At 43.1% G+C, this 144,179-nt stretch overlaps 1 protein-coding gene and 1 non-coding gene across 3 annotated transcripts; one reads left to right on the top strand and one right to left on the bottom strand.

The window, feature by feature from the left end:
* Positions 1–24,037: 24,037 nt before the first annotated feature.
* ENPP1 (ectonucleotide pyrophosphatase/phosphodiesterase 1) lies at positions 24,038–99,897 on the bottom strand. Of its 2 annotated transcripts, none has more exons than XM_029053118.2 (25): positions 99,728–99,897; positions 84,363–84,435; positions 80,371–80,487; positions 78,494–78,619; positions 77,422–77,482; positions 71,932–72,029; positions 67,157–67,236; positions 61,595–61,714; positions 60,936–61,045; positions 58,668–58,733; positions 58,294–58,366; positions 52,655–52,763; positions 50,323–50,439; positions 49,062–49,093; positions 46,819–46,946; positions 45,673–45,742; positions 44,849–44,936; positions 41,262–41,431; positions 39,291–39,327; positions 37,312–37,466; positions 36,466–36,595; positions 32,466–32,546; positions 32,196–32,328; positions 27,405–27,573; positions 24,038–25,261 (listed from the first exon to the last, which is right to left on the bottom strand). In XM_029053118.2, exons 1-25 carry the CDS (start codon positions 99,878–99,880, stop codon positions 25,094–25,096), a joined length of 2,664 nt encoding a protein of 887 aa, XP_028908951.1. In that variant the 5' UTR covers positions 99,881–99,897; the 3' UTR covers positions 24,038–25,093. The 2 variants fall into 2 exon arrangements, with proteins under 2 accessions (XP_028908951.1, XP_028908944.1); XM_029053111.2 differs by having other exon boundaries at positions 41,241–41,431.
* On the top strand, positions 90,121–90,258 carry LOC114809652. Its single transcript, XR_003757428.1, has one exon. It is a non-coding gene; the product is annotated as a small nucleolar RNA SNORA7 (small nucleolar RNA).
* Positions 99,898–144,179: the final 44,282 nt, after the last annotated feature.

Genomic DNA, 144,179 nt, shown 5'->3' on the forward strand with positions numbered 1-144,179 from the left:
GATAGTGGTTTCAGGAGAAGGAAATTGTCCACAGTGCCCAAAGCAACAGAAGATCAAGAATGATTAGAATGGAATGGAGTGCGTTAGAATTAGCAAGGAGAAAGGTGTCGATGACTTCAGAGAGCAGTTTCACAGAAGTGAAGGAGTGGAAACCAGATTATAGAGGTTCAAGAAAGGAGTTAGAGGAAATGAAGTGAAGTCTCTCAAGCTCTTAGTACAGTGCTCAGCACATGGCAAGTATTCAATAAATACCACTGATTAATTGATTTGGTATATACAATCCATTTGAGGAGTTTGGACAGGAAAAGGAGGAACGGGAAGATAGTCAAATGATAAATTGGGGCCCAGAGAAGTTTTTCTTTTAAGGTAGGGAAGATGATTGTGTTTGGAGGCATAAGGAGAGAAGCCATCAGTAAGTGAACTGCTGAAGATGACAGTCAAGGAAGAAAAATAATAGTAGGTGGGATTTTTTTTTTATAAGAATGAAAAAGGATGTGGTCAGAGGCGTAAATCGAGGGGGTGGAGGGAGAAAGAGCATGGGAGTCAGAGGATGTGGGTTCTATTCCCAGATTCGCCACTTGTCTGCTCTGTGACCTCAAGCAAGCCATTTAACTTCTTTGTGCCTCAGTTACTTCATCTGTACAATGGGGATTGAGACTGTGAGATCCATGTGGTACAATGGGGATTGAGACTGTGAGATCCATGTAAGACAACCTGATTACCTTGCATCTACCCTTGCACTTAGAATAGTGCTTGGCACACAGTAAGTACTTAACAAATACTATCATTATTATTATTATTATTATTTTGAATATGAGAGGGAGATCTCTTCTGAGACAATGGAGAAAGATGTGAGAGTGGATGAGGAGGTGGAATGGAGATAAGGAGAGGAAGCGAAGGTTTTGGGGATCTCAAGTCTAATGATTTCAATTTTATCAGCAAAGTAATGGAAAAAGTCAGAGATGAAGGATTTGTCTGGAGTTTCATGAGGGAATTTAAGATCTAAAGTAGTTAGTAGGAGCAATGGGTATGGGAGTCAGTGAGAGAGGAGGAGTGTTGCTGAGTGGAAAAGAGGGTGGGGTTAAGGATGAAGTTTAAGTTAAAGTGAGGACAGTCAGCCTGGTATCTGGATTTCAGCCAACAGCACTCTGTGGCCAAAGCTCATGAGCAAAGCAAGAATAGTGTTAAACTGAACAAGAGTCATGGATTGGTAGTGATAGATTATTAGTATCATTAGTATTATGGCATTTAAGTGCTTACTATGTGTCAAGCACAGTTCTATGTGCTGAGGTAGATACAAGCTAATCAGCTTGGACAAATTCCCTATCCCACACAGGGCTCACAGATTAAGTGGGAGGGAGAACCAGTAGTTCATCCTCAATTTAGAGTTGGAGAAACTGAGGCACAGAGAAGTGAAGTGACCTGCCCAAGGTCACACAACAGGAAAGTGACAGAACTGGGATTAGAACACAGGACTTCTGACTCCCAGTCTCATATTCTTTCCCCTAAACCATGGTATGTGGAGGGTAAAGGGGAAGAGGGAGTTAAGTTCAGCAGAGCGGTCAGTTGATGGGGTAGATTTGTGTTTTAAGAGAGAGTTTGGGTGAGAAGTCCAAATGGGGCATGACAGCCTGGGAGAAGTGGAGGATGTCAAAGACCGGAAGTCTCTTTTTAGGGGAGGAGTAAAGTTTGCAGGATGGGGATGAGGGTGTTGTGTGGGGGGAGGCAGGTTATCAGATTGTGATCTGAGAACAAGATTTCAGAGTTATTTAAGTTAGAGTTCGCAGAGTGACTAGAGATGAAGAAATCTACCCTAAGTCCAAGTTGATGAGCAGGTGAAATAGAGTGGAGCAGGAGGTCAGCAGAGTTTAGGAGGTAGAGGAAACACTCAGCTGGGAGGTCCATCAGGAATGGCCACATGGATGTGGACCAGTGCACTTCCTGGAGGAACTAAGGTTTAAAGATGGGAAGAATGGTGATCTATCAGATATAAAGGGGGAGGAAGTGCCAGGCCTGAAGGAGGGCTTGAGCAAGGGGTTGTCAGGAGAGAGAGAAGATTGAGAAGCACAGTAAGTAGATTGGAGTTAGCTGGAAGAATTGGGACCCCAAGGATCATAGTTTCTCTCCCTGGTGTCAAGGAATTGAAAGCTTCCAATACCTGGCCCACTGTGTCCATAGCTTCCAGGCCCATTCTATGTTTCACCTCAGGACAGTGTTTTCCAAGGCTGCTTTTCCCAACCCCTCTGGAACTGAGTTTCTGGAATCAGTGGTTATGGGGAGGGTCAGTCTACTGGATGCTGTTAGAACATTGAGAGGACTTCCCATGGAGACCCATCTCTCAAAAAGAAAAGGTCTAAAATCCCAAACACTGGATGAAGACAATAGGAATGGAATAAAGGATGCTCAGGTGGTGTCAGAGACTATTCAGACAGAAGAGACTCTCTGGCTGAAAGGCAACAGTGCCGAGACACTGAGCAAGACGAAAGCCAGATGCACAAAGTGGGGTGTGAGTGAGTGAGTGAGTGAGTGAGTGAGTGAGTGAGTGAGTGAGTGAGTGAGTGAGTGAGTGAGAGTGAGAGAGAGAGAAAACACATTCTGTTGCGGGGAAGAATCACCACTTGTGAAGACCAGTGATATGATACCAGTATGCCTTGGCTAAACTATGTTTGACTGGATTACAGATGTTCCTGGGTGCCCATATCTTTTCATTTTCCACCACTTTAAGGAGTTGTTTTATGATATGTGAATGAGTCGGGTCCTCTGATTGGTTTCTGTTGACAGGATCAGATTGATCAGGGGGTCTTCCAGTCTTCTGACAGTGAAATCATAGTGAGACACAGAGAACAAGATTTAGAGATAATGTTTCTGAAAAACCAGAATCAGAGTTCTGTTCCAACACCAGTCTCATCTCCCCACCACACTCATCTCCTCCCAGGGAAAAGGTTGGGGGCAGAGAGGGCCCCTGGGAAGGGTTGTGCCAGTGGAGGGGGACAGATAGGCCACTGCAGGAGGGTTAGAAGCTGGATCACCATATGACTCACTTCCCTCCTCCCTGGCTCTGCACCAGTATCACTAAGCTAGTGACTAACATAGTTTACATCGCTTAGAGAATGAATGAGCCAACAAGTTACTGCAGCAACTTATCTACTTATCTGGAGGACTTGACCAAAGCAGAGGGCCATAGTTCATAATGATGATAATTCTCTGGGAAACTCAAAGGCCACAGTTTCCAGAGGCAGTAACTGAGGCAAGAAGGAGGCTGAGATCTTCTCTGTTGGTGAAGCCTTAAGTTCCTTACAGTGACCCTACTGGATGGCAAAAAAACCCTTCCTGAGCCCCATCTTTGACAACTACCTGTTGAATTGGTGTGTTGAGGATCTCTACTACTCAGGAAGTCCTTCACCTGTTCCAACAGGCAAATCCAATTCTTAACCCCAAACAAAAGTGCTTCAGAAGCCACAGTGACAAACACCTGTGAAGCCATGTGCATGATATTCCATCCCTGAGCCTTGATTGATGGCATTACCTCATCTGGTCCTGCAACCTCTAGGCAAGACACTTTCCAGAGACTGGTTGAGGCCAAGGGCTGGAAGGGAAAGACCAAGTCTGCCACCTTCTCACCCACACACCATCAGTTGCTAATCATTCATTCAATCATATTTATTGAGCACTTACTGTGTGCAGAGCACTGTACTAAGCTCTTGGAAAGTACAATTCAGCAACAAATAGAGACAATCCCTGCCCACAGTGGGCTCATAGTCTAGAAGGGGGGAGACAGGCAGCGAAACAAGTGAACAGGCATCAGTAGCATCAATATAAATAATTACAATCATTTGACCTGTAGGGGCCTACTAGGAGTCTCCCCCAATGAAGCTGTACCATACAGTTCATTGTTTCCATGAATCCAACATCTCAGTCTTAAAGGGAAATTGTTCTGAGTTACCACCAAACGAAAATGATTACCAAGATCCCTTTTATTTCACAGCAGACAAGGCGGCTGATAATGCACTTCCTTGAAATTGGTCAGTGGGATCTGGTAACTTCACAACATCCAATTAATGCTCTGAAGCAGGCAGACATTCACCCATTTTTACTCCAGTCAGTCCAGTTTTCACCTGGTGTGCCCGTATCCAGTAGCAGTGCAGCACCAGAGAGAAGCAGTGTGACCTAATGGAAAGTGACCTAGTGGCTTGGGAATCAGAGGGCCTGGGTTCTAATCCCAGTTCTGCCACTTGTCTGCTGTATGACTTTTTTAAAATGGAATTTGTTAATAATAATAATAACGATGGTATTTGTTAACCACTTACTATGTGCCAAGCACTGTTTTAAGCGCTGAGAGAGATACAAGGAAATCAGGTTGTCCCATGTGGGGCTCACAGTCTTAATCTCCATTTTACAGATGAGGGAACTGAGGCACAGAGAAGTTAAGTGATTTGCCCAAAGTCACACAGCTGACAGGTGGCAGAGTCAGAATTAGAATCCATGACCTCTGCCTCCTAAGCCCATGATCTTTCCATTAAGCCATGCTGTTAAGCACTTACTATGTGTCAGCACTGTTTTAAGAGCTGGTGTAAAGAGAAGTTTATCAGTTTAGATACAGTCCCACATGGGGCTTCCAGTTTAAGTAGGAGGAAGACTGAGGAAAATGAGGCACATACTAGTGATTTGCTCAAGGTCGCACAGCAAGCAGAAAGCAAAGAATAGGTATTGAATCCCCAGTTCACAGATGAGGAAAATGAGGCACAGAGGAGTTAAGTGACTTGGCCAAGGTCACAAAGAAGGTAAAGAGCCAAGCCAGGAATAGAAAAATAATATTGATAGAATTTTTTAGGGGTTTATTATGTGCCAAGCACTGTTCTAAGTGCAGGGGTAGATAACCAAAGTTATCAGGTTGTCCCACGTGGGGCTCAGAGTCTCAGTGCCCATTTTATTCATCCATTCAATCATATTTATTGAATGCTTACTGTGTTCAGAGCACTTTACTAAGCATTTGGAAAGTACAATTCAGCAACAAGTGGAGCCAGTCATCCAACAACGGGCTTAGAGTCTAGATGGGGAGACAGACAACAAAACAAGTAGACAGGCATCAATACCGTTAATAGAAATAAAATTATATATACACATTATTAATAAAACAGAATAATAAATATGTACACATATACACAAGTGCTGTGGGGAGGAGGGTTTGAGGAGAGGAAGGGAGTCAGGGTGATGGGGAGGAGGAGCAGAGGAAAAGGGGGGCTCATTCTGGGAAGGCCTCCTGGAGAAGGTGAGCTTTCAGTAGGGCTTTGAAGTGGGGAAGTGTGTTAGCTTGGACAATGTGAGGAGGGAGGGCATTCCAGGCCAGAGGTAGTATGTGGGTCAGGGGTTGACTGTGGGACAGGCGAGAAGGAGGCACAGTGAGAAAGTTAGTAGCAGAGGAGTGGAGTGTGCGGGCTGAGCTATAGAAGGAGAGAAGGGAGGTGAGGTAAGAGGGGGCAAGGTGATGGAGAGCTTTGAAGCCAATAGTGAGGAGTTTTTGCTTGATATGAAGGTTGATAGACACTTTGGGGGAAGGCGGGGAGAAGGGGTGACATGCCCAGACTGTTTCTGTACGAAGATAATCCGGGCAGCAGAGTGAAGTATAGACCGAAGTGGGGAGACACAGGAGGTCATAAAGAAGGCTGATGCAGTAATCCAGTCGGGATACAATGAGTGATTGTACTAACAAGGTTTGGATACAGATGAGGCAACTGAGGCACAGAGAAGTTAAGTGACTTGCCCAAAATCACACAACAAGTGGCAAAGCCAGGATTAGAACTCATGACCTCTGCCTCCCAAGCTCATGCTCTTTCCATTAAGCCACACTGCTTCTCACCGAAGTCCTTTGACTCCCAGATCCGTGCTCTTTCAATCAAGCTGTTCCTTATCAAGAGTACTATTATCATCATTATTAGCACTAAAGGAGTTTATGTCTGATATCTTCATTTTCTATACCCAGCCTCTCTAGGTTGTGACTTCTGCCATTTTGTTCCTGGTTCACAGAGATCTTGGAGGAAAACATAGAGGGTTTAGGAAGCATATCCACCAGTTTGGATGCTTTAGGACAGACTCCCCCACAAGGATGCATGACACCATCATACATTGCTGCACGTCCGGACTCACACATGGAGTGACAATCCTACCCTATACATTGCCAGAGTCTACACTGATTTGTTCTCTTTGGTTCTTGGACGGGAGGCCTTCTGGCACAAAGTCATGGCCCGACGTATCCTCCAAATCCAAATCCTGCGTCAGCGTTTCCCTTTTCTCCTTAGAGGAGCCTGACGCCTTGTGGCAACCCCTGGGTCTGCCTGAAAATTGAGGATTTGATTCTGAGCCCACAATCTACAAGAAGTTGCTATTTTCAGAGGCTCCAAGAAAAATGAACTGTGTAGATTCAGATCTCAAGACACAGCGGTTTCAGGTAGAAAGCTGGGGGTGGGGAGTACGTAAAAGTCATCAGTTTAGAGACAGTGTTTACCACAGGTAGGGAGACCGCCTGGTCTAGTGGAAATAGTAAGAGACTGCATCAGAGACCCGGGTTCCTGTCCCGGCTCTGTTGATTGCTGCTATGTGACCTTGGACACTCAGTTAATTTCTCTGTGCCCTTGTTTCCTCATCTGTAGAATAGGGATTAAATATCTCCCTCTATCCCCCCCCCCCCCTTACTATGTATAAAAAAAAAAGAATCTGGCTACCTGGGGTGGTTGGGATTCAAAGAAAAAACATGAAATGCTAGAGATGAAAGGATAAGAGATGTGGGGGGAAATATAAGGAAGATTTCCTGAATGCATTTATGTTTTGGAGGCTTTGGAGGAAAGAAGAGATAATTGTACTTGGAACTTGAGGCGAGACAGTAGTTAATTCAGTGAAATATTCATTCTTGTACTCTCTCAAGCACTTACTGCAATGCTCTGCACACAGTGAAGCACTCAATAAATACCACCAGTTTGTTGATTGATTGAGACAGAGAATCTGTTTCTTAAAGTCTTCAGAATCCCCTGAACCAACTATAAACCAGGACTGTTACTTGTCAGCTGGGAATATCCTGAGCTTGACTGGAAGGAGGTTTTCTTTATTTCTGTTTTTCTCCCTCTTCAGTTTCTTGTAAACTCGTTGTGGACAAGTGAGTTTGTATACCAACTCTGCTATATTGTCCACTCCCAAGTGCTTTATACAGTGTTCTAAAACACAGTAAGTGGTCAATAAATAAGATTTATTAATTCACCACATTTCTCCACTCATTTACATGTCTCAAGCGGAGGACATAAGAAATCACTGCATCCTTGCTCAGTCTCTGCCTTTTTGGTTTTTTATGGTGTTTGTTAAGCACTTATTATGTGCCAGTCACTGTTGTAAGAGCTGTGGTAGAGACAGGTAATCCAGTTGGACACGCTCCCTGTCCCACATGGGGCTCACAGTCTTAATCCTCATTTTACAGATAACTTCTCTGTGCTGTAGTTACCTTAAGTGACATGCCCAAGGTCACCCTCAATGTCCTCACATGGTTGGGGTGGCTCAAGCAGAACATTTGTGGCTAGCCTAAAACCAGGACATCTGTCAAAATGGCCTAGCCTCTTGGCTCCTTCTAATTGCTCCTCACATTCTTGGGACAGGGCGTGGCCATAGCCAATGAGGCCTGTACCTCTCCATCTTGTGCTCACAGAGTAATTGTATCCTGGCTTTCCTTCCCTCACCTTTGCCTTTAGTCCCTGACAAACCAGTTGGTAGAAGAATTAGCCTTCTGAGCCTTGGGCCCATCTATTACAAAGACCATTCCTCCCTAAGATCCATCCATCCATTCTATCTTGGGAAGGGCTAACCAGAATAAATGTTCAGTCTTCAGGTAGACTAACAAGAAGTTTCCCTGGAAGGGAGTGAGATAAGAGGGGTCTGGCCTTCCAACACCAACGTAGTTTTTAATCCATGCAGTACCTCAACTCCTGCTGGAATCCTTGACTTTGAGAAAAACCACACATTGGCCAGATATATGAGGCATCAAAGGCAGCAGTCAATCCCCAAAGAGCAGCTACCTTAGGTCAGCAGGAAGTCTATTAAGGAAAGCTTTTTCACTTTAGAGGTTCCTTCTAAGGTAACTAAAAGCTACTATTTTTACTCCCAGCTGCTATTTTTCCACCTTAAAATGGTTATTTTTTCCCCAATCTATCACTTATTAAGCTTCAAAGGTCAATCACTGGGGAGATCTTTAAAAACAAGGTCATATGAAAAAGGGTAACAGACCCTTAACTGTAATGGTATTAATAGCCCCTTTGAAATGCACTGGTGTACCCAGAATTCTCTTCATTTATAGGGAATAGGGCCAAGCTTTCAACCACTTGAAACAGACTGTGTTCAACCTATGCCCTCCTCCACACTAACATCCCCATATCCGAAAACTCAATCCATCATTCGCCCTCCACGTCTCTGTCTGGCTGGGCCAGGGGGTTATTTTGGCTAACAATCAACATTTCCTTTACAAACTCCTCATTCCTCTCTGTGGTCCAGTCAACCACAGGTGGTTTCCCTCCACCTCGTCTTTTAACCCCATGTTAAGCATTGGCAGGTAAGGAAATGGCTGTCACCGAGGAGATAGCAAGCTAAATAAATCTCCAAAATGAACATAAGGAAGACAGGAAAAGGGCTGGAAAGGGATAATCAGACACGGATCAAATGAGGCTGCTATATTCAGCATAGAGGGACAAAGAAGTAGCTACGGAGCTCTGTTCTCAGGAAACAAATTGAGAAGAGTGATTGGCTAGAAATGACCCCCATTAATAGCTCAGATATAAATCTTCTAAATGGTAGGAAACAGAAGGGTGATTTCCTCAAGTAAAATTACTCTGCATTTAGAACTACAAAATATTTAGAAACTACTCTTATTTCACTTGGAAGAGGTCTTTCCTTCCACTTGCTTCCATCCACCCCACAACCTGGCTTTATATCTTTGTGTGTCCAATATACAGAATTTGAGTCAGAACATTTTCACATAAGTTTTCTAAATTCAATCAGTCAAGCATAAGTGGTATTAATCTGAATGAAAACAAAGCACTGTACTTTAGGGCTCGGGACAGTACAATACAACAGAATTGGTAGACACGTTCCCTGCCCACAACAAGTTTACAGTCTAGAGGAGATAGGAGCAGCATGGCCTAGTGGAGAGACAATGAATCTGGAAGTCAGAAGGACCTGGGTTTTAATTCCAGCTCTGCCATTTGCTTGCTGGAAGACCGTGGCCACATCACTTAACTGCTGGGTGCCTCAGTTTCCTCCACTGTAAAATGGGGATAGCTGTTCTCCCTCTTAGACTGTGAACCCCATGTGAGACAGCAACTGTGTCCAAACTAATTAATTTGCACCAACACCCACTAAAACAGTGTTTAACACATAGAACTCTTGACCTTCTGTCTCCCAGGTCCTTGCTGTATCCACTATGCCATAATGCTTCTCAAGGCATTGTGAGGCATGTGGGGGTGGCAGAGGCAGTTCTCCCTCCCCTACCCCCTCATGTGAAGAAGCCAGGATGTAGGGTTTTGATTTTTTGGAAACATTTTCTCTTTCTTTGTCTCTCTGTCTCTGTGATTTCACTATGATTTCATTGCAACAAAAGACAGGCGAATCTTCCAATCAGTCATATTTATGGAGCAGTTACTGGGTGCAGAGAACTGAACTAAATGCTTGGGAGAGAAAATATAACAATATAACAGACAAAATGAGCTGACAGTCTGGAGGGGAAGACAGATGATACTATAAATAAATAACTTACGGATATGTACATTGTCACAAGCACCCTACCAGCACATACCAACCAGGACCAGGGGAGCCTCAGTGACACATAGTACTGTCATACCACACATTTGATTACCAAGGTAATTATGGAAAGTTTTTTACTTAGTTTTACCAACATGCAAGGGAGTGACACTTACCCATACTCACTCCACCAAGGGTCCAATACCAGTCTGTGGTCAAAGGAGGCTGTTCTTCTGATGCATCTTCTTTCTGTTTCCAAGTGCTGATGCCTTCTGCTACTCCAGTGATTATTTTTCTTTGCCTACTTCTCATCTAAGCTCCCCTTCTGTATTCCTCCTAGTGATTCAAAGTGAATGCCTTTTATCTGTATTAGGCATCACAGCTGGGGCTCTACATAGCAGTCACTGATTGGTCCAGGCCTGTTACCAGGTAGAACAGGGAGAGAAAGCCAGGCCGCCCTCCATCCTCCACCCCCATAGGCCCGCAATCACCTGCCCTCAAGTTAAGCCCATCAGTGTCTTCACGAGTCTCTTGCTTGTTGTTTTTCTCTGGAGCACAAACAGTCACTAATAAGGCAACTTGTTGTGAGCTCACCACATACATAAGTGTTGTGGGCTGAGTGGGGAGCAGTGAATAAAGAGAACAAATCAGGGCGATACAGAAGGGAGTGGGAGAAAAGGAATGAGGGCTGACCCTGGGAAGGCCTCTTGGGGGAGATGTGCCTTCAATAAGGCTTGGAAGGTGGGAACAGTAATTGTCTGTCAGATAGGACAGATAAAACTCAAGCAAAAACTTCTCTCCATCACCTTGCCCGTTATTACCTCACCTCCTTTTTCTGCTTCTACAACCCAGCCCACACCCTCCGCTTCTCTGGTGCTAACCTTCTCACCGTGCCTCATTCTCACCTGTCCTGCCGTTGACCCCTGGGCCCATGTTTTACCTATGGCTTGGAATACCCTCACTCCTTAAATCCACCAAACAGTCACACTTCCCCCCTTCAAAGCCCTACTGAAGGCTCACCTCCTCCAGGAGGCTTTCCCAGACTAAGTCCCCCTTTTCCTTTGCTCCCCGTCCCTTCCCCATTGACCTGACTTACTCCTTTCACTCTAACCCATCCCCAATCACAGCACTTGTGTACATATGTGCATATTTATAATTCTATTTATAGTAGTGATGTGTATATATTTATAATTCTATTTATATTGATGCTATTGATACCTGTTTACTTGTTTTGATGTCTATCTTCCCCCTCTGGACTGTGAGCCCATTGTGGGCAGGGATGGACTCTATTCATTGCTGAATTGTACTTTCCAAGCATTTAGTACAGAGCTCTGCACACAATAAGTGCTCAATAAATATGAATGAATGAATGAATGAATGAGGGTGTTCCAGACCAGAGGCAGAACATGGGCAAGAGATCAGTGGCAAGGTAGATGAGGTTGAGTTACAGTAAATTGGTAGGCATTAAAGGAGTGAACTGTGCAGGCTGGGTTGTAGTAGGTGAGTAGCAAGGTGACATAGGAGGGGGCAAGGTGATTGAATGTTTTAAAGCTGATGATTAGGAGTTTCTGTTTTATGCGGAGGTGGATGGGCAACCACTAGAAGTTCTTGAGAAGTGGGGCAACATGGACTGAATGTTTTTGTGGATAAATGAGCTGGGCAACAGAGTGAAGAACAGATAGAGTGGGGAGAGACAGGAAACAGGGATAATGCCAAGGTATTATGCCAAGGTATGGGTAACAGGGAGGTCAGCAAGGAGGCTGATATAGCAAAAAAGGCAGAATAGGATAAGTGTATAAGAATAAGGATAAGTTACCATATTATTACATTATTATTTGTATGGAGAAGAAAGTATGGATTTTAATGATGCTGTGAAGATTGAACCAACAAGGTATTAGATTGAATATGTGGGTTGAATGAGAGAGATGGGTCAAGGATAATGATAAGGAAAAGTCAGGGGGAAGACAGGGTTTGGATGGATGTCTGCCTGCCACCTAAAACTCAGCATGTCCAAGACTGAGCTCCTTATCTTCCTTTCCAAACACTGTCCTCTCCCTGACTTTTCTGTCACTGTGGATGGCATTACCATCTTTCCCATCTCACAAGTCCACAACTTCAGTGTCATCCTTGACTCTGCTCTCTCATTCACCCCACACATTCAATCCGTCACCAAAACCTTGCGGTCTCACTCTCACAACATCGCCAAGATCCTCCCTTTCCTCTACATCCAAGCTGCTACCTTTCTGGGACAATCTCTCATCACTAATCTGACTGGGTTAATGCATCAGCTTCCTTTCTGATCTCCCACCCTCCTATCTCTCACCGCTTCAGTCAATACTTACTCTGCTGCCCAGATTATCTTTCTACAGAAATGCTCTGCGCATGTCACTCCTCTCCTCAAAAATCTCCAGTGGTTGCCTATCAACCTTCACATGAAGCAAAAACTCCTCACTCTTGGCTTCAGAGCTCTCCATCACCTTACCCCCTCCTCCCTTCCTCTCCTCCTACAGCGCAGCTCCTCTGTCGCTAACCTCCTCACTGTGCCTCGTTCCCGCCAGTCCACCATCGATTCCTAGCCCATATCCTACCACTGATCTGGAATGTCCCCCCTACTCACCTCTGCCAAACTAACTCTTTTCCCCTCTTCAAAGCCCTACTGAGAGTTCACCTCCTTCAGGAGGCTTTCCCAGACTGAGCCCTCCCTTTCCCTCTGCCCCTCCTCCCCTCCCCATTCCCCCTACTCCCTCCCTCTGCTCTACCCCCTTCCCTTCCCCACAGCACTTGTTTATATTTGTATATATTATTTATTACTCTATTTTATTAATGATGTGTATATATCTATGATTCTATTTATTTTGATGGTACTGATGCCTGCCTACTTACTTGTTTTGTTGTCCATCTCCCCCTTTTAGACTGTGAGCCTGTTGTTGGGCAGGGATCGTCTCTATATGTTGCCAAATTGTACATTCCAAGCGCTTAGTACAGTGCTCTGCACAAAGGAAGTGCTCAATAAATAAGATTGAATGAATGAATAACTGACTATCCATCATCAGTGGTTTTTACTGAGAGCCTACTCTGTGCAGAGCACTGTACTAAGCACTTGGAAGAGTAAAATATTGCAGAGTTGAAGCCATGTAGCTAATGATGGTAGCAAAGTGTTACAGCTTTAGAGATAGTACATTGACTTTACTGTAATGATGCTACTTATAGTCTTATATTTGGGTTGTGTATGTTGAACTATCTGAAATCACACTGCATTTCTCCAGCTCTCCATAGAAATCTTCAAGGGGCCTTTCAGGTAATAGATCTGCCTTTCGGGGTCAAAGATGACTACTAATAGTAAAGCATGCAGTTACTACAGTTGAAAAGATGACAAAGGCCATCATTTAACCAGCAGTCCATCTAAAAAATGTATGCACCGCTTTGTTTTTTTCCTCTGCAGATGTTCTTGCAGTGCCTGTTGCTGTTTCCATCTAGGCAGAGTCAGATTTTCATGTTCTTCCCAAGGCCACTTGTTGAGGAGAAATACCTCCATCCCTCTGTCACAGGCCAGGCTGGTCTATGTGGCTGGAATTACTTGAATGTGGCTTAAGATTTGAAATGAAGGTCATTTGCTTACCTGGTTAATTGCATTCACAAATGTGCTGTATTGTGTGTTCTCCTTTGAAATTCTTCCTTTCACATTCTTCGTAAGGTCATTAGCACTTAGCACCAAACAGTACAAAACAGAACAGATAATCCAGAGGTCATAGAGATGTAACCGCATTTAGGATTTTTAACGGTTTCTTTTTTTCTATTATATAGAGTCACCTGATTGGGTTTATGCAGGCTTCATCTATGGCTCACTATTCTTTTGTTTCTTTTTAGTGTTACTCAGAGCACCCAGAGCTCAAAAGGGTTTGGAGGCAAAAAATATACTCATTGATCTATGAATGTTCCTGGAAGCAGAGGAGAAATCATAAAGCAAGTATCAATCTGGCAGGTGTCACTCCTGATTGTCAGTCTAGCAGTGCCTCAGTTCCAAGGGAGTATCATAGGGGGAAACAGAAGAGAGTATGGATAGTATATGTGATGTTTCAGTGCTCTGTACTGAGCATTTGGGAGAATATAATATAACAATAAATAGTCACCTTCCTTGCCCACAACGAGCTGTGAACTCTTCTAGCAAATACCTAGACTGCTCCTCCAATAAAGGAGCATTGTTTCCTTGGGATAGAGCAGGGGCTTGGGAGTCAGAAAGACCTGGGTTTCAATCCCGGTTCTGCCACTTGTCTGCTGCGTGACCTTATTATTTATTATGGCATTTGTTAAGTGCTTAAGTATGTGCCAGGCACTGTACTAAGCACTGGGGTGGATACAAGCAGATTGGGTTGGACACAGTCCCTGTCCCACCTGGGGCTCACAGTCTCAATCTCCATTTTACAGATGAGGCCCAGAGAAGTTAAGTGACTTGCCCAAAGTCACACAGTTGACAAGTGGCGGAGTCGGGATTAGAACCTATGACCTCTGACTCCCAAGCCCGGGCTCTTTCCACTCAGCCACACTGCTTTCTAACAGCTAGTGCTCTAACTTCTCTGTGCCTCGGTTCCCTCGTACATAAAATGGGGATTAAGACTGTGAGCCTCGTGTGAGACGTGGACTATGTCCAACCTGATTAGCTTATTTCTATCCCAGCTCTTAGTACAGTGTCTGGCACATAGTAAACGCTAAGAAGCCATGAAAAAACCAACTATCCTTTTCTAGCAAATGTCTTTCCAGGGACACTGAGTTTCCTGAATGAGGGTTATTCCACATCATACCAGTAGAGGGGATACACCATCGCCTTTTCTTCTCTCCTCTTGGTCTGCTGTTATCAGGGTTTCCCTGTTTAAAGTCTTGTTGCGCTTCTTAAACGAGCTTCAGGATGATCACAAACCCAAATCTAACTTCAAACCCTAAAAGTCACTTTCTCTAATATGGTATTACTACTGTGAGCTAATGCATGCTCCTGTCCTGGCAGAAGGTCATGGGTTCGAATCCCGGCTCTGCCACTTGTCAGCTGTGTGACTATGGGCAAGTCACTTAACTTCTCTGTGCCTCAGTTACCTCATCTGTAAAATGGGGATGAAGACTGTGAGCCTTATGTGGGACAACTGATTACTCTGTGTCTACCCCAGCGCTTAGAACAGTGCTCTGCACATAGTAAGCGCTTAACAAATACCAACATTATTATTATTCTCCTGGTTCTCCTCTTACCTCTCTGGCCGGTCATTCTCAGTCTCCTTCACTGGCGCCTCCTCCCCCTCCCATCCTTTAACTGTTGGAGTTCCTCAAGGGTCAGTTCTTGGCCCTCTTTTGTTCTCCATTTACACTCACTCCCTCGGTGAACTCATCCGCTCTCACGGCTTCGACTACCATCTCTACGCAGATGACACGCAGATCTACATCTCCGCCCCTGTCCTCTCCCCCTCCCTTCGGGCTCGCATCTCCTCCTGCCTCCGGGACGTCTCCACCTGGATGTCGGCCCGCCACCTAAAACTCAACGTGAGCAAGACTGAGCTCTTCATCTTCCCTCCCAAACCCGGTCCTCTCCCAGACTTCTCTATCACCGTCGATGGCACGACCACCCTTCCCGTCTCTCGGGCCCGCAATCTCAGTGTCATCCTTGACTCATCTCTCTCGTTCACCCCACCCATCCTATCCGTTACCGAGACCTGCCGGTTTCACCTTTACAATATCGCCAAGATCCGCCCTTTCCTCTCCACCCAAACGGCTACCTTACTGCTACGGGCTCTCGTTATGTCCCGGCTAGACTACTGTGTCGGCCTTCTCTCTGACCTCCCTTCCTCCTCTCTCGCCCCGCTCCGGTCTATTCTTCACTCCGCTGCCCGGCTCATCTTCCTGCAGAAACGATCTGGGCATGTCACTCCCCTTCTTAAACAACTCCAGTGGTTGCCTATCGACCTCCGCTCCAAACAAAAACTCCTCACTCTAGGCTTCAAGGCTCTCCATCACCTTGCCCCTTCCTACCTCTCCTCCCTTCTCTCTTTCTACCGCCCACCCCGCACGCTCCGCTCCTCTGCCGCCCACCTCCTCACCGTCCCTCGGTCTCGCCTATTCCGCCGTCGACCCCCGGGCCACGTCCTCCCGCGGTCCCGGAACGCCCTCCCTCCTCACCTCCGCCAAACTGATTCTCTTCCCCTCTTCAAAACCCTACTTAAAACTCAACTCCTCCAAGAGGCCTTCCCAGACTGAGCTCCCCTTCTCCCTCTACTCCCTCTACCACCCCCTCTCACCTCTCCGCAGCTTAACCCTCTTTTCCCCCCATTTCCCTCTGCTCTTCCCCCTCTCCCTTCCCATCCCCTCAGCACTGTACTCGTCCGCTCAACTGTATATATTTCCATTACCCTATTTATTTTGTTAATGAAATGTACATCGCCTAGATTCTATTTAGTTGCCATTGTTTTTACGAGATGTTCTTCCCCTTGACGCTGTTTAGTGCCATTGTTCTTGTCTGTCGGTCTCCCCCGATTAGACTGTAAGCCCGTCAAACGGCAGGGACTGTCTCTATCTGTTGCCGACTTGTTCATTCCAAGCGCTTAGTACAGTGCTCTGCACATAGTAAGCGCTCAATAAATACTATTGAATGAATGAATGAATGAATGAATGAATTATTATATCTAGATTGTAAACTCGTCCTCTAGCCTGTAAGCTCAATGTGGGCAGGGAATGCATCTGTTTATTGTTGTAACGTACTCTTCCAAGCGTTTAGTACAGTGCTCTGCACATGGTAAGCACTCCATATGTATGACTGAATAAATGACTTTACGATATAGATTCTGATAAATTTGAATTTATCTGTGTTCAGGACTACATGGACATATTCTCTAAACAGTCCAAGTCTACTTCACTAAATGTAACTAAAGCCCACTCTTCTTTGGGCATCAGTTGAAGAAAACCATTCCAGGGCCCCTGAACATGGACTAAACATCTCAGCTACAAATGACTTTAACTTCTCTTTCTGTGAAAGGGTAAAAGCAGCGTGGCTCAGTGGAAAGAGCATGGGCTTGGTAGTCAGAGGTCATGGGTTCTAATCCCGGCTGCGCCACTTGTCTGCTGTGTGACCTTGGGCAAGTCCCCTAACTTCTCTGGGCCTCAGTTTCCTCATACATAAAATGGGGATTAAAACTGTGAGCCCCACTTGGGACAACCTGATCACCTTGTATCTCCCCCAGCACTTAGAACAGTACTTTGCACATAGTAAGTGCTTAACAAATATCATCATTATTAGTATTAAAAGGAAGGGGCCTAGAGAAGTTTTCTTTTCTCTAGGACAACATGTCTGCTGATGTTCATACGTGGGTAGTTCCAGACCCACCTCCAATCCTACCCCAGGGACTTAGAATCTTCCTTAGGCCATTTTCCAACATGGCAAGGACTGTCAGGATCTTAGAGAAATTGTAAGCTCTGCCAAGACACTTTCACCTCTGCAAATGGAGTTTCTCTGGGGGCAGCACAGACCAGGAGAACACCCAGTGCTTTGTCAAGAGACCCAGTTTGACATGTCAAAACTGTAAAAGCTCATTCTCTCCACAGACTTCATTCTCTCTGTAGCAAAGGATTAAATGGAACTATTATGCATGTTATGCATGCCCGTGAAAAGACTTTCTCTCTTGTGATCAGGTCTCATCTATGTCAGAGAAAGACAGAGAATGAATGAATGCTTCCTTGTGAATGTCTTGAAGAAAATTCATGAGAGTCTGAAAATATCTGGTATAAAAAAGAGGGTGAAGATGAATAATTTATTTTCGAGTGAATAGTGCCCTTTCCTAATTATTACAGCTGTATCTGCTGGGTGGTACATGTGAGGAGAATGAACGTCAGCAAATCGCCAAATAGCTACTTTATGTTGAACTAAAGAAGGAAGACAGAAGGAACATTTGAAACAGCCAATGAAACAAAACCTTTGGACAATCTGTTCTTTCCCAGTTGCTCCAGTAAAGAGGCCTCTAATTTGTCTTTGAACGATAGTTTCCAGGTCAGAACCCTAATTCAGCTTGCATGGCTATATACTGTGAGTTAATAAAGGGCCAAGTATTAAAACTCACAAATTGTAACAAAAAAGATGAACTCTCTGAGAGGCTTATCATTTGGGATGGCCAATTCACTCTTCCTCACTATAATAATAATAATGGTGGTATTTGTTAAGCACTTACTATGTGCAAAGCACAGTTCCAAGCGCTGAGGGGATACAAGCTGATCAGGACGTCCCACGTGGGGCTCACAGTTTTAATCCCCATTTTCTGATGAGATAACTGAGGCACAGAGAAGTTAAGTGACTTGCCCAAAGGATACAACTAGCTAAATATTGGTACATTACAAGACTAGGATTAATTCCTTGGCAATTATGGCTACTTGGGGAACAAGAATGTTTGTTAAAAACTACTTTCACACTCCAGGGCTTCATTTTTTCTCTGAACTTCGGAAATACAGTCATAAAGGACAAGAAGATCATCTACTGCAGACACAACCTCAAAGTTTATTGCAGATGCTCATATTGGAGCCATAGAGCAAGGCATTTCTCTGAAATATACATGTCTCTGGACTCTAGAAAATGTTCATCTCAGTAAGTATAGAGACAGTAAGACTAGAAATGTAGATTCTAGAAAATGTTTACCGGCCAGCTTAAATAGGGATTTTTAACCTTTATAAGCTTGCCCAACATCTGTAGATAAGGAAAGATCAAGGACCAAAATGATTAGACTTCCTTTGTAACAAACGACTGTAGGCTGGACTCTGGCCTCCATCAACATCATGTGGCTGAAATAAAAAGTTTACTGATGGATGACCCTCACTCCCTCACTGGCTTGTGCAAGTGTGGGCTTTTTTGAAGATAACATTTTCATATTCTCATAGTCTCATTCTCATATGACAAGTGGAATCTTATAGATAAATCATAGAAGATTCATCTATGGTCCCATTTGAAAGTAGAGAGATTGAACATTTAATCGTATTTATTGAGCGCTTACTATGTGCAGAGCACTGTACTATATGATCCCACTTTCTAATTCAGTATTTTGAATTCTATAATCTTTAGGACAGATCCTAAAATAGTATCTATGTTTCAGAAAGAATGGAGAGGCATTTGACTAAGGTCATGGCCTAATGGATAGAGTAAGGACCTGGGTGTCAGAAGGTCATGGGTTCTAAATTCTGGCTTCACCACTTGTCTGTTGTGTGACCTTGGGAAAGTCACTTCACTTCTCTGCGCCTCAGTTATCTCATCTGTAAAATGGGGATTGAGACTATGAGCCCCTTGTGGGACAGGGACTTTCCCCAACCTGATTTGCTTGTATCCACCCTAGTGCTTAGTATAGTGCCTAGTCCATAGAAAGTGCTTAACAAATACCATAGTTATTAAGGTTAAGAATATTACTTGTAATTTCTTCCTGTCATATACCATGAAATGAATCATACAAGCATCCTTTAATTACAAATATCCTTTAAAAGCACAGGTTAGTGGACAGAACACGGGCATGGGAGTCAGAGGGACCTGGGTTCTAATCCCAGCTCCACCACGTGTTTACTGTGTGACCTTGAGCAAGTCACTTCACTTCTGTTACCTCATCTGTAAAATGGGGATTTAGAATGTAAGTCCCATGTGGGTCAGGGACTGTTTCCAACCTGATTAACTTGTGTCTACCCCAGTGCTTAGAACAGTGCTTGGCACATAGTTAGCGCTTAACAAGTACCATAATTATCATTAATCGTCAGTGGGTAGGGTACCTGGATTTAGTTTTGAATTAGATTTCCAGAAGAGGGAGACAAATAATCATCATTACTCTGCCTGGTTACTCTGCCATCCCTGAGTAGAGGAAGACAAACTCTCAGAGAAAAAGCTGTTCAATTAGACATGACTAAGAGGATATTACCGATGATGAGATGGGTGGATGTGGCTGATAAAACCAACACCTAAAGGGTGGGTAGGGAAGTAGCATAGCCTAGTGGAAAGAGCACAGGCCTGGGAGTCAAAGGGCCTGGGGTCTTATTCCAGCTTCGTCTTTGCCTACTATGTGACCTTGGGCAAATCACTTAATTTCTCTGTCTGAATTTCCTCATCTGCAAAATGGGGATTCAATACCTGTCCTCTCTCTCCTCCTTAGGCTGTGAGCCCCATGTGGGATCTGATCATCTTGTATCTTCCCCAGAGCTTAGTACAGTGCTTGATATAAGATAAGTGGTTAACAAATATCGCAATTATTATTATGTGAGGGATAATAATAATGGATGTACCCAAATATCACCACTGACCAGTTACCAAACTCCTTAGGAAATGATTAAGCTTAAAATTGAATTCAGGTGTTATTTGGATGGCATCATATAGAAAACTGTAAAAGCCTCACGTACATTTGGAAAGTCATTTGGCTGCACATAAATGTTAATGGCTATTTTTTAAGAGTTAAGGCACCTGCTCTGAGAAAAATATTCTTGCCAAAATAATTGAGTACTTCACTGCTTTATATCTACAAAACATCCAAACTCCAATAGACAATGGACTTTATATCTCCTTATCAGCTATAAAGATAACTATGCAGCAGTTTAATGCCTATAGAATGATTTATACAGGAGGTACTTAAGTCTGTGCTTCTGGGCATAATTACTTAAATTGAAACACATGTTCAAACTTCCTACCCTAATTTTGCAGACCCTTAGCAATCATTCATGAAATTCCCTCTAGTTATTTTCAGTAATTATCTCTTTTAAAAATCAGTATAACTATACCTGCCTTGGGAAATTATTTTTAATACACCATAGAAATACATGTGTAGGAAAAGCTGCTCAGGGGGTCACAGACCCCAGCCTGGCATTCCAAATCCAAATGGCCACAAACAGTTGAAGCAGTTCTTAGACTGTGAACTCACTGTGGGCAGTGAACATCTCCAAAACACTAGTACAGTGTTTGTACACAGTAAGGTCAGTGAATAGGATTGATTGATTTTCTCTCTCTCCCTCTGCCAAACACTCATATATTTAGGACCACAGTGGACACTGATGGTACCAGCATTATGGGGGACACAGCAGATGCAGTGATGTCACACATTCCATTTTACATAAGTGCACTGGAAACCACCCAAACCTAGAGTATTTTGGGGTGGTGGGAAGGCAAGGAAAGACACTGGCCTTCCCCACCGCAACTTGCTCCAGAGCCTTCATGTTCATCCCTTCAGGAATTCCAGAATACAGGAACCATTTCTAATTCAGGAGATATACAACAAGAGCCGAGGGTGGGACAGGGAGGCAGGGGAAGCTTGGCCCTGAAAAGGTTACTTGGCATAAAAGGCATCTGGTGCAGTATTCACAATGGACCAGCTGAAAACCAGATTGACTTTCCTATAGAGAACTCCTATTTCCATAAGCCTGTACGCTGTACCTTGAGCTGAAGACACTAACCAACCAGAAGGGTTAAGATCAAGTGTCTTAATCCAGTGCTGCGGATTGTTGAGATTAGATTCATAATCTCTGAAATCTTTTTTCATCATTTCCCAATCCAGGAGAAGGAAGATGGCCAGCCCCTGCCTCCCCAAATGGAGCTCGGGGACAGCCCTGATGTTAGAAAGTGGTGGTGTAGGAGGAAAAAGACAGGGATTTGAAGAAGGGAAGTCACACTGGAGAGCCCAGACACCAAGAACGGTTATGGCTTGGCCTCTGCCTACAGTAGTTTTCCGCCCCAGGAATATTGGGGAAATGAAACTGTGACATGACTGGGTGACCCAACTATTACTCAGGTTGGCCATAACAATGGGGCATTAAACTCTGTACCAAGTAAAAAGTCTACAAAGCTGTTGTAATGCCCAATTTATTGTTTAAATTTCAGATATATCTGTATATATCTGTAATTTATTTATTTATATTAATGTGTCTCCCCCTCTAGACTGTGAGATTGTTGAGGGCAGGAATGTGTCTCTGTTGTTATATTGTACTCTCCCTAGCTCTTAGCATACTGCTTTGCACATAGTAAGCGCTAAATAAACACGGTTGAACGAATGAATGAATGAGAACTAGATCCACCACAGAACACACATCCAGCTTCTTGAGCTGTTTCGCTAGCATTATCTAAAACCTCTACTCAGGACCAAATAGCAGGGTAAGATTGCTAACAAGATTCTAGAATGCAGTCAGCCCACGGGCTCTGAAGAACTGCTCATAGCAATCAGTCAATCATGCTTACTAAGTGCTTACTGTGTTCAGAGCACTGTTCTAAACAGCGTTGGAGAGGACACTACAACAATCAACAGACACATTCCCTTCTCAAAATGGGCTTACAGCAACACAGCTTCTCTGGGCGGGACATGTAAGGAGAATGTGATGAGTTCTCCTTGAACAGAGGCTTTGTGAAAATTAATAATCTAAGTTTCAGGTTTGAAACAGATAAGCCCTGTATGGGACATATCATTAGAGCAGAAAAACTTATCTTGGCATGCACACAATAATGATGGGAGTTTGGCCCATTTATCAGTGTTATATGCAACTCAGGGACAGATAGGATCCCACAGGTATTAGCCTCATCTTCACAAATGCATAAATGCAATTTATATGCACTCACACCTTTGGGCTTCCAGGAACAATGGATATTTACTTTATATTCAGCTTTAAACTGACCTCTAGTTACCCTAATTCAGTCCTAAAGTGGGTCAGCAGGGAACCTAGAAAAAAAAACACTTTTGAAACAGAAACTTGCTTCCCTTTTCTGATAATTGACAGATGAGCCACTTCAGGAAAATGTGACAAATAAATCATCTGAGTCAATAATCACCTTACCCTAACTAGTTCCTGAAAGGAATCTGTGTGGGAAATATTTGCATCATGCTTATCATTGAAATTTGGCTACCAACGTTCAACAGAGAAAGTGCAACAGCAGCTTTTGGAAAGGACAAATTATTTTTAGGACACATGCCTGAGAGAAGAAGATAGCCACACATTTATATTATATATAAATTTATTTTACAAATATGAATTTCATGTTACAAAGTAGAACAAAAGGTAAAGCTATCCAATTGGTGTGTGTCATGTTCTACAAAAATGTCATTGTGGCCATAGACAGCAAAGGCGAGGAAAAAGAGGTGTGCTTGGGTTTAAGGCGTCAACCAGCTGGTATCTAGGATACACTAAGTACAGGATGAAGTAGAAGCAGAGTGCTTAGAAAAAGTTTTTTCACTAAGCCCTTTCTCCCAGAAAAGTCACAATGTAGGTATGGGCATGTTTGTGTTCTTTTAAAGAATCACTGGTATTTATTGAGCACTTACTGTGGGCACTGTATTAAGCACTTGGGAAAAAAAAATGACATCAATGGGCCAGAGTCTGTATCGGAGCTTCTCTCAGTGCCTAAATAACTCTGTGACTGTTGGTTAGACATCGAGGAGTTGCATTTAGATAGCTATTTAGTAGGTCATTGACTAGATGCACCACATAGTACCCTCATGTACTATGTAATGGCCACAGCCCCCCACACACATCCATCACTTCCCAACTGGGCAGTAGTGTAGACTATGAGGACCGGACTCACATGGCCCAGGTAGAACACAGCTTTGGAGAGACTGCTGACTCAGAGACTCTGGGAAAGTTATCTGGCTGCTCTATGGCTTAGTGGATAGAGCACTGGCTTGGGAATTGGAAGGACCTGGGTTCTAATCCCTGATCTGCTGTTTGACCTTGGGCAAGCCACTTCACTTCTCTGTGCCTCAGTTATCTAATCTGGAAAAAGGGAATTCAGACTGGGAGCCCTATGTGGGCCAGGAACTGTGTCCAACCCAATTACCTTGTTCCTACTCCAGCGCTTAGTACAGTGCCTGGCACATAGTAAGCACTTAACAAATATCACTACAATTACTTCATGCAGATTTCAGTTTGGAGCCTTACTAGACCCCTGCCAACCCTCCCCTTTTGGCAGACACTTGTGAGCTAAATAAAGCCACGAGTTGTGTAATAAGTGTCATGAGGAGGGCCTGGGTGGAGGGCCTGGGTCAGATATGGGTAATGTGCTGCTTTGAAGGAATGAAAAAGCAGTTGTCCAATTTGTCAGGATTGTTCGGAACTGTACAGTGCCTTGAACTTATACTGCTCTGTCCCTTCTCTTACTTTAGGGGTGGGACCAGCAGGGAGAAAAACTACTCATGCCAGCCAGGCCCCAGCCCACAGCCCTCTGCCCCTAATGGGGTATGGCAGGGCATTGAGGAGTCTGCGTCATTACTTGCCAGTCCCAAGGTGACATTAAGGAACTGAACATGTTTTGAATTTAGCAGCTCCACTTACCAGTACCCTCTAAAATATTTGCTAGTGTGGGCCGAGTTGACTGGTACTGACAGCAGAGCTATAGGGGTGGGTACAGGATTTTTTAATTTTTTTTTAGGTCTGGGGGTTGGGGAGAGTGGTCTTGCAGGTATCAAGGGATATTGAGTACTGGTGGGGGGTGGTGGTCTCCAGTCCCAGTTGCCATTTCTGCTTTGGTTCAGATTGATGGAGTTTCTGGACAACGCCTCTGAGGTATCACTGAGAGTAAATGAATTTAGAAATGACACTTGGTCATGTGAAGAATAAAATGATCTCTTCTGATGTCTGGAAGGGCATAGGCCAAGGTGGGAAGGACTGGAATGGAGAACGGGACTGGGGAAAGCCCTAGAATCCCTTAGATAAACAGGCTCCCTCTTGATTTTCTTCACGCATCCTAATCGCCCAGAAGTGTTAGGAATGCCCTAGACGGTTGAGCGAATAGAGGCTAGCATGAGCTCTATTTCTGGTTCTCCACTCCAGTTTTGAAAGATCAACACCATCCTTACCTCAACATTGGTAGCACTGAGTACTCAGTAGCAACCCACTATTGGCACCGTTTCCCTCTTGTCAAAACCCAACCTCAGTGTAGAGTGCCACATTCCCATTTGCTAGTCTAGTTTCTGTGAGCAACCTTGGCATTAAAAGGACAAGCTGAACAGAGTCCTGAAAATCCTGAATTGACATGGCTTCATTGGGAACAGAGTTGGGAGTGGAAAAGCAGTTTAAATCAGGGGCTCTCCAGTACCCTCCGGGGTATGAACATCACAGACTCTTCTTCCACAGGCAAGCAAGCATTTAACCAACAGGACCACCCACTGGAGCGGGGCTCACTTTCATCAGTGTCCCTGAGATACAAGTGTGGCAGAGATAGTCCCTCATTCTAACGCTGATCGGCAGCTTCCAATCAACAGGTTAACATATAGATCAGCCCCAACGGTAGATCGAGAATGCTTTCTCTAGAAAATGTCTGTGGAATGGAAGAGTCCTCTTAATCATATATGAAGTGTATATTCGATATTCAAACTTCGTAAAAAGTTGGCATATGTGTCTTCAGTTGTAAGATATCTGAAACGGCTTCTTTTCGATCATGGTAGAAGCTCAGTCCGGTGAGAAGCTCAACATCTTTGATCCGCGCTACATGAAGCCTTAGCAACTTTTCGACCCACAAGGATCCATCCTTTCCTTGCTATTGGAGGGAAGAAAAACAAGGAGGAAAATCAAAATCAAGTAAAGCCATGGTTGTGCTGCCTGTACACTACTACTCTGCGATATTCATCTGCTACACTAAGATTGGGCTCGAGAACAGAGATGGACAACAGTGAGTGCTGATATGTGCAGGCACTGAGACTGAATTTTGAATGGAGCTATCAAAATTCCCACTGAACTCAGCTCCCCACGTGACATAGTTTTAATGCTGTTATAGCAGTTCCCTAGCTTGATGACCAGAAAAGCCTCATGGTCTAGAGGAAAGAATACAGGTGTAGGAGTCAGAGGAACTGGGTTCTAAACCTGGCTCTGCCCCTTGGTGGCTGCACGGCCTTTTGCAAATTGCTTAAATTCCGTGTGACTCAGATTCCTCATTTGTAATATGGAGATTCAATACCTGTTCTCCCTCCTACTTGAGACTATGAGCCCCATGTGGAACAGGGACCATGTCTGACCTCGTCTGACCTCATTCTGTTGTATCTATACCAGCTCTTTATGGGTCTTAGCAAATAGTGCTTAACAAATCCCATTATTATTATTAAGAATTATAATAATCCAAATATCTGTAACTAGCCATGCTAGGTATCTCTAAAAGACTACATTTTAGGGAAAGGGCAGCTAATCTTTTACTTGGCTCTCAATACCATCCACTTTATGGAGAAGAGATGCACAACTATCATTTTTAGAAACCAAAGTGCGACAACTGTTCCATGGAAGGGTAAAGTTCAGCAAGACAACACTCTCTGGGACAAGTACCAAGAAAAATATTGGGTGAAACCATAGTAAAGTAGTTAGCAGGTCCCAGAAGGAACAGGAGAATCATACCATCTATATCTAATTCTTTCATTCATTCATTCATTCGTATTTATTGAGCGCTTACTGTGTGAAAGCGCTTGGAAGGTACATTTTGGCAAGGAAGACAATCCCTACCCAACAAAGGGCTCACAGTCTAGAAGGGGTGAGAAAGACAACAAAACAAAACAAGTAGACAGGCATCAACGTCATGAGCTATTCAAATTTCTTGCATGACTACTTGCAAGTTCAAAGTTCTAGATATTTTTGACCTTAAAAGTATACTAAGCGAATGTCAGAGGTTAGGTGAGAGGGACACAGTCTGTAGGTTAGTGTATTGAAAATCTGCTGCCTTAATGTTTCTTAACAGAAGGTAAATCAAGTAGTAAAATCTGGCTGTATAGCCTTAAGGATAAGCCTCTGATTTCATAATATACTTTCTGGAAGTGCATCCATTTGGAAATCTTTTTCCATAATCAGAAGAGAGTTGATTACTTACTTCCCAAACAGACAGTGCATGGTAAGAGCATGGGACTGGGAGTCAGGAGACCTGGGTTTCAGCCCCAGCTATGCAGCTGGTCTGCTGTGGGAATTCAGGCAAATCAATTAACTATAAGCCTCAGTTTCCTCATCTGCAAAATGGAGAGAGTAATGCCTGACTCTTCCTCCTAGATTGTGATCCCCTGTTCATTCATTCATTCAATCGCATTTATTGAGCACTTACTGTGTGCAGAGCACTGTACTAAGCGCTTGGAAAATACAATTTGGCAAGAGATAGAGACAATCCCTAAGCAACAACGGGCTTAAAGTTTAAAAGGGAGGAGACAGACAACAATACAAAACAAGTAGACAGGCATCAATAGTATGCCTATCCCTTATGGGATAGGGCTTACGTTGATTTGATTACCTTGTATCTACCCCAGTGCTTAGCACACAGAAGGCACTTAATACCAGAACTTGCTAACGAACTGAACTATGGTCCATGACTTTTGTTTGTTTTAGTTGTTATTTTATGTCCTCACCTCAGAACAACGGAAGAGCTTCAGAACTGAACAATAACTTCCAAAATATCCCTCCTCCTACATATAGACTCTAAGTCCCATGTGGGACAGGAATTATATCCAGCCTGATTAATTGGCATCTACCCCAGAGCCTAGAACAGTGCCTGACACATTGTAAGTGCTTAACAAATACCATTAAAAATGTGCTCAAATTCAACCCCAAATCCTCCATTCTTTCTAATTAACCTCCCTTTGCTGAGTTGTGTATCTCCCTGATGAAGAAAGAGGTTCAGGACCACAGTAATCAAGAGAAGGAATGTAGATACTTACCATACAGCTTTCAGTGTTATCTGTTCTATGAGGCACAATGAAAGCCAGATTATCTAAAGGACCTTCACATTGCAAGGAAGTCTGGGAAGTGTCATTACAATTTGTCAGCACAATGAAGTAGTGAGTTGGAATCAAAACATCTTGATCAGGGATGAACGTAGTACTTTTCCTGTAAAATACCAATATTCACTTATCATATGTGGCAATATACGGTATTAATTCAGAACCCTGGGACTTGCAACGTACCACATTTTTCTCTATCAGATTCCTTTACAGATAGGGTTAGATTGAAGAATTTCAGCCTATGCAGAGTCCTGGACAATGCTGACTGAGATAACCTTCTTTAATAGAGAAAGAGAGGGCATGCAGGAGAAAACTACTGAGCATGTTGGGTGGCCTCAGAGGCTTCTGGCTGTTGTGATCCAAGCAGCCTCAGTGGGGAGGGAGACGGAGTAAACAGCCTATGTTGATTCCCTGTCGGGCTGTTCCTCTCAGTGAGTGTGCTATATACCCAGTTCAAAATGGGGTGTTAGGGTCCTGGAACACCCAAACCTGGTCAGGTCCAGCTTTATTCCGGCCCCATAGTTGTGAGAAGTCCCCAGCCCATGTAGGAGTCGATCCAGACATTTAAGAACAATACCTGCCTCTCAGTATAGTGATGCCAGAAAGTGATCAGTGATTGTACTCTCCCAAGAGCTTAGTACAGTGTTCGGCACTTAGTAAGCACTCAGTAAATACCATTGATTGATTGATTGATTGATTCACCTCAAAGACCACCAAGGGATCCAGTTGGATGGGAAGAGAAAGAAGAGTGCTTTTGCTCTCCTTACTCTCATTCTTTGGGGCCCAGTTGTGTGGGAATGACTCTGCCACTGCTCCAGGATGCCAGGTTTCCCTGCTCCATCCCAGGAAGGACTCATCCATCTGCAGCAATCTTTCACTTTAGAATATTGAGAACATAAATCAATGGTATTAGAAGGTGGAGCACTGAACTACGCACTTGGGAGAATACAAGGGTCGGTAGATACAATCCTTGCCCACAAGGAGCTTCCGGTTTAATGGGGGAACTTCTAGGTCACCACTTGTGACTTCTGTGATTGTGGGTCTAATCTTTGTGGTGCCTAAAATCCTAGTGCTCCTTTGTTGTTTGTCATCATCTTTTGTGTTGTTTGGTGTTTTCCAGCCTGCCCTCCCCTCCCTCAGGTCAGGCAGACAAGTGTCAGCATAGATTCTTTGGTGGTGGTGGTGAACGGGAAGGCTTCCCGTGGATGGTGCCAGGGCCCTCAGGGAGCAGGAGCCAGAGCACATCTTCCTCCATGAGTGGGCGGGAAGGGCTGGCAGGGGCTCAAGGGTGTTATCCTTTGGCTGCCCTGTGCGGCTTTTCCAGCCACGACATGCTGATGAGGTCTAGTGGCAAGAACCGAGGCTTGGGATTCAGAGGACGTGGGTTCTAACCCTGGCTCCGCCACTTGTCTGCTGTGTGACCTTGGGCAAGCCACTTAATTTCTCTGTGCCTCAGTTACCTCATCTGTAAAATGGGGATTTAAGAAGACTGTGAGCCCCACGTGGAACAACCTGATGACCTCATATCTACCCCAGCACTTAGAACAGTGCTTGGCACATAGTAGGCACTAAATGAACAGCATATTACTGCTACAACCAAAAGGTTCCCCTGGAAAGGCAGGAGGAGAGATGGTGGGTAAACTTGAGAGCAGCAAGTGATGGTCTGGGTCTACCATAATTACCTTCAGATAATTCATTCAATCATATTTATTGAGTGCTTACTGTATGCAGAGCACTGTACTAAGGGCTTGGAATGTACAATTTGGCAACAGATAGAGACAATCCCTGCTCAATACTCACTTGTTTGAATGATATATTCTCAGACCTCAATATTTTTCTTCCAGACCAGGAAGATTTTTAATCAGTTATGCCATAAGGTGTTTCATGACACATTTTTGCTGGAATCTGGTGGTAGATTTAGGTAACATTCTTCTGACAAGGCACCTGTTTCATGTCTGGGCAGAAGGTGATATGTTGTTGGAAGAAACAGTAGGGCATATACCTGGGGTGTGGGTACTAAAATTTGAGTTTTACTTCCCTCTTAATTCATCCCTGTTGATGTTCTTTAACAGTGCAAGCTCTTTACCTTTTTGTTCTATTGTACTTTGCCAAGCACTTAGTACAATGCTCTGCACCTAGTAGACACTCAAAAATATTATTAGTTGATTGATTAAAAAAGACATTCCCTAAAACTCTCATTGTGCAGAGTTGTGTATCGGCAAACCAGCAAATAATTTGCAGTGTCCCTGCCCAGACACTTCAACCTCAACCTTGGAGAACAGCCCAAACTGAAAAAAAGATTAGACAAGCTGTAGCCCATCAGGAAATGATTTTCAGTTCAGCAAATAAATACAGGTCCCAAAGAAGCTAACAGGGCCTGAAAGCAGCAAGTCAGCCAGAGAGAAAACAAGAAAGATATTCTGATATTTATATATGTGGGACAACCCTCCTTTCAGTGCTGCCTGGGCACTCCGATCGATCGGTACCCTTTAAGCAGTTGGTATTCACCCCACCCTCAGCCCCAGAGCACTTATATACGCACCCATAATTTATTTTAATGATGTCAGTCTCACCCTCTAGTCTGTGAGCTCCTGGTGGGGAGGGAATGAACCTGTCTATCAACTCTGTTGTATTCTTCCAAGGTACAGTGTTCTGCATACAGTAAGTGCTCAATAAATACCATTGATTTATATGATATGGGGATTTAAGTTTTACAAAGAAATCCAGTCGGAATACATTCCAAAAGGATTTCATGAGAAAAAAATATACTTTACAGTCTAGGTAGAATGCCCATGGAGAGCTAACACTAAAGTTGTTAGATGGCACTATAGCTGATTTCCTTCAGCTGATAACATTAAAGAAAGTGGGGGAAAGTGGTTTCAGCTATCCAAACCGGAGACTGCTTGTCAGAATAAATTATTTTCATTTTAGAGTGAAAATACTCAAATTCCAAATGGCCATAGAGACATCTGTGAACAAGGAATGGCAGCACATGAGACTAATCTTAGGTCTGAATCATTTCATTTGCTCACCTACCTCTTTAAACCCATGCCCCTCAATACTATGCTAATCAAGTATCACTAATTAGCCAATGAATTATTCAAAGCAAACTAAAGGATCATTCTCTAGCCAAATTAGCTTTTTTTCTCCAGTTCCATTTACTCAGATATGCTTAGTCTGGAGATTACTTTGCCTCCATTGATAATGGCTCCCAGGCTAGAGGTTTTAAGCCAAATATTTGATAAAAACCAAAAGGGCTTTACTCCAAAAGCAGATGGAGGCTATGCTTTCTCCTCCCATGCTGAGTTTGAACAGGGAATATGGCCAAAAGAGACTCATAATCCATTCCTCAGTAGAAAAAATATTTTTACAAGAATATATTCAGCTACAGAGTATCCAGAAAGAGAATTAGCAAAATATTCCTCTTCTACAAATATTAAGATATAAAGTTCCCTAAACAATTCTTCCCTTGTGTTATGTTCCTTGCGTTGTGTCCTTTAGTCACAACAATAACTACAAGTACAATATACACACCACTACTCAAAACTAAACAACATGAAGTATATGAAAACATGCCATAGTACGACTAAAAGAATGAAGCTGATTTCCAGAGCTTAGTACAGTGCATGGCACATAGTAAGTGCTTAACAAATACCACAATTACTATTATTATTATTATTATTATTATGTATCATCTTGCCTCTGACCTCCACGAGTACATGTGAGAAAATGTTAAACTTTTTTTCCCTTGGAAGACTGTTACAGAATTCCAAGATTGATTTAAATCAATCATACTTATTGAGTACTTACTCTGTGCAGAGCACTGTACTAAGCACTTGGAACAGTACACTATAACAGACAAATTCCCTGCCCAGTTGGTAGATTCATTCCCTACTCACAACGAGTTTACAGTCTAGAGACTTACAAAGCATGCAATTAGCAAGCATGTCTTTCATCTGTAAACATGAAGTGCATCTGGATAGTCTAACAAGATAGTGTCTTTAGTAGAATTTCCTACAGGAAGAAGTTTTAGAAAGGACAAAAATCAACAAAGAACCAGTCATCAAATATCAAAGGCTCTGGGGGCATGGAGTTTACATTGTTGTCTGGGAAAAGAAAAAGATGTCTAATACCTCCATACATCATCTGGATGTTTACATCAGTTCCAAGGAATATGGGCACATGAGATACATGATAATATTCAATCCTTCTCTTTAATATAAAATGGGTTATGTGGATTAAGAATTTCCCTCAAGAGGAGAGCCTAAAAATCAGGCTTATGCAAGCGGGAAAGAGTAAAGTCGAAGGGAGAACGGGTTGAAGTGTGCAAAGTCACGGACACGTGGGCAGGGCAAATGCAGAAATGTTATTCACCAAGTCCCACAGCATGAGTGATGGCATACACCGAAGCTTGACAGTGGTAGGCTCAGAACAAACAGAAGGAGATACTTTGTCACCCAGCAGGTGATAATTACATGGAATGCATTAACCATACCAAGAAGTTAGTGCAGGTCAAAAATACCAGTAAATTCAGGGGTGATTTGGCTACATGGATGAGAGATTGTGAATAGGTTTCTACAGGGAAAATTAGGAATGTGGAACAGCTATAAACATGAATGATTTGAGTTAGTAATGACATTTATGGTTTCAGTTTCATACAAAAGCTAAGACTATTTTCCAACTATTGAAAATGAAGACTATCTCTTCGAGAGAAATACAATTTCTTACTGTTTTAACATCTCTGGATTATCATTCAGCCCGTCATAGTCATAATCGAAGACTGGACCACTGACTACATTGACACCATTCCTCTCTCTAGCATACTTTGGTAGCAGCTTATGATGGAAATAATTCCAGATCACTAAGAAAGAAATAGGAAATATGAAAAGAACAAAGTTAAGCACAACACTGTTATATATAATAAACAGAAATGGAAAGATTTTGTTTCATTGGTGTGGAATTAGTACATCAAAACTTGATTGAAAAAAGTATTTTTACCTTGAAAACTTGGGTACATGGGTACAACATTGCTGGTAATTAGAGCTTCAAAGGGTACTTCATCCAAGCTTTTTCTTAGTTCTAAAAAAGAAAAAAAAAACAGTTATTCTCTGCTGGCCCTTAAATGCTTGGGAGCTACTAAGAAGCTTGCAAAAGCAGTTGGGTAACCTTTGGAGCCCTAACTTTCCCTCCCTCTCTGAGAAGATATGGCCAGTAGAGGTAGCTTTTAGAGAAGTGACAGTTTAAAGAGTATTTTTGGTCCCATTCTGTTAGCATATCTATGCCACTTGAATCTATGCACTTGATTACAGTCTCATCTTCTAAACTGTAAGCTCATTGTGGGCAGGGAATGTGTCTCCTTGTTGTTGTACTGTACTTTCCCAAGCGCTTAGTACAGTGCTCTGTACACAGTAAGTGCTCGATAAATATGATTGAACAAATGAATGATATTCATCCCACCTCAGTCCCATAGCCCTCATGTACATATATTTACACTCTGCCTTTTCCCTTATCTGTAATTTATTTTAATGTCTGTCTTCCCCCACTGTAGACTGTAAGATTTCCATAGGTAGGGATTGTGTCTTCTAACTTTACTGTACTATACTTTCCCAAGCACTTAGTACAGTGCTCTGCACACAGTAAGTGTTCAGTAAATACCACCGACTAAACCAACATAACTCACCCATAACTGCTTGTGGACCGAAAACAAAATATATGTACTGCAGAGGCACAAAGTAAGTGTTGATTGGTTCTTGGTGCCTGTTAGAGTTGGAATCCTGGGCTGGATGGACTATTGCTTTGGCCTGGTAGAGTTTTTTTAATTGTATTTTTTCTTTTTGATCGAGTGATTTGTGACCTTTTTTTTATTGTTTATGGACCCAAATGCAGCTTGCAGTCTTCCCAATCAAAGGTAAATCTCCCATTCTTGAAACAGATTAGATTTAATGGTGAAAAGCATAGACTAATAAATGGATTTTGAACAGCAACCATTCAGGATAAATATCAAGGACCTAACCCTGCTGGCTGTGGGACTCTCACAGTTATGGGGTGGGAGGCTCAGAAAGAGCAGCCAGAAAGAGAAGGAAAACCAGGAGAGGACAGTGTCAGTGAAGTCAAGGTTAGATGGTGGTCCATAGTATAGATTAGGGATTGGGGGAATTGTAGAATATGAGAATATTTATAAGTATTGTGGGGCTGGGGTGAATATCAAAGTGCTTAAGGGGCAACAGCCAAATGCATAGATGACACAAAGGGGAAGACAGTTAGGCAAAATGGGGGCTTAGTTAGGGAAGACCTCTTGGAGATGTGATTTTAAGATGGTTTTAAAGGTGGGAAGAGTGGTGGTCTGTCATCTATAAAGAGGGAAGGAGTTGCAGATGCAAGGGAGAATCAATCAATCATATTTATTGAACACTAAATGGCTGCAGAGCACTGAATGAAGCACTTGCAATGTGACCAAAGGGTTAATGTTGGAAGAACAGAGTGTGCAGGTCAGTTTTAGTAGGAGAGCAACAAAACTAAGTAGGAAGGAGAAAGCTGATGAAGTGCTTTAAAGCTAATGGGCTAATGGTAAGGAGTTTTCCTTGAAGCGGCAGTGGTCGATGGGGAACCATTGGAGGCTTTAGAGGAGTGGGGAGATACAGACCAAACAGTTCTTCAGAAAGATGATCCAGGCAGCAGACTGAAGTATGGATTGGAGTGGGGAGAGATAGATGCAGGGAGGTCAGTGAGGAGGTTGATGCAGTAGTCAATATGGGGAATGATGAATTCTTGGACCAGCATGATAGCAGTTTGGACAAAGAGGAAAGAGCAGGTTATGGAGAGGTTTTAGGCTACTAGAGGCTTTTATTGCCTAACCTTCCCCACCTTGCTGGTAGGAGGGGCATCATCCAACCATGATATATACATATAAAAATAGAGATGACCCTTGTGTTTTAAGATATGGCTGAAGAGTCTCTTCCACATGGTACACATACTGGTGGTCATTAATTCTATGTCTCTGTCTCCCCAATTACACTGCAAGATCCCTGCAAGCAGAGAATGTGTAACATGTTTGTTTCATATTTCCCAAGAGTTTAGTGCAGCACATTGCACCAGTGGGCACGCAAATACTATTTCTACTATTACTAAGCAACTTTCTAACCTCTTGCCCAAAAGAAGGGAGAAGGTGAATGTAGTGTTCATAGATTAGGCTTCCCAGGTACCAAGGGAAAACTCATAACTATTAGCTTCAAGGTCCTCCTATCAGCTTTGTTCCTTCTATTAACAATATCAATTGAGTAGTTACTCTGTGCAGAGCTCTGTCCTAGGCATTTGGGAAAATACATTAGTGCTAGCGGGAACAATCCCTGCCCTTAAAGAGCTGACAAACTAGCCTACATCACAGCTTGCTCTTTCGTTCCTCTCTAAGCTAACCTTCTCGTGGCACCTCATTTTCTTCTCTCATCTTTTCTCCACAGCCTGGAATCTCCCTTCCCCTTTGTGTCCGACAGACCACACTTCTCCCCATCTTCAAGGCCTTTTTAAAATCACATTGCCACCAGGTGGTCTTCTGTGTTTATTCTCCCTACCTTATATCACTCAACTGCTATTTCTGCACTTTCAATCCCCCAATTCTTAAGTTCTCACTTATCCCTTATAAACACATACCTTTATACTCCATTACTTGTCCTACTTGTAAACTATTTTAGTATCTGTCTCCCCTGCTAGTCTGTAGTAATAATAATATTAATAATTGTGATATTTGTAAAGCACTTCCTATGTACTAAATGCTGGGGTGGATTCAAGCAGATCAGGTTGGACACAGTCCCTGTCCCATGTAGGGCTCATAGTCTCAATCCTCATTTTACAGATGAGGTAACTGAAGCACAGAGCAGTTAAGTGACTTGCCCAAGGTCACAGAGCAGACAAGTGGTGGAGCCGGGATTAGAACCCATTTCCTTCTGACTCCAGGCCCGTGCTCTATCCACTACACCATACTGCTTCTCTGTAAGTCCTTGACGGCCAGGATCATACCTACTGATTACTGTATTCTTCCAAGCACCAAGTATGGAGCTCTACACACAGTAATTGCTCACTAAATATTACTGATTGTTTACCTCTTTCTGATCTGTCTGGTGTGGAAAGGACAATCAGTCAATCAATCGTATTTATTAAGTGTTTACTGTGCAGACCACACAGACGTACTATGTGCTTGGGAGGATATATTATAACAGAGTCATGCTGTTTCTCTAAAATAAACAGAGTTTCTCAGAAAACAGACAGGAGTGGGCAAGTGAACCCAAGAAGGCTTCCTAAAAGATAGGAAAATTGTGTTTGGAAAAGAAAGCTAACATATCTCCTATGAATCAGCCACCCAGGTTTTGTAGTTACTAGCTGCAGGAAGTTGAGATAAGTGGCTTTTCCTTTGTCAGAAATTATTTTTACTTATCAGCATGGCTTGGAAATGACCATAGATTATTACTGTTTAGATTGTTAAATAAAACCTTAAGGATATTTGGATATCTGGGTACAAAACTTGATTTAGGCTGTCGCCCGAAACTTGTATTAGGTATTCACTCCCCTTTTCTGTCCTGTTGTAATCTCCCAAGTGATTAGTACAGTGCTTTGTACACGGTAAGCAAACAATAAATATGATTGAATGAATGAACAGAGTTGGTAGACACTTTCCCTGCCCACAACCAAGGATAAGACACAAGTGTTATTTCCCTAAACATTTCCCAATAACCAACAACCCAGTATTAGACTGAAAGCACCTTGAGGGCAGGTATCATGTCTATCAACTACTATTGCACTCCTCCAAGGGCACTCATCCAAGTGCTATATAAATGTCATTGTTTGACTGACTCCAAGCAGACACCTCTAGCATCTAGAGCTCTCCAGTGACTCAATCAATGGTATTTATTGAGCACTCACTATGCGCAGAGCATTGTACTAATCCCATGGGAGAGTACAATTGCAAGTTCCCTGCCCATAACAAGTTTAGACAAAAAAAACTTACGTGGAGGAAAGAGGAATCCAGGGTTTAGCTGAGGGTTAGTGTTATATAACAAACATTTCTGGCTAGGTCTGAGAGGAATCCGAAGGTCTTGGTAAAAGCAGTTAGAAAAGGCAAATTCAGAGAAAGTATCCTAGTAAGCAAAACACACAAAAAAGCAGTCATGTTTACATCCCTCAGTAAATAATATCTGCTAAAGAACTTCTTTTCAGGAAAAAGAAGTTAAGCATCTTATACCAAGCTTTGGTTCACTCCAATGAGATCCTTTAAACCATAAAAACAAACTGGACCCAAGTAAGGAGGGGTTCAAAGAGGTTAGTTGAGGCCCAGTATCTCTAATGCCAGAACTATAGGTGACCTAAATTTTCAGTGACAAAATCCCAAGTAGCATCAAAATCCCAAGTAGCATCTCTCTTGACACTGTGGCATTTATATTTCCATTCTACTTGAGTCACAAAATGTACACGCTGATTTGCAAACTAGGCTTAGACCATCAAAAGACTTGGTGCTCAAAAGGCATAGTTGAAAATACCCAAATGCGTCCCTGAACCGCAGGGAAAAAGCTGCCTCCAACTCCAGGACTATTTCAAAAGAAGTCTGCCAAGCGAAACATTCACATGTGAAATAGACTCTCAGTCTCTCTCCCAAATGAGTATTTGTTAAAAAGGAGCCTGTGGGGAGAAATGAGTTACAGTAATTGGCTAGCAACTGATATCACATAACCATGAACAATATCCAACTCTTTCCTCACTCTCAGAGCCCAGCTGCTAAATACTGGGTGCAGCTAATTTTGCAATCTTTAGGTGGCTGGGTCCAGGCAGCAGAATGCTCTGAAGAACTGCTTCTTACATTTCGGTCCACTGTGTAGGCACTCCAGAGGGGAATGTGGAGATCGTGGCTGTACCCATTCACAAACTGCTTTTGGAAAAGTAGGCAAAATGTGCTGTTCTTTTGTAGAACACGAGGTCTTCCAAAGGGCAAGTTGCTCCTTTGGCTCTCCTTTTCTAGAGTTTGGGGGAGAAAAAAAGAAAGGAAAAGCCTGTAGTCATTGAGGACAGGATCATCAATATTTCAATCCATTCCCTGATAAACTGTAAGTTCTTTGAAGGTAGGGATTGTGTCTATTAACTCCATTGTACTCTCTCAACTGCTTAGTATAGTGCTGGGCACCAAATACTCAATAATAATAATAATAATTATGGTATTCGTTAAGCACTTATTATGTTCCAGGCATTATATTAAGTGCTGGGGTGGTTACAAGCAAATTGGGTTAGACACAGTCCCTCTTCCACGTGGGGTTCACAGTCTTGATCCCCATTTTTCAGATGATGTATCTGAGGCACAGAGAAGTGAAATGACTTGCTCAAGGACACACAATAGACCAGTGGCAGAGTCGGGATTAAAACCCATGAACTTCTGGCTCCCAGGCCCATGCTCTATCCACTATGCTGTACTACTGACTGGTTTGGATTATCATTTACTAATAGTTGAGAAGCAGTGTTGCTTAGTGGATAGAGCATAGGTCTGGGAGTCAGAGGATTAGGTTCTAATCCTGGCTCCACCAGTTGCCTACCGTGTGACCTTGAGCAAGTCACAACTCCTTTGTGCCTCAGATCTCTCATCTGAAAAATGGTGATTCAATCCCTGTTCTCCCTCCTACTTATACTGTGAGGCCCATGGGGGCCTGATTATCTTGTATCTACCCCAACACTTAGTATAGTCCATGACATGTAGTAAACACTTAACAAATATCCCATTTATTATTATTACTAATAAAAACATTTTCCTCTAGACACACCTGTTGACAACACCTTTCTCTACCTGACCCCAGTTTGGAATGGAGTTTTAATGATCTGCCCACTCTTGGGAATAATTTCCAGTCTGAAATAAGTCAAGACTGATGGATTTCCAGAATGGGTGAAAACTACTTCACCCAAAGAAAATAAAGTGCAGCATCTCTCCTCAGACAGAACATATGAATCTTACCGAAGCAAGCTTTGTTTAGTTATCTCCTGGCATAATGCATTAATTCATTCATTCCATCACATTTATTGAGTGTTTACTGTGTGCTGAGCACTGTACTAAGCACTTGGGAGGGTACATACAGCAACAGACACATTCCCTGCGCATAACGAACTCACAGTCACTGGCATATTGCACTACAGGCTCTATTGGAAAGAGCACGGGCTTGGGAGTTAGAGGTTATGGGTTTGAATCCCACCTCTGTCAATTGTCAGCTGTGTGACTGTGGGCAAGTCACTTAACTTCTCTGTGCCTCAGTTACCTCATCTGTAAAATGGAGATTATGACTGGGAGCTTCATGTGGGACAATCTGATTACCCTGTATCTACCCCAGTGTTTAGAACAGTGCTCTGCACATAGTAAGTGCTTAACAAATACCAACATTATTATTAGAATTATTAATTCCTCTCAGTAGCCTTAACAGCTCTATTCAGGCTCTGGAGATTTGCAAGATACTCAAAGATTGCTCATTTGTGGAGTTTGAGTCTGTGAACATGAGCCACGTTTAATTATCATCTTCATTATCACTTTGAGTCATTAAAGGCACCAATATTTTGGCACAGGGTCTGCAAGAATAGACTCTGAATTTGAACCTGGGGAACTTGAAATATCTTCAATACCTCCAAATACCTTCCCAAACCTCCTTTTGTGATCAATACTATAAATGCAGAGACTATCTGATTCATAAAAGAGATTGTATCACTGAATTTACAGGTCAAGGTGCTTCCAGCATTTTTCAGCATTTTAATCTAATAGCATGAAAATGTATGTCTGTATTTCAATCTGTAGAATGATTCTCCTCTTACCTTCTTCCACTGTCAGTTGGGGTTGAAAATCTTTTTCCTAAGGGGTAAATGAGATGGAAAGAGAAGATTATTCTTTCAAACTACCAGTACAGGGATCATAGATCAGTTTATCTAACATATGCATACCAAATTTAAACATACATACACACACACACCCCTTGTGCCTTTATTAAACATTTTAAAGACAGTCAAAATCTCAGACAATGCTGTACCCAACTATATTGTACTGTACTTTTCCGAGCACACAGAACAATGCTCTGCCCACAATAAGCACTCAATAAATACCAATGATTGAAAACTGGTAATCAGTTGCCAGGGATAAATCAGTATGTCACACTGCTCTAAAGAAAGCAGTGGCTTTTTTTGAGCAAAAGCTTTATAAAGCAAGAGAGGCAAGGAGGCAACAGAGAAAAAAAATGTCAGGTGCCACAAAAATGCATGGCATAACCGGCTAGAGCACAGGCCTGGGAGTCTAATCCCGCCTCCACCACTTGTCTGCTGGGCAACCTTGGGCAAGTCACTTTACTTCTCTGTGCCTCAGTTACCTCATCTGTAAAATGGGGATTAAGGCTTTGAGCCCCTCATGGGACAGGGACTATATCCACTGATTTGTTTGTATCCACCCCAGCGTTAAGTACAGTGCCTGGCACATAGTAAGCGCTTAACAAATACCATTATTAGTATTACTATTATTATCAATTATTATAAACCATGTTAACACAAAGACAACTTTTTTGTGTGCACAATATGACCAGGTCTGTAGGTCCCCCATTAACCTGTTCAGGCACACACACACTCAGAGATAAACAACACCATCCGTGATGTCTTTTTCAAATAACAAGGGTAACTGTATAAATGAATATCTTTTGATGTGACTGAGGCTACCCGGTCCTGGCATCAGAACCATAACTGAATGGATTTGGAGCCAAAGTCCTTCTCGGACAGTTCTTGCCCCCAGCTCTGCCTCTCCAGCCCTTCGGCAGCTCCTCGTTCAGCTGCTGCTTCAGTTTGCGGCAGCTCCCAGAGAAGCTGGGTTCGATTCAGCAGTGATACTTCAGGGCTGGTAGACAGACACCTGCCTGCAACCTTGTCGTTTACAAGCCTCACTGATGGTAAATGGGTGGGAGGGAGGCAGAGGGGTTATCAATTGATCAGTGGCATTAATTGAGTGCTTACTGTGTGCAGAGAACTTGGGACACTACGGGCAGAAAGCCACACAATCCCTGCCCACAAGGATCTTACCATCTAGCAAAAGGGAGAAGCAGCACGGCCTAGCGGAAAGAGCATAGGCCTGGAAATCAGAGGACCTGGGTTCTAATCCCAGCTCGGCCAATCGCATTCTGTGTGACCTTGGGCAAACCACTTAACTTCTCTGTGCCTTACTTCTCCTATTCTCCCTTCTACTTAGAGTGTGAGCCCCATGAGGGAGAGGGACTATGCCTAACCTAATTAATTTTACCTACTCCAGCACTTGGGATAGTGTTTGACATATAGTAAGCACTTAACTAATACCCCTCCCCCAAAATCCAACAAATCTAGGGAAGATGCTGAACTGTGCAGCTCTCCCCAGCTCCCTTGCTTCCTGCAGATAGCTCCTTCTTCAGTTTTCACCAACCTCCCTAACTTGGTGGCAATGGAAAGCTTGTGAGCAATGCCAACAGCTCCTTTAATAGAGGACAAGAAAAATATGAGACTAGGGCTAAGGAGGCTTATACCAGGGAAAGTGTGACAGATCTGGCATGGGTGATGACAATCATTTCCAAATCCACAAGCAACCAAGTCTGGTGAAGTTTTAGAGTGTCAGCATTCCTCATCTTGTATCTACCTCAGCACTTAGAACCGTGCCCGGAACATAGGAAGTGCTTAACAGAACAGTGCTTCGCACATAGTAAGCGCTTAACAAATACCATCATTATTATTACATATGCCATTAAAAAAAAAGGTATCTACTAAATGCAATTGAATGAATACATCATTGCAGGAGCAGCCAAGGTTTTCTTTGGTTGATTTCTCTGGCAAATTGCATTGGGTCAGATAGCTTTCTTCTTTGGGATGCTGTGGGTTGTAGACAGGTTTATTCAAAAGATGATTCAAGCTTCCATGACTCCCATTGTTGGAAGAGGGCTTTAAGTTCAGTAAATCTAAAAAAAAAAAAAGTTGCAGAAAAATTTTCAAGCTTCAGGAAGGTAGATTTGATGAGGTGGGTGCTTTTTAAAAACAGAAACAATGCCACTAGAGGTAATAGTTGGACTGATCAACATTGGGGAAGATAACTATTATGCCATCACAACAACCAACTTAGTATATGTTATTAATGGTTTGATTTTCTTCATTTACTTTTATTCCTCTACTCAAACACTCATCTTAGAGTAATCTTACAGTTCAAAGTCAATGCTGTTGATGATGAGATTGTATCCACCGAGATTACAGTGAGAATATTTTGCATTCTGTGCCCATAAAGCATTTTCTGGCATCTTGCCATTCAGGCTGAGAATTGTTCTGAAAACAATGATAAAGAGGGGAAAGATATGCCTACAGAACATGTACTGGAATTATTTTTGCAAGAGTGGTGATATGCACTAGTCATCCGTGATCTTTCAGAATTTCTATGCCCATCATGATACACTGTGAGATAGATGCTTATTTAGTACTGTGCTTAAGCACTTAGTACAGCACTTAGTACAGTGCTTTGTATACAGTAAGCACTCAATAAATACAACTGAATGAATGAAAGATGCTAGAGAAATGGGTGCAGGCTGCTGTAACCTCACATAATATCTGATAGTTCAACAGCAGCAGATACAAAATGGGGATGGACATAGTAGTAAGGCAGTGTTGAATATGATACTCAGAGTGGCTCAGTAAGGATCCTAGTAGATGGTAAAATACCTGGGATCATATCTACCTACTCTATTCTGGCTCCCAAATGTTTAGTGCAGAAGTTTGCCCTGAATAAATATCACTGATGGGATTTTTTTTTCAGTTTCTTGCACAAAAAGACAGGGAAAAAGGCAAAAGCAAGAAATGAAAAAGAAGCCACTTGCAACTACTGTATATTTACTGGTTGAAGCTCCTGAAAGGTAGGACACTTTTTTTTATCATCTTGGAATAGCTGGTAAAATGCTTTGCATACAGTAGTGTTTCAAAGATGGATTAAAATCATGGAATAAAACTTTTCAGCATGTGTTCCTCATAACACCCTCAGTTCTCACTGAAACAAAGTTAATGGTATTTATCGAGCATGTACTGTGTACCAAGCACTGTACCAGGCACTTGGGAGAGTTGTGGGCAGGGAACCTGTCTACCAAATTTGCTATATCGGTACTCTCCCAAGCACTTAGTACTATGCTTTGCACACAGTAAGCCCTAAATAAATATGACTGATTGATACAATACAATAAAGAGCCTACGGTCTACAATTTATTTTAATGTTTGTCTCCCCCTCTAAATAGGGGAAATGGGAAATAAGGATACCTCTTCCAAGAGGCCTTCCCTGATTAAGCCATCATTTCCCCTCATCAATCTCCCTTCTGTGTCACATATGCACTTGGATCTGAATCCACTAAGCACTGCTTCAACTATCATGATTACAAAGGCTGATTCCCAAGTCTATCTCTTCATCCCAGACTTCTTTGTTCTCTGCAGTCTCACATTTCTTCCTGCCTTCAAAACATCTCTACTTGTATAACCTCCTGACACCTCAAAAGTAACACACCCAAAAGAGAACACCCAAGTCCTGTATTCCCTTTGTCTTTCCTATCGCTATATACAACACCACTAATCTCTCTGTCTCCCAAACCCAGAACCTAGGCATTATCCTTTCTTCATCTTTTATTCAACCCACATATTCAACCTGTCACCAAATCCTGTTGGTTCCAGTTTTTCAGCATAGTTAAAATCCACTCTTTCATCATCTCCATCCAAATTACTACTACACTGATCCAAGCACTTATTATATCCCACCTTGACTACTACATCTGCCTCTTCTCTGATCTTCCTGCCTCTCCCCTCTCCAGTCCAAACTTCACTCTCCTACCCAGATCACTTTTTTAAAAAAAAGTTTAGTCTGCACTTCCCCTTCCCAAAGTTTCACTGGTTTGAAGAAAGGGGGATGGGGGAGAAGAGATATGTAACTAGACAGACACTGTAGAAGTATCTGCAAAATCAATCAATCATATTTTTGAGCACTTACTGTGTGCAGAGCACTGTAAGTGCTGGGGAGAGGACAATGTAACAGAGTTGGGAGTCATGTTCCCTGCCCACAGTGAGCTCACAGCCGAGAGGGAGAGACAGACATTAATAGAAATCAATAAATTAAAGATATGGACATAAATGCTGTTGGGCTGAAGGAAGGGTGAATAAAGGGTGCAAATCAAAGTGCAAGACTGACACAGAAGGGAGTGGGAAAAGAGGAAATAAGGACCTAGTTGGGAAAGGCCTCTTGGAGATTTGCCTTCAATAAGGCTATGGAGGTGGCTATGAAAGTGACCATCTGTTGGACATGAAGAGGGCAGGAGGGTGTTTCAGGCCAGAGGCAGGACATGAGTGAGATGCTGGTGGCAAAACAAATGAGACTGAGGTACAGTGAGTAGGTTGGCATTAGAGGAGCAAAGCGTGTGGGCTGGGTTGTAGTAGAAAATCAGGGAGGTAAGGAAGGAGGAGGCAAGGTGCTTGAGTACATAATTTAATGAGGACCAGTTGCTCCTCCCTGTGGGGTTGGCCCTTTTCATTCATTCATTCAACAGTATTTATTGAGCACTTACTATGTGCAGAGCACTGTACTAAGCGCTTGGGATGAACAAGTCGGCAACAGATAGAGACAGTCCCTGCCGTTTGACGGGCTTACAGTCTAATCGGGGGAGATGGACAGATAAGAACAATGGCAATAAATAGAGTCAAGCCCTGAAGAAACGAAGCTGTTAGTTTGGGTCCCCACAGCTTTTAGAACAAGCCAGGAGGCCTTCCCTGCCACTTGGAGCCGGATAGGGACCAGAAAGGGAGTTGAGATTGCAATGGCATCTCTTCACCCCTCCTAGCCGGAGGAGGAAGATGCTGAGGATGCCACTGCAGATTCTGCCATTCTGGTCCACATGGACTGAGTGGCCTGAGGGATTTGCCAGAGTGGGAGCTCTGGAATCTCTGTCTAGGCAGCATGTCCCCTGCAGGATTTCACTGGCACCAACACCGCCAGTGGAGATCCGTGATGGCTACAATGGACTTGGGTCACTTCCATGGCAGCCCTGGCTGTCAGACCCTGCTTGTGTATGATGACATCAGCTGGCTCCATAGGAAGGGCACTGTCATCTCTGCAACTCCAACCTGCCCCATCCTACCCCAATTGATCTCTTGAAAGATCAGGTAGGGGGAGGTGAGGGACACCCTTCCCACCCAGCCCCCTATCCTGGTGTCGAGTAGAGATATGGTGGTAGAGGCAGTGCTTCTCCTTTTCTACCTTCTGCTTCCTCTTTCCTACCATTTTTATCTCCTATTCCTTCCTTTTGTACACTTTAGCATCCTCCCCACCCATCTTCTGGGCAAACCTGGTTGCCTGTACTTACCACACATTAAATTATAGATTTCAATGTTTTCAAAGGGCTGAACCTTAGTTTTATGCTTGAATCCAGGTCCAAAGCCAATGAAGAGAGCCTAGGATTTAATCAGAGAAGAGTAGCTATAGTGGGATCCTTCCATATTCTGCATATATTGAGCCATAATTCAAATCATCAGTATGTGACGACCTAAATGCCTGACTTTTCACCTTTCAATGTGTAGATTAATTGAGCTTACAATGGGGTTATTCAAACTTATTATAATTATTACATTCAAATTGATTTATTAATAATAATAATAACAACTTATGTGCTTACTATGTGCCAAGCATTGGGGTAGATTACAAAATAATCAGGTCAGTCATGGAACATCTCTTTTACCACTGCATTATAATGTGGGAGATAGAAAAAGAGAAAAAAGCTAACAAAAGATCTACAAAAATTTGCTTTATCCAAACACTACCCAACATGGGACTTGAGTCAACAAGTACATTTCATAACAAATTCAAGTGGAATCCACAGCAATTAGGAACCAATGTCACCACCACTTATAAGTCATGGATTTGGGAACACCTAACCTATTAATTGTTACGATTCAGGCACAATTCTGCTCCCTTCCACTACAAGTCTGTCAAATGAAAAATCTGAGATTTAAGCAATCCAAATTCTTGCTAATTGATTCACTTTTTCATCACTTTAATGACTGCTCCAGATATCTCTAAAATAACACCAAAGACTTCAAGTGTATGCAGAAGATTGGAGGCAAATATATCTTCAAGATGCTCAGTCATTGCTATTTTTTGATTTTTTTAAAAGTTTAACTTTTTACTCACTTGCATTCTTGAAAATAAGTTATCAGAACCATGGAATCCACCTGAACATCTCTTCTTAGTCATTGGGCTCCTAGGTTAAATTGAAATATCATATTGTGGTTGCTCATAAGTTATAAGTACACAAATTATTTGGTTCTATCTATCATCACAACATCTGTTCTTTCTTCACAACATTTTCATAGCCCACTCCTTTCCCATTTCTCTCCATATTGATCACTACCACACTGGTCCAAGCAATTGTTATATCCTGTGTCCACTGCTACATCAGTATCCTTGCTGAACTCCCTGTCCACTCCAGTTCATATTTCACTCTGCTTTCCAGATCATTTAAAAAAAAAGGAAAAGAATAAAAAAGAAGTAGCAGTGTACAAATCTTCCTACTCTTCAAAAACATCCAATGGCTGCCCAACCATCTCCACATGAAACAGAAACTCCTCTCCACTGGTTTTAAGGCACTTAGCTCTTTCCCCACTACCCAGCCTTGCTGGAACTTCCTCCCACTTCATATCCAACAGATTTCCCACCCCATCTCCCTCCCCCTGCCAACACTCCTCATTTCAAAGACCTTTACTAAAATCACATCTTCTGCAAGAAAACTTCCCTGACTAATCTCCTATCTCCCCATTCAATTCTTCCTTCTGCATCACCTATGCACTTGGGTCTGTACCTTCAAACCACCACCCCTACCTCCTCAGCACATTTGTACATAATCCTGATAAGTTGTTTGCCTCCCCACCCCGCAATTTATTGTAATGTGGGTCTTCCTCGAAAGCTCCCTGAGGGCAGGGGTTGTGTCTACCTACACTTGTGTTCTCCCAAGCATTTAGAAAAGTGGACCATCCACTCATTGATGGATTCTCTCTGTACTGATAATCATAATATTCAGTGTCACCCTACCTCTGGACTAATTCCTCTCTTGATGTTACTGAATAATCCTAGAGGATCGGTGTCTTGGCAACTAATAGGTTTCTTTCAAGGGTAGCTCAACAGCGTAAGGCTGAAGCAATCTCAACTAATAGTAGTCAATATCACCAAGGAGGTGACTATGAAAAGCACAGCAGAAGATCACCCAAAGCTTCTGTGGCCTTCGTTCTTCCCACTCTCAGCCCTGGTTAGCCATGGTCTAAGCTCAGCTCAGTAACTTACATTGCCAACTGCCACTGCGGATCCAAGTAAAATGTTAGATGCTCAATCCTGTCATTGTTGACAAAGTGAAAACGCTTCGGTAAAAACTGTTTCAGGTATGGTCTGAAGGGCTGGCCTGGCTCCATGCACTAATACGATAAAATGAAAAAATGACAACATGGATTCATACTTATTAAATATCTCTACCAAGTCATTCTATTAGTCCATCAAATGAGCTGGGGGGAGGAAAAAGTAATGACTTCTTGCTGTTCTTCTGGAAGCCCACCCCAGAGCTCTCCCCACTCTGTGAATAGTTCTGAAAGACTGAGAAGAGTAAGAACTCCAGTCCATATGACGCTAAGTCTAGAACTATTAACATGTGTGTAGGAGTTTGAAAATCCAACATCCTTACTGGGCTCTCTCAAAAAGTACAGGGAAGCTTTGGGGAGGTATGGAGAGCAGAAAGGAAAAGGAATAAAAAATAGAGGAAGGTTGATCTCTCTCCTTCTCTGCAGTCTTGCACTTTCTCTTGCCCTCAGGACATTTCTACTTGGATGTTCCACCAACACCTCAAATTTAACATTTCCAAAACAGAACTCCTTATGTTCCCACCCAAACCCTGTCCTCCCCCTGACTGTACACAGCACCATCATCTTCCTCATCCATCCTCCCCATCTCACAAGCAACTGTGAGCCCATCGTTGAGCAGGGATTGTCTCTATCTGTTGCTGAATTGTACATTCCAAGTGCTTAGTACAGTGCTCTGCACATAGTAAGTGCTCAATAAATATGATTGAATGAATGAATTAATTAATAACCTTGGCACTATCTTTGACTCATCTCTCATTCAACTCACATATTCTATGTCACTGAATCTTTTCAGTTCAAACTTCAAAATCCTTAAAATCTTACCTTTCCTCTCTATCCAAATTGCTACCATGTTAATCCTTGACTACCTTATTAGCTTTCTTACTCACCTCCCTGCCTCCTGTATCTAGCCACTACATTCTTTATTCTTTCTTCTGCTGCCCAGATCATTTTTTTCACAAAAACATTTGGTCCATGTATCCCCACTCCTCAAGTACTTCCAGTGATTGCCCATCCACCTTTGCATCACACAGAAACTCCTTACCGTTGGCTTTAAAGTACTCAGTCTCCTAGTCCCCTCCTACCTTCCCTCCCAGATTTCCTACTACAATCCAGTCCACACACAGACGATCGCTCTCCCCACCTTCAAAGCTTCATTGAAGGCACATCTTCTCCACAAGACCTTCCTTGACTAGGCCTTCATTTCCTCTTCTCCCACTTACTTCTGCATCACTCTTGTACTTGTATTTTCACCCTTTATTCACCCCTCCTTCAGACCCACAGCATTTATGTCACATATCCTTAATGTATTCTATCTCACCTTTTAGACTGTAAGGTCACTGTGGGTAGGGAATGTGTCTACCAACTTTGTTACTGTACTCTCCCAAGCACGTAGTGCACTGCTCTGCACACAGTAAGTGCTCAGGAAATATTATTGATTAATTGATGTGATGTGACCTCAAACAAAACGTAGGAGAGTTACCCCCATGTCTTATTTATTGTCTGACATTAGTGAGAAAAGTGCTTCATAAGGCTAAACTGACCTACCTCTCTTACAACTTATCATTGGCCTTAAAGCTCTGGGACTCTGAACATTAACATCTCTTGTGACCCATCATTGTAAATATAATTTTCATAGGACATGTTAATCAAAATGAGCTTTTTCCAGTAGCCTCTTAATCTTTATGGACCAGATATATTTAACTTTAAATAAATCTTTAAAAATGGCCACATATAAATGCAACTTCATTCCACACTATAACTTCACATCATAACTTCATTCCACACTATAGTCATTAGTCAGGATTTGCATGGAAATGGGAAAGGTTTTGGTTAAGAGTTAGAAGTGTACTTTCCTTAATATTTGCTTTTTGTTTATTTTTTATGGTATTTATCAAATGCTTGCTATGTGCCAGGCACTATATTATTAAGTTCTAGGGTAGATACAAGCTAATCAAGTTGGACACAGTCCATAACCCACATGGGGCTCACAGTCTCAATCTCCATTTACAGATTTGTTAACTGAGGCACAGAGAAGCTAAGTGACTTGCCTAAGGTCACAGAGCAGACATGTGGGATTAGAACCCACATCGTTCTGACTTCCAGGCCCATGCCTTATCCACTAGATAACACTATTTCTAGGTTTGAAACAAGATGTTAAAGACTTAAAATACTTACAGAAAGATTTCTTGCAATGTCTTCATAATTAGCTAAAAAGGTGAAGAATGAGGAAATAAGTGATTAAAGAAATGAAATACAAAAAGTTTCCAGAAAGTAGCCATCATTCCGACCAAAGAAAATAAGTTCCTAACGATTCAGTAGAACGGCCTAATAAAACCATATACATGGAATATTTCACTTTGGTAACTGGAGGACCCATTAAAACCATAAGTTGTAATTTTTTTATAAAATGATTTCCTCTGGTGATAATATAGCATCTTGTAGCATAATTTCCTACTGCAGAGCTTCATATCAAAAATGCACTTCATATGGCTACCCATTTTCAGGATGATTCCTCTTTCCTCTATAGGGTTACTACTATAGAGAATAATAAAGGATATAGATTTCAAGGCAAACACAGGAGGTGGTCCTTAAATGGTCAAATTTTGGATTGAGTTTCAATAGGAGGTTATGGAAATTTTTCCTGGAGATCTTTCGGGCTTATGATACAGCACTTGATCCAGGAGGCTCCCAGACAACTGACACTGTAGAATAGTCTGTTGCCTCCTTTATAATAATAATAATAATGATGGCATTTGTTAAGCACTTATAATGCGCCAAGCACTGTTCTAAGTGCTTTATGGATAGTGGTGATTTTTTTTTTAATGGTATCTGTTAAGTGCTTACAATATGCTAAGCACTATACTGTACTTTAATAGACACAGTCAGGTCTCTCATTATTTTCATTGCTATGAACCTTACTTAAAAAAAAAAAGAAATCCATTCCCATACTTAGCATCTTACACAATCAATTGAGCTCTTGCTAAGGCCAGGGCTCTATGGGAAAAACTAGGGATGGTACAGCACATGGAGACGATCCTGTCCCTGCCCTCAAGGAGTTGACAATCTAATGATGTGGCATTTGTTAAGTGTTAACTATGTGCCAGGCACTGTTCTAAGCACTGGGGTAGATACGAGGCAAATCAAATTGGCCAGAGTCCATGTCCCACATAGGGCTCACAGTCTTTATCCCCATTTAACAGATGAGGAAACTAACTGAGGCACAGAGAAATTAAGTGACTTGACCAAGGTCACACAACAGACAAGTGGTAGAGGTGGGATTAGAACTCATGAACTTCTGACTCCCAGGCCCAAGCTCTATCCACTACCCCATGCTGCTTTTGCCTTGGATAACAAGCACATGGCTGACTTACATAAATTCCTCTGGAACACATTCTGGTTCAAATTAGTTATATAATTGCCTTGCAGTTGTAATTACCTGAGCCACCCAAGATTCTCAAGCGAGCTGCAGGGCCGTGGATTACTTTGAAATTATTTGTGTTACCGAAATACTTGTTCAGATAGACAAATTTCTTACAGCTTCCTTGCTCCATTCCTGGCAAAAAGAGAACAATGTATTTATTTTAAGGAGAGAGCTGTTAGACAGGCCGAACAGATGGTCTTTCACCACTAAAAAAACCCAGCCCTCATCATCTAACCATAGAATGGTACAGTCTGCAGTTTGCTATTGATCCCAGCCTGCTCTAGCAGATGGACCATACCTCGCTGCTATTTTTGCTTTTTATGGTTTTTGTTAAGTGCTTACTATATGCCAGGCACTGTAGTAAGAGATGGGGTAGATACAAGCTAATCATTCATTCAACTATATTTATTGAGCATTTACTGTGTGCATAGCACTGTACTAAGCGCTTGGAAAGTATAATTCAGCAACAAATAGAGACAATCCCTACCCAACAATGGGCTCACATTGGACATAGTCCCTGTCCCACATACAGCTCACACTCTCAATTCCCATTTTACAGATGAGGTAATTGAGGCACAGAAAAGTCAAGTGACTTACCCAAGGGAGCCGGGATTAGAACCCAGGTCCTTCTGATTCCCAGGCCCATGCTCTACCTACTAGGCCATGCTGTTTTTCAAAATAAATCTTAAGAACCTTGAGTATTTCAGATATTTTCTTACCCAATCTCCCAACTCGGTCTATCTTAGGGGCAGAAGTAAAAGGCTAATAAGTCAGTGATAGATTTCACTATCTCAGGCTCCATCCCATCCAAATTCCTTGGTTTGGGACTCAATCCAACTTGAGGATTCTCTGAAGGGTGGAGGAAGTTTAAGCCATAAGTCAAAGAGCCAGGTCAAGTTCCAGAAGCTCCATGAGTTAGACTGAACATTCCCAAGCTTCCCTCTTAAAATCCAATTTGTAGTCACTAATTTTTTTTCTGAAAACTACTCCAAGTGAAAAGTTCTTTTTATTCTTTTATGGTATTTGTTAAGTACTTATTATGTGTCAGGCACTATACAAAGAGCAGGGTAGATACAAGATAATTAGTTTAGACACAGTTTCTTTACCACGGGAGCCTCACAATCTAAGTAGGAGGAAGAATGGATATTGAATTCCCACTTTACAGATGAGGAAATTAAGGCACTAAGATGTTAAGTGACTTACCCAAGGTCACACAGCAGGAAAGTGGTAGAACTGGGATTAATAATAATAACATTAATAATGTTGGTATTTGTTAAGCACTTACTATGTGCAGAGCACCGTTCTCAGTGCTGAGGTAGTGCTGTCCTACATGAGGCTCACAGTCTTAATCCCCATTCTACAGATGAGGTAACTGAGGCACAGAGAAGTTAGGTGACTTGCCCACAGTCACACAACTGACAAGTGGTGGATCCAGGATTCGAACCCATCCCAAGCCCGTGCTCTTTCACTGAGCCACGCTGCTTCTTAACCCAGGTCCTCTGATTCCCAGGCTGGGTTCTTTCCACCACACTACACTACTTCTTCACTACTTCCTATCAGTCAATCATATTTACTGAACTTCTACTAAGTGCACAGCACTGTACCGAGTGCTTGGGATGCTACAAAACAGAATAATTCATGGACAAACTCTCTACTGATAATGATCTTACCTATGAAACATATACCATTTTCCCAAAGAGGAGTTTCCTTTCAAGCTTCAGTGGGTACTCACTCAAATTGCCTTTATAGGGTTTGATGAACAATCTGTATTCATCTCATCCATGCTTAATGATTTGTACACTCAATCACATCTCACAACCTTTGTCTTTCCCTACTGTGGAATCCTAATTCTTACCCTAACCCCCATTAACCTTCAAATATAACTATTCCTCCATTCTCTTTAATACTCTTGTTGCTCACCTCTGTAAACTTTTCACCTTAAAGTCTTTTCAGTCTTTTCACTTTTCACTTTTCAGTCTTTCCTGAGATGCAGAAAATACAACTGCATGCAATATTCCTTTTGGGCACATAAAAATTTTATAGTGGTAAATTAGGATTTATTTTCTATGTCCTTCCTTAAGATCCCTGCTATTGTAATGGCCTCTTTGGCTATCATGGATAAATGAGAACAAGTGGATTTTTCTTTTGTTTAAATGATCCATATTCAGACCGATGAGAAAGCCAAAATTTATCCCTCATCTCTACTACAGCTAAACTTCTAAAGACTTAGAAAGTTTCAGGGAATATGAGAATAAAAAAGACTCCATCAAGTGTCAACAATTAAGGGGAAAACAATTAAAAGTCCATATAGAAGAATCTGAATGAAAACGGTGTGAATTTAAATTACCATGATCCGACACAAGAATAAGGTTCAGGCATTTGTCCAATTTTAAATTTTTTAAGCCATCCATCAGCATGCCAACAATTCCATCAACTGTCTGCAATGCTTTAACAACCTGAAAGAGAACAGATTTCATGTAGAATAAGTTGTTTCAACACTATACTGGGAAGAATGCATCAACTAAAAGGGAAACTCAGCTTCAGCCCAGAAAAATTAGGGCAACAAGGCAGAGCTGCACATTTAACAGCTAATGTTGTCCCACTATTTTATTTATTAATTGCTCTGTCATAGCACTTCACTATGGCATATGGATTATACAACAAAATAAATTGAAACAATTTCACATTCACAAGATGAACTGCAAACAAGCCTGATTCAGACAATGTATGTAATTTGTGCTCATCACTCCTCTAGCTTCATTCAAACTGAGGTCACCAAACCTCTAGAGTGGCAACTCTTCTTTCACAAGATAATCCTGTCAGGTCTCCAGTTGAGATGGGCAACTTTCTTGGGTAAATTAATCCATCAGCACAAGTTATTGGAAGCCTGCCTGCAGAACACTGTACTACATTTGGGAGAGTGCAATAGAAAATTAGTGGACATGATCAATGTCTTTAAGGAGCTTACAGTCCACCAGGAGTGAGAAACACTAATATAAATTATAGTTAGGAGGAATAGTAGCATAGAAGATATTTATATATGTGTTAATGGGGGTTGGGAGCATTTAAATGTTTAGGGGGTGCTAAAGTGCTGAAATGGGAGTTGTTAGAAACAACTGGGGAGAATAAAAATCAATCATGGAAGCTGAGAATTAGTATGGCCTAGTGAAAAGAGCACAGGTTTGGAGGTCAGAGGCCCTGGGTTCTAAAGAGACTTGTTTACTATGTGACCTTGAGAAAGCCACTTCTTTCATTCATTCTTTCATTCATTCATTCACTCATATTTATTGAGTGCTTACTGTGTGCAGGACACTGTACTAAGAGCATAGGAGAGTACAAAATAATAATAAACAGACCTATTCCCTGATCACAACCAGCTTAGAGTTTAGACTCTGTGCCTCAGTTTCCTCATCTGGAAATTAACAATAATAGTTATGGTATTTGTTAAGTGTTTACTATGTGCCAGGACTGACTATATTGTGTCTACCCCAGTGCTTACTTAGTACAGTGCTTGGCACAAAATAAGTACTTAAATACCATAAAAAGGTCTCCTAGGGAAGATGTGATTTCAGAAGGGCTTTGAAGTGGGGGGAGATCAGTGGTCTGTCAAATGGGGAGTATTGCTCATGTGACAGACCATGGAGGAAGGAGGCCCAGTACCAAAAGAGAAGAGAACAAGGCACAGTGGGTATGTTTGCTTAAAAGGAACAAAGAGTGATACTGGGATATAGTAAAGACAGTGGATAAGCAAAAGGAAGGGAAGTGATTGAATGCCAAAGCCAATGTTCTACTTGTCTACTTTTTTTGTTTTGTTGTCTGTCCACCCCCTTCTAAACTGTGATCCCATTTTGGGTAGGGATTGTCTCTATCTGTTGCCAAAGTGTATTTTACAAAAGCTTAGTACAATGCTCTATACACAGTAAGTGCTCAATAAATACGATTGAATGAATGAATGGTCTAGAGTTTCAAACTGAAGCGAGGAATGGGCAACCATTGGAAGATTTTGAGAGACACAAGAAGACGTGGGGAGTGGTAAGTTCTCAAACCTATTTAGATCTATGCTTATTCATAGCTTATGGCTATGGAAATTACTGTCCGTATAAAAATGCCTCGCATATTCATAGGGATACATACAAACTAATTTCAGTTAAATTTGTGAATTTTGATGATCACAATGCTAGTTAGTCACAAAAAACTCAAATTTCATGGACTTTCAGTGAAATACTGATAATGAGCGGAATTCCTTGTTATTTGGCAACTTCATATAAAACATTTCTCTAGGTCACAATGTACAAGTTGAGGAATTTGAAGTATGATATTTGATTCAAGATTCCTTATATGGTAATTTAAGAATGAACTAGAGGGGGTGGGGAAGGAAGGGAGAAAGGAAATCCAGCAAAGATTCCAACTCAACCAAATCTTACTAATCCAAAGATGAAAATCAAAAAGAAATAGCTAGTCATTTCTCTTCCCACCTTGTCTCTTCCTTCCCCAGTGACATCATATTTGGCAGAGGGATGGGTGGGAAGGGGGGAAGGAGAGTAGGAAGGAAAGAGAAGAGAGGTGAGTGCATGTGCTTCTGATTTGATTGACTTGCATTTGTCCCAGGACTTAGTAGAATGTTTGGCACAGAGTAAGTGTTAACAAGTACAATTATTCTTCTTTTGTTTTCCAGCAATCTGATCAAAAGGAATTAAAAGGAAAACAGCCTATACCCATCCCCAGACAAATAACTGAACATACCCACAACTCATAAACTAGCTGTGGCACTTAACACTGAGAATCAGTGCCAGAAAAGAGCAGGTCTGTCAAAATAGTCCTGCTTTGTTGTCAAAACACACATTTTGGGAATGAAATTGTAGAAGCACTGAATTGTTACTAGAAACCACATTCCCTTGATGCAAGACAACTAGGCAATATGATTCAATTCATGGAATTCTGTTTTGTGAAAAAATATTTTAAGAATGTGTCACTCAATATATGGAGAACTTTCTGCAAGTCTTTCATGATCCAAGAGGCAGCTCATAAAATGGATCAGAAAATACGTCCTTGAGCCATTAAAACTGAAAGAGGAGTCATTTCCGAAAACATACCGGACAACTTCAAGAGTCCAGGGAGTTAGGGTCTGGATGTCAGATTCTTGAGTAATGTTTTTTTAATCAGAACATTTGGTTTTTACCAACCGGGGTAGTGGATGGTGCATGGTTAAAACAATCATTGGCATTTACTGAATGCACAGTACTGTAATAAGCACTTGGGAGAGTACAATCCAAAAATAGACATATTCCCTGCCCACAACAAGCTTCCAGACTGGAGGGGGAGACACACATTAATAGAAATAAATAAATGGACATAAGTTGTGGGGCTGAGTGTGGGAGTGAATATCAAGTGCTTAAAGGGTAGAGAGTCAAGTGCAAGGGATAAGCAGAGGGAGAGAAAGTAAAGAAAATGAAGTCTAGGAGGCTTCGAAGGTGGAGAGAGTGATGATCTCTTAACCTTGGATCTTTACCCTAAGGGAATTCACTATTTCACCCACCTTCAGTCCTACACCATTTACTTATGTAAATATCTATAAATTATTTATTTCTATTGATGTAGAGGTAGATGGGCAACCATTGGAAGCTTTTGAGAGTGAACAGATGAGAACTGAATTTTTTTTAGAAAAATGATCTGGGGAGCAGAGTGTGGTAAGGACTGGAGTGAGAAGAGACAGAAGGCAGGGAGGTAAAGAGCTTGGAAGTATTTTGGTTTTGTTTTCTTTTGTTTTATGGCATTTATTAAACATTTGCTATGTGCTAGGTACTGTACTAAGCGCTGGGGTAGATACAAGATAATTGGCTTGGGCACAGTCCCTGTCCCACATTGGGCTCAGTTCCTGTCCCACAGTGGGTTCACAGTCTTAATCTCCACTTTATAGATGATATCACTGAGGCATAGAGAAATGAAGTGACTTGCCCAAGGTCACACAGCAGACAAGTGGCAGAGCCAGGACTAGAACCCAAGTCCTTCTGACTCCCAGGCCCGTGGGTATTTTATTGAGTGCTTAATGTGTGCAGGGCACTCTACTAAGCACTTGGCAGAGTACAATATAACAATAAACACATTCCCTGCCTGCAACGAGTTTGCAGTCATGGCATCACATAGCCACTAGCCCCCAAAATTCATTCAATTGTACTTATTGAGTGCTTACTGTGTGCAGAGCACTGTACTAAGCGCTTTGAGACAATCCTTGCCCAACAACAGGCTAGCACTGCTGACAGCCTCACCAACACTGCCACCTGTCAGAGGGTGAAAGCTCAGCCCAGAAAGCAATGTAGGGGCATAAGCAACAATACAGATCTGGAAAGCTGCCATGTTGTCTTGGAGATAAACAATTACTGTTGCTGTTATTCTCCAACTATCCTACTTCTATCCTACCCTACTTCCTACTTCTATCCCATGAAGACTACATCCTACCTCTAGGATCCTACTATCCTACTATTGGATCATGGAAATAACTGCCTGCCTCAAAATGCCTCACATACTCATAGGGATACACACAAGCTAATTTCAGTTAAATTTGTGAATTCCAATGATCACAGTGGTATTTAGTTGCAAAAATCTCAAATTTCATGGACTTTCAGTGAAAGATTGATAATGATGGGAATTCCTTATTACTTAGAAACTTAATATAAAACATTTCTGTTTTATCCTAGCCTACTTCTACATCATCCTGTGAGGCGCAGCTAGATTCAAAACCTGGGACTGTTTTCCCATTCATCCCTTCCTCTTCCCTAGGAAAAGGTCATTATTCCAACCTTCCAGTTCTCAGTCAATCCAATCGAACTGAGCACTTACTATATGAAGGGTGCGGTACTAAGCACTTGGGAGAGTACTGATGATCTAAAGCCTTACATGATGCACAGGAATTGCCTGTCCCAATGAAGGACTCTTCACCTTTCTCATCTGGTAAGGAGTCAGTGTGGACAGGGAAGATTAGGAGAGTGTTCTGGGCAGATGAGACAGATTTATGGCTTCTCAGATTCACCTATCTTACCTTTTAAGAGTCAGTCACTATTTCCTCTGGTTTCTTAGTTATATTACCCCTAAGGAGTCTTATTAAATTCACATCTCCTCCAAGAAGCCTTCCCCAACTAAGCCCTCATTCCCCTTCCTCCTCATTTCTGAGTATTCTTTGTACTGGGATTTGTACCTTTTATTCACCCCAACCTCAGCCCCACAGCATTTATGTACATATCTGTATTGTATTTTAATATCTGTCTCCTCCTATAGACTGCAAGTTTTTTGAGGGTAGGGAACATATCTACCTACTGTTATATTGTACTTTTCCAAGTCCTTAGTACAGTGTTCTGCACTGAATAAGTGCTCAGTAAATATGATTGATTGATTTCTTGGGTTTTCATTAGCTCTCAGTGAGTTTCAGCCTGAGTCCAATTGGTTGGAAGCCCATGAGATGTTAGCTGTTATAATTTATAGACTAGAAATTCAAAGCCTAGACTTTTGTTTCCCCATTAGTTACACCTCACACTGAATAAATCTCTGTGAAGATTTTCAACAACAGAGATCCCAAGGCCACATCTTAAACCCTAACCCCACTCCTGAATTTTTAGAATTTACTTAGTCAACTTGTTCTTGATTTTTTTCCCTTGGAGTTCAGGGCTGTGTTTCAATGAGTTCCAAGAGCAACAATGATTAGATCACTTTGAAATGAATAAACATTTTGGAGGGTATCTGCAATAGCAATTTTGAATAGCTCCCATTGCTTTTAATTTATTCCTGTTTAATTTTTTGAACATGGGTACCTTTTGGGACAGAAATTGTGTCGAAATATTTGCATCTATTTCAGTGTTTAGCACATAGTTAGCACTTACTACCATATTTTTACTAGAGCTCGCTAATTGAGCCAAGTTAAAATAGTTCTGCTTTAATAAACAAAAATGTGTGTTGGGAAGTTTCAAAAAGTCAAATCACTTAAAGTTTACTTACAGCACTGCTGACTGGTCCTTTTTCATGACCTGAAGAATCTGGTTCTTCTAAATACAGAGTGTAAAAGTGTGGTCTAAATCAAACAGTATCAAAATGTAATATTTTATGAACACATAGGAAACAAAAACAGAATCCAGAAAGATAAATTCAACAGTTGATAGTAAATCTAATCTTTTATCCACCGAATGTTTCAAAACACTTGAGAAGGCACTGTGGAAACCTGATAACTTTAGTTTTTGAGTTTCTTAATGTAGCTGGGTTAAAACATCATACGATACTACTTCTTATATGGTTAAACTTAGAACTAAAGAAATTATGCTCCTTATGCCTTTAAAATCTGGGAAAATTCCAATCTTGATTTAATGCATACAGACCTTTGCCCTTTAGGAAGCTGTAACCATTGAAGAACTTCCAAAATTCTCTGTTCAAATGCAATTGATCTGTAAACAGAACAGGAATTGAGATGAAGGGTTTAACAGATAAACTATTTTGTATGAATCTGTTACAAGTGCAGATTGATTTAAAAAGTGATTCTTTCTGTTAAACTGTAGGAGAAAACAGTGAACATGAGGGGACAAATGGGTGGAGAGGTAGAATATGATAGCCAGTCACACTGGCACCCACACTTAGGAGGGGTAGGAGGAGGCCAGGAGAGTCACTCTGCCTTGGGGAAAGTGTAAAAACCTAACCAAGTCAATTAGAGAGGAGATTTGTGGAGGAAGTAGAGGGGGAACTGGTAATTGGGGAGAAGATCCTTGGCAATCTTAGAGACAAGGGTTGGCAAGCCATGTGGCTGGGAGAGGATACAGGGAGGGCTTGAGCTGTGACCCAGAACAGACACAGGGCAGGATTGGAGATTCATTCAAGCACTCATTCAGTTGTATTTCTTGAATGCTTACTGTGTGCAAAGCACTGAGATGATCCCAGGAAAGGGTTAGGATACCCTAAAGTTTCAGGTTCCAGTGGCTAGGGGACAGGATGATGATGATGACATTTGTTAAGTGCTTACTTTGTGTCAAGCAGCATTATAAGCAATGGGGTAGATATAAGATAATCAGGTTGGGCACCTTCTCTGTCTCACATGGGGCTCAGGGTCTTATTTCCATTTTTACAGGTGAGGTAACTGAGGCACAGAGAAATTAAGTGACTTGCCCAAGACCACGTGCAGGAAGCACCGGCATTAGAACCCAGGTCTGACTCAGGAGGAGTGAGGCTCCCAAGACCCTCTTCCCAAATGACTTGGGTGAGATCAAAATCTGGGATGCTCCGAGAGAAGAGATGGGGAAAGGAGAGAGGAAAAAGAGCCCTGAGAGAACTACAGAGAAGAATAGAGGGATCCGAGGGGGTAAAAACCATTATTAGTCCTAAGGACAGGCAGTTTAAACAGGAATTGTTTTCGCTGTCACTGAATTAATAACTCAGTAAATATTGGTGGGACCTCATTCATTCATTCATTTGATTGTATTTATTAAGCACTTATTGTGTGTGGAGCACTGTATTAAGCACTTGGGAGAGTACAATACAATAATAGACACATTCCCTGCCCACAATGAGCTTACAGTCTAGAGGGATCTCAGATCGTACTGTCTGTCTGCATTAGAGGCTGAAGGGAAGCTCTGAGTGCCAGAGAGACACATGGTCTTTGGGGAGTCTTGGGAGAGGGAGGGAGTATACTTTCTCCATGGGCTTCCTATAGCCAGCCCTGGGACAGGGAAAATAAAATAGTCCCTGATGATCTCTTTGCCTTCTGGGGGACTCCTGGGCTTCAATCAAAGCTCAGCAGCAGTGGTAGAGATGCAGGGCCTTGAGGAGCACCTAGCAGAATGCCCCCAAACAAACGTTTTGAAGAATGGAAGAAGTAAAGGATGTTAAGACCCAGCAGAGGTTAACCAGGAGGGGGAAAGGAGGGAGGAGGATTTGATCACTCCTAAAATGACTCGGGGGGGGGGGGAGGGGGCTCTTTCAGTTGGGATTTGGGGCTGAAAATCCCCAGTACTATCACAAAGACAGAGAGACCGGGAGACAGATCCTGAAGGTTTGGAAGATCTTATTTTATACATTGGTGTGGTGTCAGTGGAAGAGTGGGAGCCTAGAGGCAGTCGGACAGTAGTATTTAGTCAGTGCTACTGAGTGTGGAGCACTGTACTAAGTGCTGGGGAGAGTACTCTATAACAATAGAACAGGCACATTCCTTGTCCACAACGAGCTTAGAGTCCAAGATGTTTCATTTTGTACAGTGCTCTGCACATGGTAAGAGCTCGGTAAATGCCACTAATTAACTGATTCTTTTCCAAAGCGAATTCTAGCTCTTCAGGCTAGATAGTTCAGTTCACATCCCATAAGCCCAGCTCTCAGCTATCAAAGATCCAAGTAAGGGTGAAGGAATAATAAATGTTAACTGCTCCTATAAAATACAACCAGCGCTCCCTACCACTACATTGAACAACATTGGCCTAAGCTCATTAATTATAACACCCTGATTTCCTACACACTTAGTAAATCTATCTTATTGAGGCTCTATTTTTCTATTTCTCATTTCCATGTTATAAGCCCAGGTTGGAGAAAATGACATTTGGCAGGTAAATTGGGAGTGGGGGCAGGGGCGCATCGTATTCTTATGTCAAAATTTTACCCGGACTTACCTATTGTACATTCGGTAGATATCTGGAAGAACTCCATTAATATTAACATCTGATCCAGGCCAGAAAAAAGTGCCAGACCTAAGACCCTGAGACCTAGCAGTCAGCCATATCTGGGAATTGAAACAAATACGAAATAAAGTAGTTCACCCAGCTTCAGCAAATCATTCCTGTGTAAAATGATTTCTTCAGCCTAATACGGGACCATTTAGGCAGGGATAATGTAGGTGTTTTGGCCAGTACTCAAAAAGAATAATTGAGGAATTGAAGAGGGAGAAAATTCTCGGCTAAATTGCATAAGTACACACAAACACACACTAAGGGTTTAGCAAATTCTGCCAGTTTCCAGAACTTTGTTTACAAATGAACATTCCTCAGGCTCATGCCATATCCTGTTGCTTACAGTGCCTTAAGCTCTCAGTATGGAGCTTTGTTTGGTAGCAGAAAGAGCCCTGATGCCCTAAAAGAAACTTCCTTTACTTGAAAGCTAGTGATGAGTTAATTCAACGCATCCAGAGAGAACACAAAGTTAAAATCAAAAGAATAAGTCTTGATTTGTTACACTAAACTGAGAAAGTATATTTGAAAGAATTTTAGCATTATATCCCAAGGCACAGAAGGATTTTAACAAAATTTTCCCAGAAGATTTTTTTTTAACTTACGGGTTCTCCTAGGTACCACTTGGGATTATGCGTCTCCTTATCTCCAAGGGAAAAGAAACTCTGCATTTTGGGATCATATATATTATTGTCAATTATTCCATGGGATTCTGGATATAAGCCCTGCAAAAAGTATTAAGATAAATTAGTAGGTGATAGATTCATTCATTCAATTCATTCAATACTATTTATTAAGCGCTCACTATGTTCAGAGCACTGTACTAAGCACCTGGAATGTACAAATCGGTAACAGATAAAGACAGTCCCTGCCCTTTTAAGTGCTTACAGTCTAATCGGGGGAGACAGACAGACAACAGCAATGGCAATAAATAGAATCAAGGGGATGAACATTTCATTACAACAATAGCAAATAAATAGAATCAAGGTGATGTACCTCTCATTAACAAAATAAATAGGGTAATGAAAATATATACAGTTGACCGGACGAGTACAGTGCTGAGGGGAGGGGAAGGGAGATGGGGAGGAGCAGAGGGAAAGGGGGGAAAAGAGGGTTTAGCTGCGGAGAGGTGAAGGGGGGGTGGGGGGGAGCAGAGGGCAGAGGGAAAAGGGGAGCTCAGTCTGGGAAGGCCTCTTGGAGGAGGTGAGCTTTAAGTAGGGTTTTGAAGAGGGTAAGAGAATTAGTTTGGTGGAGGTGAGGAGGGAGAGCATTCCAGGACCGCGGGAGGACGTGGCCCAGGAGTCGATGGCGGGATAGGCGAGAACGGGGGACGGTGAGGAGGTGGGTGGCAGAGGAGCGGAGCGTGCGGGGTGGGCAGTGAAAAGAGAGAAGGGAGGAGAGGTAGGAGGGGCAAGGTGATGGAGAGCCTTGAAGCCTAGAGTGAGAAGTTTTTGTTTTGTGTGGAGGTCGATAGGCAACCACTGGAGGTTTTTAAGAAGGGGAGTGACATGCCCAGAACATTTCTGCAGAAAGATGAGCCGGGCAGTGGAGTGAAGAATAGACTGGAGCGGTGCGAGAGAGGAGGAAGGGATATCAGAGAGAAGGCTGACACAATAATCCAGCCGGGATATTATGAGAGCCCGTAACAGTAGGTAGCCGTTTGGGTGGAGAGGAAAGGGCAGATCTTGGCGATATTATAAAGGTGAGACTGGCAGGTCTTGGTGACGGATCGGATGTGTGGGGTGAATGAGAGAGCCGAGTCAAAGATGACAGCAAGGTTGCGGGCTTGAGAGACGGGAAGGATGGTCGTACCATCCACAGTGATAGGGAACTCAGGAAGAGGACAGGGCGTGGGAGGGAAGATGAGGAGCTCAGTTTTGGCCATGTCGAGTTTTAGGTGGCAGGCAGACATCCATGTAGAGATGTTCTGGAGGCAGGAGGAGATACGAGCCTGAAGGGAGGGGGAGAGGACGGGGCAGAGATGTAGATCTGTGTGTCCTCTGCATAGAGATGATAGTTGAATCCGTGAGAGCGAATGAGTTCACTGAGGGAGTGAGTGTAGATGGAGAACAGAAGAGGGCCAAGAACTGACCCTTGAGGAACTCCAACAGTTAGAGGATGGGAGGGGGAGGAGGAGCTCGCGAAGGAGACCAAGAATAACTGGCCGGAGAGATAAGAGGAGAACCAGGAGAGCACGGAGTCCGTGAAGCCAAGGTGAGATAAGGTGTGGAAGAGGAGGGGATGGTCGACAGTGTCAAAGGCAGCTGAGAGGTCAAGGAGGATTAGAATGGAGTAGGAGCCATTGGATTTGGCAAGAAGGAGGTCATGGGTGACCTTAGAGAGAGCAGTCTCGGTAGAGTGGAGGGGACGGAAGCCAGATTGGAGGGGGTCTAGGAGAGAATGGGAGGTAAGGAATTCTAGGCAGCGAGTGTAGATGACTCGTTCTAGGAGTTTGGAAAGGAAGGGTAGTAGGGAGATAGGGCGATAACTGGAAGGGGAAGTGGGGTCGAGAGCGGGTTTGTTTAGGATGGGGGAGACATGGGCATGTTTGAAGGCAGAGGGGAAGAAGCCATTGGAGAGTGAGCAGTTAAAGATATAAGTTAAGGAAGGGAGGAGGGCAGGGGCAATGGTTTTTATAAGGTGAGCGGGAATGGGGTCCGAGGCACAGGTGGAGGGGGTGGCACTTGCGAGGAGGGAGGAGATCTCCTCTGAGGATACTTCAGGGAAGGATGGGAAAGTAGGAGAGTAGATTCCTATTCTTTCCATCAATCTTAGGGATTTGTCATTGCAACACTAAAGACCATGAGTAATCACAACTAGTGAAGGGTTGTTGTTTTTTTTACCATTGATTAATAGAAGCTGGGAGTTACAAGAGAAACACAGCCAAAAGAAAATCCCCTTCAAAAGATAAAACTTGTAATTCCAAGTAGGCAACAGATTTGTAGCGGAATCAGTATGCAATGATCAATCAATAAATAGTACTTATTTATAGCCTGAGTACAGAGCTCTGTACAAAGCATTTGGAAGAGCACAGTATAATTCATAGATATGAACTCTGCTCTCAAGGAGCTCACAATCTAGTACTAAAGTCAGATTGCTGGGGGAAGAATTTGGAAAAATTGGGCCACCCACATTTCATGGCATTTTATGCTGGTAAAGACTGCCTGGCACAACTTGTTGTTGTTGTTTTGGGAAGCAGAGTGGCCTAGTGGAAAGAGTACAGTCTGGGAGTCAGATGACCTGGGTCCTAATCTCAGCTCTACCACTTGACTGCTGTGTGAACTTGGGCAAGTCACTTCACTTCTATGAGACTCAGTTTTCTCAACCATAAAATCGGGATTTTATTTTTTTTTTGCATTTAAGTGCTTACTATGTGCCAGGCACTGTACTAAGCACTGGGGTAGATACAAGCTAATTAGGTTGGACCCAGTCCATGTTCCACATGGGATTCACAGTCTTAATCCCCATTTTACAGATGAGGTAATTGAGGCACAGAGAAGCTAAGTGACTTACCAAGGTCACACAGCAGAAGAATGGCAGAGCTGAGATTAGAACCTAGGTCCTTCTGACTCCCAAGCCCATGCTCTACCCAGTAGGACAAGTTGTTACCCATTCTTCCTCCTACTTAAGCTGTGAGTCCCATGTGGGACAGGAACTGTGCCCAACCTGATTAACCTGAATATATTTTGTAGTAAACAATTAATATAACAACAAGTTCAGTTTTACCTGGGGCTGACCTGAATTGGAGTTCTCACTTCTGGGAAAACATAGTGTGCCCAAATCATTAAGAGGTATTATCATTTGGAAATGAAAATGTGCATTATTCCCATAAAACATTTATCATGTTTTAAATAAGGTTCCCCAACTCTAATGATACATAGAACTCCCAAGTCAGACAATCATCAAAAACTACCTCAACAATAAACTCCAAATTTAAGCATTAGGTGGCTATACATGCCTGTAGTTCATTAACTGATGATTTGTCAAAAACATGCAGACCTATACGCTTGATTTTTAGGTATTAAAAATATTTCACTTGAAGTTAATCATGAAATTGAATGTTTTGCCAACAATATGCCATATTTAAAAAGCTGTTGTAACATGGAAAAACTAATACATTAGAGAATAGGGGAAGTAGTGTGGAATGATTAAGATTTCCTTGGACTTTTTTTTTTTTACAGTATTGTTAACTGCTTACTATATGCCAGGTACTGTTCTATGTGCTAGGGTAAATACAAGGAAATCAGGTTCCACACAGGACTCACAGTCTTTATCCCCATTTTGCAGATGAAGTAACTGAGGCCTAGAGAAGTTAAGCGACTTGCCCAAGGTCACACAGCTGACAAGTGGAGGAGCCACTCTGAGGGATGACATTCAAACTTAGAAGAATTTCAAAAATACCTAAAAACTCTATAGTCACACATCAAGTAGACACTCAATAGACATCTGTTGATTATTTTATGCAGTTAGTATGTTAATTGTCTGTGGTAATGGTGGGGAGGGATGACTTGAGGTAAAGTTCAAACAAAACAGGAAGTGTGGTAATTCCAGTTTGTGCATCTACAGGAAGGAAATGGACCATGAAGGGAATGGGAGAGTATCATGGGTTATTGTATCCATGCAAGAACACGCATGGCATAGTGGATTAGGTCCCAGTCTGGCAGTCAGAAGGTCATGGGTTCTAACCCCAGCTCTGCCACTTGTCTGCTAGGTGACCTTGGGCAAGTCACTTCACTTTTTTGTGCCTGTTACCTCATCTGTAAAATGGGGATGGAGACTGTGAGCCCCATGTGGGACAGGGACTGTGTCCAGTGTATCCACCCCAGTGCTGAGTATAGCGCCTGGCACAGAGTAAGTGCTTAACAAATACCTTAATTATTATTAATTACTATTAGAACAAATGTTATGCATTGTGGCTGCCACCAAGTGGGAAGAAGGTTGGAGAAAAAGTCAACTTTCAAATTCATCAAGCAGTGAGCTAATTACATACATTCCAAAAAAGTAGATAACATCTCCTAACAAGTAAAATTTCACTCTTCCCTTATTAGCTGTGTAGCTATTGTCCTCAGTTTAAGAGAGATTAACACCTGATCTCTAACTTTAGACATTTTTTCCCACTCTACTTTTCCTTCTGTTTTCCACTGCTTCATATCACTCTTTTTTCCTTTTCAAAATTTGTAGAGAATACAAACCAAATCCATAAATGAAAACAGTTACACCACTCTGAGCATAATACTTATGCCTCTACACTTGCCTTCTCTAGGCCTATAATAATTTGTAACATTCCAGAGGGAGAGCATTACAACAGCATTTTCAGAACTGTACTTAGGACACAGAATTCTCTCAAATGCCATGCTACTGGCATGGTAGGGAGGCATTCTGTAATTTACTGAAAGTTATTGAGAATTTAAAAAATACCTCAAACTTCCTACTACTAAGGAAAACATATATACCTCCCAGCAAACAATGAAAAAAGAGTTGGGGAGTGAAGGGGGAATTTTCCTATAGATTCAGGGCAAGTAAACTAGATTTTGTTCTCAAAAGTAAAAACCTATTATCTGTAGAGTATTTCAGGAAGTACTGCCTTGGCATTTCTCCTCTTGTATGGGCTTGAACCAATATCCCAGGATTTCTTTTTCTTAGCCCGTGAAGTAGTCTTCCCCTTTGGGCTGATAGAAAGTTTAATTTTATTTTTTTATGGTATGCGTTAAGCACTTACTATGTGTCAGCCACTGTACTAAGTGCTGGGGTAAATACAAGTCAAACAGGTTGGACATTGTCCCTGTCCCACAAAAGGCTCACAGTCTTAAACACCATTTTAAATGAGGTAACTGAGGCACTGAGAAGTTAAGTGACCTGCTCAAGGTCACACAGCAGTTGCTTTGCACACAGTAAGTGCTCAATAAATACGATTGAATGAATGAGTGGCAGAGTGGAATTAGAAATCAGGTCCTTCTGACTCTTCGGCCCATGCTGTCTACACTAGGCCACACTGCTTCTCTAACAGTTCATTTGTTTTAAGCTTGGCTACATGAGGGAAAAACATTACTTTTTTTCTGGCACTGACTTAATAAAATTTAACATTTACTCAAGGATTAAACTTTTGCTACCTCCCACCACGGAAGCCTCTCTTAGAGCAAAGGAAAAACAAGTGCACTGGAGCTTACCGTAACAAGGGTGTAATGATTGGGGAAGGTTTTGGATGGATAAACTGGTCTCATGTTTTCAGTGTAAGTTCCACAGTTTCCTAAGAGAGAAAAGAGGTTAAACACTGAACTAATTCCACAAACCACTTTTTCCCATATCACTTTTCCTTCTGTTTTCCACAATTTCACACTACTCTTCTTTCCTTTTCAAAATTTGTACAGAATACAAACCAAATCCATAAATTAAAATAATTACTCCCCTTTGAGTACAATACTTATGCCTCCCCTTTGAGTACAATTCTTATATACGTGCCTTCTCTAGGCCTAAAATAATTTTTAAGATTTAAGCAGGGGGTTGATCAAGAAGGAAGAAGAATGAACATAGCTGGGAAGAATGGAGAGATGGAAAATGGTGTTAATAAATCAATCTTATATGCTGAGCACTTACTGTGGGCAGAACACTGTACTTAATCAGTCATATTTCCTGAGTGCTTACCATGTGCAGAACACTGTACTAAGCCCTTGGGATAGTTCAATATAACAATATAGCAGACACATTCCCTGCCCACAATGAGCTTACAGTCTAGAGAGGGAGATAGACATTAATATAAGTAAAATTACAGATATGTACATAAGTGCTATGGGGATGAGAGGGGAGATGAATAAAGGGGGCAAGTCAGGGTGACACAGAAGGGAGTGGGAGAAGAGGAAAGCTGGGCTTAGTCAGGGAAGGCCTCTCGGTGGAAATGTATCTTCAGTAAGGCTTTGAAGTGGGGGAGAGTCTGTCATACGAAGAGGGAGGGCATTCCAGCCCAGAGACAGGACATGGGTGAGAGGTCTGCAGCAAGATAGAAGAGATCTAGGTACTCATGAGGTCTAGTGAGTAGGTTGGCAGAGGAGTGAAGTGTGAAAGCTGGGTTGTAGTAGGAGAGTAGCAAGGTGAAGTAGGAGGATGCAAGGTGACTGAGGGCTTTAAAGCTGATGGTAAGGAGTTTCTATTTGACACAGAGGTGGATGGGCAACCACTAGAGGTTCTTGAGGAGTAGGAAAATATGAACTGACATTTCTGTAGAAATAACCCAGGCAGCAGAGAGAAGTATGGACTAGAGTGAGGAGAGACAGAAGGCAGGAAGGTCAGCAAGGAGGCTGAGGCAGTAATCAAGGAGGGACAGGATAAGTGACTGGATTAACATGGTAGCAGTTTGGAAGGAGTGGAAAAGGTGGATTTTAGCAATGTTGTGAATGTTGAACCAACAGGATTTGGTGACATTAAATATGTGTGTTGAATGAGAGATTAATGGGTTAATTATGAACCATCCTTTTGAAAAAGCAGTTACCATTTTTATGTGTAATGAAATAATTATGCTGGTTTAGCTGTTTCCATATGGCAAGCACTATACTAAGGTCTGGGGTAGATACAAGATAATCAGGTTGGACACTTTGGGGGATTTGATATTCGCTCCACCCTCAACACCACAGCACTTTTGCACATATCTTTAAATTATATACTATAAATTATTTATTAATATTAACATCTATCTCCCCTCTAGACTGTAAGCTTATTATGTTCAGGGAACGTATCTACCAACTCTGTTGCACTGAACATTCCCAAGTCCTTGTACACTGCTCTGCATATAGTAAGCACTCAATAAATACCACTGATTGGTTGACCCAGCCTCTGTCTCACGTGAAGTTCGATACTTATGACAATCAGTGAGAAAACACCTGCCTGCCTAGAAGAAGGGAACGATGACCACAACGAAAGATTTCAATCCAGAGTTAACTCCAAGGTCGCTAAGACCACCCCTGAACTGAACCAAGCTGCTCTTGGTGATTTAGGCTGCTTTTCCAGGACAATACTGCAACTACCCTTGGCTATGGGGCTGATATTTTCACTAACAGACTGTCTACAACTTCAACAGTTTCCACCCAGTGACTGTTCCTTACACGTTCTCAATTGTTTTAACTTTATTTTGTAGCCATATTCTGCAACTAATGTTGGATTTTAAACATCAGTCCAAATGCATTCACTCCCTTCCCAGGCCTTAGCTAGCCAGCCAAGCTTTGTTGGTTCCCTACCTTCTGATGCTTCAGTGATCTCACTTAAATGATATTCCAGAAATTCAATGGATTCCAAAAACAGTCTCATTTTAGATAATATCCCTTTCTTATCTCTTAGTTTTGAGTCAGGAAGTCTCTGGAATCAAATCCAGTATGCTTTGGTGATGAACATAACTGTTGGCAAATTCAAGTAGCTTGTTGAGGATTATTTCACCAAGTAAAGACTAAAGTCTCTGCATAATGGCTGGAAGTAACCAACTAAGCAACTAATAATAAGAAGAATTGTGGTATTTGTTAAACCCTTACTACAAGCCAAACTAAGGTTAAGCACAGAGTCTGTCCTACAAGAGGCTCACAGTCTAAACAGGAGGGAGAAGTGCTTAGAACAGTGCTTGGCACATAGTAACCGCTTAACAAATACCATCATCATCATTATTATTAAGAGGTATCAAGTTCCCATATTACAGATAATAAAAGTGAGGCACAGAGAAGTGAAGGGTCTTACCCGAAACCACACAGCAGGCAAATAAGTGTTGGAGTCAGAATTAGAACGCTGGTCCTCTGAGTCCTAGGCCTGTGCTCTTTCCACTAGCTCACCCTGATTTGAATTAATATTATTTCTCTCCCTACTCATATATCCAAGGGAATAAATTTCTGTTCAGAATTCTGAAGTGATAGTCTCAGGGATTCCTAAAATCGGACAGTTGATCATATTTACTGAGCATTTACTGCGTACAGAGTAATGTACTAAGTACTTGAAAGAGTACAATATAACACATTCCCTGCCCATAACAAGCTTACAGTCTAGAGGAGGAGACAGACATTAATACAAATTAATAAAATTACAGATATGTACATAAGTTCTGTGTGGTTGGGAGGAGGGATGAATAAAGGGAGCAAGTCAGGGTGATGCAGAAAGGTGTATCATTACTGCCAAAGGCAATATTTAGTACCCAACAACCCTGCCATGCACATGGTTCAGGGACAATCAATATTTTTATAAGTGAAATAATAGCACGCTTCTTGCCACAATATCACACTGTAACTTTTAATAGAGTTTAAAGGCTTTCAACTGGGCAGAACCTATCACTTGACAGGAAGGGATTCAATAGTATTTACTGAGTGCTTACTATGTGCAGAGCACTGTACTAAGCACTTGGAATGTACAATTCGGCAACAGATAGAGACAATCCCTGCCCATTGATGGGCTTACATAAGGGATTATCAGGAACAATTATATATTAATATACATGTATCCATACAACTAATCTTCATATTCAAAGAAGACATTATTGATGGGGTAGTTCACTATGAGTGTGTGTGTGTGTTTGTCTAAAAAGGACAATATGGGTTCCACAGACAGTCACATTAAGTGCATAAAACATTGTCCCTTATTGTGTTGTGGTAACACCACCATTATGAAAAAGGGAGGAAAATGTTTTGAAGTTTTACACCACAATACTTTATCATCTAACGCATTCCTCTTAAAAGCTCCAAAGTGGCCCATTCATTCAATCGTATTTCATTCAATCATAGTTATCGAGTGCTTACTGTGTACACAGCACTCTACTAACCACTTGGCTTAGCTGAGAAGGCCTCATGGAGGAGTAGTTAGCTCTTATTTTAATCTCACCCATTCCTGTGGGTAGAAGTTACCACGAGCTTTCTTGGTGCCCATCTTCGATAAAGAGGGAAAAATCAATTGTCTAAAGCCACACAGTAGGCAGTGTTGCCTACTGGATAGAGCACAGGCCTGGGAATAAGCAGAATCTGGGTTCTAGTCCCAGGTCTGCCACTTGTTTGCTTTGTGGCTTTGGGAAAGTCACTTCCCTTCTCTGTGCCTCAGTGACTTCATCTGTAAAATTATAATTAAAACTGTGAGCTCCATGCGGGACACGGATTGGGTCCAACCTAATTAACTAATTAACCTGAAACATAGTAAGCACTTAACAAGTACCTTTAAAAAAAAAAAGAAAAGTAGGCCTTTGGATGAACTGGGAATGACTGTTTCCATTATATCACCTAGCCTCAACATCTAGTCATCTGAACTTTAGCCAAGGAAGTGGAAACTGGACGGAGGAATGCAATAGAGATGTCATATGAATTAGAAGGCCATACAAGTCCATCTTTCAATGGAGAGTAGCAGAAAATGGCAAGCAGTATTTTTATTCAAGAATTCACTCTCCACAGAGAGAGTCCAGACTTCTGAGGAGGAATCCAGGTGACAAAGATAATACTTTGGTTTAAGTAAAATGATAGTAATGATGATGATAACAGTTGAGGTATTTGTTAAGCACTTACTGTGAGCCAAGCAAGTACTAGGCACCAGAGCAGATACAAGATAATCAGATCCCACTTGGGGCTCACAGTCTAAATAGGAGGAGAACAAGTATTTTGCAGAAGAGGGAACTGAGGCACAGGGAAGTGAAGTGACTTTCCCATGGTCACATAGCAAGTAAGCAGCGGAGCTGGGATTATAACCCAGGTCTGACACCCAGGTCTGTCCTCTATCCCCTGGGGCACATTGCTTCAGGAGTAACTCACTTCATGAAAGAGTTGGCTACACAATGAGCTTTCAATAAAAAGCCAATTTTAAGATGATTATCTGATCACTAGGCTCACAGACTGTTGGATTCTTGAATTGCTTCCTCTACTTTTCCAAAACACAATGATTGCTGCTTCAGGTTACTGCTATGACATTTCATTTCAGTGTGTAAATGGTAAGAGCTACTCACGTAATTTGCTAATAACAGGAAGAAGTTCACCCCATGTGCGTAAGTATTCCGCTCTGAAGCCATCCAAGGAAAACAAGAGTGTAGGAGGATTTTCAAACCTGGGCAATTACAAAGAAAGATATTTAAGAGACAGGCATGTTGATGAACTGGAAATTTCCTTCTCCCCTGTGGTGTACTATTGAAGATTTTCCACAGTTGTATTCTGAAAAGAGGTGGTGGGGGGGGAAGGAGGAATAAAAAATAAAATAACCAAAGGACACATGTTCTTATCCAGACACATATGTATGAGGATTTACCTTCTGTAAATTTTATTCTAAATGCCATCATACTAAACAGGACATTCTTGCTAAGACACAGTGTTTTTTAAAAAAATCATTCTTGAATTTGTTAATAAGACTACTGTCTCCTTATGCTGAAATATATTCATTCAATCATATTTATTGAGCATTTGCTGTGTGCAGAGCACTGTACTAAGCACTATGCATTACAAACCTGTAGACATGATTTTTGCTCTCTTCTGAGAGACACTAATCTACCCACTCAGACTGAATTTAATCTCTCCCTTCTCCTTGCTCCTTTAATCTCCTTACTCATGCCCTCTCTCTTTCCTGAAACTTCCTCCTCTTCACATCCAGCTAACCAAACCTCTTCCCATTTCAAAGTCCTATTAAAACCACACCTCTTCCAGGAGGTCTGCCCTGATTAATGTCTCATTTCCTCACCATAATTTCCCTCTCTCCTCCATCACCTATGCATTGGAGTGTCCTCTTTCCCTAAGCATTTAGGTACTCAGTATGAGTATGATGATCATAGCGTTTAAGAGCATACTATGTGCCAAGCACTGTACTAAGTGCTGGGGTAGACACAAAATAATCAGGTCAGACACAGTCCCTGTTCCACATGGGGCTCCTAGTCTAAGGGTAGTATGAAGATATGTACATAGGTGCTCAGGGAGTGGGAGAAAGAGGGGGGAAATGAACAAGGTGCTGGTGGGTTTGAATGGAAGTGCATAGGCGATGCAGAAAGGAGGGTGAATAGGGGAAATGAAGGCTAAATCAGGGAAGTCAGGCTAAGTCACATCTCATGGAGGAGATGTGATTTTAATAGGGGTTTGAAGATAGGGAGGGTGGTGCTCTTTTGGATTTGAAGAGGGAGTTCCAGGCAGGTGAGGGGACGTGAGCAAGGGGTCAACTGAGATGAGATGGAGGCACATTAAGTTGGTTGGTGTTAGAGAAGAGCAGGGATCATATTTACTAACTTTTCATACTCTCCTAAGCACTTTGTACAGTGCTCTGAACCACGAAGGTTTTTAATACATATTATTTTTTATTACAGAATTGGTCCTTAACGTGCACATTGACCGTGACTACAATTCTGGCTTTTAAAAACGCAAGGACCGCCCTGACATCTTGTGCTGAAAATTGATATTCCTGCTGCTTAGATGAAATAATTTCCTTTGTAATTGTGAATGCCTATCTGAACACAGAGATTTCTTATTTTCTAAACCAAGTTCTAGACTGTGATCCCCTTATAGGGCAGGGACTGAGTCCAACATGATTATCTTGTATCTATCCCAGCACTTAGGACAGTGTTCGGCATAGAGTAGCGTTAGAGGAAAACCACTATCATCATCAAGGCTTTGAACCCTAAAGTTCTCCCTTGGTTACAGATTTAGGCACTATGGATGACACATTATAATTAGTCTAAGTCCCAAAATGTCAGCCAACATGTTACAGCTTCTTATTCATTCATTCAATTGTATTTATTGAGCACTTACTGTGTGCAGAGCACTGTACTAAGCACTTGGAAAGTACATTTATAGCCTCTAGACTGTAAGCTCATTATGGGCAGGGAATGTGCCTCTGCATTCTGTTGCATTATACTCTCCCCAGTGCTTAGTACAGTGATCCGCACGTAGTCAGTGCTCAAAAATACCACTGAAGATGATGATGATAACTGAATTTGGGAGTTAATGTGTTTTGAAAATTCAGGGGACATTATACTAAAGAATGACTTATTGAACTGTAGCAGACAATAACCCAGAGAAAAGATAGTTTTTCTTGGAATTATTTCCAAAGGTTCCTTTCTTTTAAAGCTGAAGTAAAAGAAGTACCAACCAACTTCTTCAATTTTATATGACGCCACAGAAAGGCAGCATTAGAGATCGAAGGTTAACATTGCTTTTGTTAAACTTTATCTTTGCAGTTGGGAATAAGGCTGGAATTAAAATTGGAACTGGCGATTGATAAAACTGGAGCTAACAAATGTAGAATTGACAATGAGAGTTTCACTTTAAGTTAACTGGCTCGTAGCATACTGAGGCTGCCCAGCACATATCCCAGGCAACCACAATAAAAAGTGAGCAACCTCAGATGGGCCCTGTTGGAAGAGACAGGCACAGAGGAAGGAGTAGTTCAACATCAATTCATTTTGGCAAAAGCATATAGAAATCCATAAAAACCATACACTAGTCTTGGCAGGCTATCTACATACAATCTCTCTGCCAAATTTTTATAGCAAAAGCTAGTTCGTGAAGAATATTCAGCTATAAATTCTTCATAAATGGAAGAGTTGCAAAAGACTTTGACCTAAACGCACAGTATTAACATGTTTATCTGTAAGAACAGAATACAGTAAAGCTGCCATGGACAAAAGGCCAACAAACTCTAGACATATGGAATGAGACCTGATGAAAACAACAATTGAAGTAAAGGGATTCTCCTTCATGCCCAAATTTATATAAACAAAACTTTATCACTCATCAATAAGTGAAGCCTCACACCACATAAACGGCTCTTATGTCACATAATTCCTCTTTGACAACTTTCCAAAAGTCCCTTATCTCCTAACTAAGGATCCAGAGAGGCAATTTTGAGAGAAAAGACCTTTGGCAGCAATTTCCCTCATGTACGGGAACTTGAAAATTTAAGAAAAGATTCCGAATGTCGGAACTCCTTTAGGCTGAATTGGAAGTCACCTTTTGTTTAAAAAAAAAAGTCAACCTTCCCATCCTCTGCCACAGAGCATGTGCAGTGGCCACTTCAATTTATCCACTGTAGTGTAGGGCAGTTGCTGGAGGAGGGGCTGGGGGGAATCAGGCTTACCAGGAAAGATGAAGCCCTCTTTTTCCCCTCAGATTGGTGGGGATCCTCCCAACTCCTGCTCCTCCAAGAATCCCCTCAGATAAAATGCCACCCATATGATTGAATGAATGATGAAACACCAGCTGCATGGCCCTGGCATGTGCAGCAGAGCGAGGCAACTCAATCAATCAATCAATCGTAGTCACTGAGTGCTTACTGTGTGCAGAGCACTGTACTAAGTGCCTGGAAGAGACCTTATAACAATATAACAGACATTCCCTACCCACAACTAGCTTCAAGTCTCAGCTCCCTTCTGCCCTATCAGTCTCTGACTGGCAGCAGTGTGATGATATCATAACACACCATACATAACATCCATGCTGGCTCAGGTAAAGGACCTGCAAGATGGCACAGTGCTGAGCCTCAACCAGAAAGTGAGATGCAATGGCAAATTTTAAATACTTCTAAACTGCCATTTACTTCATGAATTTTGCAGGAGAAATCCATTAATGAACAACTAGAAAAGTTTTGGTTGCACAGATTCATAGCGTGATCATTCTGAAAAGGCCTGGATCAAAAGTCAGTTTACACAAATGCTGAGTGAAATGTTGGCTGAGACTGCACAGAGTAGAACAAATTGTGGGTGTGCACTTTATACTTTTCCTCCAAAAACATCTACTGTTATTAAAATGCAAACACAGTGTTTTTTCCCCTAATCTCAAATTTTTAATTTGATCATATGATTCTGAAAATAGAATGGAAGTCAGGCACCTAACTAACCAATCAAGAATCCAGGAATTCTGCCAGCTTCTGATTTCTAACTCAACCCAAACTGGGTTATGCTTCTCTTCTTTTGTTTGTATCAATTGATCAATCATATTTATAGAGTGTTTAATTTGTGCAAAACACTGCACTAAGTGTGTAGGAGAGTTGTGGACACATTCCTTGTCCACATCTTCTCTATAGTTCACCTGCCGCTGAGGTAGGGTCTCTTCTCCAAGCAACTATCCATTACCCCTAAACCTAGTTTTCCTAGAACATGGAGGTCACCTTCTTGCTAGTAAGGAAAAATCACACTATAAAGCTTGCTATGGCAGACATCAAATTTATAGGCACACAACCATTTCTTTCAACACAGCATCAGACTCTATGAACACAGGCTAATGTTGTAGGAAGTCCATTCTCTAATCCTGCAGTCATTTTCTATCTAAAAATGGGTAGCGAAAGACATGAGTTCTGGCAGAACTGAATGCATTAAGAAACAGCAATGTTCATAGATCTTTTTTTCCATTGGCTCTATTAAGAGCCTTGGCTGCATGTTCTTAAGCAATATATTCTCTCTTCTTGTGGCTTTCCCTTTTGACCTCCAAGACTGTCTCATCTACATTTTTTTCTTTTCTTAAAGAGAGCACTCCATTACATGGAAAAGAAAAGGAAACATGGAGAGAAACCATCAATTTCTTTTCTTCCCATGATCTTGGAGCTAAAACAAAACTGCATCTACAGGCTGTGCCTTTTGACAAATGCCTGGTGAATACTCTCTTTGGGCAGAACACTATACTAATCACTGGGAGCATTTTCAGTGAAAGTAGGATGGCAAAGTGTCTGTTGTCAAGACATACAGAAAGGAGAGAAACAGATACTATACAAAGAAAACACTCTTGTCATATAGTGATTGGTCGGCTACATGAGTGCAAGCTGAGAATGTGGGCAAGAGCAGAGTTTTGTAAAAAGCAGAACATAGTTTGGCAGACAGGAGTTGAGAGGCCATTTGAGACAGAGAGGAACTGTGGCACGTTAAGTTGCTTACTCTGTGCCAAGCACAGTGGTAGATACAAATTAATGATATATAAGACAGTCTCTGTCCCTTGTGGGACTCACAGTATGAAGGAGAGGAAGAACAGGTATTTAATATCCATTTTACAGATGAGGAAACCACCAGTGAGCTGCTAAATGACTTGCTCAAGGTCACGAAGAAAGCAATGGAGCTGGAATTAGAACTCAGGTCCCCTGCCTTTCAGGCAAACGTTCTTTCCACTATGCCTCACTGCTGTTTTATTGAGCAGCACTTTCCCTGTTCCCCTCACCTTTTACATCTCTTGTACTCCTGGAACTGCAGTTATTTGTTTAAAAGGGGCCAATACAACCAAAGAGTACATAAACAATACATGGCCGTGCAACTTTCAAGAGTTAATGGTTCAACAGCTTTTGCCTTTTGGGAAAGATTTTGCTTAAAATACGATTACAGCTTAAACTTAATCCTCTCTAAGCTATTACATATCCCCTTAAAAAAAAACAAAACTCTCAACTTGACAAACAAGAGGGAAAGAGAAGGTACTTGAGCTCTTACTATTCATTAAGCATAAGGGAAGAGGAGAGAGGTTGAGAAAAAAGAGTTTGGCCTTACCCTGCTGGACACTGAGGTTCATTAATGGCCTCACAGGGTTCTTCCACCCAACTTTTCTCTCCTGAAAAAAGGAAAAAAGCAAACCTGTATTCAAGGGAGAAAGACTATAATACTTGGGGGCTGAAGGGGAGTCTCCTGGAAACAGACTGAAATCCAAGAACCTGAAGGTTCACTTAAAAGTTACAGGATGAGACGGTGGGCTGAAGACCACTCTCAATCCCAATCATGCCACTTGGGTTTCAGTCCTCAGGTGGAGTGTGGGGTTCTGTGAAAAAAAAGATTTCATCCACACATCTTTTTTCATTTTTCTCCAATTCATTCAATCATATGTATTGAGCGCTTACTGTGTGTAGAGCACAGAGTATACTAAGTATGCTATACTAAGCACTTGGGAGAATACAACAGTAAACAGATACATTCCCTGCCCACAATGAACTCCTCACCCTTATCTACACTGGAGGTGTTTGGCCAGGACATGATTTTCTAGGGCCTCAAATATATTATTATTAATAATAATAGTAGAATAATGCTTGGCACATAGTAAGCGCTTAACAAATACCAACATTATTATTATTATTTGTTAAACACTTACTATGTGCAAAGCACTGTACTAAGCACTGGCAAACATTCAAGATAATTGAGTTGGACACAGTCCCTGTCCCACATAAGGCTCACAGTCTTAATCCCCATTTTACAGATGATGTAACTGAGGCACAGAGAAGTAAAGTGACTTGTCCAAGTTCACGCAACAGGAAAGTGGGGGAGCCAGTATTAGAACCCAGGTCATTTTGACTCCTAGGCCCATGCTCTAACTACTAGGCCACATAAGCTTGTTGTTGGCAGGGAATGTACCTGCTGTGTTGTTATATTGTATTCTCCCAAGTGCTTAGTACAGTGCTCAGAACACAGTAAGCGCTCCATAAATAAGACTGACTGACTACATTGAAGAGCAGCTAGTGGTGAGAGAAGACATAGCTATATTTCTACTTACATTATCCCTGAGTTTGCATACACTTTTTAACATACATGAGGGTATCAGCCTGTGGCAGGATTCGCCTGAGGAGATTTTTACCTCGACAGACGGAATTATAGTTGATACAGCAATCACCCTTCTCCTGGCAGTCATCAGTACAAGAGCAGTGACTTTTGGGCAGTCTCTTCTCACCACACCGAAATTTACTGCAATTCCACACATACTCTAAAAGATTAAAAAAAAAAAGTTAAGGACCTCAGTAGGATTCCAACCCATTCACTCCTTCCACCATGTCACCCATCCCAAATACTACCCTCTCAAGAATGATCCTCCTCAACTTCACTTAATGGTCTAAACCTTGGTCTTCAAGCACAGCGTACACCTACTGGAGAGATGTGTTGGCTGGCCAGAGACTGGAACAAAGTCTACTGGCCAGGAGATCTCCTTATGAGTTAGCCAAAGATAAGCAGATCAGTTTCAAATAAAAAGAGACTGGTACAGCCCACCAATAGTTCTCCCTAACCCCAGGGGGACACATTCTCTCCTCCCTGACTTTGCCCAGTGTTTGAAGTTTTTAGATAAGCTTATTTGATTGATCTCTGAATGACCTAAACGCTAGCCTTGAGGGAACAAGGATTTGGTTTCCAAATGAATCACAAACATTCCTGGTGGATAGCAGAGAAAATTCATTCTTTAATAAGAACCAAAACAATTTTTTGCAAAAAGATAATGAAAGGGAAAACACACTAGGCAGCCTTTTAAAAAGTAAAGGTTTGCATTTCAGTCTCCCAGGTGTAATGTTAAGTAACACACTTTGACTCAGTTAAATTCTCAGGTAAATATTTTAGGATTTCTTTTTGGTCAAACAAAACAGAGATGGGATCCAGACATATACTATCAAAGCATCAGTCTGTAGGTTTTTTTAAAAAAAATTATAATTACTAAATGTGTATTTACTCCATTATGTACACTCTTTTTCCATTGAAGTTATAAAACAAACCTGGGCAATTATTGGTGTTTTTAATCCAGGGTAAAAAACAAAATCAAATTTAAGTTCACTTTTTTTTTTAAATGATTTTCCAGGCCAATACCACCTTTCAAAAGTAATAATAATAACTGTGGTATTTGTTAGGCACTTACAATATGCCAAGCACTGAACTAAGGCTGGAGTAGTTATGGGGTAATTGGGACCCACATGGGGATCAGAGAATAAGTAGGCGGGAGACCAGGCACTGAATCCCCATTTTGCAGATGACAAAACTGAAGTTCAGAGAAGTGAAGTAACTTGCCCAAGGTCACACAGAGTGTGGCAGTGGCAGAGCCAAATTAGAACCCAGAGCCTCTCACTTCTAGGCCCTTGCTTTTTCCCTAGGCTATGCTGTTCCCAGGAGTCACCTGAGGGATGCTGGCAGGGATGGGGTGATGGTTGTGGCAGCTGGGATTCAGGAGGCTCTGGACACTGCAGTAGCCACTATCTTTTTTTTATGGCATTTGTTAAGGACTTACCCTGTTCCAGGTACCATATTAAGTGCTGGGATAGATAGCAGTAATCATGTTGGATGCCATCCATGTCTCACATGGGGCTCAGATTCTGAATGCCCATTTTATAGATGAGGTAAACTGAGGCTCAGAGACGTGTGGTGACTTGCTCAAAGCCACATAGCAGACAATTGGCAGAGCTGGGATTAGAACCCAGGTCCTTCTGACTCCCAGGCTATCTACTAGGCCACGCTGCTTAACCCTTCATCCTGCCTCTCTGACCCTCTGGCTCAGACATGAAGGCAGTAGAGAAAATAGGAGTGGGGATGGGGGGAGAGAGACAGACAGACAGACAGAAACAGAGAGAGAGAAAGAAGGTTCCCACTCATTTCCTCAATAAAACTCCAGGTTCACATATCCACTCCAAATCACCCCTTCAGGTTTTCTACTTCCATTATCTCTTTCAACATTCTTCTCAACTACTTTCTAGGTTTTACCTGGTTCTATACAGGTTTCTTGATAATCCAAACAGCAGTTTCCAAGTTCAACACAGGCAGCATCACAGCGACAGTTTCCAAACGTCCTCTCGAAACAGCGACCTTTGCAACTTTTGACTGAAATAGCAAGAAAGGCATTCAGTGTCAATTGCTAATCATTATTCATTCATTCGTTCATTCAGTAGTATTTATTGAGCGCTTACTATGTGCAGAGCACTGTACTAAGCTCTTGGAATGAACAAATCGGTAACAGATAGAGATAGTCCCTGCCCTTTGACGGGCTTACAGTCTAATCGGGGGAGACAGACAGACAAGAACAATGGCAATAAATAGAATCAAGATTGCCAGTCAGTCAGTTGTATTTACTGAGTGCTTACAGTGTTCAGAGCACTATACTAAGCTCTCGAGAGAGTACAATATATCAATGTAAGAGACACATTGCCTACTCCCAGAGAACTTCCAGTCTAGAGAAGGAGACAGGCATTATTATAAATAAATAAATCACAGTTACGTTCATAAGTTCTGTGGGGCTGGGAGGGGGGATGAATAAAGGGAGCACGTCAAGGTGATGCAGAAGGGAGTTGAGGAAAATGAAGACGGCTTAGTCAGGGAAGGCATTTTGGAGGAGATGTGCCTTCAGTAACGCTTTGAAGGTCGGGGGAGAGTAATTGTCTGTCAGATATGAGGAGGGAGGGCATTTCAGGACAGAGGCACGGTATGGTAAGAGGTCGGTGGCGTAATAGAAAAGAGTGAGGTACGTTGAAGATGTTAGCATTAGAAGAGTGAAGTATGCAGGCTGGTTGCATTAGGAAAGTAGCAAGGTGAGATAGGAGGGGGTAAGGTGATTAAGTGCTTTAAAGTCAATGATAAGTAGTTTCTATTTGATGTAAAGGTGGATGGGCAACCACTGGAAGCTCTTGAGGAGTGGGAAAACATGGCCTGAACTCTTTGTAGAAAAATGATCCGGGCTGCAGAGTAAAGTGTAGACTGGAGTGGGCCGAGACAAGAGGCTGGGAGGTCAGCAACGAGGCTGATACAGTAATCAAGACGGGATAGGATAGTGATTAGAGTAATGTGGTAGCAATTTGGATGGAAAGGAAAGAGCAAATTTTAATGATGCTGTGAGGGTCAAACCTTCAGGATTTAGTGATGGATTAAATATGTGGGTTGAATGAGAGGGAGGAATCAAAGGTAACGCCAAGGTTACAGGCTTGTGAGACAGGAAGGATGATGGTGCCATCGACAGTGATGGAAAAGTCACGGTGAGGATTTTGATGGGATGATAAGAACTTCTATTTTAGATATATTAAGTTTGAGGTGATGGAAGGACTCCCAAGTAGAGAGGTCTTGAAGGCAGGAGGAAATGCAACACTTCAGAGAGGGAGAGATATCATGGCTGGAGATGTTGATTTGGGTATCACCCTCCCATAGAGATGATAGTTGAAGCCACGTGAGCAAACGAGCTCTCCAAGGGAGTAGGTATAGCTGAATAAGAGAAGGGGACCCAAAACTGAATCTTGAGGGGCCCCCCACAGTTAGGAGGTGGGAGGCAGAGGAGGAGCCTGTGAAAGAGACTGAGAATCAACAGCCAGAGAGAAAGGAGGAGACCCAGGAGAGGATAGTATTGGTGAAGCCTAGGTTGGATAATGTTTCCAGTGAGAAGATGATGGTCAACAGCATTGACGGCAGCTGAGAGATTGAGGAGGATTACAAATCCATTGCCATTGGATTTGGCAAGATGGTGATCATCTGTTACTTATGAGAGGACAGTTTCTGTGGAGTGAAAGGGATGGAAGCCAGATTGGGGGTGGCCAAGGAGAGAACTAGAGAGGAAATTGAGACAGTAGGGGTAGACAACTAGCTCTAACTGCACACCAATATGTCCAAATCAGATTGGGAGCCATAGAGTTCAGGCCTGGGTCTTAAAGAATCTAAACCTGGAGATGATTCTAAGGTAGATGTTTATGGTACCTTAAATAGAATGGAGTTTATCAATAGCATAGTTACAACTGAGTGATCAGTTAATCAATCGTATTTATTGAGCGCTTACTGTGTGAACAACATTTTACTAAGTACTTGGGATAGTACAATACAAAAGAGTTGGTAAACATGTTCCCTGCCCACTACAAGCTTATAGTCTAGAGGAAACTGATGTTGAAAGTCTGACCCCTTTCTTCACAGAGTTTTGCTCCTGTTGGCTCTTTGGCAGAAAGACATTTTACCACTGCATGCATCTAGGTATTTATTCTATGAGGAACACAGATAGAAAGATTGTGGTCCTTCCTCACCTGAGATTGTGCTAACGAATGCTCACTCTAGGATAAAGTCTTGTAGTGTGGGTTTGTTTTAAAACATTCCTCAGCCTTTGGACTTCCCACACAGAATCAGGAGAGGAAACCCAATTTTCCTCTTATGGTGCAGGGCTAGGGAAAAGGGGAAGGTGGAGGGAGAGGGTGGGGATCCTTGTCAACAACCCCTCAGCCAGCCACTGGCTCTGGAGTATTCTGCCCCTCTGCGCCCATAAATTCTGTGCAACCTGTAGAGCATGAGGTCAAAACCAACACCTCTGACATTTCAAACGACCTTGTTATGAACAAGAATTTCCTTCTCCCCCACTCCGTAACACAGTTCCCGAACATGGACCCCAGAGACCGTATAATAGCAAAGTCCCAGAGTTATCTGGGAGAAGTGTTTAGCTTCTGGAGGCCACGAACATAGTTTGAGTTTGCAGAAAGGTCTGGAAAACTTGGCTAAGATCTATACAAAAGTTTCCCTGTAGAGGTGAGGGGGGAAGCTATGCTCCTGATAACTTGGGTTAAGCCAGTCCACATTGAACTGGGTTCCCAAAATTAAAAAAAATAAATAAAATAAAATTACAAAACCTCAGATAGTCTGAGAGAAGCTGTCTGGACCATGCCGGGTGGGAGAGGCTGACTGTCTGAGAGTCTAGTCCCAAATGCTTATTTCACACAGTGTGCCCTTGTTTAGGGCACTGTGGCTGGCTGGTTGCAGCAAAGAATATTTGGTTATTTCCCAGAGGTTTAGACTCACGACAGCAGAACACAATGAATCTTCATCTGTAGGGATCAGAAACATTGACTTTTCTAGTTAGAGAACAAAGCATCAGCTAGTGAGGGTTTAGTAAGATTGAAGAAGGGGGGGTGGGTAAAAAAAAAAGTGTCATGTGTAAATAGTTAATGTATTTGCTTATGGTAAACTCACAATTCTGAGCTAGTCTCCCAAGCACTCAGTACAGTATTCTGAACATGATAAGCACTCAATAAATACCATTAATTGATTACATATTAAAAAAATTCCATGTTTAATCTTATGGTTTCGTTATTCTACCACCATAAATTCAAGGTGAAGAATTCGTGCAAAAGGAATACCCAGAAAAGCTTAAAACAGGTTCTAGTGCTTCACTGTTCAAAAACTAATATTCCAAAATTCAAAAGTAACATTTGTTTGGGGCAAGTTCCAATGAGCAAATAAAATTCATAGGAATATCCTCTAGCAGATCATTTAATCATGCTAAAAGGATGAAGTGGTCTCCCTCAGGAAAAAAGTTTTAGATAACTTTTGCTAATTATTTACCTCATTCTCCAAACATATGGAGCTTGCTGTGCAGAAACATATGGACAAGATTACCGATGGCAAAGCCAATAAGAGCTTGGTGTCGCTGAAGTTCCTCTACTCTAGAAAATGTAATTGTTGGAAGTCACTGAACTTGAGAGTCTTATTCAAACCTTCCTACATGGCTAAAATAAAAGTCTGAGTACCATAAGAGAGAGCACAATGATGTTCATATTAGAATCTCATCAATTAATATGGATAGAGTTCCAATGGGAGCATGTACACTAAATTCTTAATAGGCAGGGAACATGTCTACTAATTCTGCCGTAGTGTACTCTCCAAAATGCTTAGTACAGTGTTCTGCATATAGTAAGGACTTAATAAATACCATTTATTGATTGCCATGTAATTATATTTACCTTCTTTGGAACAACTTGGCTTCAATCCAAATATACACCCAAGGATTGTTGTTAACATGCAGACTGACAGCACCTATTAAAAAGGAGGAATCTATTAATAGTCAATTTACAGCCTTGTTTCCAGGAATACCCTGTGAATACTCACAGCACAAATCTACCCATTAATCCCTTTCCCATATTAAAAAGGTAACTAATTTATAGTATCATTCCTTCAGTAGATAATCTAGAAGCCAACTCAAGTATTGCCCGCAATTTTTTTTTTTTAGATCCTTAATGGAAAAGAACAACTGAATATTGATTTCCTCTTCCCATACCAACCCCCTCCTCCATGCACACATCTTGTCAGTTGAAATAATGACCCCATAGCATTCTTTGCTCAACTTTTATGCAGCAAATATCCCCCAGGCACCCTACCCATTTCAAATTTGGAAAAAAAGAAGAGAGAGAAAACAAGAGGAGAGGGAGATACAAAGAGGGAGAAAAAATAGAGTGCCTCTCCCAAATACTTATACTTGTGGCAAAGAAACAGGTAAACACACACCCTAATATTTATCTAAATCCAAATCAAAACCCAAATCCAATGGCCTCTACTCCATCTTAATCCTCCTCGACCTCTCAGTTGCTTTAGACATGCTGACCACTCCCATCCTCTGGAAACATTATCCAACCTCAGCTGCACTGGCACTGTCCTCTCCTGGTTCTCTTATCTCTCTAGCTGCTCATTCTCAGTTCCCAGGCTCCTCCTCTGCCTCTCACCCTCTAACTATTGGTGTCATGCAAGGTTCAGTTATGGGTCTCCTTCTATTCTCCATCTACATCCACTCTCTTGGAGAATCACTCCAATGGCTTCAACTACCACCATGAAGATGATACCCAAATCTACATCTCCAGCCCTGATCTCTCTCCCTCCCTGCAGTCTCACATTTCCTCCTGCCTTCAAGCTATCTCTGCTTGGATGCCCTCCCGTCACCTCAAACCTAAGATGCCTAAAACAGAACTCCTTATCTTCCCATCCAAACCCTGTGCTCTCCCTGAATTTCCCATTCACTGTAGACAGCACCGCTCTCTCTCATTCAACTAACATATTCAATCCATCACTAAATCCTGCCTGTTTGACCTTCACAACATTGCTAAAATCCGCTCTTTCCTCTCCATCTAAACTCCTCCCATGTCAATCCAATCACTTATCCTATCCCTCCTTGATTACTGTATCAGACTCCTTGCTGACCTCTGAACCTCCTGCCTCTCCCCGCTCCAGTCCATACTTCACTCTGCTGCTCGGATCATTCTTCTACAAAAAGGTTCAGGCCATGCCATGTTTCTCTCTCTTCAAGAACATCCAGTGGTTGCCCATCCACCTCCACATCAAACAGAAACGCCTCACCATTGGCTTTAAAGCTCTGAATCACCTTGACGTCTCCAACCTCACCTCGTTACTCTCTTACTACAACTCAGCCCACTCTCTTTGCTCCTCAACTGCCAACCTTCTCTCTGTACTTCAATCTCATCTATCTCACCTCTCGCCCACATTCTGCCTCTTAACTGAAATGCCCTCTCTCTTCAAATCTGACAGACAATTACTCTCCCCACTTCAAAGCCTTCTTGAAGGCACGTCTCCTCCAAGAGGGCTTCCCTTACTAAGCCCTCCTTACCTTTTCTCCCTCTCCCCTCTGTGCTGCCCTGATTGCTCCCTTCATTCATCCTCCCCTCCCAGCCCCACAACACTTCTATACACATCTGTAATTTATTTATTTATATTTACGCCGGTCTCCCCCTTTTGTGCTGTAAATTTGTTGTGAGCAGGGAATGTGTCTGTTCTATTGTTATAATGTACTCTCCCAAGTGCTTACTCTGTACTCAGTAAGCATTCACAAATGCCACTGACTGACTGATTAAAAGTTACTTCATACAATTAAATCCTATCAGTATTTAGTAAAATGAAGTCTAGTATTACAAAAACAACTGCAGTCTTCATTTCACAAGCATAAAGTTTTCTCATGCTATGAATTTAACAGCTATTTCTCACTTTAAATTTTCTGGGGTCTTCACCATTCTCATACACATTCAGCAAGTTTTACCCCCCAACTGCTGCCCAAGAGTTGCAATGTCCAACACTAGGCAGGAGAATGGGTAACCAATCCCATGTGAGGCTGTACAATCTCACAAGGTTTTTTCTTCAAGTGATATTTGTGGAAAGACCTTGGGAAGATAGAATAAAAGATAGATCTCTTCAAGACTGGTGCTTTAGGGAAAAAAAGGACAAGTAGACAAAAACACACTTTAGAAATCTAGGCTAGGTACTTTCCAAATCCTTTATTAAACAAAAAGGGATTTTTTTGCCACATAAACTTTTTTTAATATTAAACATTGTTATACAGTTATGGCAGAATCTAAGTTCTGAGTATGGAATTCGTAACATATTAAATCCTTGATCGTTCATCCTATTTGCCATTTTAAAATTTAAGGCAATAAGAGCATTTAATTTGTGTTTGAAGATAATCTAAGCTACAGTTTCCCCAAGAGATAGCCATTTCCTCAGTCCAACTGCTGGTCATTTGGGTCTATGGGTTAAAAAAATAATAATTTTTCAAAATCCAAGCCATGATGGGGGCAAAGGGGAGACCTGAAGGGAGGCAGCTGCAAGGCTGGGGCAGCGATGGTGCTGGAGCCGCCAGGACTCTCAGAAAACATCTGGCTTCCGCCAGACTTCTGGGTCAGTGAGCAGAGGTTTGCTTAGACTAGAGGCTTCTTGAGAAGCAGTGTAGCCTAATGGAAAGAGCACAGGCCTGGCAGTTGGAGGACTTGGGTTCTAATTCTAGCTCTGCCACTTGCCTGCTGTGTGACCTTGGGCAAGTCACTCAACTTCTCTGTCTCTTGCTTTCCTCATCTGTAAAATGGGAATTCAATACCTGTACTTCTCATTTAGACTATGAGGCGGATGCAGAGACTGTATCTAACTATCTTATTATTACCCCAGTGCGTAATACAGTGCTGGGCACAGAGTAAGCCCATAATAAATGCCACAATTATCATTAGGACAAAACTACTACTTGTTCCAGCTAAGCTGAGTATTTTCATTCTATTGTGCCAAATTACAGTAGGAGCATGGATACCGAATCTCAGATAGGATTAGCTTCATTAAAGCATGAAGATTCCATGCAAATTTTTCAGCCTGCCCATCGGTCTGTGCCTTGCCTGTGTTCTCATAAATGGTGAGCTGAACCTCCACCTGCTCGTTGTGGGTTGGGAATGTGCCTGTATGTTGTTATTCTATACTCTCCCAAATGCTCAGTACGGTCCTCTGCACATCTTAAGCTCTCAATAAATACAACTGAATGAACCTTATTACTGTTCCATTTGTGGATCAGGGAGATAGAACCCAGTGTCTTCTGATCATGCTATGTGTGACAATGGGGTCTAGGGAATGCCAGTATCGAGATTGCAAAGTATTTGTCAAAGACACTTGATACTTTTAGCAGTCAAATCAGCAGAGCAGATGATGCTATCACAGGAGGCTCCCCTTTCCCTAATGCATAAGGTTCAAAAGAGATGCTTACTGAATCTTCATTTGCTCCTTAGTTACCACAAATGCATGAAAACTTTTTAGAGAGGTGTTGTTCATGTTTTCCAATCACAAAAATTGGTTGTGAGAATTAAGCGATAGAAATTTTGCTGAAACGTTAAAATGAAACCATTCGGATTAACAGCATGCTATAAGGAAACCGCAAAAATACGTGGTGCACCTTTCTCCCACAATTAAAATTGATAATGAAGTCACTGTTAATATTACTCGTCTAGTTGCTTTAACTGGTTCTAGAGCGAGTGGATAAGGACTATTAACTCTGATGGGCCACTTCCAGGCTTTTGCTTGGAAACAAAGTTCAAGATAAACAAAATTTGATGTCTTTGTTCTACAGAGAATAAGGCTTACTCGGCTGTGATGTGATGCTCCATTCTTTCCCCAGCATCATCACTGCCAAATCTTCTCCAAACACATCTCCTCAAATTCACAACCAGTTTGAGAGTCTATAGCTCAGCATTAGCACTATAAATAAAACTTGTGCTGCTTAATACCAGATACCTAATCCTGGTTCCTCACTCCCAGCAAGCAGACAGACTGGACTAGTTGTCTGAGATTCAGGGTGTAGGAGGAAGGTCTACCAGGTGATAAAAATAGGGAATGCAGTACCACAAGAATTTGTGGATGCCACAAAGGACTTGGATAAATTTGTAGATGAGAGATTTAGTCCCAGTTTGGAACTCCCTCCTTCCCCAAATAAGATCATGCTGAAAACTGCCATTTCTGAGTCAGACCTATGTCTCTGGAGCATTTTGTTACCACAGTTAGAAACCAGTCTCATTCCTGTCCTCCTGGATACAATTGATTGATTGATATGACAGACCACAGCCCTCCTGTATTCCCACTTCTTCCAACAATCCTTGCCTATTTAATTCCCATAATCTGAAGTTCAGTAAATCCCATTCCTCACCCCTAATGCATTTGTACTTCCATCTCTCCCTGTCTAAATATATATGTAGGTTTATTTAATGGTATATTTGATTATTTCAATTACTAAATATGGGGAAGTAGTCTGACCTAGTGCAAAGAGCCCAGGCCTAGGAGTCAGAGGACCTGGGTTAATAATAATAATGATAATAATAATAATGGTATTTGTTAAGTACTTACTGTGTGCCAAGCACTGTACTAAGTGCTGTGGTAGATACAAGCAAGTTGGGTTGGACATAGTCCCTACCTCTCATGGGGCCCGCAGTTCTTAATCTCCCTTTTACAGATAAGGTAATTGAGGCTCAGAGAAGTTAAGCGACTTGCCCAAGGCCACACAGCAGACAGGTGGTGGAGCAGGGATTAGAATTCAGGTCCGTCTGACTCCTAGGTCTGTGTTCTATCCACTAGGCCAAGCTACCTTCTCTGCTACATTGTTTGTGTGCCACTGGAGAGAGGGGGCAGAGTCTCCTGCATCAACAACATTATATGATCTATCCCCCATCAGACTTTTCTCGAAGCATTGCACTTCAGTGACTAAAGAGTAGGATGGCTTGAACTTTAGAGAAGCAGCGTGGCTCAGTGGAAAGAGCAAGGGCTTTGGAGTCAGGGCTCATGAGTTCGAATCCCAGCTCTGCCACTTGTCGGCTGTGTGACTGTGGGCAAGTTAAGTGGTCACTTAACTTCTCTGTGCCTCAGTTCCCTCATCTGTAAAATGGGGATTAAGACTGTGAGCCCCACGTGGGACAACCTGATTCCCCTATGTCTACCCCAGCGCTTAGAACAGTGCTCGGCACATAGTAAGCACTTAACAAATACCAACAAATACCAACATTTCCTGAAAATGTGTTGCATCATGCTTCTTGTTGAAACAACTCTGCCTTAAGGAAAAACAAAGCAAAACAAATGAAAAAAGCACACTTTATTACTTGCCAACTCTTAAGTCAGAGTTGGATGAGGAAGGAAAAATAGGTAGAAGGAGATTGTGCATGATTTGTTGGGGTGATTTTTCCTTACATAACTTTTTTCTAATGTCAACAGGCCTTACATTTGATCAAAAAGGTGTGCCCTGCAGCTAATGAAAACAGCTAAGACATCTTCATGGGGAAATTAAGGATGCAAAAATTGAGAAACAAGTTCTACTGTTTAATAAGAAAGACTTCATGGTAATACCACAAGTCTAGAACTAAAAAGACTGAAAAGGTAGACTTTGATAATGAAGAGTTAGCTTTTATTTGACTGTAAGCAAGTTGAGTCCTCTCGGGATTGCACCTGGAGAGTTTCCAGTACTCTACCAGTCTCAGCTAAGGGAGGGAGAATCAAGCAGAGACATACCCATTCCATTCCTAGCGTGGGCAGTGGCTAGCGAGTGGCAGGCAATCTGCTAAAAGTCAAAACTCACCTGTGCTGGGCAGCAGCAGCAATGGGAGAGTCAAGGGTGGAGACTCAAGTTTACTGGGCAGAAGAAGGCAGTGATAACTCACTTCTGTATATTTCCCAAGAACACTCTAGGGATACACTACAGGAACGACTGAAGATGGAAGTGGGGCGTTCTGGGAGAGATGCGTCCAGGAGCCACTATGGGTGGGAAATCACTCGACAGCATAAGATGAGACAAGCAAGTTGAGGGCAGGGATTTTGCCTCCTATCTTTATGGACTTAGTTCAATAACTGCTCACAGTAGACACTTAATGAATTCTAGTGATTACTTGAAGATATATACCCAAGGTATATCAATTCCTTTTGCAAATAAATCTACATTCTTGAGCCCCTTAGGCCATATAGATCTTGTACATACTCTCTAGATTCAGTTTTCTAGAAGCACTCAATGCTGCTGTTCCTCTAATACAACTGTAGAGCCTACAGTTTGCCTTCTTGTACATACACCAGCAACATTATAAATCTGGAAAGGATCTTAAGTTTATTACATCTATCCCCCTGCCCAAACGCTTGACTGTCCCCAATCCATTTCCTCCTCTCCCACTTCCTTATGTCACCCTTGCACCCTTTATTTACTCTGATCTCAGACCCACAGCACTTATGTACATTTCCATAATTCATTTATATTAATATCTGTCTCCACTTCTAGACTGTAAGCTACCTGTGGGCAGGGAATGGGTCTACCAACTCTCCCAAGCACTTATTATAGTGCTCTGCACAGAGTAATAATAATGTTGGTATTTGTTAAGCGCTTACTATGTGCAGAGCACTGTTCTAAGCGCTGGGGTAGACACAGGGGAATCAGGTTGTCCCACGTGGGGCTCACAGTCTTCATCCCCATTTTACAGATGAGGTAACTGAGGCACAGAGAAGTTAAGTGACTTGCCCACAGTCACACAGCTGACAAGTGACAGAGCTGGGATTCGAACTAATGAGCCCTGACTCCAAAGCCCGTGCTCTTTCCACTGAGCCACGCTGAGTAAGTGCTCAATAAGTACAATTGATGGATTTGATCCTCCAGAAAGGCAGCTTTCTTTAAAGCTTCTAATTGTTAATGTTGCAAATATGCCAGCTTGCTTTGTGTCTTGCTTTCTTGACAGCAAGAATGGTTAAAAAAAGGAAATAAAACTGAACTGATGATCATTTGGATTCATGGACACTGATGTTCAGATAAAAAATGAGCAGTAAACGTTCACATTTGACTTTTAAAATGCTGCACCTTTTTGTATAACCCAGAAATCTTCAACTAACACCACCTCTTTATGGAGCAAGCCATAATTCTGTCACAGAACAGCTGGATATTTTCCCTCCTCTCAAAAGCACATGTTCTAATCATGTCAGTATGTTCATTTACACTGAGAACAAAAGCAAAAAGCAGAGACAAAAAAAAAAGGAAACGCAACAAACTTGCTTTATGAAAACCCACAAAAATGTAGCTTGTGTGTCAAACTCTTACAGCCTAAGTTTCACAGCAATTACAGTATAAAACCCAACCTAGTTATCAGTGGTTCAGGAGAGAAAGAGAGAGAGACCATTTGTGTGTGTGTGTGTGGTGGGGTAGGGGCAGTGGGGGGAGAGTCACCTCTTGTTATGGATGGAAGGATCGGGTTTTGTCCAAGAAATTTCTTTTAAAGTGAGACTTAAAACAGCAACACATGTTCTTTTGGTGGATGGTCAGGAAAGACAAAGAGAGTTCCTGGGATATAAGATTGCACTGGAGAAACTGGGGCTATGGAGGACAACTATGAGAATGACTTTGAAGCAGAACAGGCAAAACAAAGCAAAAGGAAAAAGAACCAGTCTTGGGAAAAATTAGAGCATAGGTAGACTTTCTGTGGCTGTGTAAACTGTACCCAGGCCAAATAGCGGATCCACCTCATAGGTGGTAATGACATACTGGAGAAGTCTTAGAGGAAGAAAATTCTGACAGATTAGTTTACTCAACTGGAACAGTGGAACTGGATTTGCTAGGTTTGAAAATTACTCTTCTCTAGAGGAAATATGCTAGATTAAAAAAAAAAAAAAACTTGAAGAGTAACTCAAAAAGTGACAAGACCTCAGGAAGAAATTAAGACCATTGCCTGGAACTGGATAGTTTTCTCCAGTACCATAAAGGCACTAGAACTTTAATTTACAGCCTCAGACACTGGATGTCCTGAAAGATCAACAAACATACCTGGCATGGCAACAGAAGTAGTCAAATTAATGCAAGCCATCTTTGCCACCAAGAAGGCGGTACTCTTCTACACCTTCCTGGACTGGTGATTCCCAATCCAGCTGTGAACACAAGCAGACTTCCAGGTCCTGTATTACAAGAAGTCCACAGTCCAGGGGGTAATATGCACCAATCCCTCTGCTATAAAAGATCCCTTACAAAATAACCCTCTTATCTAATAAGGTAGGTCTATACCTGCTTGATATTTAATTGTGTCCCACCTAATGCTACCCTACTCCCCTTGCAAGGGACAACAGTAAGCCAAAGAAAAAAGCCACCAGAAAATGTTCCTTCACACAGAAGGTGTTAGACTTATTGAATTTGTTCCCACTGCAAGTCTTGCAGCCTTAAGATATCTGTAAATTCAGAAATTATTGGAAGAGATGTCCTTAATAGGTGATTAGAGAGAAAACTAGAGGTGACCTTCACCACTGGGGTGGATGATCCAGTGGTTGGGCCCCATGTGGTGTCACTGAGAAGCAGAATGGTTTAGTGGCCAGAGCACAGGCTTAGGAGTCAGAGGTCACGGGTTCTAATCCCGGCTCTGCCCCTAGTCAGCTATGTGACTTTGGGCAAGTCTTTAACTTCTCGGTGCCTCAGTTGCCTCACCTGTAAAATGGGGATTAAGACTGTGAGCCCCACGTGGTAGAACCTGATTACCCTGCATCTCCCCCAGTGCTTAGAACAGTGCTTGGCACATAGTAAGCACTTAACAAATACCAACATTATGACTATTAGTAGTACCGTAATTATTATTATTAGTGCTATTAGAAAGGAAGGAACAGAGGTGGATAACTCCAACTTTCTCAGATTTAAAAACTGCATACCAAGAAGACTGCTCTAGTGAAAGGTAAGAGAGGTGATGCTGGAACAACAGAGATACATACTGAATGGGAGAATAAGGCCTAAAACCTGAGAGGCCTCTTTGGTTTTCCCTCAACTGTCTAAGCCACCAAATGGAGCCAATGAGCAGCCTGAATGTGCAGCAAAGTGGGAGCATATTTCGCTACAGCTGAACTAAGCCCAGGTGCAGTCTGGCTTTACTCCAAGTGATGAGCAGCAAGGGGCCTCACAGGGACCCAGGGTCCAGGTCCGAGGCTTAGTCCACGACTGATGTGGTCACTGGTGGAATGGAGACAGCAGAGTTGTGGCTGCCACTTTTGGAGTGGGAGGGAGCTGCCATAGTTAATCTAGTGGGAATAAAAGAGAGTGGCACTAGCCACTGATACAGAATTGAGTAAGCCCAAGACACTAAGATTACAGTGTCCCATCTTTCCCCAAAGTGAGAAGGTGTCATCCCTCCGTTTTAAATGCTTGGGAACAAAGCCTAAATTATGTGTGGCCAATCATTTAACAATGACTAATTACTTAACTGTAGGCACATTAAAAACCCTAGAAACACACATAATTCATGTCACGTATGGTGGTCTGTTTCTCAAAAGTCCCACAATAAACTGCTCTCACAATGGCATCATTAACAGGATTCATGTGTTATTCTAATGTGGAGAAGCCAAAAGACTCTCATGAGTAAAGGAAACCATACACTAAACTTATTAAAAAGAATTACAGAGAAACAATGTTAGTCCATGATTTTATTTCACTGGCAATTACATTGAGGGTTTTAATTTTGCTATTGCAGTTGAGTTTAGGACCAAGAAATTGCCAAGATGGCATCTTGGAGAATCAGCTAAGGGGTTCTTTTATAATTAGTTTTCAGTTAAAGCACTCTACCAACCAATAGCATCTCTGGTTCAACCAGTTTAACGTTTAACCGGTGCCTGGGCCAAGGTCCAGAGTCTGCTACCGGACTTAACTGTAAAGAAGCCAAGAAGAGGTAGATACTCTGCCCTGCTTACTTCTTTTTTCCCACCCAAATGCCAGGCAATATATTTTTAGAAGAGAAAATCAGGTAAAATCAAGTGTTTCCTCTCTCTCTCTTTCTCTCTCTCTCTCTCTCTCTCTCTCTCTCTCTCTCTCTCACACACACACACACACACACAAAAGCATGTTATTCTTAACAATACCAGAAATAACCAAATACATAGAAATTCAGCCAGTCACACATCTTGTAAGAAATGATGTCCAATTGGGCACTCATTGTCTAAACCCCAGTCCCGAGTCTGCACTTTATTTGGTTTGTGAAGTCAGCTGGGTAACAAAAGTCCATTCTTGGAAAAGGTTACCCTATATTTGTAGCTTTTTCCAAAGTTCTTAGTAACTGTCTTCAAATTTCAACATTTAGTCTTTTGAGAATTCATTTTAACCCTTCAACTAGTCATCATACTTCCATGGACAAGATAGATAATCTGAAGAGTTCTTTTTCACTTACCACCCGGATTTCTAAGGTTAAAGAAATTGCTCTTTTTTCATTGCTTTCCAAGACAACTTGAAGTTTCTCCAAATGAAAGAAATCTCACTATGCAAGCCTTCCTGTGTTATACAGAAACTTCTCCAGAGTGCTATTTTAACCAAGATCTAAAAATTACCTCATCACAGAATAGCAGCACAGCAACTTTGTTAAGAGGGGCCAGAGTCACACAACTTTGTTTGCAGGTGGCTAACTTTGTAATTCAGCGTTAGCTCTTGGGCTGCAAGTGAATGGGCAACTAAGGAAAGTTTTCTATAATGATCAGCATGAGTGAGCAGAGGATAGGGAATTAGGAGCATTTAGAAATGTTCACTTTGGAGCAAGAGGTCTTCAAAATAGATAATCTCACTTTAGGGTAAAATTGGAGGCTTTCTATGTAACGGATCCCACAGTCAGGAATTCAAGTTTAATTCAGGAGTAAAACTGACAAAGAGGCCAGAGATCACAATTCACTATAAACACAGTTTAAATTTTTTGCTGCTGTGCATGCCTGAATAGAAGATCTTTTGCATACATGCAACCCGTGATCTAAATGTGACCTCATATTTGATGAAAACTCTTCCTCCCCCCCTCCTTCCCCCCACTGTGCCCTTACCCTCAAAAAAAAACTTTCAAACATTTTGCACCAATTCTTCCCAGCATCTGAAGCTATAGGGCCTTGGACATTACATCACACCCACAAATAGGTAAGAGAAAAAGTGGCTGAACTATATAATTTAGTGAAGAAGATAAGATAGATTTTAAGGAAACAACAAGCCATTATTTTGTTAGATGTTTGCTAACATTTCAACAAGGACATCTACCAGAATGTATTATGGACCAGAATGTATTATGGATCCATCCTTGGTATTCCCTTAAGGCCCGCATGCACCCTCAAAATTAGCTTTCAGGTAGTTAGCACGATTCATCGGTTGCCCTTGTATGACCCGGGCTCACTGAAGAGCACAGGAAAAGCAGACTAGCGGTTTGGGAAAGTGTCTCCATTATCTGTGAAAATCTCGCTTTGAACCCACTGGTGCCCAGCTGTTGAGAACCTTCTGAACAAAAGCCCACAGAGGCGGCAGCTGTGTTTTTCTAGAGACCTCCATCCGTCCCCCTCAAATCTTCTAAAGCAGTGCCTTTGCTTTGAAGTCAGGGACACTTCAAATCGGTCCTCCACCTCCATCCTCCAGCTAGGAGGCCGTTCCGACAACTAGCTCCCTCCAAATGTTCAAAGAAGCAGTGGCCTTGCCTGACAGATTCCCCCTTCCCTAGTAAATTTTGCATACTCGCGTGGCAGAACAAAGGGCCCTTTGCATCTCTGCCGTTGTCCCTGCCATGTGGGAGGGCATGCTGACAGCCCCTCTAGACCATGATCTCGGTTTGGGAAGAGATTTTCTCTCTATATCGCTGTATGGAACTCTCATTCATTCATTCAATCCTATTTATGGGTCATTCATTCAATCCTATTTATGGGTTGTTTACTGTGTGCAGAGCACTGTACTAAGCGCTTGGAAAGTACAATTCAACAACAAAGAGAGACAATCCTTGCCCCAGACAGACATCAAAACAGGGAAGCAGGCATCTGTAGCATCACTATGAATAACGGATAGAATTATAGCACCCGATCCAGTGCTCTGCACACAGTAAGCGCTCAGTCAAAACAACTGAATGACCGAATGGATCCTGGAAGAAGCAGTAGCCTTGCTTGACAGATCCCACTTACCCGGTCACCTCTGCCCACTGACGTTGGCAGAGCAGAGGGCCCTTTGCTTCTCTGCCATTATTCTTGCCGTGACCCCCCCCAAACCACCTCTAAGCTCCCCTTGACCCCAGGCTGGCCCCGAGACCACCGATGATGGTGCAGAAGTGGGGAGAAGACAAGAAACAGTTTCAGTGAGTCTTCTGCCTCCCCACGGACTGGATTCTTGTTTTGTTTTGCTGTCTGTCTCCCCCCTTCTAGACTGTGAGCCCATTGGTGAGTAGGGATTGTCTCTCTGTTGCCGAATTGTACTTTCCAAGGGTGGATTAGTCTCTCTTTATTGCTGTATTGGACTTTCCATCGATTCATTCATTCAATCATATTTAATGAGCGCTTACTGTGTGCACTGCACTTTACTAAGCTCTTGGGAAGTACAATTTGGCAATAGGTAGCGACAACCCATACTCAATGGCGGGCTCACAGTCTAGAAGGGGGAGATAGGCAATGAAACAAAACAAGTAGGCAGGTATCACTACCATCAAAATAAATAAATATTCATTCATTCAATCAATTGTATTTATTGAGCTCTTACTATGTGCAGAGTACTGGACTACGTGCTTCGAATGTACAATTGGGCAACAGATGGACAATCTCTGCCCAACAACAGGTTCACAATAATAGATATATACACATCATTAATTAAAAAAAACAGAATAATAAATATGTACCAATATACACAAGTGCTGTGGGGAGGGGAAGGGGGTAGAGCAGAGGGAGGGAGTAGGGGGAATGGGGAGGAGGAGCAGAAGGAAAGGGGGCTCAGTCTGGGAAGGCCTCCTGGAGGAGGTGAGCCCTCATTATTCATTCATTCAATTGTATTTATTGAGCGCTTACTATGTGCAGAACACTGGACTAAGCGCTTGGAATGTACAACTGGGCAACAGATACAGACATTCCCTGCCCAACAATCGGCTCACAGTCTAAAAGGGGGGGGGGGGACAGAAAACAAGTAGACAGGTATCACTTCCATCAAAATAAAGAAATAGAATCATAGATATATACACATCATTAATAAAATAGAATAATATATAGGTACCAATATGCAGCAGTGCCGTGGGGAGGGGAAGGGGATAGAGCAGAGGGAGGGCGATGGGGAGGGGATCATTAATAAAATAGAGTAATAAATAGGTACCAATAGACACCAGTGCTGTGGGGAAAGGGAATAGGATAGACAGAGGGAGGGCGATGGGGAGGGGATCATTAATAAAATAAATAGAGCAATAAATAGGTACCAATAGGCAGAAGCTGTGGGGAGGGGAAGAGGGGAGAGCAGAGGGAGGAGGATGGGGAGGGGATCGTCAAAGGGCAGGGACTGTCTCTGTTACCGATTTGAACATTCCAAGCGCTTAGTACAGTGCTCTGCACATAGTAAGCGCTCAATCAATACTATTGAATGAATGAATTAATAAAACAGAGTAATAAATACGCAGCAATAGTCACAAGCGTTGTGGGGAAGGGAAGAGGATAGAACAGAGGGAGGCGATGGGGAGGGGATCATTAATAAAATAGAGCAATAAATAAGTACCAATAGGCAGAAGTGCTGTGGGGAGGGGAAGGGGGTAGAGCAGAGGGCGGGCGATGGGGAGGGGATCATTACTAAAATAAATAGAGCAATAAAGATGTACCGATAGATGATACAAGTGCTGTGGGGAAGGGAAGAGGGTAGAACAGAGGGAGGGAGATGGGGAGGAGATCATGAATAAAATAAATAGGTCCAACAGACGACACAAGTGCTGTGGGGAGGGGAAGGGGGTAGAACGGAGGGAGGGCGATGGAGAAGGGATCGTCACTCAAATAAATAGAGTAATAAATAGGTACGAATAGACGGATACGAGTGCTGTGGGGAGGGGAAAGGGGTAGAGCAGAGGGAGGGAGGGAGCAGGGGGAATGTATAGACTCAACTGTATATATTTATTACCCTATTTATTTTGTTAATGAAATGTACATCGCCTCGATTCTATTGAGTTGCCATTGTTTTTACGAGATGTTCTTCCCCTCGACTCTATTTATTGCCATTGCTCTCGTCTGTCCGTCTCCCCCGATTAGACCGTAAGCCCGTCAAACGGCAGGGACCGTCTCTCTCTGTCGCCGATTTGTTCATCCCAAGCGCTTAGTCCAGTGTTCCGCCCCTAGTCAGCGCTCAGTAAATACTACTGAATGAATGAATGAATGAATCTGAAGCCATTTGAGCAAATGAACCCGCTGAGAAAAGCGAATGTAGAATGAGAGGTTACCTCACCTGCAAAATGGGGATTAAGACTGTGAACCCCATGTGGGACAGGAATCGCATCCCACCTGATAACCTTGTGCTTAGTCCAGTGCTCTGCACCTAGTCAGCGCTCAATAAATAAATAGCGTGGCGCAGTGGAAAGAGCACGGGCTTTGGAGTCAGGGCTCATGAGTTCGAATCCCAGCTCTGCCACTTGTCAGCTGTGTGACTGTGGGCAAGTTCTGTGCCTCAGCTCCCTCATCTGTAAAATGGGGATGAAGACTGTGAGCCCCACGTGGGACAACCTGATTCCCCTGTGTCTACCCCAGCGCTTAGAACAGTGCTCTGCACATAGTAAGCGCTTAACAAATACCAACATTAATACTAATGGATGGATGGATGGATGGATGGATGGATGGATGGATGGATGGATGGATGGATGGAGTCAGGGCTCATGAGTTCGAATCCCAGCTCTGCCACTTGTCAGCTGTGTGACTGTGGGCAAGTCACTTAACTTCTCTGTGCCTCAGTTCCCTCATCTGTAAAATGGGGATGAAGACTGTGAGCCCCACGTGGGACAACCTGATTCCCCTGTGTCTACCCCAGCGCTTAGAACAGTGCTCTGCACATAGTAAGCGCTTAACAAATACCAACATTAATACGGATGGATGGATGGATGGATGGATGGATGGATGGATGGATGGATGGATGAATGAATGAATGAATGAATGAATGAATGGGGAGGAGGAGCAGAGGGAAAAGGGGGAGCTCAGTCTGGGGAGGTCTCCTGGAGGAGGGTTTCCAGTGCCCTGCACTAGGATTCGGATGAATCGGTCCCCCGCCCTTCCCTCCCCGCGTGGTGTGGGGTCTGGGGGCGAGGGGGCTCACCAGGGAGAGGACTTTGTAGGTGTTGGGGTCCTTGGCTTTGGGCGCGGGGGTGGTCTTGTCGGGGGCGGGGTCGTCGGCCAGCTCCAGGGGGGTCAGCATGGGCGCGGCGGCCTGCGGCTCTCCGGCCGGCTCGGCTGCGGGGAGCCGGTCCATGGCAGCCCCGCCGCTCCCGGCCCGCACCCTCTCCGGACACCGCACTTATAGGGGGCCAGACGCCCCCCGAGACACCGCCCCCGGGCCCGCCCCCGACCCCAGGCACACCCACCGCCCTCTTCTCCTCTTCCCCAATGAGGGACCTCGCTGATTTGGAGGCAGGGACCTGGGCGGGCTTCTCTCTGGGGCTGCTCACTCCTACTCCCTTGCGATGGCATTTCTGGAGGGCTTACTCTCTGCGGAGCGCTGGACTGTTCGGGGACAGTTCGGCCACAGAGAGGGATCGTCCCTGCCCTGAACCGGGGAGACAGACAGGAAAAGAGAGCAAAACAAAAACAAGACTGCATGGTCAAGATAAATTCCATTGCATTTCTTGAGAGATTACTGTGGGCACTGCACAGGATTGAGCTCCTGGAAGGGACAGTTCGGCCACAGAGAGGGATCATCCCTGCCCTGAACCGGGGAGACAGACAGGAAAAGAGAGCAAAACAAAAACAAGACTGCATGGTCAAGATAAATTCCATTGCATCCTGAACCGGGGAGACAGACAGGAAAAGAGAGCAAAACAAAAACAAGACTGCATGGTCAAGATAAATTCCATTGCATTTCTTGAGAGCTTACTGTGGGCAGAGCACAGGATTGAGCTCCTGGAAGGAACAGTTCGGCCACAGAGAGGGATCATCCCTGCCCTGAACCGGGGAGACAGACAGGAAAAGAGAGCAAAACAAAAACAAGACTGCATGGTCAAGATAAATTCGATTGCATTTCTTGAGAGCTTACTGTCGGCAGAGCACAGGATTGAGCGCCTGGAAGGGACAATTTGGACACAGAGAGGGACCATCCCTGCCCTAAACGGAGGGAGACAGACAGGAAAAGAGAGCAAAACAAAAACAAGACTGCATGGTCAAGATAAATTCAACTGTATTTACTGAGTGCTTACTGTGTGCACAGCACTGGACTGAGCGCCTGGAAGGGACAATTCGGCCACAGAGGGGGACCATCCCTGCCCAGTGACGGGGGAGACAGACAGGAAAAGTGAGCAAAACAAAAACAAGACTGCATGGTCAAGATAAATTCAATAGCATTTCTTGAGAGCTTACTGTGGCAGAGCACAGGATTGAGCGCCTGGAAGGGATAATTTGGCCGCAGAGAGGGACCATCCCTGCCCAGTGACCGGGGGCAGACAGACAGGAAAAGAGAACAAACCAAAAACAAGACTGCATCATCAAGATAAATTCAATTGTATTTACTGAGTGCTTACTGTGTGCACAGCACTGGACTGAGTGCCTGGAAGGGACAGTTTGGCCACAGAGAGGGACCAGCCCTGCCCTAAATGGGGAGAGACAGACAGGAAAAGAGAGCAAAACAGAAACAAGACTGCATGGTCAAGATAAATTCAATAGCATTTCTTGAGCGCTTACTCTGTGCGGAGCAGTGGACTGAGCGCCTGGAAGGCCACAGAGAGGGACCATCCCTACCCTAAACAGGGGGAGACAGGGAAAGAGAGCAAAACAAAAACAACAGTGCATGGTCAAGATAAATTCAATTGCATTTCTTGAGAGCTTACTCTGTGCGGAGCAGTGGACTGAGCGCCTGGAAGGGACAATTCGGCCACAGAGAGGGACCATCCCTGCCCAACGATGGGCTCACAGTCCAAACGGAGAGACGGATAGGAAAAGAGAGCAAAACAAAAACAAGACTGTATCGTCAGAATAAATTCAATAGTATTTATTGAGCGCTTACTGTGTGCACAGCACTGGACTGAGCGCCTGGAAGGGACAATTCGGCCACAGAGAGGGACCATCCCTGCCCAGTGAAGGGCTCGCAGTCTAAACAGAAGCAACGTGGCTCAGTGGAAAAAGCCCGGGCTTGGGAGTCAGAGGTCATGGGTTCAAATCCCGACTCAGCCGCTTGTCAGCTGTGTGGCTTTGGGCAAATAACTTAACTTCTCTGTGCCTCACCTCATCTGTAAAATGGGGATGAAGACTGTGAGCCCTATGTGGGACAACCTGATCACCCTGTATCCTCTCCAGCGCTTCGAACAGAACTTTGCACATAGTAAGCGCTGAACAAATGCCATCATTTATTTATTTTAAACGGGGGAGACGGACGGCAAAGCCAAAGAGAACGAAACAAAACAAGACAACATCATCAAGATAAAGTAAATAGTACTTATTGAGCGCTTACTATGTGCAGAGCACCGAGCACTGGATGGAGCGCTTGGAAGGGACAATTCGGCCACAGAGAGGGACCATCCCTGCCCAACGATGGGCCCACAGGCTAAATGGGGGAGAAGGACAGCAGAGCAAAAGAGAACAAAACAAAACAAGACAACATCTTTACGATAAATAGAATCAAGGAGATGTACACCTCATTAACAAAATAAATAGGGTAATAAATCATATATACAAATGAGCACAATGCTGAGGGGAGGGGAAGGGGGAGGAGAGGGGAGGGGGAGCAGAGGGAAAGGGGGAGCTTAGTCTGGGAAGGCCTTTCGGAGGAGGTGAGCTCTGTGTGTCTGTGTGTCTGTATGTATGTTTGTGGTCTAGGCCTCTGCAACTCCACCCCCGCTGCTTGCACAGCTCCGTGAGAGTCTGTGTGTGTTTGTGTCTGTGCGTTTGTGTGTCTGCATGTGTGCCTGTCTGTGTGTCTATGCGTTTATGTGTATGCACGTGTGTCTGTCTGTGTGTCTGTGAGTTTGTGTGTATGCATGTGTGTCTGTGTGTCTGTGCGTTGGTTTGTATGCATGTGTGTCTGTGCGTTTGGGTGTATGCATGTGTGTCTGTCTGTGTGTCTGTGCGTCTGTATCTCTGCGTGTGTGTAAGGGTGTGTGTGTGTGTGTTTATGTGTGGGTCTGGATGTCTTGAACTCCATCCCCACGGCTTGCACAGCTCCGTGAGAGTCTCTGTGGGTGTGTCTGGGTGTGTTTGTGTCTGTGCGTTTGTGTGTATGCATGTGTGTGTGTCTTTCTGTCTGTGTACGGGTGTGTGTGTGTGTGTCTGTGTCTCTCTGTGTATGCATGTGTGTAGGTGTGTGTGTGCGTGTGTTTATGGGTCTATGTTTCTGGCTGTCTTGAACTCCACCTCCGCGGCAGACCTCGGCATGCAGAGCCGAGAGTGAGAGTGTGTGGGTGTGGGTGTGGGGGTGTGGGGGCGTGCGCATCTGCATGTGTGTAGGGGTGTGTGTGTGTGTGTGTATGCTGGGTGTGGGTGTGGGTGTTTGCATCTGTGTCTGGGTGTCTTGACCTTGAGCTCCGCGGTGGACATCGGCTTGCGCAGCTCCGAGAGAGAGAGAGACAGGCAGACAGACAGACAGACAGACAGAGACAGAGAGTGTGTGTGTGTGTGTGTGTGTGTGTGCATGTTTGTGTGACTGTATGTGTGAGTGTGGGAATGGGTCTTTGTGTCTGTGTCTGGGTGTCTTGAACTTGACCTCTGCGGCGGACACTGGCTTGCACGGCTGCGAATGTGTGTATGTGTGTGGGTGTGTGTCTGTGTCTCTTGCACTTGACCTCCGCAGCGGACACCAGCTTGCACAGCTCCATGAGTGCATGTGTTTTGTTTGTGTGTGTGGGTGTGGAGTGAAAGTGTGTGTGTGTATGTTTGTGTCTGTGTTTGGGTGTCTTGACCTTGACCTCTGCAGCGGACATCGGCTTGCGCAGCTCCAAGAGAGAGAGAGAGACAGAAACACAGAAAGGGTGTGTGTGTGTGTGTGTGTGCGCGCATGCATGTGTGTGTGTGTGTGCGCACATGCATGTGTGAGTGTGTGTATGAGTGTGGGTATGGGTTTTTGTGTCTGTGCCTGGGTGTCTTGAACTTGACCTCTGCGGCGGACACTGGCTTGCAGGGCTGCGAATAAGTGTGTGTGTGTGTGTGTGTGTGTGTGTGTGTGTGTCTGTGACTGTGTCTCTTGCACTTGACTTCCGCAGTGGACACCAGCTTGCACAGCTCCATGAGTGCGAGTGTTTTGTTTGTGGGTGTGGGTGTGGAGTGAAAGTGTGTGTGTGTGTGTGTGCGTGTTTGCATCTGTGTCTGGGTGTCTTGAACATCACCTCCTCAGCGGACAGCAGCTTGCACAGCTCGGAGTGAGTGTGGGTGTGTGTCTGTGTGTGTGAGAGAGTGGGTGTGGGCGTCCGTGTCTTGGACTTCACCTCCGTGAACGACTGTCACAACAGGGGATGGACAGTGTTTGTGTGGGTGTGTGTTAGACTTCTCCTCCACAGCCCCCAGATACGAGCTGCAGCGGACCCCGGCTTGCACAGCTGTCTATGTGTGTGTGTGTGTGTGTGTGTGTGTGTTAGACTTCACCTCTGCAGTCCAAGATCACGAGAGGCAGCTGACCCCCAGCTTGCACAGCTGTGTATGTGTGTGTGTGAGTGTGTTGGACTTCACCCCCGCAAGGCCAAGGTCACGAAAGGCAGCAGACTCCAGCTTGCACAGCTCTGTGTATGTGTGTGTGTGTGTGTGTGTGTGTATATGTGTGTTGGACTTCACCTCCACAGTCCAAGGTCACAAGAGGCAGCAGACCCCATCTTGCACAGCTGTGTGTTTGTGTGTGTTGGACTTCATCTCTGCGGTCCAAGGTCACAAGAGGCAGCAGACCCCGTCTTGCACAGCTGTTGTGTGTGTGTGTGTAAGTGTGTGTGTTGGACTTCACCTCCCTGGTCCAAGGTCACAAGAGGCAGCAGACCCCGTCTTGCACAGCTGTGTGTGTGTGTATGTGTTGGACTTCACCTCCGCGGTCCAAGGTCAAAAGAGCCAGTAGACCCCAGCTTGCACAGCTCTGTGTGTGTGTGTGTGTGTTTGTGTGTGTTGGACTTCAGCCCCGCAGTCCAAGGTCACGAGAGGCAGCAGACCCCAGCTTGCACAGCTGTGTGTGTGTGTTGGACTTCACAGGTCACGAGAGGCACCCCGGCTTGCACAGCTCAATCTGGTCGGGCTGGGCTGGGCCGGACTGGGTTGGACTGGGCTGGGCTGGACTGCGCTGCCCTCGAAGCGGGGAGCAGGTTGTAGTGGGGGGCAGGTCCCTGCCTGTACCTGGATATAGAGAGGTGGGGGCGAGGGCAGGCTGCTCTTTGGACCCAGGAGGAGTGGGGGGTTGGGGAAGAAGAATGTGAGGGCTCCAGAAGGCTGCAACTTGGACCTTGGGGAGAGGGGGGATGCACGGGCTCGGAGCGTTGTGGGTGGTTCTCGTGGGGGTGGGAAGGAGACCGGAAAAGGGAAGAGCTGCGGCTGTTGCCTTTCATTTTTCATTTTTTCTGTCCTTCCCAGAATTCCAGATAAGGATTCCCAAAGCTCCAACTCCCACTGGTTAGAGAGGGGGAGGTGGGTGTGGGGTTTACGGGACAAAGACAATCTTGTGTCCTACGTTGCACTCTCCCAAGTACTTAGTTCATGCTTTACTCCCAGTAGGTCCTCGGGCAGTCGTTCGATCGATAATATTTACTGAGCACTTACTGGGTGCCTTGGATAGATTAAAGGGGGAGCTGAATCACCTGCCAAAGATGGAGGAGATATTTGCTTTTCAATAGGATCACACCATGGATGAATCAAGCGATCAGTAGTATTGATTGAGTGGAGAGCATTTTACTAAACTCTTGGGACAGTAGAGTAGAATCATAATAATAGTTAATATTATTATAGTATTTGTTAAGCACTTACTATGTACCAAGCACTGTTCTAAGCGCCGGGGTAGATACAAGTTAATCTGGCTGGATACAGTCCCTCTCCCACAGGATGCTCACACTCTTAATCCCCATTTTACAGATGAGCTGAGACCCAGAGAAGTTAAGTGATTTCCCCAAGGTCACACAGCAGGCATTCATTCATTCATTCAATAGTATTTATTGAGTGTTTACTATGTGCAGAGCACTGTACTAAGCACTTGGAACGTACAATTCAGCAACAGATAGAGACAGTGCCTGCCCAATAACGGGCTCACGGTCTAAATGATGGGCTCACACTCTAAACAGTCTAGACATGTGATGGTGTCGGGATTAGAACCCAGGTCCTTCTGCCTCTCAGACCTAGGCCTCTATCCACTGAGCTATGCTTCTTCCCTAGAATCTTTTTCAAATCAGAAAATGGCCTGCCTCCCACTCAAGTTTCCAAATAACACTGCTGCCCTTTTCAGCCTCTGACTACCAGTGAATCTGTGGATCTCCTGAATTCCCAAGTCTCTCTTTTCCTCTCAGATACCAGCCACAGAGTGGGATCTTTTTTAAAGATTCCTCTAGACTGTACGCTCATTGTGGGCAGGGAATGTGTCTGCCAACTCTTTTGCTTTGTACTCTACCAAGCGCTTAGTTCAGTGCTCAACCCATATTAAGCACTCAATAAAGAGAGAAGCAGCGTGGCTCAGTGGAAAGAGCCCGGGCTTGAGAGTCAGAGGTCATGGGTGCTAATCCCGGCTCCGCCATTTGTCAGCTGGCTGACTTTGAGCAAGTCACCTAACTTTTCTATGCCTCAGTTATCTAATCTGTAAAATGGAGATTAAGACTGTGAGCCCCACATGGGATAACATGATCACCTTGTATCCTCCCCAGCGCTTAGAACAGTGCTTCACTTATAGTAAGTGCCTAACAAATGCCATCATCATTCATTATTATTATTATTAAATACCACTGATTGATTGATTTCATCTTGAAATTCCTCACTTTCACACCCATGTACTGTGAGCCAGATTTTCCAGCACCTAGTTGCCCATGTTTGTGAGGCAGATGAGAGGAAAGGGTAATCAGCTAGAACTCCAGAGAGCTAGAATAGTCAGCTACCCCGTGGACCTGCAAACTTCTTTATCTCATCTTCACTGTCTTAGCTCATGGCCACATGTCAATAGAGTTCAGAGCCCTAGGGTAATAAAGGAAGGTCAAGGAAAAGTCAGACAGAACCTCAGGAAGGTACACCTTTCATTTTGAGTGAAAGGCAGAAAAAGGAACATCATGGAGGAAGCCAGGGCTTCTAATCTTCTTGCTCCGTCTGGAACTTCACTGTGTGTCTAATTCCCAAAGAGAATGTTATGTAGAGGCAGACAGAGGGTTGTTGGGTAGCCCGAAGCCAAAGATTAATGCAAAAAAATCAGAGAGCTCAAGGACCTTAGAGTCAGTCTACTTCTTTCCATTTAGAAAGGGGAGAAGAAAGGGAAATAATAATAACAATAATAATAATAGTGTTTGTTAAGCACTTACTAGATGCCAGGTACTCTACTAAGCACTATGACGGAAACAAGCAAATTGAGTCGGACAAAGTCCCTGTCCCACATGGGGCTCACAGTCTCAATCCCTATTTTACAGATGAGGTAAACTGAGGCCCAGAGAAGTGAAGTGACTTGCCCAGGGTCACACAGCAGACAAGTGGCAGAGGAGCGATTGAAACCCTTGACCTTCTGACTCCCAGGCCTAGGCTTCATCGGGGCAGCGGTTCAAAAAGTACTAGCCCTGGAGTGCTCATCCAATACCACTGAGGGATCAATGGCCCCATCTCTGGGCAGACGGACCTGTCCCGAGTCCCAACTCCTGGCTCCGGCCCAAAGGGCAGGACCACCAGACTCTCTGGGAGCAGCGACTCGCTGCCCCGTGATTTAGCTGTGAAACCAAGGATTTCTGATTGTTTAGAGAAGGGCTACAATGATATATTGTTATTCTCACTGCTGAGAGGAACACCTTTCTCCAAAGTTCACAGGATGAGTCATAGACGATATTTCATTCAAGGAAGTGAGAGCCTCGGGAAGATAAAGTGAGTTACTGAAAGTCAGTCATTCAGTTGTTGAGGCAAGAATAAAAGTCCTGCTACATGGTTCCCTATTTCTTACTCTTTTCTCCCTGAGCCACATGTGCTTTTTATTACATGTCAGTGCAATCTGTTGCTAGGGAGATGTGGCTTTAAGAAATGTCAAAAGGACTTTTCAAGCAAATGAGTTATGTTCATGAAGAGCAACTGGCCTCAGGCACCCAAGATCAAGCAGTCCACTGATAATCCCAAATGAATTTTTGGACAAGATTAAGGCCAGAGAATCCTGGGCAATCTTGATATAGTAGAGCTGGTAGTGGGAGTGTGTGTGTGAGAGAGTCTAAGGCAATGAAGAAGACATCACAAAATAAATTCTGCTGGCAGAATGTCATCTATATAACCAAACTTTTCTCCTCAAGATGGAACAATATTGGTACCATGACAAAATTACATAAACTATAAGATATATGAACTATTACATACACTGTCACATAGACAGGGTCTTTCAACAGCAGGATGTAACATAGGATCCTAGAAACCAATTAATTGTATTTACTGAGTGCTTCCTCTGTGCAGACCACTGTACTAAGTGCTTGAGAGTACAGTATGACCATATAACTAGAGTTGGTAGACAAATTCCCTGCCCACATTGAGCTCACAGTCTAGAGGGGAGACACTCATCAATATAAATAAATAAATGGCAAATAGATATGTTAGTCCTTTGGAGCTGAGGGAGAGGTGAATGAAAGGAGCTAATCAGGGTGATGCAGAAATGGAAGAGGAAATGAGGACGTAGTTAGGGAAGGCCTCTTGGAGGAGATATTCCTTCAATAAGGCTTTGAAAGTGGGGAAAGTGATTGTCTATCAGATATAAAGAGGGAGGACATTCCAGGCCAGAGGCAGGACATGGGTGAGAGGTCAATGGTGAGGTAGACGAGATTGAGATACAGGTTGGCATTAGAGGAGTGAAGCATATGGGCTGAGTTATAGTAGAAGAGTTAGTGAGGTGAGGTAGAAGGGGGCAAGGAGATGGAGTGCTTTAAAGCCAATGAAAAGGAGTTTCTGTTTGATGAGGAAGTAGATGGGCATCCGCTGGAGATTCTTGAGGGGTGGGGAATCATGGATTAAATGTTTTTTGGGGAAAAATGACCCGAGCAACAGGGTGAAGTATGGATTGGAGTGGGGAGAGACTGGAGACAAGGGGGGTCAGCAAGGAGGCAGATACAGTAATCCAGGTGAGATAGGTTAAGTTCATGGATTTACATGGTAGCAGTCTGGATGAAGAGGAAAGGGCAGATTTTAGCGATGTTGTGAAAGTTGACCTGACAGGATTTAGCGACAGATGAATATGTGGGTTGAATAGAGATATGAGTCGATAATGCCAAGGTTATGGACTTGTGAGGTAGGGAGAAGAGTGCTGTTGTAGACAACAGTGATGGGAAAGACATGGGGAGGACAGGGTTTGGGTAAGAAGGTAAGGAACTCTGTTTTGGCACGGTAGGGTGGTTGGGTGCTAAATCTTGCATCTGGCGGTAATGCCGCTCCCTTCTGCATTGCCTTGACTTGCTCTCTTTATTCATCTCCCTTCCCAGCCCCACAGCACTCATGTACATATCTGCAATTAATTTATTTCTATTAATGCCTGTCTCTCCCTCCAGACTGTAAGCTCGTAGTGGGCAGGTAATATGTATGTTTACTGTTATATTGTACTCACCCAAGCACTTAGTACAATGCTCTGCACACAGTAGGCATTCAATAGATCCAACTGACTGACTGACTGACTTGTACTCTTCGTTCCTCTCAAGCTACTCTGGTTACTATGCCTCGTTCTCTTCTCTTCAGCCTCCGATCCCTTGCTCTCACCCTCCTCCTTGTCTGGAACTTGCTTTCCTTTCAAATCTGTCAGACCACCGCTCTCTCCATCTTTAAAGCCTTCCTGGAGTTTTATTATCAGCAGGAGGCCTTCTCAATCCATTTCTCTTCATCCTGGGCCATGTCCCTGCAACTACCAGCTCAACACTTCTGCACCATCTACATCATCATAATCACTGTGACATTACTGAACACTTCTGTTTGTCAGGCTCTGTGCTCATCATGCTCAACATGCAATCATATTGGACACAGTCCCTGTCCCAATCTAAAGGAGAGAGAGACAGGCATTTAATCCCTATTTTGCAGGTGAGTCACCAGAGGTACTAAGAAGGTAAGTGACTTTCCCAAGGTCACACAGCAGGCCAGGGGCAAACACAAGATCAGAACCCCCAACCCTAACCCCTCTTTTTCCTACTCTCTCCATTAGGCCACAGTGCCTCTCTGCATCTCTACACACGTATGCACCTGCAGATACTGACCTGTATAATCTTACTTTTAAAGCAATTCCTCATCTACTTATCCATTCTCTATTCTTTTTCTCTCTGTAAGTTATTTTATGCCTTTCTCCCTTGCTAGATTGTAAACTCCCTGAGCAAAGGAATTGTGTCTTCTAACTCTGTTGTACCTCATCGTGCTTTAGTGCACACTTAATAAATACCATGATTGGACTGATTGATTAAAAGAGCTGAATACAAGATATAAACAATAAATACACATTAATCAATTTAACAAAAACTGATAAAGAAACAGAAAAGCCTCAGTTACCTCAATTTGGGATTAAGACTGTGAGCCCCATGTGGGACAGGGACTGTGTCTAACCCAATCTGCTTGTATCCTCCCTAGTGCATGGCATGTAATCATCACTTAACAAATACCACAATCATCATTATTATTATTTTAATTATTATATACCTAAGAGTTCTGAGGTAGTAGAAGCACTTAGTTCAGTACTCTGCACACAGGATGTGCTTAATAAATACGATGCCTCATGAAGCAGGTGACTATTTAAGATGGGCTCTGAAGGAGGAGATGAAAGTGGTTAGTGAAGCTGAGGTGAGGAAGGCATGTCAGTTAAAAAGAATTCAAGAGTAGTAGTAGTGTCTTAGTTGCCTCATCTGTAAAATGGGGATTAAATCCTCCATCTGACAGATTTTGAACCCTCTGAGGGACAGGGACTGAGTCCAATCTGTTTATCTTGTATCTACCCCTGAATTTAAAACAGTGCTGGACACATAGTGAGTGAATAACAAATGCCATTTAAAAAAAAAAAACATACAAACTCTAGTCCTGGAAATTTTAAAATCACAAAATTTTTAATTTGTCACCTAACTGCTTTTCAAATACTATTTTTTTTGCCTTCAGAAGTTGCTTCTCTCAGTAGAGGTTATCCTGCTGCAGCAGGATTGATATGAAAAATTGAAGACCAAACTAATTAAATACATCTATTATCATACTGATTTTTTTGGCCAACTTTTGTTTGTTATATGAAATAGGGAAGGCTAGAATGAAAAGGCTTAGAAAAAGAATCATATAATAATAATAATGGTATTTGTTAAGCGCTTACTATGTGCCAAGCACTGTTCTATGCACTGGGGTAGATATAAGGTAATCACGTTGTCCCACGTGAGGCTCACAGTCTTCATCCCAATTTACAGATGAGATAACTGAAGCACAGATAAGTTAAGTGACTTGCCCAAGGTCACACAGCTGAAAGGTGGCAGAGGTGGGATCAGAACCCATGACCTCTGACCAAGCCCATGCTTTTTCCACTAAGCCATGCTGTTTCTGAGTGCTGTGATCATATCTAGAGTGTGATGTGTGAGGCTTAATCACTTAATATGGGCAAAACAGTATGCTGAAGTTTCTCCGCTCTGACTAGAAACCCTTTTGACTATAAAAACTGTAACATGATTAAAGCATACAAAATTGATAGAACCAAATGGAACTTTCATCTGGACCTTCATGAATGAATCTCCCAGACCTCAGATTAAAGTTTCCACATGTTTTCAAGTCCTTCTCTAATTAAAGAAATATTTTCAAATGATAGATTGGGTTTACTGAGCAAATGGATCTCTTTGGTGGCAGTATATATATGTATATATATATATATATATATATAATATTTATATATATATAAAATTGGGGGGGGATAATTGTCAGGGATTTTCATCAATTGGATAAAAATACCCGATTTAAATTTTTAAAATTCAAGATATGATTGTATCTTGGATATGTATGCTCTGCTGACACCCAAGAGGAGGCAAGGAAGGAAGAGGAGAACATCCAGACCAATTGAAGAAATCTAGAGATGGGTTCTGAGGTGGGGCTGGTAGTGCATGACTCCAGAAATGATAGACTTGCCTTCAAGGTGCAGTGCCCACCCAAGTTGGATTTAAGATTGTCCAGAGAGGAATGGGGGCAAAAGAGGAATTTTTCACTGCCAATCAATTGATCACTAGATAGTATGGTACTGCATTCTCCCACTTATTTAGTACAGTTCTCCCTAGACTGTAAGCTCATTGCGGGCAGGGAGTGTCACTACTCATTTCTGTATTGTACTTTCCCAGCTCCACACGCTGCATGCATTCAATAAATGCCACTGAATGATTGATTGCACTCTCCCAAGAGCTTAATACAATGCTCTACATACAATGAGAACTCAATAAATATGATTGACTGACTATATTTTGAGCACTATACTAAGCCTTTGGGAGAGATCAGTAGAATTAGTATAGACATGGTCCCTGCCCTCAAAGAACTCATCTTCTAGTAAGGGAGATAGACTCTAAAATAAATTATAAATCAGAGAGAGTAAGAGAGTATAAAGATATATACATAATTGCTTTATTCATTCAATTCATTCAATAGTATTTATTGAGCACTTACTATGTGCAGAGCACTGTACTAAGCGCTTGGGATGAACAAGTCGGCAACAGATAGAGACGGTCCCTGCCGTTTGACGGGCTTACAGTCTAATCGGGGGAGATGGACAGACAAGAACAATGACAATAAATAGAGTTGAGGGGAAGAACATCTCGTAAAAACAATGGCAACTAAATAGAATCGAGGCGGTGTACAATTCATTAACAAAATAAATAGGGTAACGAAAATATATACAGTTGAGCGGACGAGTACAGTGCTGTGGGGATGGGAAGAGAGAGGTGGAGAAGCAGAGGGAAAAGGGGAAAATGAGGGTTTAGCTGCGGAGAGGTAAAGGGGGGATGGCAGAGGGAGTAGAGGGAGAAGAGGAGCTCAGTCTGGGAACGCCTCTTGGAGGAGGTGAGTTTTAAGTAGGGTTTTGAAGAGGGAAAGAGAATCAGTTTGGCAGAGGTGAGGAGGGAGGGCGTTTCAGGACCGCGGGAGGACATGACCCGGGGGTCGACGGCGGGATAGGCGAGACCGAGGGACGGTGAGGAGGTGGGCGGCAGAGGAGCGGAGCGTGCGGGATGGGCGGTAGAAAGAGAGAAGGGAGGAGAGGTAGGAAGGGGCAAGGTGATGGAGAGCCTTGAAGCCTAGAGTGAGGAGTTTTTGTTTGGAGCGGAGGTCGATAGGCAACCACTGGAGTTGTTTAAGAAGGGGAGTGACATGCCCAGATCGTTTCTGCAGGAAGATGAGCCGGGCAGCGGAGTGAAGAATAGACCGGAGCGGGGCGAGAGAGGAGGAAGGGAGGTCAGAGAGAAGGCTGACACAGTAGTCTAGCCGGGATATAACGAGAGCCCGTAACAGTAAGGTAGCCGTTTGGGTGGAGAGGAAAGGGCGGATCTTGGCGATATTGTAGAGGTGAAACCGGCAGGTCTTGGTAACGGACAGGATGTGTGGGGTGAACGAGAGAGACGAGTCAAGGATGACACCGAGATTGCGGGCCCGAGAGACGGGAAGGATGGTCGTGCCATCCACGGTGATAGAGAAGTCTGGGAGAGGACCGGGTTTGGGAGGGAAGATGAGGAGCTCAGTCTTGCTCATGTTGAGTTTTAGGTGGCGGGCCGACATCCAGGTGGAGACGTCCCGGAGGCAGGAGGAGATGCGAGCCTGAAGGGAGGGGGAGAGGACGGGGTGGAGATGTAGATCTGCGTGTCATCTGCGTAGAGATGGTAGTCAAAGCCGTGAGAGCGAATGAGTTCACCGAGGGAGTGAGGGAGTGAGTGAGTGAGTGAGGGAAGCGTGATTACCCAAATGCTTAGTAGGCACGGAAATGCACAAGTAGCAGTTGCAGGGATATAGAGTGAGGAGACAAGAAATTAATCAAGGAAAGCTTCCTGGAAGAGATGGGATTTCATGAGGGGTTTGAAGATGGGGAGAGCAGTGGTCTGCTGGTTGTGAAGGTGGGAGAAGCTCCAGGGAAGAGGGCTGGCTGGAGCAAGAAATGAGTTAAGACAACCAAACCCAGTGAGTAGAGTAGCTTGAGAGGACTGCAGTGTGAAAGCTGGGATGCAATGGGAGAAGACAGATTTGTTAGTAGAAGGGAAAGAACTGATGGAGTTCTTCAAACCAGTGGTCAAGAATTTCTGCTTGAAGTGGAGAGGAATGGGCAATGATTTGATTTGAGGAATGGGGAGATAATAATAATAATTATTATTATGGTATTTGTTAAGCACTTACTATGTGCCAAGCACTGTTCTAAGCACTGGGGTAGATACAGGGTAATCAGGTTGTTCCACATGGGGCTCACACTTTTAATCCCCGTTTTACTGATGAACTGAGGCACAGAGAAGTTAAGTGATTTGTCCAAGGTCACACAGCAGACAAGTGGTGGAGCCGGGATTAGAACCCACGTCCTCTTACTCCCAAGCCCGTGCTCTTTCCATTAAGCCACACTGCTTCTCTGATGTGCGCAGAATTATGTTTCAGAAAAATGATCCAGGCAACAGAGTGAAATATGCACAGGAGATGGGGATATCAGAAAGGAGTCTATTGCAGTAGTGAAGGTGGGATAAGATAAGTGCCTGGAACAGTGTGGATGGAAAGAAAGGGTGTATCCTGGAAATACTGTGGAGGAAGAACTGACAGGATTTGGTGGAAGACTCAATATGGGGGTTACAGGAAAAGGAGACATCAAAGATAATGCCAAGGTTAAGGGCATGAAGATAGGTGGATGGTTGTAATAATAGTTGAAGGAGAAAAGGATTTTGGAGGAAAGAAGATGAGCAGCTCCATTTTGGACATACTGAGCTTGAGGTGTCAACAGGATATCTATGTGAAGATTTCCTGGAGGGGAGAGGCAAAGTGAGATTGCAAAGAAGAGGTAGGGAGCATGTCTGCTAATTTGTTATATCATACTGTCCCTAGCACTTAGTAGAGTGCTCTACATATAGTAAGAACTCAATAAATATGATCAATTTATTGACTGATTGACTGAGGTCAGGTAAAGCAAGGTATATTTGGAAGTCATCAAGCTGTTAGAGGTAACAGCTGACGCCTTGGGAGCAGATGATCTCCCAAAGGGAGAGGGCGAAATATGAAAAGAGCAGGAAACCCAGGACAGAGTTTTGAGGAATGCCTTCAGCTAAAAATGGGGAAACAGCAGACAAATAATGGGGATCAAGACTGTGAGTCCTGTGTGGGACTCTGTCCAACCTGATTATCTTTTATCTATCCCAGTGCTTAGACAAAGCCTGCCAAAAACTAAGGTCTTAATAAATACCGTAAAAAGCAAAGTAAAACAAAACAAAAGACAAGAGAAGTCTGTCAGAAAAAACAAGTTTAGATGGTGTTTTTCAGGAGGAGGGAGTCCATTGTGTCAAAGGCAGCCAAGAATTGAGGAAGGTTTGGATATCAATCAATCTATCCATCATATTTTTTGAGTGCCTACTGCATGTAGAGTACTGTTAGCAAGTGCTTGGGAGAGTACGGTATAACAATATAACTGACTCATTCCCTGCCCAAAATGAGCTTACAGTCTAGAGGGGGAGACAGACATTAAGATAAATAAATGAATTACAGATATGCACATAAGTGCATTGGGGCTAGAGGAGGGAGAATAAAGGGAGTAAATCATGGTGACGTAGAGGGAGTGGGATAAGAAGAAAGGAGGGTCTAGTCAGGAAAGACCTTTTGGAGAAGATGTGCCTTCAGTCAGGCTTTGAAAGAGGGAAGAGTAATTGTCTGTCGGATATGAAGAGGCAGGGCATTCCAGGCCAGAGGAAGGACGTGGGCGAGAGGTTGGTGGCGAGTTAGATGAGATCGAGGTAAGGTGAGTACAGGATAGATTAGAGTCTATTAGTTTTGGCAAGAAGGAAGTCCCTGGTGACGTTGGACGGTGCTGTCAGCATGGCTTAGTAGATAGAGAACAGGCCTCAGAGTCAGAAGGACCTTGCTTCTAATGCTGGCTCTGCCAAATAATAATAATAATTATGGCATTTGTTAAGCGCTTACTATGTGCCAGGTACTGTACTAAGCACTGGGATGGATACAAGCAAATCAGTTTGGATACAGTCCCTTGTCCCACATGTGGTTCGCAGTCTCAATCCCCATTTTACAGATGAGGTAGCTGAGGCACAGAAAAGTAAAGTGACTTGCCCAAGGTAACACAGCAAACAAGAGGCAGAGTCGGGATTAGAACCCTTGACCTCCTGGCTCCCAGGCCTGTCCTCTATCCACTACTCCATGCTGGCTCATACATCTATTGTGTGAGCTTGGACAAGTCACTTATATTCTCTGGGCCTCAGTTACCTCATCTGGAAAGTGAGGATTAAGAGTATGAGCCCCACGTGGGACAGAGACTGTCCAACCTGATTAATTTATATCTACCCCATTGCTTGGAACAGTGTTTGGCACATAGTAAGTGCTTAACAAAGGCCATAATTATTATTATTATTAGTGGAGTGAAGGGGAGAGGATGCCAGATGATAGAGGGTCAATCAAGGATAGGATGTGGAGCACAAGTTCTATACAACCCATTCTGGGAGTTTGGACAGGGTGTGGAGGAAGGAGATGGGGCAAAAGCTGGATGATGAAGGGAAGTCCAGAGAAGGATTCTATTTCATTCAATTTACATTGAGGAAGTGAGTTTTAAGATAGACTTTGAAAGATAGGAAATAATTTGTTAGATGGAGAGGACAGGACTGTTCCAGGCATAAATGCTGAAAGAGAGGAGTGTATTTTTTTCTAAATAAAGGTTCTCCAGACAATATCCTAATCATCCCAAATCACTCCAAACTAAATGAATATCATTATGGCACAAAGTGATGATTACATTCCTGGAGGGAACATAAAAAGTACCATATGATATCTCGACAATGTGGTCTGGTGAATAGAGCAGGGGTCTGGGAGTCAGAAGGATCTGAGTTCTAACCTTGGCTCCACCACTTGTCTGCTCTGTGAACTAGGGCAACTCACCTCACTTCTCTGTGCCTCAGTTACTTTGCTTGTAAAATGAGTAAGAATATAAGTCCTTTGGGGATGGACCTAGTATCTTCCCCAGTGCTTAGTACAGTGCCTGTCATATAGTAAGAGCTCAACAAAATACCATAAAAAATAGTGTTTTTCAACTGCAAAATACTGTACTAGGAGCTTGAGCGATAGTACAATAGGAGTAAAATAACCTGTTTCTAATTTAAAGGTCCTTGCCATACCTTACCTGGATGTCCAACAAGCTGTTTTTAATATAATGGTCCTTCCCATACCTTACCTGGACTTCTTAATATGAAAGGCAGAAATTGGGTCTGAAAGATTTCAAACCTATTCTATCCCAAATAGATCAACATAGACCTTGAAGAAGTTTTGATAATAAGGTTCTAATGTTTCTTGAGGGTAGATATTCCAGCAGATTTGCTTGCTAACCTGTTTTAATTCAGTGTTTCCATGGAGCCTTGATTTAGGAAGTTTTCAGTCCCTGAAACAAAATGCACTATAATTGTCCCTGTGACTCAATAGCTCTAGAGGATCAGGCAATATGACATACTGTCTCTCTGCATTCTCAACCCCTCATTTTTTTTCCAATTTGAAGATTTTGTTTCCTTTCCAATAGTTTCTCAGAATCTAACAGTATGATGGGTAAATGTGGAGGGAATACTTAAGTTGGAAAAGTGAAACTTGAAAAAAATGAAAATGATTTAAAATGTCAAATAATTATAGTATACCCCTCCCTTTGATATCTATCCCCTGACCCCCAAATTATAATTCTTGTGAATAATTCTGCAAAGAGTAGACTAGAATTGTCTAAAGAACACTCACTCTCCTCATTTAAAGAAGGAGGGGGAATAGATATCTGCAAATTGTATTTATTTTCAAAGATGGATACTTGCCCCTTCCACTTCATCCAACTTCCTGAGACATCCAAATGTACACTATCTCTCTATCTTTCCAGCTCTAGAGACACCATAGTAGCATTGCTTTCCTAAGGCTGGGAAGCACAGCCACAGACCAGTTTACTGTGGGTAGGGAATGTGTCTACCAACTCTGTTGTATTGTAGTTGCCCAAGAGCTTAGCACAGTGCTGTGCACATAGTAAACACTCAGTAAATATCACTGACTGCTCGAGTGATAACAAACCCTATACACTTTCCTCTCCCAGGTGATTCCTTCTCAACTGAAAATCAGAGCTTTCAGCCTGGGTTGCAAGATCTCTAGGCTCTAGGGAAAAGGCCATTTTTAGCAGCAACCGCAACAGCCGATGTTTCTTCCACTACTTTCAGAGCCAACTTCTGAGGGAAGGAGGGTGGCCTAGTGGATAGACCATGGGCCTGGAAGTCAAAAAGATCTAAGTTATAATCCTAGCTCTTTCACTTGCCTCCTGTGTGCAACCCTGGGGAAGTCACTTCTCTGTGTCTCAGTTCCCTCATCCGCTAAATGGGAATTCAATACCTTTTTTTATGGTATTTGTTAAGTGTTTACTATGTGTCATACATTATTCTAAGTGCTAGGATAGGTACAAGTTAATTAGGTTTGGACACAATCCCTGTCTCGCGCGAGGCTCACAGTCTAAGTAGATGGGACAACAAGCATTTAATACCCATTTTACAGTCGAGGGAACTGGGATACAGAGAAGTTAACTGACTTACCCAAGGTCACACAGCAGATAAGTGGAGGAGCCAGGATTAGATCTTAAATCCTCTGACTCCCAGGCCCCAGCTCTTTCCACTAGGCCATACTGTTGCTATTCTCCTTTCTACTTAGATTGTGAGCCCCATATGGGATCGAATTACCTTTTATTTTCCTAGTGCTTGGCACAGAGAATGAGCTTAACAAATACTACAATTATTCCTCTAGGTTGTAAGCTCGCTGCAGTCTGGGAACATGTCTACTGTGAAAACACAGTAATCTGGGCCTTGCATTAGTCTCTTTCTCTTCAGACCATTCCCACTGAGCTGTTTTGCTTCTAGGCCTTCTTGACTGCCTCATACCCATCTTGTTTAAGTGAGCAAGAGTAAATCTGGTATCTGGAGTCCCCAGGAACAGTAGAATACCAAAGGATGAAAAGAGATGGGCCTTTAGGCCTGGACTCCATTTTGTCTGACCAAGCCACCATTTACTAAAAGCAGGCACATCATGTATCCTCCCCTCCTTTGTTTCATCCTGTCCAAATGTTTGCCTTATCTTGGAGTTTGGGATGCCAAGGTCTTGAGACAGGATGGAGCTGTTCCTCCCTTAGCAAGGTCAGGACCCGTGGCCAGCTAACTTAGTAAAAATGTTCTGCTGCTTGTTGTAAAAATTTATACCTTATATTGTACCCTTCAATCATATGCGAAGCTCATATTCTGTACCAAATGTATATAAAGAAACTCTGGATTCTGTGGAATTGAGCTGACCTTGACTAGTAGAGGAAACTCTGCCTGTCAACCCCCACTCCTTACTTGTGCTAGTAGAAATAAACTTGTCTGACATATTTGCTTGAGCACAACACAGTCTCCATGAAGTTTTCTTCAATACTACTAAATCTTTTGTATTTTACTCTCCCATGCACTTAGGACAGTGTTCTGCACACAGTAAGTGCTCAATAAATACGACTGATTGATTGTCTGGCTCAAAAATCCTAATATTCTCATTTACTCAGAAATTAACTTCTGATGACCTCCATATGGATCACTAGCACTGAGCAGCGTGGCTCAGTGGAAAGAGCCCGGGCTTGGGAGTCAGAGGTCATGGGTTCTAATTCCAGCTCCGCCACTTGTCAGCTGTGTGACTTTGGGCAATCACTTGACTTTTCTGTGCCTCAGTTACCTCAACTGTAAAATGATTAAGACTGTGAGCCCCACATGGGATAACTTGATCACCTTGAATCCCCCCAGTGCTTAGAACAGTGCTTTACGCATAGTAAGCACTTAACAGATGCCATCATTATTATTATTATTATTATTACATAAGCATTTAGAGTCATACATGGGCATGCAAAAACATTTCATTCTGCTGTGACACTATGTTGGGTAATACTGGCTGTTTTCCAGAGAGGCTATATATAGGTTGCAAGTATAATGGGCAAAGCTATAGCCAAATAATAAACCAATTACTACAGCTCAAGAATATCATAGTTCTTTCAGAAAAGATTTAAAAACCTTTCCTGTTTCCCTGTGGGCAGGGAACGTGTCTACCAACTAGTACTCTGCTAAACGCTTGGTACAGTGTTCCACATACTAAGCGCCCAATAAATACACTGATTGATTGATTAATGTGATTGCAGCTTCTTATGCTCTTGTCTTATGCTGTCACGTCGTCTCTGACCCATAATGGGCACATCACTCGCAGAACGCCCCGCTTCCATCTGCCATCATTCTGGTAGTGTATCCAGAGTTTTCTTGGTAAAAATACAGAAATGGTTTACTACTGCCTCCTTCCATGCAGTAAATGTGAGTCTCTGCTCTCGACTCTCTCCCATGCCTCTGCTGCCCGGCACAGGGTAGTTTTGACTTGTAGCATATTGCCTTCCTCTCTCTAGCCACTGCCCAAGCTAGGAATGGAATGGGTATGCCTCTGCTTGACTCTCCTTTCCGTAGTCGAGACTGGTAGAGTATTGGAAACACCCCAGGTGTGACCATGAGAGGGGCTCTTATGCTCTACATTTGTGATTTATAGCTCATGCTATTTCAATATCCAGTGATTCTGCCTATGAAAATCTTAGTTCTGTAGAATGAAGATTCCCTGACACAACTATGGCTTAATCAGGTTATCTAGGAATTAAACTTTCACCTTTCTGCAGGACAGGGATCATTTGTCCCTGGGATAGGGCAGGGTAGGTGGAGGTGTCTGGCCACAGTCCTTTCTCTTCCCAGTGCAATTCTGAATACACCCTGTTTCTCTTACAGTCTTTTGTGTTTAGCCAAGATAAGATAGCCCCTGGAGATGTATAAACCCAACTGTTCACATCTGGGTCCCAGTAGTTTAATTGATTTGAAACTTTGAGAAACTGAACTGGCAGCATAGGTTTAGGCTAGGGACAATATTACCAGTATCAGCTGAACACCAACTGTAAAATTATGATTCCTGACCTTAAAGAAATAACAATCCAATGAGGAAGACATCATCAAATGAAGTGCTGCTAATATGTAAAGCATTAGGCAAATAATGGACTAATTTCCTCTCCGGGAGATTGTCACAACACCTATGGGAAAAGATTGCTCTTTGTGGGCAGGGAGCATGTCGACCAACTCTGCTGTATTTTATTCTGAAAGAGCTTAGTACAGTGCTCTGCACCTGGCAAGCACTTAGTAAATACCAGTCTAGAGGGTTTTACAGTCTAGAGGGCACTACAACTTCAATGTCTTTCATTTTATAATGAAACTTGAAGTTGCTGGGTTTTTTTATGGTATTAATTAAGTGCTTACTATGTGCCAGACACCGAATAAGCACTGGGGTAGATATAATACCCCCCTATGCTGGGCAGCAGCCGCATAAGAGAGAGTCGAGGGCAGAGATTCAAGTTTACTGCATGGAAGAAGCCAATGGTGAACCACTTCCAGATTTTTACTAAGAAAGCTCTGTGGATATATTACTAGAATGATTATAGATGAAGGTGGGGTATTCTGGGAGAGATGTGTCCATGGCATTGCTATGCCTCAGAAATGACTCGACAGAATAAGACAAGATATAAGATAATCAGGTTGAACACAGTCCGTGTCCCACATTGGGCTGATAGTCTTAATCCCCATTTTACAGATCGGGCACTGAGGCACAGAGAAGTGAAGTGACTTGCTCAATGTCACACAGCAGATAAGTGGGAAAGTTGAGATTAGAACCCAAGTCCTCTGACTCCCAGGCCCTTGCTCTTTCCACTAGGTCACACTGATTCTCTATGGAATGCAAACTCAGTCTATATTCATTCATTCATTCAATCGTATTTATTGAGCTCTTACGGTGTGCAGAGCACCGTACTAAGCACTTGGAATGTACAATTCGGCAACAGATAGAGACAATCTCTGCCCGTTGTCCAAAAGACATTCTATTCTTCTTTTTTCAGTTTTTTATCTTTGACTCTCTGTAAAACATAGGAAATTTGGTAACAGTGTTATATTTGGCTGATGATAGTAACCTGGGAGTAGACCAGCACATAATCTTCTCCCTCTCTAAACTGTAGGCTGGTTATGGGCCTGGAATGTAGCTCCCAACTCTGTTGAACTATTATATTGTACTCGCTCTACAAAGCACTTAGTACGGTACTGTGCATACAGTAAGAGCCCAATAAATAGGATTGATTAATAGTTTTCATCAGGCTTATTGTCAGTCCACACCACTGTGCTGATCCTACAAAGCAATTCTTAATCATTCCCATAGACTTAGAAGCCTCATCTGGGACAGGGACATCTTCCCCAGAGTTTAGCACAGTGCTTGGTGCAAAGTGAGCATCTATCAAATTTCACAATTAAACATCTGCTTACAGTCCCTTCTATTCATTCATTCATTGAATCGCATTTATTGAGCACTTACTTGTGCAAAGCACTAAGCGCTTGGGAGAGTACAGTATAGCAACAGGCATAATTCCTGCCCACAAAGAGCTCACAGTCTAGAGTGGGAGACAGAAATTAATATAAATAAATAAATAGATATATACAGATATATAAACATATGTGTTATGGGGAGTGGAGGGAGGATGAATGAAAGAGCAAGTAAGAGTGGTGCGGAAGGGAGTGGGAGAAGAGGAGAGGAGGGCTTAATCAGGGAAGGCTTCTTGGAAGAAATGTGTCTTCAATAAGGTTTTGAAGTTAGGGAGAGCAATTATCCATATAGTATGAGGAGGGAGGATGTTCTAGATTTCTAAACTTCCAGACCACTAGAGTTTAAGCTCATTGTGGACAGGGAACATGTCTATCACACATATGCAAATAGTGACTTAAAACCACATACTAAGATTTACACCAGAAAAACTCCAAAATAAATCATCCCTCACACTTCCTGGCCTACCTTACTATCAGCTAAATTAGGAGATATGAACTTCTTACCAAGTGGAACCAGCTCTGCAGAGGTAGACAAAATCAGTCAATCAATCAATGATATTCATTGGGTTCTTAATGTGTGTACAAATCCAAGTGCAAGGGCAGTGCAGAGGGAGAGGGAGGAGGGGAGATGTGGGCTTAGTGGGGAAAGACCAACTTGGGGGTCATGTAACTAGTAACCAGAAAAACCTCTTTACTCCACCAAAAAGGGAAAGGAGAGAGAACTTTCTCTGCCCCATCCCCTCATGCCACTACATAAGCCAGGAGATATGGCTCAGAGGCCCGAGAACCACCCTTTCTGTGGCCTAGTGGAAAGAGCATGGGGCTGGGAGTCAGAGGACTTGTCTGCTGTGTGACCTTGGGCAGTCACTTAACTTTGCTGTACCTCAATTCCCTCATCTGCAAAATGGGGATTCGATACTTGTTCACCTCCTTACTTAGACTTTGAGCCCCAATGTGAGACCTGAATATCTTATGTCTACCCCAGTGCTAAGTACAGTGCTTGGCACATAGTAAGCACTTAAGAAGTACATTGTCCTCTAGAGTGTAAACCTTGTTGTGGCCAAGGAACGTGTCTACCAACTCTGTTATACTGTACTCTCCCGAGCGCTTAGTACAGTACTCTGCACACAGTAAGTGCTGAATAGATACCGTCAATTGATTGATTGACTGACTGATATCCTGTACCTGTGCAGAGCTGGTTCCACATGGAAAATGTTTAACAAATACCAAAATCATTATTATTATTATCATCCCAATTTCCCATCTGTAAGTGACATTATTGAGCATTTAGTGTGTGCCAAACACTATATAAAACTCTTGGGAGAGTACAATATAATGGAGTTTGTAGACACATTCCCTGCCCACAAGCACCTTATAATCTAGAGGGGAAAACAGAAAACAAAAGACATTACTGATAAGGGAAATAGAAGATATAAGTATATGTACATTAGTACTGAGGGACTGAGGGGTGTTAAGCATTAAAGTGCCTAGTGGGTACACACCTAAGATCAAAGACAATGCAGAGGAGATGGTGAATAGAATGGGGAAATGAGGCTTAGTCAGGGAAGGCCTCTTGGAGATATGCTTATAGAAGGACTTTGAAGATGGAGACCACTGTGGTATGTTGGGTATGAAAAGGGAGGGAGGTTCAAGCCAGGAGGATGTGGGAAAGGGATCAGCAGAAAAAGAAATTAAATTGAGGTATAGGGCATTCAAATAGCAAAATGTGTGGGCTGGGTTGTAATAGGAGATTAATAAAGTAAATTAGAAGGAGGAGAGCTGATTGAGTGCCTTAAAGCTAATGATAAGGAGTTTTTGTTTGAGGTAGAGATAGATTTGCAACCACGGGAGGTTTCTGAGGAGTGTAGAGAGGTGGACTAAACTTTTTTTTAGAAAAATGACATAGGAACAGATTGAAGTATGGATGGAAGGGGAAGGGCAGCGCGGCCTAATGGATACAGCATAGGCCTGAGAGTCAGAAGGACCTAGGTTCCAATCCTGACTCTGTCACATGTCTACTGTGTGACCTTGGGCTTAATTTAACTTCTCTGTGCCTCAGTTCCCTCATCTATATAATGTGAGTTACTACTGTGCGCCCTATGTGGGACATGGACTGTGTCCAACCTGATTAGCTTGGATCTACCCCATTGTTTAGTGTAATGCCTGGCACATAGTAAGCACTTGACAAATACCATTAAAAAAAGTGGAGAGAAACAGGAGGCAGGGAGGTTAGCGAGGAGACTGTTGCAGTAGTCAAGGTGGGCTAGGATAAGTGCTGGGAATGCTAAAAGTTTGGATGGAGAGGAAGGGGACGATGAGAGATGAGTTGAGGATAATGCCAAGGTTACGGGCCTGTGAAATAGGGAGGCAGGGGTGTTTTCTAAAGTGATGGGAAAATCTTGGGGAGGTCAGGGTTTTGGTGGGATTTTGAGAAGTCCTGTTATGGTCATTTTAAATTTGAGGTGTTGGATGGACATTCAAGTAGAGCTGTCCTAAAGGCAGAAAGAAATATGAGACAGCAGAGAAGGAGAGAAGTCTGAGCTAGAGAGATAGATTGGGAGTCACCCACACAGAGATGGTAGTTGAAATTGGGGGTGTGAAAGAGCTCTCCAAGGGTGTAGATAGCGAATAGAAGGGGACCCATAACAGAACCTTGAGGCACTCCCACAGCTAATGAGTGGGAGGCAGAGAAGGAGCCAGCAAAAAGACTGAGAATGAGCAGCCAAAGAGAAATGAGGAGAACTAGGAAAGTGTCAGTGAAGTAAAGAATAGATAATATTTCCAAGAGAAGGGATGGTCTACAATGTAGAAGACAGCTGGATTCATCAAGAAGGAGGTCACCACTGACCTCAGAGAGGGCAGTTTTCATGAACTGGAAGGGGTGGAAGCCAGATTGCAGGGGGCCGATGAAAAAATTGGAGGAGAGGACAGGAGAGGAAGTGGAGGCAGTGGGTGTAAACAACTCACTCAAGGAGTATGGGAGGGAGAGGTAGGAGGGAGATGAGGCAAAAACTGGAGGAAGCCATGGGGCCAATGGAAGTTTTTTTTATAAGGGGGATATATGGGCATGTTTGAAGCACTGAGGAAGGAGTCACTGGAAAGTGAAGGTGGCGGGCAGGGAAGTAAGGAAGGGCAAGTGTTTTAATAAGATGTAAGGGGATAAAGTTGGGCGGGGCATGGGCTGAGGGAATCGACTTTGAGGAGTGGTAGGAAATTTCTTAAGATAATGTTGGGAATTATGGTAGAATTGAAGAGGGGACTGGAGGAGAGGGCTCTCTGAGATCATGGAGGCTAGCCTTCCTCGAGAGCCTCTTCCATAAGAACTTTTAATATGTTTTTTTAAGAAAGAAATCCTTTCAGAGAGGCTTTAAAAAGACATATGAAAAGGTTCTTTTGAAAGCTGTCGAACTTTGAAACAGTGAAACGGCCTTCCAATGCCCTCCTGCCTATTGCTTCAACTGACTAATTCAATGGCTCAATTGTTTATTTTGAGCATTTAATTAGAACCCTTTTTCTGGCTTCCCTCTTCCAGGCTTTTTGAGTGTACGCATCTTCATTATGCAGAGGAGTTGCCAGCTTCTGGCTTTAGAACAATCCATGTTCTTTTTCTGTGCGAGGACATTCTACAAGAGCTGCACATCTGAAGATTTGTGGTTGCAGCTGTGGAGAGGGAACCAGAAGCATATACTTAATGATTATAACTGTGGTATTTGTGAAATGTGGAATAGAGAAGCAGCAGAAATAGTGGAGAGAGCCTGGGCCTCGTAGTCAGAAGAATTGTAATCTAGGTATTGTAATCCCAGCTTTGTTAATTGCTTGCGGTGTGACCTTGGACAGGTCACTTAACTTCTCTGTTTCTTTAGTTGTAAAATAGGGATACCTGTTTTCTCTCCTACTTACACTGTTAGCCCCATTCAGGACAGGGGCTGTGTCCAACCTAATTAATATGTACCTGCCCCAGTGCTTAGAAAAGTGTTAAACACATAGTAATCCTTAACAAAGCATAAAAAAATGCTGTTCTCCTTCCAAATTAGACTGTGAGCCCCATATAAAAGTAATAATAACAATAATGGTATTTGTTAAGCACTTATTATGTGCCAGGCACTGTATTAAGCACTGGGGTAGATATAAGCAAATTGGGTTGGACACAGGCCCCGCCCCACATGGAGTTCACACGATCCTCATTTTACAGATGAGGAAACAGAGGCACAGAGAAGTGAAGTGACTTGCCCAAGGTCACACAGCAGAGAAGTGGTGGGGCAGGGATTAAAACCCATGACCTCTGATTCCCAGGCCCATGCTCTGTCCACTACATCCTGCTGTGCCCAACCTGTTTAATTGTATCTAATTCAGCATTTGAAAGAACGCTTGACACAGTAAGCAGTTAAAAAGTACCATTAAAAAAAAAAAAACTGCTTACCTTGTTCCAAGTACTAGGTGAGCTACAAGATAATCAGGTCAGAGACAGATCCTGTCCCATATTGGGCTCACAGTCTGAGGGAGGGAAAACAGAATTCCCATTTTACAGATGAGCAAATTGAGGCACAGAGAGGTTAAGGGACTTGTCCCAAATCTCCCAGCAGGCAAGTGGCAGAGCCAAGATTAGAACTCCGGACCTCTGCCTCCTAGGCCCATGTTCTTTCCACTAGGCCCCGCTGCAGGATTCTAGAATCACATGTCTCCCAAAATGGCAGTGCTGTTTTGCATCCTGCCTTGAGGGGTTTTGGACTACACCATGATTTGCCTGTGGTTTACTTCGTAAACTCCTCAGGGGAGTCCTAGCCTGAAAAACATGATCTTCTAAAATGCAGGTGCTTTTCGCTGAAAGATCAAAATCCAGCCCAAGAGACCTGTTGTTAGCTAGGGCAGACCACCTCCTAAACACCACTTATTCTGCTCCAAAGCTGAGGGATGACATGGATGTCAGTCTGAAGGTCCTAGAAGCAGGATTTAAATGGTCAAATCTGTCTAGACCTCAGATTCCCAGTTTTAAAAAAAACAAAAACTCTTAGATTCGCATGGAGTGTGGGCAGGACAGTGGGAAGACAAGACAGATGAGCTCATTTGTGTTGGGCAAGAACAAATGGGAAACTAGCTTTCTTGATTCTCCTTGCCCACCCTTTACCATCCCACAATCCACATTCCCAGCCCAGAAAAAATCCCCTGGGCTTTGTTCAAAAATAGGTAAGGAACTCCAATGAATAAGGATGTTTTTCCATTCATAACCTGGAGATTTGCCATCAACAAATAAGAAACCTGTTTGGCACTACAACTCAGAGTGGTTTGCAGAAGCCAAGAATGCCCTCTCTCACCTCTGGGAGTACTGTGATCATCTTCTCAGAATATCCTCAAGGCACTTTTTTTCCTGCTAAGAGAATTACTACCCACAGAAAAGCCCCTATTGATAGGAAGAAGTCATCATAGAGTCCCCAGAATTGAGAGAGGTTAGAGTTCCTTTCCACTACAACCTTCTCTCAGGAGCTAGTAACATGACATTTAACCTTCTGATTCCCAAAGACTTTCTCCTGTTTGGGAGAAGGGAGAAAAAAGGCATATAGAAGTAAATGTCAATTGCAGAACTGGACAGAGTTCATATTTACCCAGAATCAGATACAGTATTTAGGTTCGTCACCAATAAGGGTGGGTGAATGCAGTGATATTAATTATTATTATCACTACTACTAATAAAATATAATGGTATTTATTAAGCACTTACTATGTGGCAGGCACTATACTAAGCACTGAGGTGAACACGGGTCAATAGGGTTAGACAGAGTCCCTGTCCCATGAGGGGCTCACAGTCTCAATTCTCATTTTAGAGATGAGGTAACTGAGGCACAGAGATTTGAAGTGACTTCCTAGGTCACACAGCAGTCAAGTGGCAGAGCCAGGATTAGAACCCATGATCTTCTGACTCCCAGGCCCATGCTCTTTCCACTATGCCATGCATTTATAAAATGAGCAATGTTCAGTGTATGTGGGTGTGTGTATGTGTGTGCATGTGTGTATATGTGTGTATACTTCAAGATCAAAACTAAAGCAACTGTCAGTGATATTTTACCAGCATGTGTGAATGTTTGTGCATGGATATGAACATTGCCCTTGGTTGCTTCAGTGCTTTTGCTAAAAGCCTGGCACTATTTTCGTATCTCCATTTTATTTTGCAATCTTTTCAAAGCCTTTTTATTTATTCATTCAATCATATTCAATGAGTAGTTAATGTGTGCAAAGTGCTGTACTTAGTGCTTGTGAAAGTACAACATAACAATAAGCAGACACATTCCCTGCCCACAGTGACTTACAGTCTAGATGGGGAGATAAATGTTAATATAAATAAATAGTTAAATTACAGATATGTACATAAATGCTGTGAGGCTGGGAGGGGGGGATGAAGAAAGGGAGCAAGTCAAGGTGACCCAGAAGGAAGTGGAGAAGAATAGATGGGTTAGTCAGGAAAGGCCTCTTGGATCAGTTGTGCCTTCAATAAGGCTTTGAAGAGGGGAAGAGTAATTGTCTGTCAGATTTGAGGAAGGAGGGGAGGGCTTTCCAGGTTAGAGGCAGGATGTGGGCAAGGGGTTGTCAGGGAGATAGACGAGATCAGTGAAGAGTAAGAGGGTTAGCATTAGAAGAGTGAAGTATGTAGGCTAGTTTGTACTAGGAGAGTAGCGAGGTGAGATAGGAGGGAGCAAGGTGATTGAGTGCTTCAAAGCCAATGTTGAGGAGTTTTTGTTTGATGTGTAGGTGGATGGGCAACCACTGGAGATTCTTGAGGAGCCGGATGACATGTCCTGAACTTTTTTGTAGAAAAATGATGATCTGGGCAGTGGAGTGACGTATGTACTGGAGTGGGGAGAGACAGGAGGCTGGGAGGTCAGCTAGAATGCTGATACAGTAATCAAGGCAGGATAGGAAAAGTGATTAGATTAATGGGGTAGCAGTTTAGATGGAGAGGAAAGGGCAGGTTTGAGAGATGTTATGAGAGTCATGATGAATTGAATATGTGGGTTGAATGAAAAGGAGTCAAGGAAAATGCCAAGGTTATGGGCTTGTGAAACAGGGAGGATGTTGGTACCATCTACAGTGATGGGAAAGTTAGGGGAAGAACAGGGTTTGATTGGGTAGATAAGGAGTTCTATTTTCGACATGTTAAGCTTGAGATGATGGAGGGCATCCAAATAGAGATGCCTTGAAGGCAGAAGGAAGTGCAAAACTGCATAAAGTTAGAGAGATCAGTGCTGGAGATGTAGATTTGGATATCCTCTGCATAGAGGTGGTAGTTGAAGCCATGGGAGAGAGTGAGTTCTCCAAGGGAGACTAGAAGTTGACCCAGAACTGAACCTTGAGGGACCTCCAAGGTTATGGGGTGAGAGAGAGAGAAAAAGCCTGTGAAAGAGACTGAGAACAGAAAGAAGAGGAAAAGGAGGAGAGGACATAGTCAGTGAAGCCAAGGTTGGATAATATTTCCAGGAGAAGGGGGTGGTTCACAGTGTCGAAGGCAGTTGAGAGTTTGAGGAGGATTAACATGGAGTAGAGGCCATTGGATTTGGCAAGAAGGAGATTATTGGTGACCTTTGAGAGGGCTGATTCTGTGGAGCAAGGGGGGATGGAAGCCAGATGGGGAGGGTCAAGGAAAGAAGTGGAAGAGAGAATTCAAGACAGCAGGTGTAGACAACTTGCTCAAGGAGTTTGTAGAGGAATGGTAAGGGGGAGATGGGGCGATAACCGGAGGAAGCTGTGGGATCAAGGGAGGGGGTTCTTAGAATAGGGGAGACATGGGCATGTTTGAAAGCAGTGGGGAAGAGGCCATTGGAGAGTGAACAGTGGAAGATGGCTGTTAGGAAGGGAAGAAGGGAGGGGGCAAGTGCTTTGATAAGGTGAGAAGGAATGGTGTCGGATACACAATTGAAGGGGGTGGATTTTGAGAAAAGAGAGGAGATCTCATCTAGAGATACTGCTGGGAAAGATGGGAGAATGAAGAAAGGACAAGAGGGGGAGGATGGGGAGGGGCAGGGGAGAGTTTAGGGAGATCTTAGGGAGTATCAAATTTCTTAATAAAATAGGTGAGCAGGTCACTGGGGGCAAGGGATAGGGAAGGAGAGACAGGGTGTTTGAAGAGAGAGTTAAATGTCTGGAACAACTGGTGAGGGCAGTGAACATGGGTGTCAATAAGGGTGAAGAAATAGCTTTGTCGGGCAGAAGAGAGGGCAGAGTTAAAGCACGTGATGATAAACTGAAGAGGACGAAGTTCGTCTGTTATCTACCTTTCTGCCAGCAGCCCTCTGAGATTTGTGCACAAAATCAAAGGAAGTAGACTGTACAGGTGATCCAGGGCTGTGGGATAGTGGTATGAGCTCAGTGAAGAGTTAGAGGAGCAAGTGAGTTGAGTTCAGTAGAGAGGGTGGTGTTAACAGCATAGGTTTGGTCACCAAGGGAAGGTAATTGGGATATGGAGGCTAAGCGGGGCATGATGACTTGAGAAAATTGGATGAGGTCAAATGATCAGAGGGTCTCTGTCGGGGAAGAGTACAGACTTATGGGTAGAAGGAATGTGTGAGAGAGGGCAAGTGAGGAGATTGTGGTCAGATAGAGGGATTTCAGCAATGGTGAGGGTAGAGATTGTGCAGTAGATAGAGATGATGAGATGAAGTATGTGTCCAAGTTGGTGAATGGGTGAGGTAGAGTGGAGCAGGTGGTCAACGAAGTTGAGGAGTGATAGAAGATGGACAACAGAAGGGTCATCAGGAACATCAATGTAGATATTGAAGTTCCCAAGGATCAATAAAGGGATGGAGAGAAGGAGTGTGAGAAAGGGATCAAAATGGTTAAATAAGTTGGAAGTGGGACGTGGAGACCATTACTAGAACCTGGAGTGGGTGGTAGAGGCAGATGATATGGGCTTCAAAGAAACGGAAAGGAAGGGATGGTGGAGGCAGAATGGTGAGAGAGTGGGGTTGGGGAGCAAGAAGGAAGCCAACATCTCCTTTCCCAGTGAGTCTGGGGGAGTGGAAGAAGATGAGGCCCCCCTGGAGAGAGCAGCAGGGCGAACCATGCTGTCTGGTGAGAGCCAGGTTTCAGTGATGGCAAGGAGAAGTACTGACTGGGACAGGAATAAGTCAAGGATGAAGGAAAACTTCCCCGTGTTGGAACGGGAGTTCCACAGGCCACACTCGGTTGAGGCTGTGGGAGGGTATGGGGAGAGGGAACGGCGCGAGAGATGGGGAGGGTTGGATGGGAGTGAGTTGATGGAGGCTGTTGAAGAGGGAGGGTGTGAGTGGTGGCACTAGGACAGGATTACAGAGATGGGGCAGGGAAGTGGGGCAGGGATGGCACAAGGGATGAGGAAGGGTTGGGTGGCAGAGAGGGTGGGGGAGGTGTGGTGGGAGAAGAGGACTGCTATGGGCTGACTGGACTGGCGGGATTGAAGGATCATGGTGGGGTTGGTGAATTTTAAGTGTTGTAGTTGAGTTAAAAGACAGCAATAACTTCTTAATCTGGTGATACCCTGAGGAGATAGTTGAATCGTCCTTGGGTCCTTGAGGATGAAGAGGACAGTGTTTGGAGAACCCTGAGGAGATGGTTGAATTGTCCTTGGGTCCTTGAGAGTGAAGAGGCCAGTGTTTAGGAGAGCCCTAAGGAGATGGTTGAATTATCCATGGGCCCTTGAGAGTGAAGAGGACAGTGATTAGGAGAAAACTCTCCAAAACGTTCCCCAGATCTCACTCCTGTCCCTATGACTGGCTTGTTTTCTGCTTTTGCCATCCAGACTGTTCCTAAAATCTAGTCTCTCAAAAATTGACTCATCTAGTTATCCAAATCAAGCTGAAAATGAAACCCAAAAAATGCAATAAAACTTTCCTCTGAGTTCCCATGACTCTTCACCAATGACAGAAATTTTTAGTCAGGTTGACTTAGATTTCTGGAATCTTCAACGGATGTCAGTTTTTAGATGATTTGATTTTAATTTTGACAGTGACGATTTGTCATCAAACTCTCCCTTCCTCCCCAGCAGGCTGAGGATGAAGTAAACTGAAGTAAACTTTCTGTTTACCCTCATAACGTAGGCAAATAGAGCTCTTTTCTCTAGGAAGGGCCCACCAAGAAACAACACAAATGAGGTGTGACAAATGAAATTTTCCCAAACCAAGTTGGTTTCCCAGAGAGAGTCTGGCACCTGACACGAGTTCAATCAATTCATCAATCAATGGCATTTATTTTGGGCTTACTGTGTGCAGAACACTTTATTAATAATAATAATAACAGTGATGGTATTTGTTGAGGGCTTATTATGTACAAAGCACTGTTCTAAGCACTGGAGGGGATACAAGGTGATCAGGTTGTCCTATGTGGGGCTCACAGTCTTAATCCCCATTTTACAGATGAGGGAACTGAGGCACAGAGAAGTGACGTGACTTGCCCAAAGTCACACAGCTGACAAGCGGTGAAGCCGGGATTAGAACCCATGTCCTCTGAATCCCAAGTCCAGGCTCTTTTCACTGAGCCACGCTGTATTAAGTGCTTAAGAGAGTACAATACAATAGAGCTGGGGGACGTGATCCCTGCCCCATAGAGCTTACAACCTACTGCAGGAGACAGATGTTAAAATAAATTACCACCAGGGAAAGCAAAAGAGTATAAAAATATGAATAGAAGTGTTATGGGGCTGAGATGTCTTAGGGGGTACGTATCCAAATGAACTAGGGAAGCAGACGAGAGGGAGAATAGGGTTAGGAAGTGAGAAATTAGTCAGGAAAGCCTTCTTGGAGATGTGATTTTTAACAGAGCTTTGAAGATGGGGAGAGTGGTGGTCTGCTGCATATGAATGAAGAGGAAGTTCATTCAATAGTATTTATTGAGCGCATACTAAGCGCTTGGAATGTACAATTCGGCGACAGAGACAATCCCTGCCCACTGAGGGGCTTACAGTCTAATCGACTTACGGTCTGATCGAAATTGATTGAGTTGTAGACTCAAGGTAGAATATAGACAAGGGGTTTGTGGTGGGAAGAAGAGATTGAGGCTTAGTAAATAGATCGATGTTAGAGCAGCAGAGTGTGCAGATTGCACTGTAGTAGGAGATTGAACAAATTTAGGTAGGCTAGAGAGAGCTGATTGAGTGCCTTAACGCCTATGGTTGGGAGTTTCTACTTGAAGCAGACGTGAATGGGCAAAACACTGGATGCTTCTGACGGGCAGGGAGATACGTGCAGGATGATTTTGTAGAAAAATGACCCCAAAAGTAAAGTGAAGTACGGAATGGAGTGGATAAGAAGCAGGGAGGTTTATTGATGCAACAATAATAATAATAATAATGTTGGTATTTGTTAAGCGCTTACTATGTGCAGAGCACTGTTCTAAGTGCTGGGGTAGATACAGGGTAATCAGGTTGTCCCATGGGAGGCTCACAATCTTAATCCCCATTATACAGATGAGGTAACTGAGGCCCAGAAAAGTTAAGTGACTTGCCCACAGTCACACAGCTGACAAGTGGCAGAGCCAGGATTCGAACTCTGACTCCCAAGCCCAGGCTCTTTCCACTGAGCCATGCATCCAAGGTGGGTTATAAGTACTTGGATCAGTGTGGCAGCAGTTTGGATGGAAAGGAAGGGAAGGATTCTAGAGAGGCTGTGAAGGCGGAAAAAATAGAATTTGGAGAAAAAACACACCAAAGAACACTTTGATTTTAACAGAAAAAAATGTCTTCCATAAACCCCACCATCAGCCCCACAACATTTATGTACCTATGATCTATTGCAATGTCCTTTTCCACCTGAAGACTGTAAACTCCTTGTGGGCAGTGAATGTGTCTACTAACTCTATTGTATTATATCTCCAAAGTGCTTACTACAGTGCTCTGCGCACAGTAAGTGCTCAATAAATACAATTAATTAACAGACTGAATATGCGGGCTGAATGAGAGAGATAAATTGAGGATGATAGCAAGGTCCTGGGTTTGTGAGACAGGGAGAATGGTTGTGTTGTTTACAATGGAAAAAATCTGAGGGAGGAGAGGGTTTTGGTGGGAGTTCAGTTTCAGACTTGAGATCATTCTGCGAGCTAGTTGTGGAGCACTTAACATTTATAACAATAATAATAATTTTGGTATTTGTTAAGCACTTACTATGTAACAAGCGCTCTACGTGCTGGGAGAGATACAATACAATCAGATCAAACACAGTTTAGGCCACACAGGAGGCCTACTGTCTAAGAGGGAGGGAAACAGATTTTTAATCTCCATTTTACAATGAGGAAATTGAGGCATAGAGAATTTAAGTACTTTGACCGAGGTCACATTGTGGGCCAAGGGTGGAGCTGGGATTAGGACCCGGAATTCACTGTGCCTAGTGGAAAGAGCTTGGGCCTGGGAGTCAGAGCACCTGGGTTCTAGACCTGGCTTTGCTACTTTGCTGTTTAACATGGGTAGTCACTTAACTTCTGTGCACCTCAGTGACCTCATCTGTAAAATGCAGATTTAAATCCTCCTGCCTCTGATTTAGATTTGTGAGCCTCATGTGAAACAGGGACCAGTATCCAACAGAATTATCTTGTATCTGACTCAGAATTTAGTACAGTGCCTTAGCACATGGTAAGCACTTAACAAGTACCATTAAAAAACAAAAACAAACAACAAAATAGCCTGGTCTCCTGACTCCCAGGCATATGTCTTTCCACGAGGCCATACAACTTTATGAACACCACTCTGGTGTTTTCCCCTCTCCCACAGTCAACAGAATTCCATTTCTTTAGAAAACAATGCAAACTCCCTTGGCTAAGGTTTCTGAACCAGCACCGGGCACCTGAGGTCACGATGGAAGCTGATTTATGAGATTTCCTCCTTCCTCCTTCTCTGTAGTTCCAAATATAAAGATTTTCCCTCCAATCAGAAGAAATTCATTTTGTTTTTTTCATTCTCTCTCTTTCTCCCCTTTCATTCTATGTGGCAGCTCTTTCCCCTGGCAGCTAATAATCTTTGGATAGAGTGGACTCACAGGACCTGAGGAAGCCCAACTGGAGAATATGTTTCTTGGAGTCAGACATTTGAGTCATGTTTTCATGCTGTCTTCCCTCCTGGAGATTCCTTTTGTGAAATAGACAAGATGTTTCTCAAGGAACCAAGCTTCTTTGGAATAATTAAAATTAATCTTTTTCGGCCTTTATTTGGAAAGAGGCTACTGAGTTACTGCCCATTGGGCAGCTGATAAGAATGTTTTTCTTTAGGGAAGAGGTCCTCTTCAGTGCCATGAACATGTGCAGTAGTGTGTGTCCTTAAGTGACTTGACTGAGTCACTGTTTGGACCAAGAAGAAATGTATTAATAAAAGTTGCCTCTTATGCATCTGCAGAATTTTGAGGACATTCAAAGCATTTATAAGCTGGGAAAGCAAATGGACAAAAACAGAAAAAGATCTCAGAATGAAAAAGTGGAAGATACAGTCATCTTGGCTTATAACTCAGGTATCCGTTGCCCCGATCTTAGATGGGAACGAGATGGAAGAGAGGAAGTAGCAACCAAAGTGGTAGGAAATTGGTTAAATTAATGAATGAGGCTATACCAGAGATGCTGGGTATTTTTGTTGTTTTGAGGGGTTTTTTGTTTGTTTTTTGTTGTTGTTTTGTTTTTTTGTTAAGCGCTTACTCTGTGCCTGGCACTGTACAAGTTCTGGGGTAGATAGAAGATAATGAGGTTGGACACAGTTCATGTCCCACATGGGGCTCACAGTCTTAATCCCCATTTTACAGATGAGGTAACTGAATCACAGAGAAATTAAGTGACATGACCAAGGTCACAGAGCAGATAAGGAAAGGACCCAGGATTAGAATTCAGGTCCTTCTGACTCCCAGACCTGTGCGTGATACACTAAGCAATGCTGCTTCTCGATCATTTGCTTTTCAAATCTTCTTTCCCCAGTCCTTACTTCCCATTGAAACAATTGATGATACATCTCAATTTTGGATAACCAGGGGTTGTGTTGTCAGAAATGTGACTATGATTAAAGGTGGCAGCATGGCATAGAGGAAAGAGAAGAGGAAGGAGACCTTGGTCTAGTCCTGGCTCTGCCACTAGTCTGTTGAGGCACTTCTCTGCACCTCATTTTCCTGGTCAGTAAAATAGGAATAAAATACCTATTAGAAAGGGACCATGTCTTGTATGATTGTCTTGTGTCTACCATAGTGCTTGGCACACAGAAGGCACTTAATAGACATTATTATTCAATTTACAGTTGAAAAGTAGCATGGCCTAATGGAAAGAGCATGGGCCTGGGAGTCAGAAGGTCATCGGTTCCAATGCCGGCTCCACCATTTGTCTACTGTGTGACCTTGAGAAAAGTCAGTTTACTTCTCTGGGCCTCAGTTACCTCATCTGTAAAGTGGGGATGAGAATGGGAGCCCTTTGTGGGACAGGGACTGGGTGCAACTCAATTAGCTTGTATCCACCAGCACTTAGTACAGTGCCTGGCATGTAGTAAGCGCTTAGGAAATACCATTCTCATTATTTTTATTATTTGCTTGTATCTACCCCAGTGCTTAGTACCGTGCCTGGCACACAATAAGTGCTTAAGAAATACCATAAAAAATTTTTTAAAGCATGTTGGGGAAAATACAGTGAAATTGCCTAAGCATATTTTTGCTTATACTTTTTAAGCATGATTTATTTCCATTTTCCCTATTTTGTACATCTTGTTACTTTGTTTTCTTAGTCTGTGGGGAACATCCTTGAGTAGTTCCTCTATGTGTGTGTGTGTGTGTACGTGTGTGTGTGTGTGTGTGGTGTGTGGTTCCTGTGTGCTCAAGTATCCTGAGCAGAACTGAATGGACATGGTGACTCCCTGGACCATAATTGAAGATTACAACAGTGAGCCGCGGGCCTTCTCAACCTTGGGTTTGATTCCAAAATGGTCAGAGATGGGAGGACTTCACTGTTCTTTTTCAGAGCTGAGACTCAGTTCCTTCAACTTCCCTCCTGCAGACCTGCTCTGGGAGCTGTCTTTATACACAACTGTCTGTATTCCTTGCAGGCCCACTGTTTCACTGGGAGGGTGGAAGAGAGAAGAATGAGGGCTGGAAATACTGCCTTATTTTTTAGGCACTAAACATTTGGTATCCGCTGAGTCTGTAAATCCATTTGATGGGTTTCTGTGCTTCCGGAATGTGGAAATCATTAATGTCATGAACCTAAATTTTACATGATTCAGGAGGTAAAGGGTAGAGATCATAAACAGAGGACAGTGGTTCTTGGGAAAGCAAACGGATCTTTAATCCAATTTGCTTTGGGCTCTCCCAAAATGCCATTTAAGTCAGCAATGATTTGGGACTACTAGAATCCCCACTGCTGCCATTACTGAATTTCTTTTCATGGTTTTTTTTTAAGTGCTTACTATGTGCAAGTGCTTTTCAAACTGCTGGGGTAGATCAATCAGTCAATCGATGGTATTTATTGAGTGCTTACTATGTCCAAGTACTGAAGTAAGTGCTTGGGAGAGTACAATATAATGGAATTAGCAGACACATTCTCTGCCTATAATGAGTTTACAGTCTAGAGAAAGAGCTTAGAGTCAGAGCTTGGACATGGTCCTACATGAGGCTCATAAACCTAGTAGGAGGAAGTAGTATTTGATCTCCACTGTACAGCTGAGGAAACTGAAACAAAAAGAAGTTGTGGCATACCCAAGGTCACACAGAAGACAAGTGGCAGAGCCTGGATTAAAACCCAGGTCCTCTGACTCCCAGAGCAGCAGACCACACTGCATCTCATCCATTCACTCATTCAATCATATTTATTAAGCACTTACTGTGTGCAGAGCACTATAGTAAGCACTTGGGAGAGTACAATACAGCAATAAAGCGAGACAATCACTCCCTAAAACGAGCTCTCAGTCTGGGGGTGGGGGAAGACAGACATCAGTAGAAATAAACTGACATCAATATACATAAAAAAAATTACAGATATATACATAAGTGCTATGGGGTGGGGAGGGGGGAAGAGCAAAGGGAGCAACTCAGGGTGATGCAGAAAGGAGTGGGAAAGAGGAAAGTAGGACTTAGTCTGGGAAGGCCTCTGGGAGGAGATGTGCCTTCAGTAAGCTTTGAATGGGGGGCGAGTGAATGGCAGATTTTGAGGAGGGAGGGCATTTCCAGGCCAGAGGTAGGATGTGGGCAAGGGTCGGCAGCGAGACAGGAGAGATCAAAGCACAGTGAGAAGTTTTATCACTAGAGGAGCGAAGTGTGCAGGCTGGATTGTAGAAGGAGAGGAAGTGAGGTGAGTGTGAAGGCAAAGGTGATGGAGAGCTCTAAAGCCAGTGGTGAGGAGTTTTTGCCTTGATACAGAGGTGGATTGGCAACCACTGGAGATTTTGAGGCGGGGGATGAGATGTCCTGAATGATTCTGAGAAGCAGAAAGAAGCAGTATGGCATAGTGGAAAGAGCATGGACTTGAGAGTCACAAATCGTGAGTTCTAATCTCAACTCTGGCCACTTGTCAGCTTGTGACCATTGGGGAAGTCACTTACTTCTCTGTGCCCCAGTACTCACCTGTAAAATGGGGATTAAGACTGTGAGCTCCATGTGGGAAAACCTGATTACCTTGTAACTACCCCAGCACTTAGAATACTACTTGGCAGATAGTAAGCTCTCAATTAATACCATTATTATATTATTATTATTATTATTATGTTTCTGTTGAAAGATAAAAAAATTAAAAATGGTGGTATTTGTTAAGTGCTTACTATGTGCAAAGCACTGTTCTAAGCGCTGGGGGATAAAAGATGATCAGGTAGTCCCACATGGGGCTCACAGTTTTAATCCCCATTTTACAGATGAGGTAACTGAGGCATAGAGAAGTTAAGTGACTTGCCCAAAGTCACACAGCTGGCAAGCGGCAGAGCTGGGATTGGAGTGAAGTATGGACTGAATTCGGGAGAAGCAAAAGGTTGGGAGGTCAGAAAGGAGGCTGATGCAGTAATCCAGTTGGGATAGGATGAGTGAGTGAATTAACATGGTAGCGGTTTGGATGGAGAGGAAAGGGTGGATCTTGGCGATGTTCTGAAGGTGAGGACTGTCAGGCTCTGGTGATGGATTGGATGTGTGAGGTGAATGAGAGAGCGGAGTCAGAGATGATACCAAGGTTGCAGTCTTGTGAAATGGGAAGGAAGGTTGTGCCATCCAAAATGACGGGAAAGTTTGGAATATGATAGGGTTTGGGAGGGAAGATAAGGAGCTCTGTCTTGGACATGTTGAGTTTGAGGTGACGGGAAGGACATCCAAGTAGAGATGTCCTCAAGGCAGGAGGAGATGCGAGCCTGGAGAGAAGAAGAGAGATCAGGGGAGGAGATTTAAATTTGGGTATCATCCACATAGAGATGGTAGCTGAAGCCATGGGAGTAAATGAGTTCTCCAAGGGAAGGAGTGTAAATGGAGAAGATAAGAGGACCTTGAGGGACCTCCACAATTAGGTGGTGGGAGGCAAAGTACAATCATTCATGGTATCCCAACTGGATTACTGCACCAGCATCCTTTCTGATCTTCCAATCTCCTGTCTCTTCCCACTTCAGTCTATACTTCACTCTGCTGCTCAGATTATCTTTCTACAGAAATGCTCTGGGCATGTCACCCCACTCCTCAAAAATATCCAGTGGTTGCCTGTCAACTTTCGTATGAAACAAACACTTCTCACTACTGGCTTCAAAGCCCTCCATCACCTTGCCCCCTCCTATCTCATCTCCCTTCTCTCCTTCTACAGCCCAGCCATACACTCCACACCTCTGCCACTAACCTCCTTACTGTGCCTCGTTCTCACCTGTCCCGCCGTTGACTCCTAGCCCACATCCAACCTCTGGCCTGGAATGCCCTCCTTCCTCACTTCTGCCAAACTAGCTCTCTTCCCCCCTTCAAAGCCCTACTGAAAGCTCACCTCCTCCAGGAGGCCTTCCCAGACTGAGCCCCCTTTTCCTCTGCTTCTCCTCCCCATTGCTCTGACTCCCTCCTTCTGCTTACCCCCTCCTCACCCCACAGCACTTGTTTATGTCCATGTTTATTATTCTATTATTTTATAATGATGTGTATGTATCAATACATGTCTCCTCCTCATTCTCCTCCCTCCAGGCTCATATCTCCTCCTGCCTTCAGGACATCTCCACCTGGATGTCCACCCACTATCTAAAACTCAGCATGTCCAAGACTGAGCTCCTTATCTTCCCTTGTCTCTATCTGTTGCCAAATTGTACTTTCCAAGCACTTAGTACAGTGCTCTGCTCACAGTAAGCGCTCAATAAATATGATTGATTGAATGAATGAATGAATATACTATCATTTCCATTATGTTGCAGGCTTGGTTTCACTCATAATCTAACCTTGGCACCTAGCTCTCTTCCCCTGCTTGTCCTCCTATTTCTCCTGGCAGCCTCTACTTGATCTCTTTCACAGGCTCTTTCTCTGCCACCCACATTCTAACTGTAAGAGTCCCTCAGTGCTCAGTTCACTCACTTCGTCCCTCAGAACTCATTCACTCCCACTATTTCAACTACCATCTCTAAAATGATGATTCCCAAATCAATCTCTCCAGCCCTCACTTAATTCCTTCAAATTTACTTTCCAAGCGCTTTGTACACTGCTCTGTACACAGTAAGCACTCAATAAATATGCTTGAGTTGCTTGAGTGAATGAATGAACCCATAAAGGAGACTGTGAATGAATGGCCAGAAAGGTAAGAGTAGAACCTGGAGAGGACAGGGTCAGTGAAGCCAAGGTTGGATAACATATCCAGGGGAAGGAGATCCATTCACAGTGTCAAAGGCAGCTGAAGGGTCGAGGAGGATTAGGATGGAATAGGAACCATTGGATTTGGCAAGAGGGAGATCATTGGTGACCTTTGAGAGGGCAGTTTCAGTGTAGTGAAGGGGATGGAAGCCAGATTGGAGGGGGTCCAAGAAAAAATTGGAGGAGAGGAATTTGAGACAGCGGGTATAGACAACTTCCTCAAGGAGTTTGGAGAGGAAAGGGAGGAGAGAGATGGGGTGATAACTAGAGGGAACTGTGGAGTCAAGGGAGGGTTTTTTTTAGGATGTGGGGGATGTGGGCATATTTGAAAGCAGTCGAAGATGGCTGTTAAGGAGCGAAGGGGCGAGAAGTTTATAAAGTGTGAAGGAAAGGAGTCCCGATGCGCATGTGGAGGGGGTGGCATTGGAGAGGAGGCAGGAGAATTCTCTGGAGATACTATTGGGAAGGATGGGAAAGTTGAAGAGGGGCTGGGAGGGGGGAGTCTAAGGAGGAGAGGGGTGAATTTTAGAGAGCTTGCACCTGATGGTGTTAATTTCTTATAAAGTAGATGCCCTGATCACTGGGGGCAAGGGATGTGGGAGTCCGGGGGACAGGAGGCCTGAGGAGGGCCCTAGCCTATCCTCTCTATCCTTTGTCCTCTCCAGAGTCACAAGGTCTGGGTTTCCATCACCCCATGTCTCCTCTACCTCTCTGATGCCCCCACAGGGATAGCTCTCCAGAACACATAGAATAGTTGGATGCTGGATTCATCCTCCACCGTGGTCCACTGCTGAATGACTTGTTATAAGCTGCCGAGATTGTTTTCCTGCTCTGCGGTCCCTTACTGGCTATAATGAGAGGGAAAAATAGAAAACCCCAGCTGACAAAAATTTCCATGGAATCAGTCTAAAATCTAGACATGTCTAGTCATTCATGAATGTACTTATTGGATTAGTGGCAAACGTTTTCCTCTCTGGCTGTCCCAAATAAGTTTAAGAAAGATTCTTATGTTAAGATCTCTAGACAAGTAGGTTTCAGCCTTTTCTGTGTGGGACGTACCAGCACTTTTCTAGTCCTTTAATAATACAATTTAGCCCGTATATCTATTCATATGGTGTTCCTCACTAAGATATGAAATTGACTTTTCACAATTTCTCAAGTTCCTAAAAAATAACTTTCACAGTTTTTTCAGTCTGGATATCTTACTAAATCATTCTTCTGAAAATGTTTAGACACCCACTGGGTGTCAGGAAAGCATGACTACAGAGTATACATATTGCTCCAAATTACCCAAAGGCTGAAAAAGGCATCAAGTGTGGGTCAAAGGTAATCTTTTTTATGTTATGGTATTTGTTAAGTGTTTACTATGTTCTAGGCACTGGATTAAACTCTGGGTCTGTCTTATGTGGTCTAGTCATTCCAACCCATAGTGGCACCAAGGGCACATCTCTCCCAGAACGCCTCACTCTCCATCTGCAATCATTCTGGCAATGTATCCATAGAGTTTTCTTGGTAAAAATACGAAAGTGGTTTTACCATTGCCACTTTCCGTGCAGTAAACTCGAGTCTCCGCCCTCGACTCTCCCATTGCTGCTGCTGCCCAGCACAAGAGAGTTTGACTTGTAGCAGGTTGCCTTCCACTCGCTAGCCATTGCCCAAGCTAGGAACAGAATGGATATGCCGCTGCTTGACTCTTTCCTCTGGTAGTCGAGACTGGTAGATCACTGGAAACTCTCCAGGTATAACCTGAGAGGGGAAGATCTGGGGTAGATACAAGCTAATCAGGTGGGACACAGTCCATGTCTTACATGGGGCTCACAATCTTAATCCCCAAATGACTGTCCAAGGTCACACAGCAGACAAGTGGCGAGCCGGATTAGAACGCACGTCCTTCCGACTCCCAGGCCCAAGCTCTATCCATTAGGCCGAGCTGTTTTTTGAAATGCAGTCGGCATCACTGCCATTGAAACAATGCTTGATGATGAAGTCTCTTGTCCAAAATGACAGATTGGCCTCGGTCCTGAGGCTTCCTGCCCTTCTAATAGTATGTGCTCAATAATTAATAATGTTGGCATTTGTTAAGCGCTTACTATGTGCAGAGCACTGTTCTAAGCGCTGGGGAGACACAGGGGAATCAGGTTGTCCCATGTGGGGCTCACAGTCTTAATCCCCATTTTACCAGATGAGGTAACTGAGGCACAGAGAAGTGAAGTGACTTGCCCACAGTCACACAGGCTGACTAGTGGCAGAGCCAGAATTTCGAACCCATGACCTCTGACTCCAAAGCCCGTGCTCTTTCCACTGAGCCATGCTATAATTACTATTGCTCGACTGCCTTCAGGACCAAGAACCCACATGGAGGAATTGATTTTGGTTCCAGTGGCTTGCACAGTGCCTCTCGACTCTACCAGTCGTGTTCTTTTTGAGGTACAGACTGCAACAAATGAGCAGGGAAGCAGGGCAGATGTGACCTCCGCCACATTATCTGGATTTAGGAAGAACCAGGATTAGAACCCAGGTCTTCTAATTTCCAGATCTTTCTATTAGACCTTCAGTAGGGCTCCATTGGGCAGGACGTGGGAGGGAAATGGATGCAAACAAGATCCCCAGGCAGCTGCTGTTTGGAGAAATGTAAGGGGTCATTCATTCATTCATTCAGTCGTCTTTATTGAGCACTTATTGTGTGGAGAGCACTGTACTGAGTGCTTGGAAAGTATAATTCGGCAACAAATAGAGACAATTCCTACCCAATGGGCTCACAGTCTAACCAGGAAACCTTTAAAGTAAGCTCACTGTGGATACATCAGGTGTCTGTTTTATTGTTATATTGTATTCTCCCAAGCACTTAGTACAGTAAGTGCTCAATGAATATGATTGACTGACAAAAAGACATTTTAAAGACTAGAGAGACAGGCAGACATCCAAATAAAGAAGCACCCACTATCATTATCATTATTAATATTGTTATTGTTGTATTTGTTAAGTGCTAACTATGTGTTCCATTTGCTCTTCCCCCCTCCCAACCCCAAAGCACTTATGTACATCTCTGTAATTATATTTATTGGTACTGATGTCTGTCTCTCCA

The sequence above is a fragment of the Ornithorhynchus anatinus genome, chromosome 2 (genome assembly GCF_004115215.2).
Source record: "Ornithorhynchus anatinus isolate Pmale09 chromosome 2, mOrnAna1.pri.v4, whole genome shotgun sequence".
Classification (NCBI taxonomy): Eukaryota; Metazoa; Chordata; class Mammalia; order Monotremata; family Ornithorhynchidae; genus Ornithorhynchus; species Ornithorhynchus anatinus.

Coding starts and splice junctions, on each gene's coding strand:
- ENPP1 (XM_029053111.2), bottom strand. CDS start 99,880: ATGGACCGGCTCCCCGCAGCCGAGCCGGCCGGAGAGCCGCAGGCCGCC. Junction 67,237..71,931: donor TCCTGTTATTAGCAAATTAC/GTGAGTAGCTCT, acceptor TTTCTCTCTTAG/GAAACTGTGGAACTTACACT. Junction 46,947..49,061: donor ACATTGCAAGAAATCTTTCT/GTAAGTATTTTA, acceptor TTATCGTATTAG/TGCATGGAGCCAGGCCAGCC.